Raw genomic sequence first — 125,897 nt, 5'->3', positions numbered from 1 at the left:
CTGCGCTGCGCGTGCAGACAGCTTGACACGGAGCAGCGCGTGCGCTCTGATCGCTCTTTTAATGAAGTATTGAGACTAAAAATATGCTAAATCACATCGCTCTTAACGTACGGGTACTTTGTTAACATCGCTCCACCGTGCAGCGAGACAGCAGCAGAAGTAGCGTCTAACATTCAAGCTAACCTAAACCACCAAACGCTGAAGACATCTTGACGCTGATTGGCCGAGACGCGACACGTCCCATCAAAGATGTTTTATTGCGAAGAGCAACACTTCACACTTTCTCCGCGTCCCACTCCAATCTCATAAACGCCGGCCGGCCAATTGACCCCCCCCCCCCTACCCCAAAACAAAAACTCTTCGGATCTACACGATTCACGCAAGTCACCTATTTTGGTTTCAAAACGGCGAATTTCGCCGAAAGGTGAGGGATTCTCATGCCTGTATTATATATGTAATATATATATAAAATACATATTGTAGGAGCCATTTCTATACGTTATTTTAATGTTTTTATTTATTTATATTTTCTGAGAATTTGTGCCCTCTACAGGTCGAAAGGCCAATAAATAGGAGCGTGACCTGGGGGAGGTGCGGCCGACTGGGAGCACACAGCTTTTGACCTTGCTGTCTGATTATGTTGCTGGAGGATAGGCCTCCCTGCTTTTTTGTGCTCTAAACCTTTATTTGTTTTATTTTCTACCCACAAGTTGTAACATCCATTTTGGTAATAAACCCACCACTTGGAACTTTACTTGGACCGCTTTGGATTTCATTTATTTCACAACACAAGCGTCAAAGAACCCCCAGTCACCGCCAACAAATGTGACTAACAAATGGACACTCAGGATAAATGGTCACTATACATATGTATAGTATATATTTATTTATGTAATATATATTAGTTTTATTAAACCTCAATTCAAGATTTTATTAAATATTATTAATTCTGGAGTTACAATAGAACACAAAAATGTTACTTTTTTGGTTCAGACTAAATGGACTATTGCAATATCAATGCACTCAGAACAAGAGAACACAGTTCTATTTCATCCTTCCTGACCGCCAGAGGCAGTGCTTAGCACTGGATATCTTCCGTCTTGTGCATAGCAGGTCGAGTATTAATAACGACAAAGTCACCCGTGACCTCGGATGACCCGCCCACCGGGTATAAGTTCCGGTGTCATCCCGAGATCAGTTCTTTTTCATCTTCTCGCAAACGCAGGCATCAGCTAAGGCTGAAGTTTAACTGAAGCTCGTCGCGGGGAGCCTTGTGACCAAATGGTCGGAGTTGCGATCCGTCGCCCTCCAGAGGCTGCGACGAGCTCTCCTCCTCGGAGGAGGACGTTGCGTTTCTCTACGGCGGACCGTCGAGGCGGACCGGAGAACGCACTAGTCTTTTTCGGTCTTCACCAGAGCACCTTCACCGCGAAGCTTCAATCGGGTGAGATCGAATACAATTGCTGTCTATGACGGCATATCCCACAGGAGCAGACGTCTTGACTTTCTCAGGCTGAGCACAGCAGACATCCTTTGTGTGGTCTCCAGAGGAGATCGGCTCATGTCTGTCGACTTAAGGGAGACCTTTTGTCAGGTTCCTAGAATGCTTCACAGACGGTTGCTCTGTTATGCTTTCCAAAGCCATTATTCCCACGCTTCTTCCATGTGGACTTCCCCAGGAGTTTCTACAAAAGGGCATTACTGCCGCCCTGCAATCACCAGGGCGTGAGGAAACTGCCATCCTGGACGATCTGGCTGATATGTGCGCCATACCCATTTAGGGCCACACAGTGCATTACTTGCACTCTCTCACGCCGTCCGGTTGGGCCTTCGTGAACAAACAACTGTCTGAGCCATTCTCAGAGCATAACTTTTATTGGTATAGCTCTAGATGCAGCCACTAAGCGGGCCTGGCCGTCACTCAGACAGGTGGACAGCATCCTCTGCAGCCTTCCCCTCTCTGAGGGGGCAGATGGCTGTCTTTTATCCTCTCTTCTTGCCTATCGGGTAAATTGACAGCTGCATCAGCTGTCTTACACTCTTTCTCACGCTGCCCGGTTGGGCCTTCGTGAACATAAAGAGTTTTCTGAGCCATTCTCGGAGCATAACCTTCATTGGTATAGCTCTAGATGCAGCCACTAAGTGGGCCTGCCCGTCACTCAAGCAGGTAGGTACTCTCTGAGGGGGCAGGCAGTGGTCTTTTATCCCTTTTTTCCTTGCCTATGGGGCAAATGCTTGGGCTGCTGTCGCGCGCCCGCATGGAGGGCCTAACAGCCTTCGCCAGGGGCCACAGGCACAAGATGGGGGTCACAGTGGTGCCCTCGGCTCTATCCCCGTAGAGGGTGAGAGCATACCCGTCAGAGGGTATCCCCAGGGAAGGGGTCCGCCCCACCGGGAGGTCGCCACAGCAGACTCCCGCCTCTCACTGTGGGGCGCAGTCTGGCGGTACAGGACTTCCAGAGGACAGTCTATTCGCGACACTTGGGTCTGGAGCCAGAGGCCATGCACCTAGCGCTCAAACAGTTCCTGCCATACTTGTGAGGGAATATGTACTTGTTGGGCGAGACATCGCCTCAACCACGTGTTGGCTTGAACCTCCAGGGGCCTCTAGGGCTGCAGAGCTGCTACGGAGCTCCCGTGCCCTTCTGATTTTTCTTACTCCGGTAACCCTTCACCTGACCAATTGTCGGGCGAGGTAGCGACCAGGAGAACGGAACCAGGGCGTTCCCCACATTTCCGCTGATCTTGCCAACTACTCGGGGTCTTCAACAGGGCCACCGAATTTTGCTGGTGGCCCCCTTGCGTCCAGCCAGGACGTGGTTCCCCTGGCTGCACAGACTTCGCTGTGAGACGCCACGGTGCCTCGCTGACATGCGGGACCCCCTAGCACAGCTAGATGGTGGGACCTGCCATCCCGATCCCGGCCGTGCCCAACAAAGGGCTTGGCCGCAGGAGAGCAGAAGCAGCTGAACAGAATCAGTCCAAAGGACTATTCTGAACGCCAGAGTGCCATCCGTCTACAAGACGTGCAGACCGAAGCCGCTTCCCGACCAGCGGACGGAGGGACCCAGTACGGTGCCTCGTGCCTATGGTACTCACGCCTCCGTCATCCCTTCTAGTTAAGGGCATGTCTGCCTCTATCCAGAGGGCCTACATAGCTGCCATTTCAGGGCAGCATGCTAAAGCCGACAATGATGCGGAACAGCCACAAGCTGGTGTCCCTCTTCATAAGGAGGGCCTCAGTGACTATCCCCTGAGCCCCCCCCCCCCCCCCCCGAGGGCTCCTCCAGGGGACTTGCTCGGGGTACTGGACACCCTATGCTCGCCTCCCTTCGAACCCTTGGCAGAGGCAGAGCTGTGGTTACTGTCGGCAAATACCTTTCATCCTTGCCATAACTGCGGCAGAGCAAGTAGGCAAGCTACACGCCCTGTCGGTCAATGAGCCTTGTCTGAGGGGAACTCAGAGGGCTCGGGTGTCACACTGCGGCCTAAAGCAGTGGCTTCCCCCAAAGGTGCTGGCACGCTCGGGTCTCAACCAGCCTGTCCAGCCTGCACAGCTTGACCACCATAACTAGTCAGTTAGGGTGGATCTAAGAAGGGCTATGCCACTGCAGAACAGTGCCTGTTCCACTAGATAGTGGAGGACATTGCCTGTGCATAGGTGGTGAACGTCCGTGCTCTGCCATCCAGAGCAGGGTGTTGTTCTACCAACAGCGTTCCCACATCACGGGCGACCCGGAGAGGTATGCCCGTAGGGAATATAGGTGCATATGTATGGAACAGCCTCAGGGGCATCGTTGCGCACATTCACCAGAGACTACAGAGTGAACGGGAACACCCTCCATGGATTGCAGGTGGTCCAAATCCTCTGCTTGAGTCATATGAGGTAGTTTCCTTGGGATTCCTCGTGACTCTGTTGATATAAGTCATCCAGTGCTAAGCACCGCCTCTGGCGGTCAGGAAGGATGAAATAGAACGCAAGTTACGTATGTAACTATGGTTCTATGAATCCTGGATAACCGCCAGAGTTCTTAGTCACTCGGAATCTCGTGAGTTCGCGAGAAGATTCCGTAGAACTGATCTCGGGATGACACCGGAACTTATACCCGGTGGGCGGGTCATCCGAGGTCACGGGTGACTTTGTCGTTATTAATACTCGACCTGCTATGCGCAAGACGGAAGATATCCAGTGCTAAGCACCGCCTCTGGCGGTCATCCAGGATTCATAGAACCATAGTTACATACGTAACTTGCGTTTCAGCAACACACCCAAAACATTTTTACAAAACAAATTAAAATTCTGCATTAATGCATGGATGTCATTGTTGAACAAGTAGTGCAATGTATTTAAATGTGTAATAAAAATTTTTTAATGTATGAATTAAGGCAGCTGTCCACGACCACTGGGCTGCGGGCAGATACCGGTTTAGATTTGAATTATTCAAAAACTTTTTCATCAAAACATCGAGTTAAAAACATGTACAATATTTTTCCCTTGATTCAAGAAATGTTGTATATATATTAATTACATTTGACTTAATTGTGTTTGAATAAAACCAGTTGTGAATCACTGAGTAGATGTTAAATAAATTTTATCAAATATAATAATACTAATTTGTTTTTTATCAGCTTACACATGACATCTTTGATTTTCAAAAACAGACACAAGGACACAAACAGTCAAAATGTCTTATCCTTTTAATTACAAAAAGTACGGTCAACTGCACAGGATATAAATCTGAGGACGACTCTAGACTTTGTTCACTGGAGAGAAAAAAAAAGAAGAAAAACGTTGAGTTCATATGAACTGATGTCGTTAGCAATACGGAGACATCCTGACGCGCAACAGCGGTGACACGATATCTCATTTTATAATATTATGCAAGAACATGAAGTGAGACTTTTTTGCTGAAATCGTCCGCCGGTTAATCCCCAAGAACATGGACACGGCCCGCTGACTCCCCGGAGTCTCTTTCCTGGGCTCAACGGCCTTCGATCCCACCGAGCGTCTCTGATGAACCCGACTGGGCTCACTGCACCATGGCCAGGTCTTTGAGCACGTTGCTCCGGTGCCTCTTGGCTTTATATCCGGGCCGGAGGAACTCGATCTTCCTCTTCTTGGCTTCTATTTTGTTCTTGTGCTTCTTGAGTTTCTTCTTGGCTGCGATTTCTGGGTTTGCCACCGCCTGCGAAAAAAAAACAGAGGACAAAGAAATTAATTGGTAGGAGTGAAGTTGGCCACTCGTGTGCGTGTGTGTGTCTGCGTGTTTAGCCATCGTACCTGCATGGCTCTGTGTCGTTTGCGTGCAGCTCTCTTCTGTGAAAACTCCTTCTGGACCGCAGAGAAGGCCAGAGAGAACTTCTCCAGCCCCACGTGTTTCTTCAGCAGCTCGATCAGCTCCTGTGCCAAGTTCTTCAGGGTGGGATCTGGACAGAGAGACATTTTAGAAGGAGGTCTGAGCTTCATTTCACTGTTCGGCCTTTTATGTGACACACGCGGCATGTCTCGGCTTTTGTTTGAACTACGGGGCCAGGAGCAGGTACCTTGGTCTGCATAGGTGCTGTCCAGCTCCCTGTAGAGAGGCGTGATGAGCGTGGTCAGATAGGGACCCAGTCGCTCCTTCCCCAGGTCCATGGCTATCGCGCCCAGGAACTTGAACACACACGTTCTCTGTGGCGGTGAGGAGAGCAGAGGGGAAGAAAATGACATTATTTTACGGCGAGATGGTTTTCGATGTTAGAGTTTGAGTGACAGTTCATGTTGTTACTGATGGTTATGTTGTGGACTTGAGGAATCATAATTACTACATCTACGAGAAAATTAATCCGTATAATTATTTAAATGGTATCCTGCAATGACCCCCCCCACTCCATCAAGCTGCTAAAATGTAACAACTTTACTGAAACACTTGACACTTTATACTCTTGTACTATCAAAACAAACACACACAGCTATCTTATTTTACTTGGTAACGTAATTTTATCTTGTACAAACCAAAAACTAAAGAGTCTGAAGTTAACCAGAGAAACTATTAGCTGCTATGGTACCTATCATTGTGTTAATGCTCTCCTACCGTGACCCGGAAATGTAACGAATTCTCAAAGTTTTCCTGTCACGCCCCTCTTTAAAATAGTCTGAGCTGAATTTGTATTGAACAAACAACTTTTTGATGACTGTGCTTTTTAAAATAGAATAAAGAAAATTGCAATCACTTTCAAGTCAACAGACTGCTCCATCAGACTAGAACAAATAAAATGTGCAATCACGATGTTAGAACAATGCAAATAAAGTTACATCTGTGAAAAAAACGTCAGAATAATTGCTTATTAGGGCTAATATTAACCTATTTTACACTAAATACCTTTTCAAGATAACAATAACATGCAAGCTGTGAAAAACTAAAGTTCAAATATGTTGGCAATAAAGGGTATAGTGAGTTTTACACTGCATATATTTTCAAAACAACAATAATGTGCAACACTAAATTAGTGCAGATATGGATGAGTGATCATGTTTCATCAGGATTAGTGGCTACAGCGAGCCTGCTTTCCACCACACATCTTTTTTAAACGGGGTGGCAGAGCTTTAACAAGCGGTGTGATGTGTAAATGCTGCAATAACATGAAACCGACGATGTTTAAGACGGACACAATAAAACCAAGGATCTATCATTTGGCATTTGCTGGCCCCTCCAAGCTTGTGTCTCTTCCTGGCCTCCGTCTCTCACCTCCTCGCTGGGAGGAGTTACGGGCCGAGGAAGAGACACGAGCGAGGAAGCAAAGACACGTCAGCAGAAGTCAAAGCGGCCGATACGTACCCTCAGGGGAACTTTGGGAGTGAACGCTGCCTCTCGCTTGGCCATCAGCGACAGTTTCTTTATCAACCACAGCAGGGAAGGAGGCCGATCATCATGGTCACCTTCATCTTCCTCCTCCTCCTCCTTTTCATCTTCATCTTTCCCCTCTACTTCTTTCTCTTCCCTCTCTTCATCTGCATTCTGCTGCTCCTCCTCCTCTTTTTCTTCTTCTTCTTCCTCCTTCTTCTCCTTCTCCTCATTTTTCGATTCTTCCTGAGGGGGGGTGGCATCAGACTCGGGAGAAAGGAGGTAGATCACTTTCCCCACGAACAGCAGGTTCTTGATCACCTGGGGGCGGAGCACAACACGATGTTAATCAACTCTCGTGCAACTCTAATTGACCTTTGACAGAAGTTGATGGTGTGTTGGTGGAGTTTGGGCACCTGCTCTCCTGACGCTACGTCTAGGAACCTGGACTGGAGTTGATGGCAGAAAGATAACGCCAACTCTCTCATCTGTTGTCAAATGTTATAAAAAAATGTCAGAGTTTAAATGATGAGAACAACATGGTGAAATCAAATCACAGTCAAAAAAAAAAAGGAAAGAAGGAGTCCTCGCCTTCTTGTCCATGCGGCTGGTGAGAAAGGATGTGGCTGGAGACTTAGGTGAAGCATCTCCCTCTCCTCTCCATACGGCCACCAGCTGCTCTGCCGGATAGGCTGCGAACAGCTGACCAAACAGCTGCGAGGCCGTCAGCCACACCCAGCAGTGAGGGTACCGCAGGTGGGCTTCAATGTGAGCTGCAGGAGGAAAACACAATTACTGACTCGTGGTCGCACGCCTCTGCCGAACAGTCGAATATCACATCACGACATGATTCTGTCCCGTTAGAAATGTGTGTGTTGACACCGTCATAAAGAAAGCAGATCAATCTGAGAGTTATAGCCAAAATCGGGCTTTCCAATTTTGGCCTCTAGACGCGAGGTGACCTTTGACCAGTATCATCAAACCAGTTCATTCTCAAGTCCAGGTCGACATTTGTGACACATTTGAAGAAGTTCCCCCTAAAAACGGTCACAAAATGAAATGTACGGGAATAACATCACCCCTCCGGCCAGTTATCGCCGACGTGGAGGCATAAAGAAATTGAGCAAGTGTGTGTGTGTGTGTGTGTGTGTGTGTGTGTGTGTGAAATGTGCCGGTGTAAGTGATAGCGAGGTTTTGCGTGTGCGTCGGTTCTTTACCCCAGATACTACACAGGGTGTCGTGAGGCTTGCGGCGCTCCAGCAGGCCACAGTGTTTACTCAGTTTGGTGAGGAGAGTCAGAAAACTGAACAGCAGCCGGTCTGCTCCTCTCTCGTCCTCCTCCTCCTCGATCTGAAAGACAGAAAGTGGGTTAAAGATGCTTTACTCGTTTCCCTCGGGCTTCACGGCGCGTGGCCGTGGACCGTGTGAACGTGTGGCCTCACGTCTTCGTATTTCTCAGGGTTTATCTCTTTCTCCACCAGCGGCAGCAGGTCGTTCATGCGACGGGCAAACTTGTCCCCCTCCAGCTCCACGTACAGGCCACACAGCTGAGCCCCGAGACGCCGCAGGCTGGCCTGGGAGGGCAGGGGGAAAACAGATAATATTCATAATCATTTCAGGCTAACGGACCAAAATTACCACAAGAACTGGAAACGCAGACAAACAAGATACGTATATTACTAATTACAACTTTTAAGAGGGAATTACAAAAAAAGTGGATGTGTACCTTCTCTGCATTCAGCCAGGTGTTGACGAGGGTGAACAGGTTGTTCTGCTGGTTCAAGTCCAGCTTGGCCAGCAGGGCCTTGATGGCCATGGTGGCCATTTTCTTACAGCGAGCAGAGTCATCGTTGACCACGACCAGGGCCAGCGGGGCGAAGAACAAGCCGCTGTACTTCATCAGCAGGTTCTGAGAGGAAGTATGGAAAGTGCTCTGGGTTAGTAACACTGGGATTGGACGGATGGTTGGCACATGCGGGTACCCTGGGTAATTTAGCCGTCACACAAATGCAGTATTAACTCCATGTGCGCACCTGGGGGAACGTCTGGAAGATGTAGGCCATCATCTCCAGCACAGACTCCCGGCCTGTGTCGTGCTCGTAGTGCAGCTGGGCCACCACGAAGTTCATGTGGCCTCTCAGCTTCTTCCCCAGGGGGTAGTCCAGCAGGTATTTCAGATAGATCTGCAAAACATGGTTTTAAAAACATCGTTTTGTCCTTCAGGTCTTCAGCGAGGAGAAGAACCGCGGCCTTTTCTTGTATGTGCGTCTACCTGTCGGCAGTGGATTCTGATCATGTTGTTGCTGCCGTTTACGGAAAGCGTGGCAACTTTCTTCATAACCTCCTCCATCTCTGGAACGATGAGCTTCCTGGACAGAATTGCCTGAAGGAGGCAGAAACGACATCAGATACACGTATGAATACATGGCTCAGGGGGCCGGAGATCCAGGGAGGATTTGTCCGGAAGCTTTTTGCACAGAACACAATCTGACCGGCTACCTTCAGCAGGCCGAAGGCCGTGGCCTGGCGAGACTGGTCGTAGATGTCTTCCTCGGCATATCCCAGCAGCACTTGTAGTTGTGTCTCTGAAATCTGGTTGTGTTTGACGTTCTTCACCAGCATGGTGATGGCCTGAGAGACAAACAGAGTCAACATGAAGCAGTTTCTTCCTGACTTTTCAGAATTCACACACGCAAATCAAAACAATGTCAGAGAGCTTAATGACTTGAGCTACGTTGTTATGCTTTAGCTTCAAAACTAAAAAAAGGTAGTGTTCCTCAAACTGACAGACGGTCTCACCCATGTGTGTGTGTGTGTGTGTGTGTGTGTGTGTGTGTGTGTGTGTGTGTGTGTGTGTGTGTGCATTTGTCATTTCTTGTACCTTGAAGCAGTTCTGGACGAGGCTGAAGTTCTCCCCGCGGGCGGCTCCGGCCTTAGAGTAATCTTTTAGCAGGATAAAGAGCTGCATGGTCAGCTGGTTGGCATTCTGTTGCACTGCGGGCAGAGGGAACTTAAACAGCCAAGTGAATGCCACCAGGGCCTCAGTGATCACCTGGGAGGGCGGAGAGACGGAGGAAGAGGGTGCAGGAGAGTGGAGACGGTACAAGTCACGATCTCAGATATGGGAATGGGCCCGAATGACCGATACTCAAAGTTAGGGGGGGATAAAAGTAACCATAAACCGCGAGTACCTTGACGTGCATGGAGTTGAGGCAGTCGATGAGCAGCGGCACGAAAGGATCCAGCATCTCCAGAGCCGAGGTGTCGGACGACGTCACTTTGGATTTCTTTAGACTCAGGTGGAGCAGCTGAGAAGACAGGCGGACACACATGATGGTAAACACTTCAGAGGACCAAAACAAACCCATTACATTATTGAAACGGAGCTCGGGAGTTTTTCCCAATGTGCACCTTGAGGCCGGCGTCCACGAGGATGTACATGTTGGATCGGCTGCTGACCGGCGCTTTCTGACCGCCTCTCTTTGGAGTCGGAAGCAGGAGCAGGCAGCTGGGAGGGGGCAGTCTGGGGTCTGGGGGAGGCTTAGCTGAGGCTTTCTCTCTACACACACACACACACACACACACACACACACACAGAGTCATACATGTGCAGGTGGATAGAAGCATTAACGTGATTTACTGGAAATTAAAGTGAGCTTGTATGCGTGTGTGTGTGTGTGTGTGTGTGTGTGTGTGTGTGTACCGGTCTCTCTTTGTAAGCAGCGGCAGACTTTGGCTGACCAGGCTGTGGCACAGCAGCAAGATGTCTTGAGCAGTCATGCCGTCATTGACGAGCAGACCCAGGACCAGCCGCCTCAGCACAGCCCCCACCCTGTTACACACCTTCAGACTAAAGGAGTTCTCCAGGAGCTGAAAGTTAAATGATATGCTTTATGTTTTGGTTTTAAAAAAGACTCCCAATGCATGCAAGTTTAAACACAAATATAGATTATTATACGCGTGTCTTTTAAAAGAAAATATCCTTCCCCGCTCACCTCCTTCAGTGGCAATAGGAACTTGGTTACGCTGTCCTTGCTGCAAAAGCGGGCCAGCAGCTCGTAGGAGTCCATGCTCTTGCTGTGCCGAGCCTCCATCAGCTTGGAGACGATCCCCTTCACCTCCTTCTCCTCGGCCACAGGCCCAAACAGCTCGTTGTTGAAGATCTGACCAGCGGGGAAGTTTGATTAAACAGCCCAAAATACATTTGAATAACATTTTGACCAAAACGATTTGAACCGAATCACTGCTCAGCCATCTCTATGATCCGACATAATGAAGTCTTTGTGGAGTGAAGCGTTCTTACTTCGATCAGCATGTTCATGCATGGGTCCAGGTCACCACTCTTCAGGGTTGGAGTGAGGACCAAGAGCAGCTGGTGTACTGTGAATGTTAGCACGTGGACCTGGTAGAAGGGATCACAAACAGATCGATGAGGACTTGCAGGGACACTTGTGACATGCGGTCATGGCCGTGTCCCCGTGTGCGCTCCTACCTGGTAGCCCTTGACCAGGACCCCCTGCATCTCTTTGAGCAGGTACTGCAGGTACCTGTAGCCGAGAGTCTCGATGATCTTCACCAGAGTTCCCCTCGCCACGTCGCGAACCTCCTGGAAGCGGCTCCTCAGCACCACACACACCTTCATCAGGATCCTGGACAACAGACACAAATATTTACCAACAGAAAGACAAATTACGCATATCACTAAACACACACAAACTACACAGTACACACAGCTGCATACCCAGGCAAGTGGACCTCCATGATGTCAGGAGGCAGAGTCTGCATCATTTTGACCATGGCGAAGCCGATCGGTATCCTCGCCACCTCCTCCTCCTTCACATCCTTCGACTTCACCGACTTGTGCTCATCGTCACGCTTTATCTAAAAGAAAGAAAAAAGAAGAAAAAAAGACACGTCCACTATTTTACTGCCGTTTAGAGCCTTCATACACACGGACGAAGCTGGCACGTGTGTGGCTGCATCCTACCTTTGCAGTGAGACACTTGTGCAGGCGAGGCAGCACGCTGTTGGTGACGGTCTGGTGGATGGCGCGGATCAGAGACTCCAGCTCCCCCGTGCTCTGCGGCAGCCCGCTGGCTACCACGAAGGGCTTTGGACCCGTCGGCGTCTTGGCTTCGGAGGTGGCTCCTTCTTTCGAGGCGACGTGCTCTTCTCTGCTGGCGGTGTCCGTTTCCATGGGAACGTCGGTCGGAGCGGTCTTACCGTCTACCTCCATTGCTTCCTCGTCGTCGCTGGCGTCCGATTCGCCGGCTGCAGCTTGGTCCTCATCCTCGGCGTCGACTTCAACTCTCCCAGCTTGACAAACACATGTAGTTTCATTCAGGATCTTTTGTTTAATCAATAGGACACCGTGTCTCAGTGGTGAGCAGGGTCGTCCTTCGATCAGAGGATCGGCAGTTCGATCCCCGGCTCCGCTAGCCCATGTCGATGTGTCCTTTGGCGAGACACGTAACCCCAAAATTGCTCCCGTAGCTGTGCCTACAGTGTGTGAATGTTAGTTACTCCTAATGTGCAGGTGGAACCGTAGCTCTTCCCATCAGTGTGTGAATGGGTGAATGATGTCATGTTAAAAACGCTTTGAGTGGTCGGAAGACGAGAAAAGTGCTACACAAGTATTTATCATTTAACACGTCCTGTCTTAACATTTTTCCAGCTCTGTATTTGTTTTGAAGCAGTCAGAGTTTACAGCTGTATTTTGAAATAGTCACTCACTCTCTCTGGCCTTGGCTGCTTCCATTTCTCTGCTGAGGGTTTGATGGTCAAAATGGAAAGCCTCCAGGACTGTGATCAGCAAACTGGATTTTGAAAAGAAAAAGGAAGGGGGGGGGGGGGGGGGAGTAGAGAATTAACGAAACGCCTCAATAAATCATGTTAAATGTAAAAGGTCAATGAAAAGCAATGCAATGGTTTAAAAAACATTAAGCAAAAAATGTTTAACCCTTGTGTTGCCTTCGGGTCATTTTGACCCGATTCAATATTTAACCCTCCTGTAGCCTTCGGGTCAATTTGACCCGATTCAATGTTTAATGTCGGTGTTCTTTCGGGAGTCAACAAACAAACATAAAGTACCTCACACTTAAACTTGGAAAACAATATTAATTCTAATAATTTTCTGGAGATTTTAATAGCTGGGGTCATATTGACCTCAAGGGTAAAATATGTTAGTAAATATAAAGGTAACAGGAGGGTTAAACATTGAATCGGGTCATATTGACCCGAAGGCGACAGGAGGGTGAAACATTGAATCGGGTCAAATTGACCCGAAGGCAACACAAGGGTTAAAAGAGACAAATCTACCTAATAGCCAGTTTCTGCTCGGCCTGCCCCGTCTGCAGGACGTGGACAAAGTGTTTGAGGTAGTAGAGGTACTTGGACCAGGTCAGCTTGCGGCACACAGCGCCCACAATCTCCACCGACGCCGATATCATGCTCTCATGCTGCCCAGGGGAGGAGAGAATCAGACACACGGACAAATAAAACAGAACACGTGCAAAGTTCGAATGAACGCCCGAGTCACCTTCAGCATCTTCTCGTCCAGCAGGGCGGTCATGGCGTACGGCATTATGTAATTCTGCAGTGAACGAGGCGTCATCGCCACCTGGCCCTCGGTCAGCTGCTTGGCCAGCTTCCTCAGGGCACGCCCACGACGGTGGATCTAAAACAGGGGCGGTAAAAACTTCAGTTTGCGTGTAACAGTCGGGTCAAAATGAAAGGAAGGCGTCCTGAGGGCTTCTCTCTGACCTGGATGTGCTTCATGTGCTCAAAGAAGTCAGACTCGGCGTCGTTGTAGTCGGTGAGCTGTACCAGGTCTCGGAACTCTTTCCTGGAGGGAAAGGTCTTCACCAAGCAGGCCAGCACTGTGGTGTATTCATGCTGCACAGTCTAGGAGAGTGAAGGTGTTGGGGGAGGGGGCGGGGTTAATATTTAGAGCATAGCTCTTGATACGGCTGTGAGGAGAGGTGTGAGTTCCTACATCGGTCGTGCTGCGCAGTCCCTTGTGCACGGCGGTCAGGATGGTGTGTTGCACAACGTCCTTGTAGAGCTGCTCTCCAGCACCGACCGCCGCCAGCTGGGTGATCACGGCCGACAGACACAAGGTGGCGTTGTCTCCCAGCGACATGTCTCCCATCTGGAGGGCGAGAGAGGAGGGGAGAACATGATCAACGCTGTAGAAGTAGCCAGGTGGGATTCACTCAGACGAGCATACGCGGGACACACATCTGCTTACCTCAAAGGTGTGAAAGCAGTTGTGCATGATGACGTAGATGTAGTCCATGTCCAGGGTCGTCATGCCCTTGACCCGCATGGAGGCGTCTTGGAAAGCCACCAGGCGCACGTCAAAGTGGACCTCGTCCAAGTGGCGACTGTCGAACGCGTTGAGCTGAAGACGGCGAGCGGGAAAACAATGAGTTGTTTTTCTCACTGGTCGCAATGTGCGAATGTAATAAACGAGCTTACCTTTGAGGCTAAATCAGTGATGTAGGAAAGGGAAGGCTCCAGATCTGACAGAGTCTGAAAGCAGATTAAGAGGGAGGACGATTCAGAAACACAGGCGTCACAAGAGACACTTGACCTATGATAATCTAAGACTTTAAATTAAACGCTAGATATTTATTATTCAAACAGTTTGAGACACTTTCTTTTTCAGAAAAGCAATTCTCAGCTTCATAATATCTGAATATCCCTTTTCAGTTTAAATTCCCCCCCCTATGCGCTCTTGATCCTCTCGGTTCTCTGCTGTACCTGGAAGACGTTGGTGAGGGCCTGCCTGGGCAGCTTGTGGTGAATGATGGCAAAGAGTTTGCCGAGCGGCCGCAGGAAGACGGATGGCTGCACGGACTGTCGCAGCAGGTTCTGCACCGTGGCCAGGATGTCGATTTCTGTCTCCTGAAACAAACACACGGCTAAAGGTCATTCGTGTGCAGCATGAAGATGTACAACCTATTTCAAAGAACTTCCGAGTTGAGCATCCAAGGCACAGGTGCCTGCAAGTGACTGACTCGGTCATCCCCAGGACAATTTCCTTCCGGTCACTCCCCAACACACGACTTAAATACACACAACTCTTCACTTGAAATACACTTAAAAGGTTCTGAAATCCTGCCCGTCTGTGCACTTTATCTTATATATGTTTTTATATTCTTAATTCTCGTCTGTGTTGATTGTCGTTGGTTGTTGTTAATGTTAATATCGCACCACCCGCCATGACACATTCCTTGTACGTGAAAACATAAATGGCAATAAAAGGTTCTGATTCTGGTGAAGTCCCAACTCCATCACTGATTTAAGACCAAGATCTATGACCGTGGTTCTGACCCGGACCTCAACTCTTCATAACTTAACTCAATGAATAGGTAGAGATGGTTGGAGGTGGTACACACAGCCCTGGAGGCCCGTTCAAGGCAGAAATCAATCTCATTTAAGCTTTCTGTACAATAACAGTTATTTTAATAAGTCTTACTTGAGGGTTGAAGCCTTTCTGGAGGTAGGGCAGCAGCAAGGTGATGAGTACCGAGCTCTGCTCCTTGTCGCTCACAAACCGACTGACCCTGACGGAGAAAAAGAAGAAAAAAAAGAAAGAGTTCGATGAGACGACTGCATGTAGAAGATTTTTAAGCGATGCACCTTAGACACAGTAAAACTGAAAAACTACACTACGTTCACTTCCAGAAGAAACTCTTACTTGGAGAGGATGTTGAGCTCTTTTGCCACCTGAACTCTGAACTTCTTCTTCTTGAGTCGGTCTGTGTTGCGCACGACTCCGCTGAGGTACTGCAGCAAGGTGGATATGTGAGGCAGCAGCACACTGGAGCCCTGGTGTAGCGAGTCTGCAGGACACAAACATAAACAGTTAGCTTTATCCAGCAGTGACAAGTAGCCAGAAAGTGGAATTCAAAGATATATTTAAGGCGGATTCTGCTAACCGGCAGTGACAAGCGAGCCCTCTTTAGGCTGCGGGAACAGACAGCCGGTGATGCTCAGCTCCGTCTCAGCCTCCGAGGGTACGAAGTCTTCAGCGGTCGCGAGGAACTCAGCGATGTCCATTACCACTCCGATGGTCACCGGGGAAGCTTTCTTGGCTGAGAGGATGGCGAAGACGTTCAGGAGGACATCGCACTCCGGCTGGTTCGGTCTCTGCTTGGCCAAGAGGGGGAAGTACCTGAGACGGACAAAAGAACATATTTGTACTTTCTTAAACTCTTTCTCACTCTGATGAAGGTGTTGTGGTTGATAGAGAAGAAGAAAACGCAAACCTTGCATTTTTGCACCAAACGTGGATTAGTTTCAGCAGAGGGGTCGGGGAGTAAGGGCTCTCTGTCGGGAGACGACACAACTGCACAAACAGAAATGTAAACCACACATTTATTGATGAAAAAAACGGAGCTAATAAAAGGAGAACGTAAAAAACAAATACATATCGTTGTTGCTAAAATAGCTTTGTTTGCTAAATGTACCTGAGGCCAGACCACGGCCTGAAAGACGGCATCCAGCTCGTCCGCACTGAAGCTGTAGGAGTCGAAGCCGTCAAAAAAGTCTTGGATCCTCAGGATGCCGAGTCGCCTCAGGTTCTTCAGAGGACCGATGCAACCTGGACGCAGCTGCGGACAACAGGGGAAGATCAACTCTGAGAAACAAGGGCACGCCGTTTCCTTTGCGGTTTGCGTCTCCAAACGCAGGGGATTTTGATACGGCTGTTAAAAGTGTTGCATTTAATTTGCTAGTCTTGAGATACTCTCAAGTTGTCCAGGTAATTCATTCCATATAAATAAATCATTACGGAATCTTTAGATATTGACAATATCCTGGTTACCTGGTCCCTCTTCTCCAGGACGACGGACACGGAGGCGGTGACGCACAGCAGGATCTGCAGCACCTTGGGCAGGTAGATGTGGATGAGGTGGCCCAGTTTCTGGATCACCACATTGATGATGTTCAGCAGGCTGTGCTGCCGGCCCAGCGGCAGGACGGCCCCCACGTCTGTCTCCGCCACGGCTTTCTCCACCGCTGCCAGGCACGAACCTGAGGACAAAACACGTTGACGAGGGACTTCGGAAAAGGCTAAATATAAAGTAAATGATGACGCAAAAACCAGGTAAAACCTCACATCTTTAAGAGTTACTGTATTGATTAAATATAAAAAACAATGTTGCTAACTATCTTTTAATGCGGATTAACTACACGTTTGAGCATAAATTCAAATAAGGCCCCCAGAGTGGACTAACAAAATTAAAATGTACATTGATTAGGGTTGAAACAATATATATAATACAAAATATATATAAATAAATACATATATAAAAAAATATTTATATATAAAAATATCAACTAAAAATATATATAAAAATATATAATAAATATATATATAAAAAAAAATATATATATATACAGGACTGTCTCAGAAAATTAGAATATTGTGATGAAGTTCTTTATTTTCTGTAATGCAATTAAAAAAACAAAAATGTCATGCATTCTGGATTCATTACAAATCAACTGAAATATTGCAAGCCTTTTATTCTTTTAATATTGCTGATTATGGCTTACAGCTTAAGAAAACTCAAATATCCTATCTCTAAATATTAGAATATCATGAAAAAGTATACTAGTAGGGTATTAAACAAATCACTTGAATTGTCTAATTAACTCGAAACACCTGCAAGGGTTTCCTGAGCCTTGACAAACACTCAGCTGTTATAAATCTTTTTTTTACTTGGTCTGAGGAAATATTACAATTTTATGAGATAGGATTTTAGAGTTTTCTTAAGCTGTAAGCCATAATCAGCAATATTAAAAGAATAAAAGGCTTGCAATATTTCAGTTGATTTGTAATGAATCCAGAATGCATGACATTTTTGTTTTTTTAATTGCATTACAGAAAATAAAGAACTTTATCACAATATTCTAATTTTCTGAGACAGTCCTGTATATATATATATGAGTCAACCATGTCGACAGTTGTTCAGAGAGTTTTCAGACAACTTCCCGTTTTTGTACATTGTGTTTTAAACCTCATAACAACAAAGTGAAAACAAATTCATTAAAAAATCTAAAATAAACTGGCATTTCTCATTTACCTATAGATACATAAAACATAATGTTTATAACTGACTAAATAGAAACTCCTCATGATGTGTGAAGGCCTTCAGACAGAAACATACATCCTGCTGGAGCAACACGTGTGCTGCTTAGGGAGCCTTCAATCAGCTAAAGAAATGGATCCAGGTTTAATAATATGATTTCATAAACACGCTACAAGAGTTTTCACGCAGACTGGATGATTCATTAGGTCCATGTCAATCCGTTTTTACAGTGTTGCTGCTCGTTACGATGACCCCAATATCCAATATCCACACAGAATGCACACTTTAAAAAACTATATAGTACAGTGTTTGTGTCTGTGGTAAAAGCAATATGACTGAGAACATCTTTCATTTCCCACCATAGACGTGTCCTACCTTCACTGTGTTTGCGGATGGGCTCCAGCAGCAGGTCGATGAATATTCCCAGCTCCTCGGGTTGGCATCCTGCCAGAAAGCGCAGGATAATGGAGGACCGGGTGGCGGCGCTCGCCTTCCCTTGAAACTTACTGCCTGCTTTACTCCGCAGACGGCCGAACAGGATCCTGGGTAATAAACAGCGAGCACAAAGCCGGTGAAGGGGACATTAAGTCAACGTGTTGGTGACTTCGAACAAAGCCATATTACATTATTTACCAGAAAAATACGACAATAATGAGAATGGTCTCCTATAGCTTTTGTGGGTAAAGTAATTGAAATCACTTATGAATGAACATGTCTTCTGTTCCCACAATGCATCTTGGGCCATGCCTGAAGCTTTAGAAGTGACCAAGCTGTCTGCCGCCGGGGTTCATACACATGTTGACCAATGGATTTCCAGGACTTTAAACCAAATTTCCATGACCAAACATTTTGTGAATTCTCGGTGTATACATGAAAAAGTGAGAAAATGTAGTATTTAAACTATCAATGAGAATTCAAAAGCATACAGTATATAACCTTAAATGACACAAATGAATGAGAGACAATAGTTTAGATTAACCCTTGTGTTGCCTTCGGGTCAATTTGACCCGATTCAATGTTTCACCCTCCTGTCGCCTTCGGGTCAATATGACCCGATTCAATGTTTAACCCTCCTGTTACCTTTATATTTACTAACATATTTTACCCTTGAGGTCAATATGACCCCAGCTATTAAAATCTCCAGAAAATTATTAGAATTAATATTGTTTTCCAAGTTTAAGTGTGAGGTACTTTAAGTTTGTTTGTTGACTCCCGAAAGAACACCGACATTAAACATTGAATCGGATCAAATTGACCCGAAGGCGACAGGAGGGTTAAATATTGAATCGGGTCAAAATGACCCGAAGGCAACACAAGGGTTAAAAGAAGAAACATTTACAGTTTTCAGCTAAGGCGCGTTCACTTGCAGCGAGAAAAATGTGTGCTTCGAGTTTGAAAGAGCGAATGCCAGCTTATATTTTGAGCCTCATTCTTTAAAAAGCATATTCATTATTATAAAATGAACATATGAATATAACAAATGTCCATGACTTTTCTGATTTTTTCCCCCCAGGACTGTAAATAACCATTTTCAAATTCCATAACTTTTCCAGGTTTTCCATTACCGTATGAACCCTGTGCAGCAGGAGAACAAGCTGGTTCCATGCAAACTACTGGATGAATGAAACAGAACCAATACCATATGGAAGTGTGGGAGACAGAATCTGTGAAAGCACATACCTCTTGTTTGGAAAAGCGGCGTAACTATGATCCATCTTATCGTTTTATAGTTCAATAAAGAAATATTGCCATTTTGAGCAGTGAGGGGTTCCTATTGGACCAGGCTTGCCGTTTCCTGTCCTTATGCTAAGCTGTACAGACATGAGTGCAATCATTCCTCTCATATTCCCAACATGTCAATAGTTATTCCTATAATTGGAAGATAACAAAACACAAATGGAAAAACACTGCCAAACACACACACACACACACACACATAGGTGTACGTACCTCATGAGCAAAGGGATGAGTTTGACTCTGTGTGACGCATCAATCACTCCTGTCTCCTCAGAAATGTTGAAATGGACAATCTCCTCTTTGAAGTGTTTGTCATCGAGTAGCCTCTCGAGATTCTCCCTGTACACAAACAAAGAAAAAAGGTCAGAGCACATCGCCCCTGCAGCTTGTTTTGGTTTAATGTCTTAAACAAAGACTTATTTGCAAGATAGACACTCAGATCTTGGGATAGAAATAAAGTAAAGTCCTAATTGCCCATAATGTAGTATTTCATAACCAATTAATAAGATATGGATTACAAACAGCATACCCAAAAAAAGGGAATCATAAGGTCTATTCACGGCCGTCATCCTGAACAACGAGCCACACATAATCATCTGTAACGCTAAACTTCCTCGGAACGACACATCTGTCTGCAGGTCGGCTGCCTGGAGGTCCAGGAGACGGATAGCGTGACAACAGAGGGCATGAAGTTCACATTCCTCCGAGGGCTCTGATTCCTATCGACGACGCTCACAACGACCTCATTGAGGAGCGGAAAGAAAAGGGAGATTGTTGCTTCAAGAGCCGAATTACTGTATATTTGCGTTCCTGTCCATCTCTTCAGGCGGACACGGTGGTTTTCTTACTTGTACGGTACGATGTTGGAGTCTTTGTATGTGAGGACGCATTCCAGAGCCACTCGCTGGATCTGCTGGTCCTGATGGCAGAGCAACTGGACACAGAGGCACACGTATCAGGCATGTTTGAGGCCCTTCAGACTCAAAAGATCATACTCAGAGCTAAATTAGGGTATTTAGGGTGGTAGTGTCAGTCAGCTCCAATGGGGGCATAGTTTTAAGATGCGCTAGGGTTACCTGGTTATACAGCTCACTGAGGCTTCTCTCCATGTACAGATAGCGAGGGTTGGTGAATTTGGCGAACACCTTCAGATGGCAGATCAGATGTCTGACGAAGATAAAAACCACACACAGTTCAGGTAAACTCGTTATAGTATATAACACAGGTACAGGTGAACATCAATCAACCAAAGGAGCCCTGCTGATGTTCACTTTTTTGTCATCCTTAAAACATGATATTTATCAAAACAGGAAACCTGGCTTTAAAGTTGTTGTGTAGTTTGTGTAAAAGTTAATGACGCCTATTATGAGGTCTTACTTCGCAGTGGCTCTCTTGGGAGGAGCCTTCTTCTGCTGTCTGCCTCCCTCCTCGGCCTCCTGCTCGTCATCCCCCCTCTCCTCGTCTTCCTCCATCGCCACCCCAGACTCCTCGAGGTCGGCGTCATTCCCCTTCCTCAAGTCCTGGGTGGGGGCCACCAGCATGTCGGTGCGGTAAAACTCATTCCTGACAACAAACAAACAAAAACCATCAGTGCCAGATACTCGTTACCAAAATATTGGGCAATGATTTCCTCAAAACACCCGTTAAACGGAGCAAACACTCACTGGATGAACCTCAGCAGCAGCGGGCTCAGTTCCCGGCTGCGCGGTTCCACTCGGTCGGGAAACTGGGTCATGCAACGCCACAGCAGGCTGCGGAAGTTGGGGAAGTCCGTCCTGTCGTTGGGGACGGAGGTCAACTTCAGCCTCTCCAGGAACAGCACCCCCATGTCCCCGCTCTCAATGACATCGCAGCCCGGCTCGCCCTCGAGACCGCCCTCCTCTTCGTCGTCATCATAGTCCTCGTCGCTCTCCTGTAATTCTTTTTCTGTGACATGCAGAGAGAGTAAGATTGACTTTTTCTGACAGACAAGAATGCATAATAAACGCCTTTCGTCTACAGGTCCACGTGCTCGGGATCGGTTGCTTCTGTCTTGCTTCAAGCCTGTTTAACAATGAGGTCCGGACCGACCCAGCTCATTTGCATACAAGGACACATAAATGTCACGCATAAATAAAATGAAGAAATACGTGTGGACACATAAATAGAGACGTAATTAAATGAAATACAGAAATAGACGTATTTAATGATGTCCTGTTTAGGTATAACTTATATATATTTATTCATTCCTGTATATATTTATAAATTTATTTCAGGATTTATTTATTATTGTATTTATTTGATTATACATTTATTTATTTCTGTATTTATTTATTTATACATTTATTTAAGCATTTATTTATTTCTGTATTTATACATTTATTTGTGTATTCCTTCATGCATTTATTTATTTATACATAAGACATTTAAGTCCTCCATAGTGGGGGTTCCACCACCCAACAGCTGGAGGATTATACTCATGAGCGTACAAAGCCTTACCAGCTATCCCTGCCACCATTTCCAGATGTTCATGGTAGACCCTCCAGAAGTCCTTGTTGTCCATCCCCCTGGCATGGGTCCTGTGAAGAATGACATTTATTTATGCTCAATAAATTATGTTCACATATATTCATTCACCGGTATGACTGTGTGTGTGTGTATGACTACTGGACTCTGCACTCTGTAAAGCGACTTCGGGTGACTTGAGAAGCGCTATATAAAATAAATGATTATTATTATTCATGAAAGAGAGAAGTTTTACCTGTACGGCCTGTTAGAGTAGTCATGTTTAGAAAGGTTCTGACTAAAATAATCTAAACACCGAATGCGTGTCATTTCAGATTCTATGATACTCACACGAGGAGCTCAAGGACCGCCTCCCACAGGGGCTTGAAGTTGACGAACAGCATTGCGATGAGGTATCGCAGAGGAACCTGAAGGAAAATTAACAGCCTTTTCACATTTGCATATAACATTCCAGTCACGTCTCTGTATTATTATTAATTATTATTATAACTATATGATATTTTGCCTTTGTTATTTTTTGCATCTTATATTTATTTCTTTACTTTTATTTTCTTTCTGTTTTACTTTCTTGTTTTTCTTCTTTACAATTGTAAACTGATTGACACATACACAACGAATGAAAATACTTGTTCCTGTATATCATACTGTGCATTATCAACAATAAAGTACATATAAAATTCCAGGCACAGGAATAAATGATCCAATACCACGTTGTGGCTATTTTCCCAATGCGTAAAAAGAAAGAAGAGACACCGGGAGTGGATCCTCTGTACCTGCTGGAAGGTGCCGGGGGGCCCCTGAGGCAGGCTGCGCTGCACCAGGTCGTACCGCAGCTTCCGGAGGTGAAGCAGCTTGTCCCGGTAGTCCTGCACCGAGGCCGGCACCAGCTCCGCCTGCAGGCACAGCGCGAACACCGGCTGCACCTCCATGCTCTCCTCGCCCTGGACAGGAGGGGCAGACACTCACGCAGGTAAGCACATGAGCTCATCGTTGTAGAACATCTCATGGCATTTTTCGCGAGTATGTGGACAGACGGTCGTACCTCGGCCTGCGGCTGGAGCTCCGCCTCAAAGTGAGAGAGAATCCGCAGAGTCAGCAGGCGAATCTGGAGAAGAAAAGAATTCAGCGGTGATGGATACATCAACGTGTTCACGTCTGTCCTCGGATATTCTCCGACAGCTTGCCGGTAAAGGTACTTTGAGTTCTTCGAGCCCCCGCTGCTGTGACTGCAGACGTACCTTGGGGATGTTGGAGGAGAGGTTGGCGTGCAGCATCTGGTGGAGCTCCAGCAGTGCATTGTGGGACAGGTGCTCTGAAACGCCGCTGAGCGACAGGCGAGTGTAGTACAGGTCTCCGAGCAACAGGGCAGACAGGTCCGTGGGGAACTTCCTGTAAGCGCAATGAAAGAGAGTCAAACCCTTTCATCCCATTGTTCGCAATCTGTTGATGAACTGACACATGAATTATTAAAGCACACACACACACACACACACACACACACGGTACTTACTGTAGGATTGAGTTGATCTTGTCCACCGTGACCAGTGAGAGGAGCTGGGCCGAGCCATCCAGGGTGAGGAGGCAGCTCATGGCCTGAGCCGCCACAAACAGACCAGCTGGGGACGGGACAGAGGGGCTTCAAGTCAGTCTCAGGAACAGCACAACTTTACACGGGATTCAAATCTCATTCATTTTTAATGTTAAACTTCAAAGAGAAACAAATTTAACTTCTTTGTGGGAATCAAAACGTTCCTTAAATGTCGTTGATGATAATACTATTTCGACAACTCTGTGACCTCGAGTCAAAGAACCTCAGCTGGTGTGCACTGGCTTGATTGTTCCATTTAGAAACAGTTAGTGACCTCATTATTTCAGCACTGCAAATTATTATTTTTCATTATTGATTAAAAATCATAATTTAGTGGATAAAATATCAAACACAACCAAGTGTCCGTCAAGTTCTTAAAACGTACTACTAAGATTAATCAACTATCAAATGCTTTGGTTTAGGGTGACAGAGATGTCTTTTAAACCCTAATAAACCACACATCAGTTTTAGTTGATGTGAACATTTTGCTTTTCACGCTTCAAACACTCTGAATATTAAAAAGAAATTACAAACCTTTTCCCAGTTTCTCTGCCTCAATCTCACACAGGATGTGGTTTAAGAAAGCGGTCACAGCTGGAACAACACTCGCTGGAACGATGGGCCTGAAAAATTATTAATCACAATATCAGAATCATAAATATAATACCTTGGTGAGACCTTTCTGCAAAGCCTGCATGGAAGAGAGTGTATGAGGATGGAAGTGAGGAAGATTAGTGTGTGTATACATTCTTTGTGTATGTGTGCGAGTGTGTGGTGTTACCTGAGGTGCGGCAGGAGCACCAGGGCAGCCCAAGGCAGCGACAGGTCGGTGATGGACTGGTTCTGCTCCCCGGGGAAGTGAATCAGCGACAGCACCATGTCAGGAACCGCCGGCTGCTCTGACGTTGAGTTGCTGGCCGGACCGTCGTCTTTAGTGGGGAACACTCTGCCGGACAAGAAAAATATGGTTATGGAAGATGATACGCAGTTAATATACAATGTTTGATGCATGGTGCAGTATCTCACCCTGTAGTCTGGCCAGTGAACAGCAGTGGGTAGGTTTCAAAGGCCATGGAGCCGTCTGTGGGGGGCGGAGCTTTGGCCAGGATCAGACTGACCAGCTCGTCCAGGCCACAGTGGCGAGAAACAGGATCGCCGCTCTCAAACAAGCCGGCTGTGAAACGCAACAGGCTCGGGAGGAAGAGCTGGGGGAGGGAGAGAGAGGCAAGTGTCCGGGAGCGGTGAAGGGGAAAAGAACAAACAAAAATAGAGTGTGCGTGTGTGTATATTTATATCTATCTCAGTGTCAGAATAAATATAATATTGAATTATAAAAAAACAAATATATGTTATAATTGTTGAAAAAAAAATTCTAACAGTAAATAACTACAAAGAAATAAGAATTCAATTGAATATGATTGTCTGATTTATGTTTTGTTTGTTTTTTGTTAAACAAATATAAGAAAACAATTCTGTATCTTTAGAGTACTGCCTAATAGTCTTATTATTGCCATTTTTATGAAAATTGCCCATATCCTGTAAGCCTAAATAAGTATATTTATTATTTTGAAAAAAAGGTAAAATGTTATTTCACAAGTTTCAAAAAGTGCCGCCAATTTATTTTTATATTTCCTACCCTATATATATATATATATATATATATATATATATATATATATATATATCTCACTCTAATGACAACTCACCTGTTCAAATTGCTTCATGGTGAACATCTCCTTGGTGAACTCCAGTATGAGATCTTGTCCCACTGTGCTGCCGAACACCTTGTGAACAAGAGTCAGAGAAGCACATCACACCGACTTCTTTCCATTCCCTCCACGACACACAGATGCTATGTTTCCCCCCTCCTGCCACCGCTTATCCCAAACACACACCTTTTGAACCATCTCCTGGGTGAGTGCTTTTGGCAGGGCGACGTTCTCCCCGAGGAGCAGGGAGGAGGTGATCTGGAGGAGTAGACGGGAACAAGAAGCCGACAGAGACGAGCTCTGAATCAGCCTCAACACCGTCTGCCGGAAAAAGATGATGGAGAAAATACAGCAAAAAAGATCATTACTGACAAAGGGGAATGAAGGACGTGTTGTTGTTGAAGACTTTTTGTGTCAAACTTAAATCTCACAAATTCCTGTTCTCCTGTTACCTGGCAGACAGCTTCCGGCTTGGTGATCTTGGCTCCGTTCTTGTGGGACACCAGGGTGTGGAGGATGACAAGCAGCCTCTCCAGCTGCTCGGTTGCCAGCTCCGCCTCTTCTCCTTTGTCCTCCACAACAGCTAAGACCTCCACCACACTGACCTGTACATGGGGACCACACAAACATCAAACACCTATGGAGGGAGGAGAGAGGCGCGATTACGGTCGACGGTCGGACATCTCGCCCACCTGTAAGGACTCCCACAGAACCAGGAAGTGTTCTCGGTCAACGTGATTGGCAGCAGCCTGGGCCATGTGATCCAGAGCCTTCTTAACGGTGTCCCACGGCAGAGACACTCCCGTGTTGGTCGAGGGTCCGAGCTTACGCAAAGCTACGGGGAAAGCCTGGCGAGACAGGTGGAGAGGAAGCATACATTCTGGATTAGTGTGTCTTTTGCTACACACATATGCTTCGTTCAGTCTTTAATTAAGTGGCATTCTCACACAACAACGTTTCAAATTTCTTAGGAGCAAACACCCTTAAGTTCCCCCCGCCCAGCCGACGCCCACTTGGAAATTAAACTCACTTTTGTAGCGCAGGAGTGGAACATTTTTCGGACTCCCTTGCACATTTCAAACAGCAGCTGGCCTGTTCCCTCCGCCTTGTCGGGGTGCTGCTGCAGGTCTGAGAACACGTGGCTCAGCAGGGCATCGAGATCTGGAACCTGTTCAAAAGAACGAGGCATCGGTGAAACACTAAAATGGCACAAGTAAAGGAGTGTACAGGTTCATGGTTGACGTAGCTCACCTTTCTCATCAAAAAAGAGAAGCTCTCTGCTGCAAAGTTGCGGATGTGCTCTTTCTTGTGCTCGAACAACGTGCTGTTTAAACTGCGGGGACGAAAGGTAAGAACAGGTGAGTGTGCAACAAAGGGGGGCGGGGAGGATCCTCCGTGTTCACATAGTCTGACTTTATCGTATTTCCCCACCTGTAGATGTTGGTCATGTCCTTCACCATGACCCGCCACATGTACTTGTAGAGGAAGGAGAGACAGGTGAAAGCCCACTCCAGGACCCCCGTGTCCTTGGTGTCCAGCAGTGAGGTGATCAGAATGAAGAAGTCGGGGAAGTGGGGGTAGAAGTCAGTCTGCAGGTCTCTGGCCAGCTGCACCACCAGGCTGGAGGAGGACAGACAGGGCTAAGTAAGTCAGCTTGTAGTTCAACTTCAACAACAACAACAAGAACCCCTCTTCCTCTGGGAAACAACACGGCGACTTACTCCAACAATGCTTGGTAGGCCAAACTGTTCTTGACGGCCAGGTGCGTTTTCAGACTCGCCACTATCGACTCCTGGTGGAACACCAGCATGTTGAACGACTGACTCCGGTTGGAAACCTCTTTCAAAAAGGTAGCTGTGAAAAGGAAAGGCATGATTTCATTTTACATCGGCTGTTAACACACAAGGTCTTTGGTCCTGACAATATGACAAGTGATGTGGTTTATACTCTAGTTTATACGTACTGAAATGCTCGGTCAAGTCCAGGTCTTTCCATTTTGTCAGTCCTTCAGAGAAGTAGGTTTCTACTTCCTGCGTAAGGAGAAAACAAGCGATTATTGTTAGAATACAGTAGAAACACAGAGACGGTCCCTCTGGAAGTGAGAGGAACCATCATGTTGCCACACCGGCTGTACCAACCTCTGCATAAGCTCCAGTCCGGTCAATACGATGGATGACATCAATGTTGACATTGGCAAGTCTTTCAGCAAAAGTGAGAAACTGGAAAAAAAGAAGAAGAAAAAATACAAGAGGATTAAATGTCTGCTGAAGCTGGACGACAGCCACTCTTCAATCATGGGGTTAACTGTAATCTTTTCCATGACATATTATTCTGTGCAATCTGAGGGGAATTCACAACCAATCCACAGCGTGCTCGGGCATAACTTTCATACTAAATGTCAGTTAAATAGACTGAAAACACAGTTGTTGTAATCCCCACTGTACTCCTGCGCCTCTATTAGCATCATGCTACATTGCGTTGCTGGACTCTCACCCGGTAGGTGTTCTCAGATTTGTGATACGAAGACTTGGATTTAATCTTCATCTTTGATTATTTATATTCCAGAGGTCGTCGAAAGATTGAAACGATTCATGAAACCTACAACTTGTTTGTACACTGTTGACTACAACTGTTTACACACACGCCGACAACTGGGAGCCGCCATGATGAACAATGCATTCTGGGACATTTTTACTCCGCGTGGTGGCTCATGAAAAGCGGAGAAGCAAGAGCGAAATCCTGCCTTCCCTTCCGCCTTTGTTTGAGGCTTCGCGCCCACCTGCACACGGCTTCGTTTACGCTTGATAACGTTACCTGAAAAGACCCACGGACCATGTAAGAGCATGGAGCCAAGCGGGGAAAACAAGAAGGTTAAACACATTGTTTAAAGTCCTTTATTCAGTATTTCACTTACTCCGAATATCGTTTGTTATGGCTCTTGTAATACATGTAAGTTTAGGAATGACCGCCAGTTAATTGCAAGGAATTGAGAATCTAGCATGTTTCTGGTTTTATTTTTTATTGATTTATGTCTTTAAATCACTCCACTTGAAAACATGTTGTTGTAAGCGCAAAAACGGAATATAAAAAGCGTGAAGTTTGCAAACTGTAAATGTGAAAGACGCAGACTCTTAGGCTATAACAAGTTCATAACTTAATATTTAAATTGTGGTCATTGGCAGCTGGTTTGGAGGACTCGACATGGCAGGACTTGGAGGCAAAGGGCGAACAAAGTTGTCACATTTGAATTAAATAGTAGCAGGTCTGGAGTCTGCTGAACGATTCTCTTCTGTTGACTCCCCCTTGGGATGCTCGCTCTCTCTCTCTCTCTCTCTCTCTCTCTCTCTCTCTCTCTCTCTTTCAGGTATGTGGTCCTGCTCTCGGCTCAGTGTTGAGTGAGAAGGTGATGTGTCAGGACTTCCATTCATCCGTATGAGGAGCTGTTTTTTCTCTCCCAGTGCAGAACACATAGAACAGTTGCAACAACTTTCTTTAAAAGTTAATTTCTTTTGACTTCCACCAACATGTCAGAGGGCTCTGTGGCCGCTGGCTCCTTCGTGGCAGCGGACTACGCCGTGTTCGCTGTCATGCTCCTGGTGTCCGCCGCCGTCGGGGTCTACTTCGCCTGGATGGACAGGGGACAGGCAAGCTTGGGGGACTTCCTGATGGGGGGCCGAAGACTGACGGCCCTGCCCGTCTCCCTGTCCCTGACCGCCAGCTTCATGTCAGCCATCACAGTGCTGTCCAACCCAGCCGAGGTAAAGCCAGAGACAAATAATAAAAACATCTCTTTTGAGAAAATATTTCTTGTCTGATTCAGTTGAGTAAAGTTTTTTAAAGTGGGATGGGATCCATCTCTTTTTCCCAGTGCAGTGTCGCTGTTATTTCCAACGAGACATGAATGGGACATGAACTCTCCGCTTTCTTCGATAATCATAGGAAAACATATTCCGACACGTTATCCCCAGGTATACCGCTACGGAGCCAGTATCGGATTTTATGGTCTTTCCTACATGATGACGATGGTGGTCACATCTGAGATCTTTCTCCCAGTCTTTTACAGACTGGCCATCACCAGCACGTATGAGGTGAGTGTGTTTTGGTTTTTAGATCAACGTTTGCTCTCCTTGAACTTTGAAATATGTGAAATATTTGATTTAACCTGTAAAACACATAGAAGCTGACCCAATTACTGTCACACGCTAAAGAGAGCATCCTAGTTGTAGTCTGAGGGGGACGTGGCTCGCTTCAAGCAAGTATGTCGAAATGAGCCAGGTAAAGTCAGGTGACATGGGACAGGGTCTGGGGAGGAGGGGTCCGAGCTTGTTCCCATATCTCTTCAGAAGTGTGTCGTTCAAATGACTTTGTCCTCGGGTAGGAAGTGGGTTAAGGTAAAGAACCACCATCCAAGTGAGAGAGCTGGATGGTGGAGTGGTATTGATGCACAGGAAGTTCTTATTCTTTGTCCATTTTCTGATTTTTTAAAACACATTACTGGACATTTTCTGGGCAGCAGGTTAGGGTGAATGTAGAAGGAGCCCGGGGGAAGACATGATCCTCTGTGGATAGAGATGTCATATGTGTAGTATAGCCACTGGTCAGTTTGTGATAATAAGGTCTTACACCGTCTTGTGTCAAACACGTACAGCTCGTCTTTCCCCTGCCACTGACCTTACATAAAGGCCTTTCTTTTCCCTCTGCTTCACGTCTCTGCCAAGTATCTGGAGCTGCGCTTCAGCAGAGCAACCCGTCTGCTGGGAACCATGCTCTTTATTGTTCAGACGGTGAGTAACAAGTCCACGCATCGCAGACGGGGCTTCGACCACCGAGGGTTCAAACCTGTGACACCTGAGACATCTCCTTTCTCTCACAGATGCTGTACACTGGAATAGTTATTTACGTCCCAGCTCTTGCTTTAAACCAAGGTATGTTGGGTTTCATTCCACGGGCAGCTTGGTTCAAACATTCCTACACGAGGGCACTTCAAGCTGCTTGGTTGAGTTAGTCTGACCCCCCCCCCCCCCCTCCCTCTCTTTGCAGTAACCGGGATGGATCTGTGGGGGGCCATTATCTCCACAGGCGTGGTCTGCACCTTTTACTGCACGATGGTACGCGACTGTGGGCTTTTCACCTTATAGATAAAGCCCCGCTAGCTCAATTATCAGACCAACTCCAATGACCACAGATGACAGACTCGAGCTCGTAGTTTTACTTGCTGCAAGGAGAGAGTTGAGCTGTGCCTTCGCAGGTCTCCAAAACACTCTGGCTCAATTCTCCCCCGACAGTCCTTTGATTGAAGCAAGTGGTTACACAAAACAGGATGAGTTACAAGTTACAAGTCTTTTATTGTCAGAGGTCTCTTATGAGTATGAGCTTTATGACCTTGAGTCCTGTGTGGTGTGGGTGTGGGTGAGTTATGTGGGGAGAATTGAAACAAAACCTTGTGCCTGTGTCTGCTCATTAACCAGATGACCCTGGAACCTCTTGCTCTCAGGGTGACCGGTATAGAATAAACAACACAGCAATAATATGATTGTAATTATTCGAAGAATAATTACAACCCCGAGGAGTAAACAATAATTCATAGGGCGTACATTCTTTCATACAAATTGAAAACACATGCTCTAAAACCTAACAGCGACTCGATCTGCTCGACTGAGCGCCGACGTCACCCGGGGCTCTCTTTTTTCCCCCTGTTCTTTAAATTCCTGGATTGGTTTACGTGTGTGACACCCGTTTGTGGTCTGCATTGTCACAGGGTGGTCTGAGGGCGGTGGTGTGGACGGACGTGTTTCAGGTAGGCCTCTGGTTGGGAAAACAACCCAACAAGTGGTGGGTATGGTACCGCTGGTACTAATCCGTCATGACTGTGCATGTGTCATAGCAGCTGTAGGCCACCACTGCCAGCCACTGACCTCCACAAGTCATGACCAATTACCAACCATTTCATTCAAAACACCAACATGGACCAATGCATCATACTTAATATATTGACCATGTATAATATCTTAAGTGCAGCAAACTGGTGAAATTAGGGGGAAAAACAACTAAATAATCCAGATGTGTCCCCCTCCAGCTTGGTGTCATGCTTGCAGGCTTCCTGTCGGTCATCATCAGGTCTGTAATCGTTCAAGGTGGAGTCCTCCCCGTCATTTCAGACGCACAACAAGGAGGGAGACTCAACTTTGGGGAGTGAGTATGCGTCAGCATATCAGGTTTGGACGGCTCTATTCGACGGTCGCTCCAGACGTCAGAAACAATGCGCAGAAATATTCAACGCCGGTGAAAAAGCTTTCGTCCAAACCGCCTTCTGTCTCTGTTTCACGATAGCTTTGATACAAACCCTCTGAGGAGACACACATTTTGGACCATAACCATTGGGGGGACATTCATCTGGGTCAGTATCTACGGGATCAACCAGGCCCAGGTTCAGAGATACATCTCCTGCAAGAGCATCACTCATGCCAGACTGTGAGTCCTGATTTACTGAGAGAGACATTTACCGGGACACGTGGCGGGAGGATGGCCCATTTGTTTTTGTCCGTCTTGCATGCGCTGCTTCTCCATGTGTGTGTGATTCTTCCTATTTTCCCAGATCTCTGTACATCAACCTGGTAGGCATGTGTGCCATCTTGCTGTGCTCGGTGTTTGCAGGCATGTGCCTCTTCTCAGTCTATAAGGAGTGTGACCCGTGGACCGCCGGGCTGGTCTCTGCTCCGGACCAGGTACGACGCACGTCGACAAACGGGAACATTGTGGGATTTCTCTCTGTTTGTTGTCTCTGAGCTCGTGTGTGAGATTCCATGCAGTACCAACTGAGATCAGATCCCATTTCTTTTGTTTCCAGGTTTATTTATATACAGTATGTATAGATGTGTGTATGAATGCATTGTGAGACTCCATTTGTCCCCCCCCCGTCCTCTGCAGTTGATGCCATATTTAGTGATGGACATCTTGGGAGACTATCCTGGCCTCCCTGGACTGTTCGTTGCAGCCGCATACAGTGGATCTCTCAGGTTAATAAAGTAACACTGAAGTTGTATTTTAGCACACGTGTGTGCGAGGTAATTTGTGTGACGGCTCCGCTCTGACTACGTCGCGTGTGATTTTGGCTGATCGACCTCAGCACAGTGTCTTCCAGCATCAACGCGCTGGCAGCGGTGACAGTGGAGGACCTGATCAAACCGTACACCAACATGTCTGAGAGACACCTGTCCAGGACCTCAAAGGGACTGAGTGAGTGGATTGTTCTCATTTGAGTCGTCTGTTGGTTAAATAAGGATTAAAATCTCAAATCCTTCCCTAATGGCGTCCGTGCTGCAGGTCTCCTGTACGGGGTGTTGTGCATTGGGATGGCCGGACTGGCTTCACTCATGGGAGGGATCTTGCAGGTAGAGTGGATCCGCTCCTCATGCTGACAACTCCGTCTGGGGTTTATGTTTTATTATAGGAACAAACTGAATATGTGCATTTTTATACAGGCAACTGTCAGTATATTTGGGATCATTGGAGGTCCTCTGCTTGGCGTGTTTACGTTGGGTATCCTGTGTCCATTTGCAAACTCCAAAGTAAGCCCGCTCTTCTCTCACTGAACTCTTTGTGTTGACTTTTTTTTTACAATAATGTTCACTAAGTACCTTTTTGTCATCTATTCAATACATTGTATTTGCTAGATAATTAATATATTTCGAGTTTAATCTTAAGTATGAGTATATTTGAGTAAATTCTTAATAACATTTGCAAAACATTGACCATTGTTTTTCTCTGAAATATCTTCATTTAATTTGTAAATGCACATCCCTATGAATTGTGCTATATTTATTATATTTTTGGGACTTTCTATCTTTCCATCCCTTTAAAACTTTAAAAGCTTTTTCAAAAAGTATTTTGTTGTTGTTGTTGATTGTTGCATTTTCAGTGATAGAATTGTCCTCTAGGGGGCTTTGTCAGGTCTGGTGTCAGGGTTGGTGGTGTCTCTGTGGGTGGGCATCGGGGCCCAGATATATCCCCCCCCACACGAGATGAGCCGACCTCTGTCACTGACCACTGAGGGCTGTAACTTCACCGCCACGGGCAGCCTCAACTGGACCTCCACTGCTCTGCCGACACAGACAGCCTCCATCACCACAGGCCCGGCACACCACCTCGATGACGGGTACGTGTGTTGTGATTGGTTATTAGCTGGATATGGGTCGCCATGCATAGGGATGCAAAGTGGCAGCAAAAGAATATTGCGACATGATATCAAGTTAGTAAGATGTGTGTTAGTTTTGAGTTTAAGGAAAGTACTAATCTAAATTCTGTGCCACTTCCTCCCTCCTCCAGGCCTCCGCTGGCGGACAGCTGGTACTCTCTGTCTTACCTTTACTTCAGTCCTATTGGCACCATCGTCGCTGTCAGTGTGGGACTGGTCGTCAGCCTGCTTACAGGTACACAGTATATGTTGTTGTTTACATTTTTCTGAATGAATTAGTGTAGCCCTTACAGTTGCAATCAAAATTATTCAACCCCCATTGCACATAAGGTTTATTGGCAAAATATACAATTCCTCAGCTGTTTGCAAGAAACAAATTACACAAGAATTGTTTAAGTAGTTTAACCCTTGTGTTGCCTTCGGGTCATTTTGACCCGATTCAATATTTAATGGAACTAATATTACAAGGGTTTTATCCAAATTCAACACCAAATGCTACTTTTAATGACTTTAATTAATTTACTGCAGTCTCAAAATTATTCAACCCCTTCATGACAAGCATCTTCAGTACTTAGTAGAGCACCCTGTTGCTGTTATGACCTGCTGCAAACGTGATGCATAGCCAGACACCAGCTTCTGACAGCGTTCCTGAGGAATCTGAGCCCATTGCTCATGGGCAATGGCCTCCACTTCAGTCATATTCTTGGGTGTGCGTTTTGCAACCGCCTTCTTCAAATCCCACCAGAGATTTTGGATGGGGTTCAAGTCAGGCGACTGTGACGGCCACTCTAGAATCTTCCATTTCTTCTTCTGAAACCAAGCCATGGTGGACTTTGAGGTATGCTTGGGATCATTGTCCTGTTGGAAGGTCCAATGACGCCCAAGCTTCAGCTTCATCACAGACGGCATGACGTTTTGCCCTAAGATTTCCTGATACTTGACTGACTCCATGGTGCCCTCCACACGCTGCAGGTTTCCAGTGCCAGAGGCAGCAAAGCAGCCCCAGAGCATCACTGAGCCACCGCCATGCTTCACTGTAGGCAGGGTGTTCTTTTCAGCATACGCTTCATTCTTCTTCCTCCAGACATACCGCTGATCCATAGGCCCGAAAAGTTCACGTTTTGTCTCATCGCTCCACAGAACAGAATTCCAAAACTTTGGTGGCTTATTTTTATGTTTTTTTTAGCATATTGGAGCCGACTTTCCTTGTGCTTTTGGGTCAGTAGTGGTGTGCGTGTTGGAGTCCGGGCATGGAACACCGTCGGTGTTTAGTGTGCGCCTTACTGTGCAAACTGAAACCTCAGTGCCTGCTGCCACCAAGTCTTGCTGCAGGTGTTTTGCAGTCACTCGAGGGTTTTCGACCACTTGCCTCCTCAGGAATCTGGTGGCAGCCGCTGACGGCTTCCTCTTTCTGCCACGTCCAGGTCGTGTAACCACTGTTCCTTCAACTTTGAACTTGCAAACTATGCTTCCAACTGTATCTCTAGGGACATTCAGTGCTTTTGCCATCTTTTTATATCCTTTTCCTTGTTTGTGCAAGGCAATGATCTCTTCTCCGAAGTACTGAAGATGCTTATCATGAAGGGGTTGATTAATTTTGAGACTGCAGTAAATTCATTAGTCATTAATGTGGTGGAAATAAGTGTTCCTTTACCTTGTGAGAAATGAAAAGTAGTTTAAGCATGGTTGACCTATAACACTTTATTATAGTAACAAGTTTACAAGTCATCATTACCTGGGAGAGACAAGTGTTAACATATTCCAGGAGAGAGAGAACTTCTAAAACACATTTTTCCCACGACAATTAAAAGTAGCATTTTGTGTTGAAACGCTTGTAATATAAGTTTCATTAAACTACTTAAACAATTCTTGTGTAATTTGTTTATTGCAAACAGCTGAGAAATTGTATATTCTGCCAATAAACCTAATGTGCAATGGCGGTTGAATAATTTTGATTGCAACTGTATGTGTTCTCCATGTGTTTTTCAGGAGGCTGGAAGCTGAAGGTGGAGTCCAGGCTTACATTAATGAAAGAAGACACGACTCTATATCACCTATTCAAGTTTTTTAAAGACCGAGTAAGTGCTGAAGCGATATCAAATGCTCTCCACTCATAACCAGAGCAATCTGCTGACTCTGCTTTGCCCTCTTCCCTTTCTCGAGATCACGAGACGGACGGGAGAGTTCGACCTGACCAGGGACAGAGGAGAGAAATCTGGCAGCACTAACCCGGCTTTCTGTGATGTTGAGCTGGACTTAATGAAAGGCAGCGTTCCCACTTGAAATGTGTGTGACATGATCGCTGGTCTTACACAGGAGATGTCAACGAAAGAGCAGAAATACAGAGGGGGAAAAAAAGTGTGTGACGTGTGTGTGTGTCCTCAAACAGTCCAAAGACGTGCGGCTCAGGTTCATCGAAATTGTTTGTTTGTATGACTGCGAGTGTCTTTGTCTGTGTGTGCCGGCACATGTCAAATATACATAACGTGTGCTTATTAATGCTGAAATACAGAACGTTTGATTGTCTTATATGACAGTCGGTCAGAGGTCAGGTGGACAACAGTGAACACTGATCTGAACCCCCCCCCTTTTAAATGAGCTCAACGTGAACTCCCCTAATAAAAATCATCATTCTGGCATTTGGAAACTAAAATCTATTTGAAGAAAAAAATATACTACGTGTAGATAATGGTTCCATCGCCAGTGTGTGTTATTTTTTTCTTTCTTTCTTGACTCTAAATTAAAATACTGTTAGGTTGAAGATAATTGGTACCAACTGTGTGTGTGTGTGTGTGTTGGGGGGGGGGGGGGGGGCCACAGTGTTGACGGCTCTTCCAACCCAGCCGATCTACAGTTACAGCAGAAAGGCTTCATGCAGGAGCCCAAATGCAAAAATAATCTCATCCTGACGGGTCATTTAGTCGCTGAGTGACGAGTCTCTTTGAAACGAGACTCTTTAGCTGTGAGATGTTTTAGTTTTTTTACCTGCAAGAAATAGATGTTTACCAGCCGCGTCTGAATGATTTATGTCATAAAGTAGTTACAAATATGAGTTTAGATTGACTTATGACTTGTTAACTGATTACATGCCGCTAGGTGTAGGGCTTCACATTGATCTCTTCTACCAAGGGCCTGAAGTCTTTATCCCAGTGAGGCCATCACTAACACCTATTAGGTGACGGTGGTTCTTAAAGTGCCGTGTGTGGTTCTAGGATGTTTTCCAACATGATTATTTGTTCTGTATTATTCACTCAGTCTGAAAACCTCAACAAACATGTATGTTTTCTTAAATTTGGTTCGCCTAACTAAATTAAGAGGCAGGTTCCGACTACTACTTCCGTGTTTTTATGATGATTAAGTTTGTTTGGGCTAAATTGAAATTCACTCAATTGATGTAATGCAGTGGTCGCCAACCCGTCGATCGCGATCGACCGGTCGATCTCGGAGACGTTCGCTGTCGCTCTCCAAAATAAAATGAAAATAAAATCAGAAACACGTTGTTCCTCATTCTCGAACATGTTCTGTAGTGTCTTCTGAAACGTTTTCTTCCTGACTGGAAGATCGACGTCAGAAAAGATCTCCGCCTGATTTTAATGAACGCCTGAAAACGGGTTCTCTTACACAGCGGAGTGGTCAGCTGTCCGCCCCGAAAGAGGGGAATGTAGTCCACAGTGGTCCTACAGGTGGGGCGTGCCCCTCTAGTGGGGGAAAGTGGTACTACAGATGGGGCGCAGGGGAAATGCAGAAAGACCAAAGTGTTTTGATTTCATTCAATTAGAATTAGGCCAAATAAAAAGGCCTCAAGCTGCAAGTCCAGTCTGGACCGTCGTTTTCTCTCAACGCCTCAATAGGTAGATCTTGCCTGTCACGAAGGCGGAGGTCAGGGATCTTGGGCTCAAAAAGGTTGGTGACCACTGATGTAATGCATTGTTGTTATTTGGCAGGTGGTCTATAGGTGACCCAGCAGCAGACGTTAGACAACTCAATAGACATGGACTGTAAATAAACAGCATAGTCTAGACGGCTTCTCCCGGTTACCTCATCACAACTGTAAATAAAGTATTACAGATTAATTAATTTAGTTAGATTATTATCAGATGTGTCCCGATGTTTTTGGACATTTGCAATAAATAAATCGGTTGAGACAAAAGTTAAAATGACAACATGGGTCTTCATATTTTCCAATTTTATTGTTCTAACACTTGAAATAAGTTCAAGCTAAAACTATTTGAATTTCAAATTTTTCCTAATACATCGGGATTTCTAACATGTTCATATCGATGTCTTTCATATTGAAATGAACGAATGAAGTGATAGAAGTCCAGGTATTCTGCATTATCGGTTCATACCTCCCATTAACCCTTTGAAAACTGTATTTTTGATCTCATAGAAGCAATGACAGTAAAATAGTTAAATTGTTGGGGAAAAAAATGCTGTAATTCTTTCTTATTTTGAAACAAGGCATCACTGTTTTTGTGTATCAATCAATAGTGCATTGACCGGCATGAACATTCACTCAAGACGTCTGAACACATAATTACAATATATACACGGAATATACATTGTACAATAAGGTTCAGTCAGTCGGGCACACCTAGACGTCCGTCATTTAGAAATGCGTTGGAGGGGTAGCTGAAATATTAACATATAAACAAATATATACAGTATCTAAAACACTGGCATTTAAGTTACAAGTTTGGTATAAAAAAAATACAATGCACATTCTGTAACAGCTTGATCATCATCATCCTCATGATGGCTCGTCCTGTGAGGGAAACCGTCTCTGCCTCCATTGAAGTGCTACTGATGTGACTGTACTCCCTTCGTACGTCTCGTTATTTTTCGGGCTCGTAGTACCTCTTCTTCATGGCTCGATATTTCCTGAGGAAATACAGAGCCTCCAGTTCCTTGATAACGAAGTCTCCGCGGGCCACCAGCTTCTGGATATTCTCGGGGTCGGTGACGTCTTTATTCTTCATGAAAGCGGACTTCAGCCGCCCTCGGAAATAAGCGGCTCCCTGTGGGTACTCGCGGCCAAGATACAGCAGCTGTTAGGGGGAGAGAAGCGCATTAGAAAGGCGGAGAACCGGATGGGACAACCACCCAGAGTGTGTCTGTGACTGCAAGTGGCCGACAATGATGCCATGAGAATACCGTTGAAGAGACCGAGGTGGACTAGTGCAAAGTGAGATGTTTGTGGCTGCAGGAGTCAATACATTCAAAGCAGTTTTAAGAAATCTAATGTACACATTTATCTGCCAGGTTGATGACTCCGAAAATGAGATCATCATGTTTTTATCAAATCTAAAATTCAGCACTACATGATAGCAGTCCCAGCTGTGGAGACACTGGTACAGCTGTCTATTTATAAAGCATGTGTAGTTTGTTTTTTACTTGTGATTTTGTATGCATTTTATTATCTGTATCTGGACCTCGAGTCTGTAATCAAAGTTTGATTGATTGATAAACCACTCACCGTTTTGTAAAGCCTCATAACCTGACCCCTGAGAGGGTCTGACATGCCAGGAACCAGGTGGCCCTCCTCACTTCTACAACGACAATGTGAAGAAGAAACTGCTCGTGAACCGAGACGACAGAGAGAGAGAGAGAGAGAAACATGTGGTGGGCGCGAGAGAAAGAAGACATAACTAGAGAATGACCCTGAATCGAACAGAGCTGCGACACATAAACAAGCCACCCTGGAATGAGCTACGTTAGCTCGCGTACAGTTCAACAGCTAGCTAGCTCGTTAGTCTTCACAGGGTCGCTACAGTATTTAACACACATGCCACATTCATCAAAGGCTACTGTACGAATAACCACATCAAACAGTGCTTTCATATTCACCCGCGGTCCTCTGTTGGGCGGATTTCCTCAGCCGGTGCGACAATGAGGAGACCTCAGGGCTTTGTCCTTCCCGTGGCTACCGTGGACGTGCTCGGCCGTACCGTCGTAAGTCATTTCGTATTGTCGCAAATACAAACATAACAGCGCATGCGTGGGCGTTTCTATGGTTACACGGACGCTGCGGAGCTTTTCGTTTTTACAATGGTGAGTTTTCACAAAGTGTTTCTCGAATTAATTACCCCTATTTGTCATTAAACCTTCACATATTTGTCATTACACCTTCTCATATTCAAATGGGTTAAACTCTAGTTCAGAGGCACGAGCTATTGTTTTCTATTGTCAAAGTTTTGAGCGAACATGGACACCACTTTTCAAGAGTTTGCCGGCCCTTCGCTGCGCGTCGGGTCGAGCAACACCCTTGAAGTGGACCTTATTGACGACAAAGTTCTGCCTCTCGCACCTTATTGCCTAAATAATAATAATTTGCAACGGTTTTTGGTGTGCACGCAGCGTTAGACCGACAATAGCCCATTGCCTCTTCCAGCCCAGCCTCAGCAGGGAGAACCGTCTTTTTGATGAACACCAATATGTCCCGTGTCTGGAGCTCACGTTATAAAACCTTTAACTTTCTCTCTCTGTTTCCTCATGCGAATGATAGCCACCCAAGAAACGAAAGGTATGAGCAAATGTCAGTCAGCACATTCAGGATCCCAGCATCATCCTGATTACCAGAGGCACGAGCTAGTTGAGTGAAAGTATAGGCAGCCAGGCGGAGAACACCTGATCCTACAATAATCAGCACCTTCACTGTGTCTAGACCATCCTCCCTTCAGTAACTGATCCTTTTGCAACACGTAGAGTATAGTGACACAATCAAACACTGTTTCTTAATCCTGTTTTGTTTGTTGCTGGTTTCAAGTCAAAGTCAAAGACTCGTAAACTGACCAAAGCTCAGAGGGCGAAGCAGCAGGAGGAGGAGGAGGAGAGGCGTCTGCGAGAGGAAGGTCATCCGGATTTATTTGATCTTTCTTTTCATATAAACTGGGACAAAAGGTGGTTAACTCTGCAGGAAAATGATTTAAAGTAATCCGTTTTGAACTTCACTGTTATGGGATATATACTTGTTCTAAAGTACTGTTTACCACATTGATCTCTTATTACATATTTTTAACTATAGTTTGATTTATATAGTTTTATTATTTTACTCTGTCTATGTTTATTGTAATGCCCTTTCACATATTCAAATTCCATGTATGTGTAACGTGTTTGGCCAATAAATGAGTCCGATACATGTCCACATGATACTTCTGCTTTCCAGAGGAAGCAAAGGTGCAAGCTGAGAAAGATGAGCAGGATAGATTGCAGAGAGAGAGGAAGGAGGAGGAGCGAAAGAGGCTCGAGTTAAAGGTAAGACGTCCCCACTCCCCTCTAGGAATTGAGGAGGGCACACGTGCTTATTGCGGCATGCTTTGCTGTCATGGGTGTATTTTGCCGTCAAAGGACCTGGAGCGCAGAGAAGACGAGCTGATCGAACTCCGCCACCGACTGGAGGATAATCAGACTGCAGTCCTCAAATGGAAAAAGGATGCTGTGGAGAAAGCCCAGGTGTGTGAGAACATGAACGCGTTCCTCTTGCTTCTCAGGGCTTCCATAGTTTTTCCTAAGCAGACAATGCAACAATACATTTATCATTCAAAACCCAACAATATATTATATTTGTGTTCCAATTCAGACCGAATAAAAAAAGATTTTCGGCCGATATTAACACGTGTGATGTTGTCTGTCTCCAGTGGGAGAGATACATAAGTTGTAGCCGTATCCCAGACCCATCAGTACAGCGGGATATTAACACGCTCATCAGCCTAAGTAAAGATGATCCAGAGGTCAACATCACACACGTGCTCGAGCAAAGCAGCATCCATCTACAGGTCTGTATGTTGCTGTGTAAATGTCATGTACTTAGTTGATAAGTCAGTGGAGAGTAGATCAAGTTCAGTTTTAATGAGCAGTTATTTATAAAACACCCACAAGATTAGTGATATGTTATACCTCCTGAACTACAGTCATTAACACCACTTCCTGCCTAAAAACAGGCAATGCAGGAAATACATTAATGGTGTTCCTTATAGCTGATGGAGGGGCTGGAGGATCTGCTCAGAGATGCTACAGATCAACGAGAGGCCCAGAAGTATGAGGAGAGTCTCTGTAATTTGCTGGAGCTCATCCACGCCAAACACCTCCTCGCCACTGAGGAGATCCTCAAGGTACACGGGTCATCGTTTTTCCTGTGAAATTGATTTTCAGTATTCTGCGCTGGCTTTCTGGAACAGTACCTGCTTTGTGTGCCTCCCGGGTCACAGGAGGCCAATAAGAACATCGACACCGAGACAGACAACATGCAGACTGTGGTCAGCGATGACAACGTCACACTCTGTCTCTGGGCCAACCTCAAGTATAATACAAGTTTGTTTCGGAATGAATCGGCTCTGTTCACCGCGGCTACACAAGAAAGAGTGAGGTTTGTCTTATTCGGGTTTTCTTTGGAGTTGACAACTTGATTTGGAACCTTCGTATGTTAGCCTTCTCTTTCTTTCCAACGGGTTCATTCAGGTTTAAAGGTGTAAACTATGGAGAGGCGGGCCCGAGCTTTATTCTTCCTAAAGTGCTGTCTCAGAGCAATATCGCGATACGGATCCTCCACACGCGGTACGACCACCTGTCCCTGCTGGCCAGGATGGCTCCCCTGAGAATACACACACCCAGCCACAGGTACTGATCGGCTGGTGCTCTTCCCACTGCGAACACAAATACTACTATGAGTAATAACCGTGATCTCGATGTCTTTCCTCGTCCGTTTGTTCCCAGGTCTCTTGCAGGTGGCAAGGTGCAGTCCATCCAAGGGTTGGATGAGAGTACGGTAAGGGGTTCCTGGCCAGGGTTACTACATCCAATGTGTGTGTGTGTGTGTGTTCTAGTTCCCTTTGTGTCTCACAGAGTGCAGCCAGTCTCCAGTCGATGAGGACCAGTGCTAAGGAAGGCCGAGGGAGCCAGATAGAGACACAGGTGGCGGTGCTAGATGGTGAGACGCCCGGCCGGACACTCGTCAGTCAAAAAAGAGTGATGGTGTTTTGATACGGTGCCATAACGCAACTAAATATAAGTCTGTTAAATCTAGTCTGTAGATTAAGATGAGTCTCCAATGATTATTTTTCTCTTTTCTTCTCGCCACAGCTGACTCGACTTGCCCCCCGGAGCAGCCCCCGCCGCCGGACTGCAGCGAGCGTGTCCAGGTGGTGGACTTAATGCAGTACACCCCGCTAGGTGGGGTCTTCTACTATGACGCGTTTCAACTCCCGCGACAAGCCTTCAAAAACGGTGGCTGGGAATTTAGACAGGTAAAGGCCTTCAAGGTTTTCTGCTTACAGCCCAACAGCGACCGGGGAGCTCACACAACTGATTTTTCTAGGTGTTGGACAACGGACTCCAAGTGTTCCCCTACCCCATGGAGACGTCCAACTCGGCTGAAGGCGAAGCCTGCCCTCCTGTTGGGGTGTCTGTGATGCTGCCCGACTCCGTTGTCTTCCTGGAAACTCCCCAAGTGGCTCGCTGGGATGCTGCGGGTAGGACATGCGATACGATACTCTCTGTATCTAAAAACTAGTAATGTATACAAGGGTCTTTCAATCCAGGGAAGCAGTGGAGGATGGACGGCATCACCGACGTGTGTTACGAGGAGGCGGAGGCCAAAATCTCCTTCAGTATGGACTCCTTCCACGCCTTTGTGCTGATGCAGGACACTTACGCCAACCTTCCCTTCCAGAGCTGGGAGCTCAGGCCACTGGGCCAAGACTCGGCTATCTTCACCATCAACGGGGCTCCCGTCGACCTCAGCATCACGATCCATGCAAGAGACCGGAAAGCACTGCTCGTATGTGCCGGAGGACGAGAGGAGTCGCCTGACCGTTATGTCTTTGTGTCTCATTGGACTTCACAGGATAATCAGTGTATGTTGCAGTCGGAGCGAGAGAGAGGTCTCGCTCACCTCTTGGGGAAGTGGATGAGCGGCCCCGTCCTGCAGAGAGCCATGCTCAACGCGGGGGTCAACATCTTTGTCGGCGAGCACACGGACCAATACGTCGCCACCTGCGGGAAGGTGTGCATGTTTTACTCGTTTGCTTTCTGAACAGACCAACGAGAGGCTGGGTTGGAGCCAGGCTGCAGCACAGTGCATGTCCACATGTCTGTGTCGGAGCGACAGGAAGGGGGAGGGGGCTCAACTGTCATTCTGGTTTGCTAGCATGACAACGTTTGCCAGACTGAGGTTGACGTGAACGTTATTAGTTTGGTTCTAAATCAAAGTATTGACTCATGATTTAAAAAATAAAAAGTATTAAAAAATATATTATTGTGCAAATACTTTTGGCACAATATAAATATATTAATATATTTAAAAATACAATAAAATAGATTTTAAGTGAACTATCGACATGCATATACAGAAATCTAGTTATTGTACTAAGTATACTTAAGTTGTTTCAATTTAGCACAAAGAAATAATCAAAAAGTACTTGAATACTTATTTAAACACAACTTAAATATATTGAGGTCAAAACAAGTTGTTCCAAAATAAGACTGATATATCAAGTATACTAAAGTTAAATATACTTAGTATGTATATATTTTTTTACCTGGGGGACCTTCCAGAAGTTGTAATTTCTCTCAACTCGGGGCATCACAAAAGTCAGGCTTGATACCATGGTAACTCAAACAGTTGACACCGAATGATCAGTGATGCAAAACCGTGCCTCAAAAATAATTGCTCAAATCTGATTTGAGAAGATATTCTTTTAGCAGGTGGGCGGTAACATGCCTGGATTGTTGGAACACAATGAAAAAGATTCGATGCGCATCTCGATGCAACAGACCCTTGTTCTCCAGTGATCTAAATGTGCTGTGTGGGCTCCCTCCTCCTCCTCAGGACCCCCTCACAGAGCACCCTGCCTACCAGCAGATGGCCCTCCTCGCCTCTGCCTGCGCCTTCTCATGGAGCAAGTGGAACGGCAAATGTGGGGCTGAGCACGTTGTCATGCAGGTATTCTCGCTCACACACAGCTCACTTCATTTCTCCTTCTACCCCTCCTCCTATGTGTAACGACCCTCTCCCCTACCAGGTGTGTGAGCACCACGGCCCGGCCCCGGTGCCGAAAGACTCGTGGAGTCTCTACCGGCTCGGTGCTCAGAGGACTCAGAAGCTGGAGATCGCAGAGGAGAGCGAGGCGTTCTCTCCAGACCATTACCCAGGAGTTGAGTTTCACTCCACCTTCTTCCACATGCTCCAGGACAACATGAGCCCTGAAGGCATCGCCAGGACCAGACTGTCCCACTATCTGTTTGTGGATACCGTCCACAGCCTGCTCTCCGCCACCAGACCCCTGATGTACTCATAACCTGTGGGAGATTAACTTGGGGGCTCTTAAAAATACAAAATAAATGTACTTTATGATGCACATAAGAACACACATCTTCTATTTTAGGATAGGCTACTTTATTTGTGCAAAGTTCCAAGCATCTTCTTTGGAACATACAAAATGAAGTTGAAAACGGTGACAACCACAGCATAAAACGTAAAGTGAAAAAAAGAGATACGAAACCTTTGGTGTTAAGACTGGGACAATGTCGAAGTATAACTTAAATAAAAATATATTCATAAATCCTCACTCAAATCTAACAAACTCATAAATATAGACTTCAAAATTGTTTTAAACACTTAGAATGAAAGTTTAATTACCAGTGTTCATAGACTGAAGTTATAAAATATTCTCGGCAACATTCCATTAAAAAGGCGTTAAGTCCCGTTTCCTCAAGTCAATAAAAAGTATCTAAAGCGCCATCGTCCACGAGGGCCTTCTTCTGATGCTGGAGCGACATGATTGGTCAACGTTGTACCAGCTCTGATGATCAAGGCTGCGTCATAATGTGTTGAGGCCGTTGAGCAGCTTGTTAAAGGACATTGGTTTGCACCGCGCGCAACTGCTTTTAAAAACGCAGACACACACACACACACACACACACACACACACACACACACACACACACACACACACACACACACACACACACACACACACACACACACACACACACACACACACACACACACACACAAAGACTAATTTAGCAAACGTGATGTGATGCATAACATTCATCAAAGGGTTAACTCTCCCCTGAGGCTTGGCCTGTGCTGCCGTCAATGCAAATCTTGTTTACAGACTCTTCAGGCACCAGTAAAGATCCCAGCAGCTCCGCCCAGCAGTTGTACACTTTCATCACGCACGGATCATTTCTGCAGAGAGCCGATGACACCACGCAGCCTGGGTCTCGGGGGCTAGACGGGGGGCTGTCCGTGATGCCGGAGCCCCGTGTAGGGCCACAGCATCTGCTGGATGGTCATCCAGGAGTCCCCGGTCCCCACAGGGGCCGCATCGACCGCTGGCTGCATGGCCAGGCTGGCCAGCAGAGCCAAGAGACCTGCAGGTGAACCAGGGATATTTACTCACAGAACGAGGCGGATTGTAAATGCGTCTCCAGACGTCTTCTCCTGCATTAAAGAGGAGGCGGACCAGTTGTGTCCTTATGTTTGGAACATGTAGAGCACAGAATTGTTTACATTGGCAAACTCAAACCTTCTCTCTAATTGGATGTGAAGAGAGCGATTAAAAAAGTAAAATAAAAATGGAGTCCTACAAACAAGTGTACCTGCTAGCACCACCACCATCGCCAACCAAAGCCAGACGCCTCGGCCACCTTTGGCTCCCGGTGCAGTTGCAGCGGCCCAGGAAGAGGTCAGGCTGTGGGGAAGAGACGGGATCATTCCGGGGTCTGTGGCCATGGGGCTGTTGGGGGGGCTCGGACTGGAGGTGAGCAATCAAAGAAACAAAATGTTACCACGTGGATAAAAAAAGGGAGAAATATATAAAAAAAATGGCCAAGATAAAAGACAAGATAAGTTACTAAAAATGACTCAAGGAAGGTAAAAAACCTCTGGGTCATTTGTGGTAACCAATGGATGGCCGGCAGGGAATTAGCTGCAGATGAATGCAAGTTGGCCTCGATGGATACATTTACCACCCGTCTCCAACAGTTTCAAAGAGGCGAAACCAGTCACACCCGCATAATTAGAAAGCCGCCAGCAGCACAGTGAAGGGCGGTTGGCATGGATGTGAATTGGAGCATCGATCGGTAAAGGAGAAGGCAGCTGGCAATTTTGGCCTGGGGTCTGTCAACATGAGGACGGCCGCTTCAAATCACTTTAAAGCCATTAAGACAGTCACTGCAAGCGGCATCTGGCCTTTGATTGGCACTCATATTTGACAAATTGCATGTACCGATTGGATTTTTAGACGGATAGAATCCACAAGCACTTGAGACTCTCCCCCTTACACACTCACAGCGTTATAAACAGCTCATCCCGACTCCTGAGCAGTGTGGAGGGAGGAAAAGAGGAAAGGACCGTTCAAAACACACAAGAAAAACTCAGCTGTCCCACAAAAAGAGAGCAAACAGTCCAAGTGTTATGATGGCTGGTCATGTTAGTAAATGACAGAAGACATAGCGGGGTAAAGCAGTTAGTCAGTTAAATGCATCGTTAGCCACACACTGACAATCAGAACTTAAGATCCATGCATGAAGCACCAATCACCAAGCTTCCAACATCCTGCGTCACAGACGGACACCGATCTCAAGGCCGCAGGACATCGTTGGTTCTCGGCCTTCCCAGTGAAAATGCTCCGTTAAAACACGATTGAAAGCAACACGGTGAACTCTCCCACTATGCAGCCGGCCTCTCTGCAGTGGGCCGGCGGAGGGCATTTGGTTGGACTAACGTCTTGAGGGGCAATAGGAGGGAGGTGAGCTTGCTGCCCAGCTCACTGAGACTGGACCTCCTCTTCTCTGCCGCCGGCTCGTCCTTCGGCCGGTCCTGCCACTGGCAGTCGGTGTTGCAGGGCGTCCTGTAGGCACGCGTGGGTCAGGCATTCACAAACACGGTTCAGATGCACATACAAACACAAGCATGGCTGCATAACCACACCGATACCGCCTGTGCACATGCACACACGTTATGCACAGGCGGACAACACAATATTCACTGATTAACTCTCTCCTGCTGTACAAGCGGATATTTTAGAGATCGCTGCGATAAAATAATTCACGCCCAGCAATTCCACTTGCATGCTCCAATATGATATCACAAACCCACAAAGCAATTTCACAACCTTTCAGATATTTGGCGAGCATTAAAAGCGTGTTGCATCGCCGAAGCATCAATTTTGACTGCGCTAACCAAATGGGATCCGCTCTCCTCGTCCAAACATTTGAAAGCTACATGATGCCAATGAGAAAAATGAAAAATAAGTCCTTGAAAATGTCAAAAAGACACGTTTGCTTCTGTAAACGCTTTCCCATGCGAGGAGGGGACCAGATGCAGGAAAGATGGCTGCCGTGTGATTTGATCGCATCAAAGGTTTCTCAAAAGAAAAAAGGTGTATTTAGCGTTTGTTCCAGCAGTCTAAGTTTCACCCTGTAACTTCATTACTGCTCAAGAAGTCACCGCAATTACGTATTTGCAATTACAAAAATGTTTTCTTGAAAAGTTCCAGGCGTGTCATATTTGTCTACATTACGTGACACTGCTCTCGGTCAATCATCAGACACGCCCAAAAAACTGTTGTTGCGCGCCGATTTGCTTGATTTTTAGGAAGAACAAGAGTGGAACAACCTCTGAAGCATTTTATGAATTATGAAAATAATTTCTATCCATCATCCACTGCAACATGTTTTGGAAAAATGTAAACTTGACCACAAAAATAAAAAGGACAGAAAGTTCCCAGAACGCTTCACCGTCGGACTGACCAGCGATGCCACGCTAGAAGGCCGCCATCTTTATGCATCTGGGGCCACAGTGAAACGTGTGTGCAGCCAGCGCGGGACCCTTCTTGGCATGCCTTACCCCTTCATCACGAGAGAGGGCTCTTCAGGGTCTAGCCAGGCCGCAGAGCTAACAAAGCGCTTTAGTGGGGGGCGTGCGATGCTCTTCCCCGGCACATTCCTGGAAACCATCGTTATCACATAAGGCCACAACAACAATAACCCTCGTTGTCATGGTACTGCGTCGGTGGGCGTGAAAAAAAATAAAGAGCCAAAGCCAGTCGCTTCCTGCACATCAACAATGCTGGTGTGTTTTGAAAAAGGTCATTTAAACAGTCCTAATACTTTTACTTTAAGCGCACCTTCCCCCTCACATACAGAGTCAATCTGTTTTAACCTCGATGCACATTCAACCCACGCAAACACATCGTCTCCTACCACGGGGAGCGCCTGGTCAGTCTCTCCGTTTCCGCCTCGGAGCCATCTTGTGCTTTGGTCTGTGGTGGGAAGATCAAACAATAAGTCACGAGTCACAGAGTCAGCAATGCCCCCCTTTGCACAGCCTGAAGCAGAACACACATTTAAACCTGGTTCCATTTTGTGGGGGCAATTAAACTTAAAATGTCTTATTTAACCATAATCCGACGATTGTCATGCACCACATGTAGGTGGCATTGAAAGCAACCCCAAGAATGGGATTGGCTTCTTGAGAACTTAATTTTTTAACTCTCCATCAACCGATGGAGCAATCTGCAGTCCTGCGAACAGGCTGCTCGCTTTCTAGTGAAGCATGCTTTGGATAAACTGTCTTGTAATACGAGTGTAAAAAGCACAATTTGGCTGATCTGAAGGTCGTGAGTCGTCCTCACCATGTCGAACTGCATGTTGGCTCCACCGGAGCGGGGGATCGCCGCTATGCTGACCCGCCGGGTGGACGACTGCTGCAGGTGCGGAAAGGAAAAAGATAAACGACTTAATAAAACTCACACGAACATACGGTTGGGATCATATGTAACCTAACTGACCTTGTAGTACTGCGTTGTCTGCTTCTTGCCACGGAAATCATCTGGAAAGAAGGAAGTTTAGTTATCCTTTTCGAAACCGGCACACGAAGATAAATACATTTTCATTGACAATAATAATGCAACTCAAAAGTCTTGTTGCCATTGACACCACTGTAACATGTGTTTTTTTTAGTTTTAGAAGAACAATGTGATAATGGATGTGCACATAGTAGCCAACTAATAACTTCAGCCTTCTACTGCACCCGTCACCACTCCACTACCTCTTTCCGTCTGTGATCCAAACGACCTCTCGTTCTGCACCAGCGCCTCTCGCAGCTCCAGCAGCTCGGCGTGCTCCTTGGTGTACATCCTCCTCAGGTTCTCCACATGCAGGATCATCACCTCCACAGCCTTACCAATACGACTCTCCTGACAGTCACATGGACACGGCGCCATTAAAATCAGAATCAACATGATCAGACAGAACAGTGGAAACAAATTGTCGAGAACACAAACACACATTATCCCACCTGGTGAATAGCGCCGAGCATCTCGGAGCGACTGGACACCCTGGCCATGGACTGGATGAGGATCTCCAGGTTCTTCTCGAGCCTCTGGATGATCTCCATTGACTGGCTGTCATCACACAGAGGAGTCAGAGCCTGGGAGGAGACAACGGAAGAGAGAAAGGACAAGTTGAGCGTTGAAGAGAGACAAACGAAGAACCAACAGAAAAGCAACGGATTGCACCCGTCAGGAGGAATAAGGAGGATTTTCATTGATTCTTATTGCTGGAGGGCATTTATCTACATTTTATAATCAACACAACAGGAAAGATGCAAAGCAAGATATTACATCTGATCCCTTGCAAGATTCAGTCAAAAATGACTGCAGAATATAATCAGTGAAAAGAATGAGACCATAAGAATGGACTTGTTCCTGATCTGATGTGAGGTCCTCGGACAGGGATATCTGTGTGTACAGATTGTAAATCCCTGAGGAAAATTAGTATTTTAGGCTATGCAAAATAAAACTGAACAGAATAAAAAGACACATGGTTCAAAAACATTGTGTGCTCTATTCACAGAAAGCGAAATACAAATGAAGACACTGACCTGCAGTAAGCCCTGACAGCTGGACACCTCCTTGCGGACATTTTCCTCAGCCAGGTCACGTGACCTCTCCTCCAGCCGGAGTCTCTTCTCCAAGGTGAACATGTCGCACTTGAAGCCCAACGCCAGACGCTGGAACTCCGCCTGAAATTACCATTTTTTCCGGAAATTTTGGCACATATCTAACACATCCTCGTTTGAGTCAGCGCTTTAGCCAATCAGAGACAGCCTCACCGTTACACCAGATAACCCATGAAAACATCACGTTTCAAGATAATCTATGAGAGCGTTTACAAAGTGGTAGATTCACTTTCTATGTGTATTTTTAAAGTATGGTGCCAAATTACAAAAATGTTACACAACTAAAATATTTGACTGCGTCTGTCTGAATATATTCATTCTCAATTTGAAAACAGAGAACCTGTTGATATTACAGATTTATTAATTGCGAGCATTATTAATGATAGAACACAGCTCTGTGATCTAATGGGATACATACCTCGGTCTCCTTGTCATTAGGCAACAGGCTGCAGATAAAGAGAAGACAATGAAGACTGCGACAGTCTTAATCCATAAACACATGATGGCATATTGTGTTATGATCGTTTGCTCTTGCCTCTTACTGTCCTCTTTGGAGGTGACACCAGTGTCGGAGTTTACGGACGTCTTAGCTAGAAACGATAATCAAATTGTGCAATCAGCATTTAGATTTTAAAATTTGCTAGCAAAAAGTTAGTAAATATAAAATATAGATTATATAAAACAAATATACATTACACATACGTTCCTTGTCAGTGGCCACGCTGGTCTCACTTTGGTCCTCCGGGGCCTTGGGCTCCTCGATGCCCTCCATGCTGCCCGACTGCTCCTGCAGGTTTGAGACAAACTTGACTGCCTCCATCGGCTCATCCTGCCCCTCCTGATCGCCTTTTAACTCCAATCCCTCCACGCTCACTTCGCCCTCAACCATATTGCTACCTTCACTTCCTCCCTCTCTCTCTACTCTCCAACAGAAATGTGAAGATTCGAAGCTGTGGCCGTGAAGTAGGATATTGATTGCGAGTAATCTGAAGAGGAGCCAACATGAGACTACGTACTCTCCCTCATTCTCACATATTCACACACTTACTCACATAGCTGGAAAGACAGCATTTCTCTTCAGGTCAACAGGACAGAGGAATGAGACTATTTGCCATCTCATCACTGACAAGGAAACAGAAACTTGATATCTCAAATCAACATTATCCTGGGGTTATATTTAATCTACCCTGAGCTTGTTTAGACTGAAACTCAGAAGAAGAATATAACAACAAAAAAGTAAATAAATATAGGACAGTGCAGACCAAACAAATGGTGCATTATGAACTAATATAAACCAAAACAAACGTGTACATCTTTTAATACACAAGGATGGCTTGCTTTACTTTTATAATGTATAATTTTAATTATATGCCACCTCCGACACAATCCATTTAGGGGCTATAGATGGAGCGGTTATTGTGATAAAATGTGACTGCTACATTTATATATATTTACGACAAATTACTTTAATGTGAAACTATTAATCCAACATAGTTGAAAGTGGGAGAAGAGCAGGTCTTACCAGTTCCCTCTTATTTTTGCCAGATACGGGGACGGAGTCCTTTTTGGCTGCACTGTCCTCCGATTGGCTGGGGTCAGAGGTCACGCTGCCCAAGCCGCTCCCCGATTGGTTGGCCTGTGTGACAGTCGATCCTGACCGAGTTGGGGTGGTCGCTGCGCTGCTGGTGAGCTGCTCCGTCCCTGACAGGAAGCGTTGGCGTGTGGGCGGTTAAAGTTACACGTAGATGTAAGAAGGCGTAAAAACACCGGCGGCTTAGAAAGATAAAGTTCTCTCCTCATCTCCTTCCTACCTTCCATGGTGACGGCTACTGTTGGCACCTCGGCTGTACTCTCCTCCTCTTCCACCAACACGGGTAGCACACACGTGCTGGAACACACATACAATGCATCTTTACACAAAATGTGTTTTATCTAAACCATAATGCATGTGAAAAAGAAAAACAGTTCTCCAAAGCTCTCCCTTAGCAGAAATCAACCAAATCTAAGAGTAATTGGATATTGACGCAGTGTGAAAACCCCGGGAGTTCAAAAGGTTTCCTGAGCCAACAGTTAGTGGATCACTCACCCGTCCTCCGCTGCTGATCGGTCGGCCGACTGGTCCCGGCTCGGGCTCTGAGATGATGGAGGAGGGAGGGAGGGAGGGAGTGAGAAAAAGACAGGTGGCCTTGCAGTGCATCCATTTCTGCCCCACATAACAAGAAAAGGTCAATGATTAAAAGACTTGCACACATTCATGTGGTGTACCCGTTGCAGTAAAACGCTATCTGAGCTCTACAGTGTGTCGAAGAGAAAGAGTGGACTGGTTCCTTATATAATGTCTTGCTTCATGGAGAGCCCTGCAGCTCTGGGAGTGTGTGTGAGGGGTGCTCTCGGAACACCACTGGCACAGTGCTCAGTAGTGGAGGCGGACTTGGACATACACAATCATGTGTGAACACACACAATGGAGCAAGTTGAGCACACACAGAGCAATGCAATGGGATATTGTGTAATGTGAAGGCATAATATCAGCTTTACACAGCTCAAAATAGGAGAGCTGCCTAAACATTTCACTACAACATCTAAAAGGAGACTTAATGTCATTTTACATCCGAAGAAACTGGAGCAAAACACTGGCTGGTCCTCTGTTGCCGCTTTCCAGCATCACAACTAGTATAAAATCAAACACATTATTTATTTATGCGATTGAATGTCCTTATAGCTACAGTGGTAGTTGTAAAGTATTCAGAACCCTTTAAATTGTTCACTTTGTTTCATTGCAGCCATTTGCTGAAATCAAAAAAGTTCTCATTAATTTCACTCAGCATGTGATATTTCAGTTTCTTTTTTTTTATTTGCAAAAAATTCGACATTTGTTTTCTTCTGTCAAGACGGGGTGCTGAATGAACTTTAATGAGAAATAAAATGAACTTGTTTGATTTCAGCAAATGGCTGCAATGAAACAAAGTGAACAATTTAAAGGGGTCTGAATACTTTCCGTACCCACTGTATATTCCAAAAGTTGGAATCATCCAATCCCCTAAAACATTGTTATTCTTTCCTAAATACAGTGAAAGACAATTTTCATTCCTGCATATTATTAGTATTATTATGTCCTAAGACAACATGGAAGGTGGCATCAATCATGTTTTACTTCATTTATTTGTTTTTGTAAAAATATTAGAAATAGCAATGTGTCAGATGTGCAACATTATATTTCCTAATTTGTATTAAATTATGCCATTTTATGTTAAATCATTTCAAAATATTAATAGTGAGACGTCAATGTTTATACTTCCTACCACCAACATAAATATGGTGAGAAGTCCTATGAAAATACCCATGACCCAATTTTACTTGTAAATGGAAGATATTTGAATATATCCAAATGATTGTGTTAAGAAACTCAACTCTGGGTCTTGAAAGCTTTGATTCGTCAGAACTCCTTTCTTGCTTCTATGAGGGAGAAACGGCATTGTATTTCAAGCCTGCCTTTCTTGGTTGCCTCAGACTATTCTCCCAGAGAGAGGCCGGTCCAGCAGATAGGAGGACACTCAATAAACAGCTGCTCTCTCAGAAGGATGCAAACCAGACTGTGGTGAAGCGGCATCACTACATGGCTCCGACATGGAAACCCTGCAACATCATCTGAGGTTGGACATCATTTCCCTGAATCAAGTGTATTGTGTAGCCCACACATTAAAGCAACCCATTGTCAACACTGATTGGTCCAGACACAAGAGCGTTAATCAAACCCAATGAAAACTTCAAATGTGCACGCTGGTAAATTCAGATGGAGTTTTCCTTTTTTTAAAGAGATTTCAAAGCAACAACGCTTGATTAAAAAAAATGAATCCATTCCAAAATAATTAAATCAAAGCCCTTCAATATTGACAACTAATAAGCTATATTAAGCATTTAGTACTTGCCTAATTCGGCAACAGATAGCCCATCTCTGAGTCAGAGGCTTGAGCAGTAAATGATGGCCACTTGGTCCTCCATGAATTTTCCCTTTTACATATTACATACTCCCTCTCAGCCCGTCTGTGGGGGAGGCCAGCCCTCGCCCTGCCTACTGACCCCCTGACCCCCCCCCCCCCACACTTTATAAACACACCTACTGTCACTCAGCTAGAAGACAGATAAAGTGTCCGAGAAGAAAAAAAAGACGGGGTGAAAAAGAGGAAGGGGGAGCTGCAGAGAACAGAGGAAGTTGTCGTCCCTGATGCATTGAAACACTTCGCTTCGCTACTAACCTTAGTACGACTCATGGCGGCTGTGCTCGGGTCCACCCCGCCCTCTTTCTCTTCTTCTCCCCCGTGGTGCTGCTCACTGGTCGGCTGGGTGCTGAACACAGGTGAAAGATCAAAGGTCAACTGTCAAGTACTATCCGGGTTCTCATTCTTCATTTGTAAATTAGACACTTTCCATCTATGTAATAAAACACGACTGAGAGTATGAAACGGAGAGAGATGAGGAACAGCGTTCGTCTCTTTGTAGGTGGACTGTGTCGATGCAAAGCGTCGCTGCAGAAATGCTAATTAGCCTACACACTCCTCCCACAGCGGGGGAAACACCCATTTGACTAGCAAATGTGGACCAAGTCATATGGAAAAGCAGAAACTTGAAAATGGTGACATCAACTGAGTATTGTCAACTTCACATCTAGCAGCGAGAGAGTTTATACTGCTTTGAACATGAGTCAGGATGTGGGTTGAGGCTCTGTGGTAATGTACATTTCCTGACTATGGAAACTTCTGTTTTGTGCCTTTTAGGTGAGTTTAGCCAATCCAAAGAGCACCAACTGAACAGATGAGTCTGTGGATAAAGTTCCTGTTCACGTCTCATAGGGTCCATTGGACCTGGCTGGGTCTGATGCCATGGCCCTGCTGATGCCCCGCCCACTCCTCCTCTCTACCTCCATCTGCCTGATGGATCATGGAGGTCTGGATCGTGGTCCATGTCTACTACCAACTATTCATACACTCTGTCATACTCACTGAATGTGTTGTAACTCTGTAATGATTCCTTCTGGTCACATGACATATATTATGCTGTCCATCCTGGAGAGGGGTCCTCTGTTGCTCTCCTGAAGGGTTCTTCACTTTTTTCCATGTGAAAGGGTTGTTTCTATTTCTCCTGACCCGATGTAAGGTCAAAGGTCAGGGATGTCTACGTGTACAGATTGTAAAGCCCTCTGAGGTAAATTTGTAATAATGGGCTATACAAAATAAATTGAATTGTTTCGGTAAGATGAAGAGATGGTTCTTTTTTCCGATAAATTCTAAATGACCGATACTCTGAATGAATAAATAACTACATATTTGATACACCGGGCACATCATGATTCACCTCCCAGTGTGTGTAATAGTCCCATCTCGTCCAGGTGATGTGCTGCTAGGAGGAACCATCTGGGATGCTGTGGGAGGGGTGTTACCAAGTGAGACCGTTTGGTCCTGTTCAGATGACTTGCTCAGATTTTGGGTTTGACCACAGGAGGGAGACTCTGGAGTTCCTAGAGCCAGACAATAGAACAACAACAAACATCAACAATCAATAACGGACATATATGGTTAATAAAGTGTCACTAAATACATGACTTTACAAAGCAGTCAATACATTTTACCAAAAAGACTAAATGAATAAAAACAACCTTCATGCTGTGGTATTTAGTAGAGTTTGAGCTTCATTTGGCCAGATTTAGTAAAGTCTGCTAAATCTGCTAAACAGCAAATGTACCGAGTGATTCAGGAAATGACTCACTTGGGGGAGGACAAAGTTAAAACAGCAAGATGGTGTGTGAGCCACAAAGAGAGGCAGAGGTCTTACCGCTGTTCTCTGAGTGGAGAATATCAGAGAGAGCATCCGCCTCTGGCTGTCGAATGCTGACAGCTTGTGAGTGGGTGCTCAATGGCACTGCTGGCTCCTGACACGCACACACACACACACACACACGCACAGACACCAAGAGGGAAAGGGGTGACAAGATCAAATAAGCAACAAACATTAACCATGTAGCAAACAGCCAGCACAATCAGTCAATAGGAACAAATCGTTGTCAGATAAAAAAAATCCAACAGCTGATAGACAGCACAAAGCATCCGTTCCATCACTGGTGGAAAGACCCACAGTTAATGTCATCTTCATAAGAATTAAAAAGCAAAACGTCACTTTCATACCAACTGCAGCAATGCTGAGCGTTAAAATTGTTTAAAAACCTTGTCTTATTATAAATAACAGCAAGTCATTTCCATTTCACCACAGTGTGTCGTGAACGTTTAATCCCCGTCATTCTCTAGAAGGAAGGAGACGACTTCAGCTAAAGCAAGAACACTGCTGCCTGAGAGGAGGCTGCACAGGACGACATGTGAAGATGTGATAAATTACTCATCTGAAGCTATGTTATAACACAAGAGGGACAGAGACGGTTTAAAACCCTCCTTTTCGATGGAGTGTTCAAGGACATTCCCATCATTCACTTTGACCTCAGCCCTTTGTCTTTACACGTTCACCGATATGAGAGAGCGATTCACCAGAATCAACCATTCAGGAGAGCTGGGCCCTAAAAGTTGACCCATATTGGACCGCCACACACTAACAGACAGATATCAGAAAGCTAACAAGGTTATCCACTAATTAAATAATTTGGAAAAAAAAGTAGACACTGAAATTGTGGCTGCTATATCGGCAACAGCAGACTTCAGAGTATATGGTTGGATTAGATTTTTACATTTTACTTTAAAGCCACCAGTTTAAAGGCTGGTGATGCTTTACCACAAAAGACTGCACTGGGATTCATTACCCAGCTCTTGTTTTAAGACAGTCTTTCTAATCCCTCTTGACGTTGATGATTATAACTTTAAAAAGCTTCCTACTTCCTTTAAATCCATTGTTAAGGAAGTGTATATTTCACTATATTCCCAGAAACAGTAAACCATGCCAATGGAAACTCTTTCTTTTTTCATCCATGAAGCCAATGTGAGCCGAGTGTTACATCTGTTTTGGTACAGTAATGCTTTCTGCTGACAGTTACATACCTGACACACACCTGGCAGCTGCCAATTTACAACAGTAAGCTATTGTTGGCCTGTGAGCAGGCTGAGATCCAATGCCTTGCTCAAGAGCACATTAGTGGTAGTTGTTTAGGGTGGGGATATAAACAACCCACATGTTTGGTGAGGGTGCGAGTTCAAACTAGTCAAAACAAGTTTTCCCCAAAGGCAACGTCGATATTTCCGCCCAGTTAAGATCATGGACAAAGCTTAGAAACCCCTTCGATTAGAATTATGTTTTTCAATTAACGGCTTCAATTTATTTTGATGCTTTGGTTAAATTTGTAATATAAATAAACTGTTTGTTGACATAAAAAAGGATCCTAATCCTTAACAAGAGAATTGTTTACATATTCCCTTAGTCATTACACTAAGCCACAGGCACAAGGTCAAACTAGTGTCATCTTCTGGTAATCACATGTGAGCCATCATTAAATAAATTGGGCGTGTGTGTGTGTATATATATATATATATATATTAGGGCTGTCAATCGATTAAAAAAAATTAACTAATTAATCGCACATTTTGAAATTCATTAATCGCGATTAAAAGTTTTTTTTTCTTCTAAAGACTAAATCTTCTAAATGAACGAGTAATCCCTTCAGACAGCGTGTATTTTAGACACTTGTTTAATTGTATTCTTTTTTAAAGACAAAACTTCACACAGAGCTGTGTTTTCAAAGAGGCTCCTACATATAAAGTGCCAGCGAGGTATTTAATATCGTGGATGATAAATTGTTTCTTCAGTGAAACATTCAGATTAGTAAACAAAGGTGTATTTGAGACCCCATTGGTCCTGTCATCTTTAACATTGAACAGCAGAACCAGTGGCCTTGGTAAACTGACAAATATGTCACGTTAACCCTCTGGAGTCTGGGCTCATTCTCTCGATTTTACAAAAAAAATTAAATTCACCTTTTAAAGTCTTTTGCATATGACACATCCCAGTGTCTCCCCCACCATTCTATCAGGGTGAGGCCCCGCCCCCCTGTAATGTTCTCTATAGCGCCAGATTACAGCAGAAGTAATGTACGGTTCTTTCTTTAAAGACGTCTTTGTTCTTTTATTCAACTAAACGTCTGTTGTTGGTCGTCTCTACAGCAGCATGTCATTCTGTCTCGACGTGTCGTTAACACCTCTCAGCTCTCCGTCATGCGGGCCGCAGAGCTCCATGCCGGCGTGCCTGCGCGCGCATCAGGGCGGAGCAAAAAAAAAGTCACCTGCACCTTCCGCCCCGCAGCACCGACACGTCGCCCTGTTTCTCTGTGAATATCGAGGAGCAGACGGGAGGAAGGAGGCGGACTGCCGCGGCTTGACACTCAGAGGAGTGCAAAAACTTCAACGCACACCGGAAGTAAACAAAGTTGCGTTAATTGCGTTAAAATATTTTAGTGCGTTAATCGCGGCCAAATTAATCGCATAGATTAACGCGTTAACGCTGACAGCCCTAATATATATATATATACTCTGAATGTGACTTCCAAGTATCTTCCAATCTCTGTTCACCACATGCTCAACTTATTTAATGATGGCTCACATGTGATTACCAGAAGATGACACTAGTTTGAAACCTTGAGACCAGGCTAAAGACGACTAGTTAGTTCACTGACGGTTATAAAAACTTCAGTTAGCAACATCCCACTGGAAATGAGGCCTTTGATGATCAAGATGGACTTTAAATGTACTCTGATGTGCTACACATACATAAATTAATCTAGTTAATGTTTTAAGGGATGTAGAATATTCAAATTAATATGCATGTTAAATATTTCAGTAATTCAAATTGGTGGAATACTTGAAGACTAGTCCTAACATGTTTGCCATTTCCAGAAAATATTTAGTAAAATATTAATGTTGTTATGGGGTTAACATAAACACAGACACAACAGAAACATGTCACATTTCAATTTACCTGCAAAGATTGAGATCTCACCTCTGGCTCTGTGCAGGCTGCAGTGTCTGTAACAGAGAGAAAGCGGTAAAAAGAGTCAAATTAAAATTAATTTGGGAAAATACACACAAAGAAGCTTGACAAACGATTGTCCACATTATCTAAAGGGATTAATAGTCATCCAAAAGCAACCCCACCTTTCACCATAAACGGTCTGACTATGATGCAAGGCATCGAGTAGAGTGAGGGGCAGAGGTTAAAGTACCATGCATGGCTAAGGTGACATTAATGACCATGTCCACATCTCGTTTTCTTTCCCTCTGCCCGCCAGCCGCTCATGCAAGCAGAGGAATGGAGGATTACTGAGCTCACTTCATGGCCGTGCACCTGGCCATACAAGGGCTTTGAGAAAGAGAGGAGTTCACATACGGTGTCGACACGCTCACTCACAACCTTTAGGAAACCAGGGCCACAGCAACCATAGAAGGCAGGGGTCTACGGCCAAGGGCCTCAGAGTGTGTGTGTCCTCACAGTGAGGGAGTGTGTGTCCTGTACTGGTACTTCAAGAGTGCCTTGTGACTCCCATGGATTACAGGGGAATAATCCACACACACAAAGACAATAAGGGAGTCTGTAAACCGGTTTCACCTGTAGAGTTAACCCTGTGAAGCACTTCGTAAACACCAGGAAACCTGAACATTGGTGAGCCAGCTGGACATGAGACCTTCAAGTCACAGCTTAATGTTTAACTAACTGGTCTGAGGCTGAAAACTGGGCTTTTTGGCTTCACACTACATATCTAACAGAGTAAGAAAGATTTAAATTACTAAAATATTGCTGCTTACAGTAGTTAATAATGTGTATATTTATGGCCAACATTAGCTGTAGTTTGAGTTGATTGTACCGAGTGCGATATAAATGGATCAAACTGTAGTACTTGCACATAAATAAATATGTTTGAATATTCTCATACAGACAAGAAGCAGGGTATAGTAGTTCACATTCTTGTTGCATTAAGTTAGATCACGGCATAATTCTACCGAATTGGATCAAGAACTAGTGTTACAAAAATATTAAACTATATTTATTTCATTTCGCTTTGGCTTTATGAGGCTCCAGTTAGCCCGGTGGCAATTCTGGTGTATAGCAGATTTTAAAAAGGCTCAAGGAAGAGACTGCTCAGTTCCCAACTTCTCCCGAGACAGCTTTTGAAAATAGTATCCGTCGAAAGCAAATTTTATATGATTCATTAACAGTTAGAATAGAACAGCAGTTAAAACTGTTGAGATGTTGGCTGGCGGTCATTATGTCCACTCACCTTGATCCCCTCCTGTTGCACACTGGCCAGGTTGGGCCTCCCCAGAGAGGGCAGACAGAGGAGTGGACGTGTCCACCACCGTCCACTTCTCCACCACGTCCTGGTCTCTGTCCGTTCGCCCGCCATTTTCTTTGCAATTCCTCTCTTTTAACTCGTTCTTCAAGGGGTCTTGAAGGTCAAATTCCTCGTCCCAGTACAAGTCATCACCAGGCTGAAAAGGAAGATGTCAACAAAAAAATTAGAATAAAACTGGCAAAGTTTGTAATTTTTTTTTTTTTAAAGGCAAAGCCTGATTCCAACTGGAGAAGATGAGCAGACAGTTACAAGTAGAACTACTTAGAAAGTCAATTTTCTATATACATATATATATATATTTTTAAAAATCACAGCAAAGATCAGAGCTCATATATCAACTCCTCTTATTAAAACTTACATATGTGTTGATTAACAAATCTGTTCTTGCCTGAATCGGGGCTGTACTGTGTAAATCACGTCAAAGTAAGAGCTGCTATATTTTACAAAGTACAACTTGGTTACGGTACGCAAATCCCTCCCTCATTATGTAGTTAAAACAACGGCGCTGTAATGGAAATGTTGAAGTGTGTCGGTGCATTTAAAGTGAGGAGCAGTGCGTAGGTGTGCGGTCGCATATGATTGGACCCGTTTGAGTACACATGCCCACCACATCGGACTCAACGCTCCTCCACCAGATACTCCATCTGTTAGAGTACAGTCACTGCTCTCCAAGCAATCACTCCAATACCCAATGTTAATAAACACAAAATCACACAAGTAAATGATTAGATTGGAATGAATTCCCAACCCGATAAGACTCGTCATGACAGTGAATATTCAAACACTGACTATATGGACAATGTATAGGTACTACAGATTAAGAAAAACAATATTACTTCTGGGAATAGTGCAAGCAAGTGGCTGCTGCTGTTTATTACCTTCGCATTGAAAATGCCGGAAGGTTATGTTTTGATCGCCGTGTATTTATTTATTTATTTGTATGCGTGTTATTCGCAAAACTCAAAAAGTATTGAACCGAATCGCATGAAATTTGGTGGGATGATTGTTTATTCTCCGGGGACCAGTTGATTAGATTTTGGGATCGATCGGGTCAAGGGTCATGAACAGGTCAAAATGTTCTTGAATCGCATGAAATTTGGTGGGATGATTGGTTATTATCCGGGGACCATTTGATTAGATTTTGGGGTCAAAGGTCAAGGTCATGGAAAGGTCAAACTCTTTTTTTTACCATAGCACGATACATTTTTGTCCAATTGGCATGCAACTAATACCAAAATGTTCATAATTCAATGCCCAATCTTGTGATATGCGAAGGTATGCGCGCTACCGAGTGCCCATTCTAGTTCAATATAGGTCGATAGATCGCTGCCCCATGATCTCGCCTGCCCTTCTCCTCTCTGACCTCTTCCTCTGGTAGAGGTGTCTGGCATGAGGCCTCTCGGTTGTCCTGAGGCGCCTTCAGCTGTTCCAGCTCCTCGCTCAGCTGCCGCTTCTGGTTCTCCTGCTCCTGCACCCTGCGCACACCAATATACAAAATCCAGTTAACTAAAAACAGATGAGGTGTTGTTGAGAAATGTAGAAGAAACATCCAGATTAATAAAGCTCTCTTAATGTCCCAGAGAGCTAGAAGAACACATTCACAGAGATCCCAGAGGTACAGTGGACCTACTGTACCCAATCCGCAGGCCCATGCAGTGTCCCATCCGGTTGCCCAGGGTGACAGCGCCAGTTCTCCGACTGGCCAAGTTTCGGTTTCTTCACTTTAGTTTTGTAGATCCAGTTCGACCCTCTAATCTCAAATGTGTTTGACAACAAAATCCTGATCCCAGCACTGTCTTATGGTCCAGTTTTACTCTGAACTGTGTGCGTTAGCCCAAATACTCCAGAGCAGGAGGTGGAACTCTACCTACAAATACCAGACAATGTGAATGTTCCCGAGTTCACCCTGGTAACTAAAAACCTGTAAATCCAACAACCTGACCAGTTCTCCTTCTCGTCTTGTACAGCTCGAGCTCTGTTATATATCTGAAGGGGATGGCCATCTCCATGAAAACGCACACAAAACAGACACACACATCTCAAGGCAAATGCATCACAGTGAAAGTCCAGGGTTGGCACCGACTCAGTGAGGCGGGCCCTTTGGGGGTCATTGAGGTCAGAATGATTGACAGGTCTTTTCCCCACTCAGCACAGCTGACCGGCCAACTGAGAGCACCAGAGAGCAGAGACACCCACATTTGCAGGGGTCGGAAATTAATTAGTGTGTGGTGTTAATTCTGTGGAGTTTTAGAAACATGGACTTCTGACAGGCAGACCTACTCCAATAGGACAAAAAACATAAATCGACTGCATGAAATCCATTTTTAGTTCTGCCAAGAAAATTATTTGTATTAATTAATTAATTCAGGACCATGTGGGATTTAAGATTGTGAAAGCTCACCGAAACAACCAAATGGATTTCATCAGGTTCTAGCTTTCTTACCTCTTCTCAAGTCTTCCTATGAGGTGTTGGCATTACCGTACTTAGCCAGAAAATGAAGTCTTACGCTCAGCCCACTGGGGTTTAATTCAACCAATGAGATCACTGCTGCTCAAGAGCAACTGTTCCTCAAAGGAAGAGTTTCCTACCTTATAGTAAAGTTGTCTTTTATTAGCAACACAAAAGCTACTCGGCTCTCTTTTACATTCCAGCTCTCTCTCGTACCACATTTTCATAAAACTCCCCCCCTCGAAGAATCACTCTTCAGCAGCTCAAACATCTGACCTTCCACAGAGTGCGGACAACAAAGCATCTCTCACCTGACTGAAAGGTGCAGGATCTCGGTGCGGGACCTCCTCATGTTACTGGCCATTTTGATCAGCTCCTTCTCCAGTGAGTCCGTGTACTGGGCCAGCTGGTCTAGGCTGAGGGCCCAGTCGGCCCTTCTCGCGTCCAGCTCGGCCTGCACCGTCTGTGGGAAGACGAGGCCGAGAATAGCCGCGTGTTTTTCACACATCCAAAAAGTTCTAACAACTAACTAAGAAAATATTTCCATGTCAGCCGACACCCAAGAAACAGAAGAACGACGGGCACAGCTCTGCTCCAGTAATGGTTTCCGTCTCATTTGCTGTGTTTTCTGTTGTCTGGCATGTACGTGGCTAATGAATGCAGAGTGGCAACCATGCGGGGAGAGAGAGAGAGAGAGAGAGAGAGAGAGAGAGAGAGAGAGAGAGATACAGAAAGTTGGAGTGAGGGAGGAGGGGAGTGGGTTGTGTTCATGGTACTGACGAAACAACACTGCCTGTTTGAGAGTTACATAAGTGAGATATCTCTAGAGAGATGGTGGGTGGGAAGAAGAGAACGAGTAGTGAGAGAGCAAAGAGTGCAAAAGGTAGAAATCACATCACATAAATTCACAATTCATACATAAAAATAAAAAAAAGGTGCTCAAATAGCCCTCTTTAGCCCGAAATCAACCCATATGCAAACATATAATATTTCTCACAGACACCAACTTTTCTACAGCTTACATAAAGTGGCTGGTACGTCTGTGGAAGTGTATCTGACCTGCAGACTGGCGTCTGTGTTGCCTTCCAGCCAACCTCTGGCTGTAGACAAGACGGAGTTGGTTTCTTCTATGAAATCCTTTTTCTAAGAGGCATATAGTGGAAGCATGTTGTGTCAAAGAAATACTTCAAGAATCCAAAATGTCTCAGGCACAACATTAGTAACATGTTATGCATTCATAAACCTATGATATACTTTTCTAAACTCAAGAGAGCCGAGGCAATCTTAAGCTGGTAGAAATTGAAGATGACTAAAACTTCAAAAAGGGCCGTGACCTTTTAATGAACCTCAACGGTTCTTCTAGAGAAGGGAAGACCAACTCACTTGATGGGATTCCAATACTTAAAAGTGTGACATTATGAGAGAAGACAATTATATACTACAGAACAAAAGGGATTGCTTTCTGCCAACTGTCCATTAGAGTTACTAAGGTCAATGTTATTACACTCACCAGTGCATGTATGAGGTTCTTGAACTGCAGCGCCATGTGGTCAGGGTTGGGTCCCTGCAGCATCAGCAACACTTCCCTGTCCAGCGTCTCATCCAACAGGGAGATGCAGCTCATAGTATTAGACACATGGTCAACTACAAGGGAAGCCTGCAAGAGATATTTACACAAAGGGAATTAATACCATGCCATCCCAATTATGACAGAGAGGCTGGACCGGGCAAAGTACACAGCATGTGCAGAACGGCAACTTATGTTTGGACGGTGCTTTATATCGAGTGAAACATGTGAGACGCCAGACACTTAGTGAACGAAAAAGCTTGCGTGTAGGCATAGAAGTTCTCAGAACTGCGGAGGCAACACGTACTGAGATTACAGACCATTGCAAAACTATCTGTGTCCGTTACAGCGGAAGGTCAGTGTGGATGGCGGAAGGTCCATTCGAGTTATAAAAATGGATTAGTTCGGCTGCTACAAGGAAATCGACAAAGACATCCAGCAGCATGAGAAACTGTGTGCAGACACATGAGAATAAATGTCCGAATTAAGAGAACATTCAAGCATTTTATAAGTGGTATGAGAATGAGAGCCGGATGAAAGAAAAGAATAAAATGAGACGTAAAAGAAAAAAAGGTGAGCAACTGAGAACAGTAAGGGAGTGCTGCTGACCTCCAGTGGCGACTGTGCCAAAGCCAATTCTGTCTGGAGGGATCCAGAGCTGCTGAGGTTCAACCTGTAGGCCACTGACAGGCCGGCCCTGAGAGACAGGAGGACAGGTGAGGTGTGAACAAGTTAGACATTTATTAGAAAAGGTGGTAAAGCACCATTGTGTCACAAAGTTACAGACCAGAACATACAAATAATTTGTTATAATAAGATACAGTTTGAGGCTAGAAGGGTTTCTTTTTTTATCCTGGACAGTAACGGGTGGTGGCGAGGACAATATTAAAGAAGTTATTATCCATATTGGACAACCTGGACCACCCTCTAAACCACCTCCTGCAGGGACAGACTCATCCAGCTGCCCACGGATAGAGGAGATCATTCCTGCCCACTGCAGTAATACATTACAATAAATCCCGCCTGGCTTGGTTAGTTAATATTATTTCTTATATATTGGCTGCATCTATATGCTGCTGTAGCTAAACAAATGCGGTATGAAAAAATAAATAATCTAACTTCATAGTTTGAAAAAATGTCAGTTGGCTAATCTACGTCCCCCTGCCCTCATCTTTGCCGGCCCCTTCATGGACAGGTTATTCTGGAGTCACTCACCCAGACAGGTACGGTTGAATCATCCGCATCTGGTTCTCCAGCTTTCTCTTGTCTGCCCTCAGAAGCTGGAATCAGAGAATTAGGTTTGGTAAAAGTGCTGACATGGCAACGTTACCATTATCTGTATTACATTTGAATATCACATATTGCTTGAGATAAAACCACCACCTGAAGTTCATGGTGAATATTTTCAGTCCTATTTAAATATAATGTTCCCTCTATATGCCTTCTTCTGTGAGTATTCTGAGGGTTAATCATTGCTGCACAATGAAAATCAGAATCACTGCCTGATGTTTCAGCAGGTATGTGCTGAATTAGACCAAATGGGTCTATCAACAAGTAGAAGCAGTAAGATTAGCATCTATGAGAAACTAGCCGAGTTTGCTGATAAGTAGAAACTGAAATATTAAATGTATGAAATTCCACCCACGGACCTCTGTGATGAAGGAGTATTCCTCCACTGTGGACTTCAGCTCATTTATTTGTTGTCTCTTCTGTAAAAGAAAGACCAGTTTGAGTTGTGCAGAGAAACAGATTAGGACTCCCATCACCCAGAAATTAAGTGTAAAAAAAAAGAAAAAAAAGGCAGTTGACATTTACACTGAGCCGGTGTTCTGCTGAATGCATATTCTTAGAATTGTTTTGATAGTGATTAAAACTGCCACAAGCAACAGTAATGGATAATAAAAACACAGCACTGACCTCTTGTAGCCCAGTTTCCTTTTCACCAACGACGGCGTCCAAAGAGTGAATTTGCACCTGTGGCCCGGGAAAGAGAAGTTACAGGACGCCTGTACGATGGAAGCATGGGCAACACAGAGACAGTACCCGAGACAGCTCAATGTGAGGAAGGAAAAATGATCTACAAAAATTGCCGATGGGCGAGGAAGAAAGAATAAGACAATGACACTGTGCGGGTAGAGATGTGACTATAATGTATGTAGTGAAGACTTTCAGAGTTTGATAAGATATTTAGTTTTCACTATATTGTCATTTAGGGAGAGGAATGCAGTGTTCACGCAGAGAGAGTGCTCGCATTACAGATTACTGAGAGACAGCTCGTAACAGAGAGGAGGATCACACATGTGGTCAGAGGGGTGAAGGATAAAAGATCTGGTTTGCTGTACAGATTGTGAAGTCGCTTGACTTTTAAAACATTTTTAATATAAGGATAATTGATTTTACTTTGTTGTTCTTGTCCTGCCATTGCTGGCATACACATTTTAATGGGGAGATAGTCAAGGTACCTGAAGGTCAGTGTTAATGTCACACAGCTCAGTTATCTTCCTCTGAAGCTCGTCTGTCTCCATGGCGACCTTGAAGTTCTGGGGAGCCATCACAGGGGAGTTAGGGCAGCAGCTCACATCCTTTTATGCACACACTTGAATAAACGAGCACTATCGATTCCCTGTGAAGTCACTTCATTGATTTTAACGTAAACTCCTCTGGATACACGTTCTCTTTGGACAGTGTACCTCTTCTTGAAGAGACGCAATCTCGGCAATAAGACTCTTGCTCTCCCTTTCCTGAAAATAGATCAAAAATCATCAAGAGCAAGTATGGAAATGCATGCACAATCCTACATGTTCTTCTCGATTACATTCAGACAGCTCGTGCAAGTTAGAAGACTCCTCTCCATTGTGCCTACAGCACCAGGCCTTGTTCAACGCGTGCAGCATTGGTCGCATGCTGCCAATTTGAATGGTATACATGTTTTTAAAAAATCATACAAATGGCTGACATGGCACTATTTTCCTACTTTGAAAGGATAAGTTGAATGGCAAGCATGTTTGTTTTTCATTTGAATTGTCAACAACAGTTGCTGCTTTTACTTTTGGTTTGCAACTCTGAAACTGTTCATTACAACATTACAAGTGTTTCCTCCCTTTCAGACTCAGGCGTTCTGGATGCACTGAAGCATGCAAGAGGACTCATTTCATAGATCCTCTTTGTGTTGCCCGAGTTTGACTGACCGCATGTTTGCAGTGTGCCGAGGCACGAGCTCTGCCTTCCTCCGTACAGCACAGAGTGGCCTTCATCTCTTCCACCTCCTCCTTCAGCATCTTCTCCTTCTGGGCCAGCTGCTGGTTACTGTGCGGGAGGACCAACAGACGGACGTCAACAAACCACTGCACTGTGCTGCACTGAATCAGTGCCGTTTGATTGCAACCAAGTGCTTCTTACACCCTGGCCTGATTGCGTAGCTCCTCATTCTCCTCTGCCAGCTTCTGGTTGCCTTCCTCCATGCCCTCCACCGCCTGCTTCAGCTTCCTCACCTCCTCCAGGAGCTTTTGGTTGTTCATCTGAAGGTCAGCAACACAATTCACCAGCTCTGACGTCTCACTTGAGAGATGGAAACACACACAAGCAGGAGTTAGATTGGGCCCACCAGAGCCAAGTGATGCCTCCTGACATCCAAATTGCCCCTTAATATCTCACAAGCTTTTATTTATTCATCCATTGACAGTTTAACGAAGGCGGGGCTCTGCATAGCATGATGAGCCACCTGCAGGGAAAGATGCTTAATAGGATGTGGCACATATTTCAGTTAAACAAATATTACATGTGTTATTTCCAGTGACACAGCAAGAGCTCAAACTCAAAAGATAAAAGGTTTAATGATTGTCCACTGGGCAAAACACAAATAAATATGTATCTCTTTTTGTCAAAGCTTCAGGGAGCCGCAGGTTAATAAAATATAACATCATTCTTGCATATTGGCCAACGCAGCCTAGCTCTATAAATCAAGGCTCGGTCATAGAAATAAAAAGATAAAGAATTGCTTATTTATACAAACATGGACACACACACACACACACGTCTCACTTACAATTCTGCTCTGGATGCCTCCCCTCCAAAGGCCTCTAAGCTTCCTGAGGTCATATTGAGCAGCATGGATCTCTTGGCTGAAACACACAACAGAAACATATAAATCCAATGTGTAGACAAGGAAATGAAACAACGGTATTTGTGATGAACACTCACCAGACAGGCTGTCCCTGAGTTTGACTGAGTCCTGAATGATGTCATCCGTTGTCTCTTCCCTGAGATGCAACGAAGACATCCAACATCAAATTCAAGGAATTACGCAATCTGTTGCAGGATTTGTCAGCCATGCACCAAGACATTTCTTTTAGATTCAAAAAAACCTTTTTGAAATGATTTGTTGAACTGTTGTTTTGGTGCGTGGCACATTGAGAACTAAACATAAATAAAGCTATCTGCTCAGTCTCTTCCTCTACATTGACGTTATGCTTTGCCTTGTTCTCTGTAGACTTTGTAAACCCTGTATTTTAAAAAAGGTGCTATATAAATAAAGTTATTATTATTACATGATGTACAAACAGACCCAGGGCGCACTGCAGAAAGAGCTTCCTGGCTGGAACACAGCTGGAGCTCATTTCAGTTCTACTCGTGCGTGTTCAGCAACTACTATCTTTCAGCACGTCTTCTCCCACAGTAGATGCAGCGACCCTTTGGTCTCGTCAGCAACGAGATGAATCATCACAAAAATTGCACCTCCAACGTAGCAGTTGCAGCCCTTTAAAGACTGAAGTCTTCAGCTTTATTTCCACCCACACATTAGGCCAATTGTTAAACACCAGAACACGATGTCTGAGAAGCATCGTCTGAACCAGGTTTCTCAAAATGTGACCACTTGCATAAGCGATAAAGATATATACAAGTGTGTGTATATACATATTATACATGTTACATAGACCTGACAGAGCGCAGAGTGCATGATTTCCTCCAAGGGAAGAGAGAGACACAGCGAGTTAAATGGAGATGCACACAGCTGAAACTATGTTGGAAACATTCTCACCATTATTCGCTCATGATGCATAATCTGCCGACGCAAATCTACTTGCGTAACTCAAAACAGAATATATGAGTCGCTCTTTCCTGAAAAGCTCAAAATAAATCACAGGGCCGATAAAGATGGTCCAAGACATATTTGCCTTTACATGCCACGTGAAAGTTTGGAAACTCTGCAACCAATATGTAGAATAAAAGCGCAAACATGTTCTACTGCATGTAGATCGCTGGAGATCCTGGCAAACTCAGCACTTTATTTTTCCTCTGTATATTTAGTATTGTGTTTTATATTTATTTTATATTAATACTCTGATGTGCACCGCTGCTGTGATTTTCGAAATTTCCCCACTGTGGGACAAATAAAGGAATATCAAATCAAACGTTAATTTAGCGACTCATTTAGTGATGGTACAGATCTTGATTTGAACACAACCAAAAAGATAGTAAGAATAAAATAAATGTGAAATCTGGTCATAATATTTTTTTTTAATTCTAGCCTTTTGCTTCTTTCATTTTTTTTAAATAAATGAAAACAAGAACTGCACAAACTATTTATTATTGGTGCATCTACTAACTCTAAATTGCAATTTTTCACCATTTAAAGTAACATTTTTATAAAGTTAACACACCTACAGTTTAAAAATAGGGACTCTCACAACAGCTTGACTTGTTCCAGGAGGTTTCCAAGAAAAGGATCACATGCCTAAGGAATCAATGCTTTTCAGTACCCGTTGTTGCGGCAGTCATCGATCCACTCCTTCATGACGGCGTGGTACGTATCCAGGTCAATGGAGACGTCTTCGCGTTCTGGATCGAGCATGTTGCAAAGGTCCTCCAGTCCGCTGTCTTCTGAGCTGCGACTGGTGGTGTGCCGCAGGTAGTCCACGATGTGAGACACGTACACTCGACCTGGAAGACGACAGCGACATGAGACACTCAAGAAAAACAATCGGTCACCACCGGATACCTTTATCCCATTGTGTGATGGCTAATATATTATTAACGCACTTCCTTAGTTTTCTTTTGCTTTGTTTAGTTATAGAGGAAGGCTGCAAATGCAGTAACCATAGAGACAATCAAAATGATGATTAACTTTACTACTTCAGTCAGTTTCACAATGTGGTTTAAAGCTTTTCAGCATTTATATTTTCAAAACAGGAGTCTAAACTGTGGACTAGTTTATTCTTTGGACAAAAACGCTTCAGATGACATCTATCAAATCTCATTGACATCTCAAAACGCTACTTTCACAGGTTTACATGATGCTACTATTGCCCAAAACTGTTTCTACTTCATAAACAAACCGTAAAACTGACAGAAATATGCTATACTTCCACTGCAATAGTGAGATTAATTGCATTCAAAGTGAAGTAAAATCAGACCAATCATGGCAGCAACATATTTGATCTCATCCTACTACTCGTTTTATTGGTTTGAGGTAGATGGAAACACATCACCACAACAGAAAACTTCAGAAGAGTCTGCAACTCTCAAATTACCACATCCTCCGTACTTCATTAAAGATATCCCTCCGACAGATCCCCTACCTCTGCTGCACAACATGGCTCACCATTAAAATACTGAAAGAACACAACTATAAACCTAAAAAGAAAAGATTGCGTTGCCAATGCTAGAGTCACAAGAGGAAGACAGACAATGTTGATAATGTGCGACTGTTGGAAGCTGATGGAATTATTTCTGCCGTCTACACAAGTAGACTCAATGATGAATCGAGCTACCACATTCAGCTGGCCGGGAGACTGAAATGCTGGACCCGACCACAGATGGCTGCGTGCGTTTGTGTGATCGTACCTCGGCGCTTGGTGTCGCAGGCATGGAAGATGGTATCGAGCAGATTCTCCTCAGAGATTAGGCTCATCTCTGCCATACTTTCCTTCCTGTTTTCGGAGGCTACTGAGGATCCGGAGAATGAATGTGCAACATGAAGACGACAATCATAGAGTGTATTGAGTTGCAGAGAAAAATAGGCACATGATGCATTTTCAGAACGAGACATTAACAGCTGTAACATTGTGATAACCAAACACTCATTTACAACGTTACGAATGAGTTTGAGGCTACGACTAAAAACTAGTCAAGGGTCCCCTTCCCTTAACCCCTTGTTGTTGCACACACATCGACTTAAGCTTTTTAAGATTAAACAACTTTATCCCAGATTTGACATTGGGCATTTGAAAAAAACATGTTTTAATTTAGGATTATGGAACATGTAGGCATAACACTGAAATAATGCAAGAAAGGACAGAACCAAACTTAAACTTTTTAAAAAAGGAGCACAATGCCTGGATCCTTTGAAAATTGTTTGCTTTGCCTGGTTGGTGATACATAATTACTAGAAAATGCTTGACAAGTTACATTTAATTTCCCCTACAACCTGCACATCTCAGCTCGCCAGCAGCCACTCCAACATACCTCCATCTCCCATAGACAGTCTTTTCACAACCAGCGCTGGGTAGGACAGCTCGCACTCCGTCGAGTTCCCCTTGTCCACTGAGCAGAAGTTGAGGTTGTAGGAGAGGTTGCCGTGGTTTGGGGTGAACGTACGACTCAGAGGCGTCGTGCTGCTCGGCCTCTCGTTCTCGGGCTTCCCCGACCGGGATCCTCTCGTGAACGTAAAGTAAGGGGCGTCTTTGGCCGGACCCATTGGCGTCGAGCAATCCCCCCGCCATGTCTCAACTGGTATTAAATCACTCCCATCAGCACTTCTCCTCTCGCCGAGACTGCTAGTGATGGTGTATGCGATGTTAGTTGGCGTGGAGGGGTTACACGCTGGGGTGGAAGGGGTGAGCGGAGGGATAGAGGGACCCAGGCTGCTCCTCTGGAAAGACGAAGTCCCCATCCCTCTGCCCTTCACCTGTTCCACCTGCTCTCTGTGGAGGGTCCCTTTCTTCAGGATGGTGTCCAGGTTGTGCCGGAGGCCACTCTGTGGGCTGTCGTAATTGTTAGACGACAGTTTGGGAATCTGAAACGGAGAATTGGGCTTGCGGTCACCACGCCACTGAATGGTCTGGAGCTTGCGGCAGATGCTGTCCACGGGGTTGTGGCGTCGACTGGACTGCGGCGTGCAATAGTCCATGCTGCTGACGGCAGGGCTGCAGCGCTAGAGGCGAGGCTGAAGTCTGAGGAGAAGAACAAAAAGACACACATTTGATTTCATGGTTAAAATAAGATAAAAGAATATAGAAATGTAAACATTAAAAATGGTATAGGTTAGATGACCCAAGCCTCTTGTGCACTAGCAGTCACATTCAGTCTCTACTGCTTTGCCGGTTTGGAGGCAATACAATCAGCAGGTAGAGCTGCAATATATCTGGGAATACATGTCAGCCATACAGAGAATATGTGGGCATATGGGCATTTTGTTTCCTCTGTATATTTAAGATTAGTATTGTGTTGTATTTGTATCTATTATTAATGCTCTTGTGTGCACCGCTGCTGTAATCCTGAAAATCTCCCCACTGTGGGACTAATAAAGGAATATCTAATCTAATAATTGAGACACATATGGAGAAGCCCAATATGAACAAGTTGCGGAATAAAAAGGGGAATTACATATTAATCCGCCTGAACCACGCACAATTTAATAAAAATTAGCCAAACACAAAATAATAGGAGTCCGAAGAAGAAACAAATTCAACGCATCGCATCAGGTGCGCAAACGAGGTAATCAATTCAGCGGGTTTGCTTTTAACCTTTAAACTCAGTCGTGTTTCAGCAAATACATTTACAGTTCTAATACAACTCCCAGCTTCAGAAACTAAAGATGTAAACTCAATATCACAATTCATTTCATTACGGTCATTGTTTTCAGGTTACACTATGACACGTTGAGTGGGAAAATAAGCAAAACAAAAAGCATTACACGTTTCAGAAGCTAAAAATAAAAGCGTCGACAGTGAACGTTACGGGTTGTTTTTTTTCGTGAACGAGTTAGCGTTAATTGGTCAGCTGTAGCGGTTCGTGCGCAACTGTGTCCGAGTTCAAACAGCACGCACCTGGACAACGAGCCGAAAACAAACATTAATTAGCGTGTTTAGCAGACATAACGTAGTTGTTCTTTTACCTCGTAGAGCTTGTGGGAGCAAATATCCACGTCGAGATGTTCGGCCGGCTGTAAAGACACGCACACGAGAGCACGCGCGCGCATGTAGTTTGAAACTCAGCGCTCGAGACAGAAAGAGTTAAAGAAAAGAAAAACAGGTGGGTGTTCACGACTTCGACAAAATAAATATGCCAACACCTCCACCTTGCGGCTTGAAGGGCTCACAGCACCTCGTGGAGCAGGCTGCGGGAACTTCTGAGTTTTTATTAATATCATTTATCATATAGAGCCAATTAGAAGCCGTATGTTGGTGTCCAAGCATTATCCGTCCCCCCCTTTTTTAGTGTCTCAACTAACAAAGAGCAGACTGTAGTGTATTTTGCATTACAGCTCTAAAAGATACAGCCATAAATATAGATATGGGCTCAGAGGCCCACAAGGTGTTCATGGTAGAGAATACCCTTGTTTAGAGTTGGACCAGATGGTTTGCATTAGGAGGCCTTTATGGAATGACGTGATTCTGCTCCAAGGCTGGAGCAGAATCACGCCCATTCTTGCTTCCTTAAAAGAGGTAGGCCCTAACACAAATTCATTTGTGTGGATTTCAGGGGTTCCGTGGATTTCTGGGGTTCAGTGGATTTCGTGGGTTTCGTGGATTTCGTGGATTCCCTGGACCTTCTGAAATCACCCGGGCTGTAAGCAGTATACGCTCGTAATTAGACCTGTTTTCTTTCTGTAATAGAACTGCATTATATCAGCAACAAGACAGTGTCCGCGGAGATCTTTTCATCACCAACATTCTTCATCACCTCGGCCGACAGAAGATTATACAACAAGACTTCCTGCCACACACACAGAGAACGGTTCCTGTTCACAAAAACATGATCGAAATAAAGAAAACATCAATCATCTATGGGATATTGAGCCGATGACGTACTTCATCGCAGTTCAGTGTCACAATGCTAGAGGGGGGTGTGTTGAAATATTGATTGGGGTCATTTTCCTGTTTGATCGTGACTACACATAATGGGACTGGTTTCAACCTGATCCTGTAAGAGGTTTAGCGGACGCGAGACCGTTCACCAGGAACCTCTGTGTCCGACGTGCCGGCTCCCGATCTGAAGGTAAGTCATGCAACAATATTGACAAATAGATTGCTTGTGCGTGAGTCTTAGGGATAAATGTTGGTGAAGCAATATTCATATTTATATTGCAACAGCAGAGTTACACGTGTTTTCGGGTGTGGATGATGATCATGAAGTGTGCCCACTACATAATGCCATATGTAGTATGATATACAGTAAGTCCATCACAAGGCCTGCATTTCAAAAGATATTTGATGTAGAATGAAATGTGTCTCTTGTTGTACAAAGTGATGGAAATCAGTAAGTTTGGCAAAACAGAAAAACGAGAGAAGTATACAAACAGAGCTGTAGTGATATTATGAATACAAATTCCCACATCTACTTTGAGTTCATGCTTGCTTGTCGTGTCTCTCTTAGAGAAATACTAACATGTACAATGTTCAGAGCCCAGAGGGTGTCGACAGCAGTGCTAAATATGTGTGTAATAGGAATGGGTTTGCAATATGTTGTCGTGATTCAAGGTTTTCTAATATTAGTACTCAAAAACTGGCTCACCAACTTTGATACCCCTCCGGTAACGCCCTCCTTCTGCAATATAAACCTTGAGGAGGTGTGCTGTTTATTAAGTGATTAGTAGGCTACATGTTTGAGTGGTTGAAGGAAAAGGAGCGCACATTGGAACTCTATTTCTTTTATTGTCTATATTTTTGTCTGTTTTTCAGGAAAGCAGCTACATTGCCACTATCTCAATGGCTGACGGCAGCATTCCCAGCTTCAAGGTGAGTTATTGGAATGGATGTTTGGTATGCTATAGGTGGGAGTAAAGCCGGAGGTCTGAATGCCATCAGGATGTCAGAGCACATACCCCGAGTCGCTGCTCCAGCTGCAACATCTTGATGATTCTTCGGCTTGCTGGAACTCAAAAGAACTCCGCGTCGCTCCACATTGAAGATGCTCCAATTCAATTCAGTTTATTTGTATAGCCCAATTTCACAAATTACAAATTTGTCACTGCTTCTTACCCTCATGGTGCCAGGAGCAGCGCTGCGAGGCCTCGAGCGCCACAGTCACCCAATAGTGTTCTTATTGGGACACATGGACAACTAATCCAATGGATATTCCAGAGAGAAAAAAGAAAGAGAAGTCCACTTGCTGTCACCCTAAGCAGTTCAATTTATCTTTCCTCTTTAAACAGAATAACGTCTGTATTGTCGCCATTTTTTGAAAGGGAAGGACACAACTCGTGTCCACTCCTGTACTCCCTCTCGGAGCAGCAATCCACTTTCCCAGCTCACGCTAAGTAGCTGGAGCTTTGCTTGTTTTGTGTCCCTGAATGCAGCAGACCTGCAGCAGGCTCAGGTGGAGATTAGGGTGAACATGTGCAGACACTCAGACGCACATTCACAAGGATGGGTGTTGTCTTTTCTCTGGAGAATGGAGACGAGCATTAGCAGAGAAAACACACTTGTAAAAAAAAAGAAGGAACTTTTAAATAATGAAATGAGTATATTCATATGCATTTGGGCATTTGATGTTACACTGAAAACATAATCCTGGACAAAAAGAAAAAGAAGTGCAGCAGAAAGGGGAAAAAAAGGTGAATTCCAGACCACTTCATAGTGTTGTTCTGTGGTCGCCCCGACAATTTCCACTACTGCAATCTGGGATTACGGCCAACATTCTGCACTGGGACCGAGGGGATAAAGAGCCTAATCCCAGCCAAGTGGGACATGATAACATGAAAACGAGTATCTTCAGTGAAAGGATCAGCTCGTTCAGTGTGAGAGAGGACACCACTTGTTCTAGATAAATATGGCATGTAATACTTCTGCTGTTACTGCAATGCCACAAAGGTGGCACGGGGACAAGTGAGTGACGCAGAGGCCGGACTAAGATCTGAGCCCCCTCAATGCGAACGTGATGCAATTCTTTTCTGTACTTATTAACCATGACCTTTGACTTCTAAATGGGCTTGTTGAAAAAGACAGCTCCAGTTCCTTTCTGTGTGTCTCCGTCTCAGTCATGTGACTGTGTGGCTGGCATGCTGTCAGGTCACTGTGGACTGTATGTTACTGGAGGCAGTCGAGTAACTAGTCCCACAGCGACCCCTGCTGGCCCATCACAGAATGCAAAACAAACCAGGCAACAAGTTGGTTTAAAAAAAATAAGTCTGATGAAAGATAACTCCGTTATGCTTTGCACAGCAGGCACACTAAATTATTTTTTAAAAGGGTACATTATATTTGTGTTATTGTTCTCCATCTGTGTAAAGGTAGTGTTTCTGTCTCGATGTTGCATGTCCACCTTTTCCTTTAATGTCACTTTGTCCTCTGTGACCAGGCAGCTGACCTGGTCATCGAGCTGTCCTCCACTCCAAAGGCCAAACAGGACCGGCCGGCCTTCGGGAACGTCTTCACGGACCACATGCTGACCATAGAGTGGAGTGCGAGTGAGGGCTGGCAGGCTCCGCTCATCAAGCCCTTTGGAAACCTGACGCTCCACCCAGCCTGTTCGTCACTACACTACGGCATACAGGCAGGAAGCACTCAGACTCACTTTTTATACCTTTTGGCTCAAAAGGATTTGATGTATAACGTCTCCTCCTGCAGCTTCCTGCCAGGAGGCTGACTGGACTGGTCAAACGTATGAACTTACATATACGGGTCAGGTTATAGAGCAGGGGTACTCAACTTCGGAGGCCAAGAGGGCCACATTTAAACCACAACAGGTGCAAAGGGCCACAAATTAGTATTCACATATATTTGTACCATTTTATTCACTGTATTTACTACTGCTGTTTAATATGCTGTCTTGCTAGTCATTTTTAATGCATTCCAAAGCATCATGGAATATTTAACAAATATTCTCAATTTCAGTAACAAATGTAGTGTAGCGACTGCGTTTCCAAGGATGACAAGTGTTGGTCAAGCTGATGTTTTATTAACACTGGAGTGAATAGCTTTGCATTGATGACATTGATAAAGTTTGCAATTGCTACTTTTCCTATTGAGAGCTCTGAGTCTGCATTTCACAAATATTAATAACAATAACAATATAACTAACAACTGTTTACTTATTCCTAGTGAGAGCTCTGAGTCTGCATTTCACAAATATTAATAACAATAACAATAAAACAAACAACTGTTTACTTATTCCTAGTGAGAGCTCTGAGTGTGCATTCTTTTCACAAGTCCTTTCAGATCTGGTTGTTGCTCAGTTGTAGCTGCTCTGAGATAGTCTGCCAAATGTCTGTCATTTAGACGGGAACGCTGCTTTGATTTTATTATTCCCATGGCAGAGGAGCTTTCACACACATAAGTAGATCCAAAGCAGGTCAGGATTTTCTGAGCACACAGGATTAATGCAGGGTTTGTGTTCCTCAGAACACAGGATATCCAGAATGTGTCAATGCTCTCCTCCTTGTGTCTTTCTTTGAGGATGTTGTTGTGCTGCAGCTCTATGAGTTGTTCCTCAAACGCAGCCCTTTCGACTCGATTTTACAAACAAAATTAAATTCACCTTTAAAAGGCTTTTGCATATGACACATACCCATGTGTTATACATCAAAAATTCCAGAACAATCTCAGCTCTCTATATAATGAGGCAGAATTGACCTCAGGTACAATTGGAAAGAAAAAATATGGCCCTAAAGCTGAAAATTCTTCATATCTCTTCTGAAAACACACCTTTACTCATGTGGACCAACTGTTTGGTGTTTAAAATTGGTTTACCAAAGGTCATGGGTTCACAAAAGCAGTGAAATATCTGAATACAATGCTAGATACATGTAAAGATGTCAAAAACCAAATGACTTAATATTGCAGATAAAGTTTCATGGGGTGTGTGCAAATAAAAAATGACCATTTACATTTTTTCTTCTTCAAATAAATGTATTATACATTACAAAAAGTAAACATATTCTCCATAATATTCATGTTGAGAAATAGAAAACAGAACACAAATATTGATACAGAATATTTACAATATGGCTTCACTATAATGGCATCATGTCATCGTGTCATGGTCCTCCGGGGCACGAGACCATTGCTGGCCGGACAGGTAGAGCTGCAGGTGGGGCTGCAGGTGGATCTGCAGGCTGCACTGCAGGTGCTGGTGAATCCTCTCTGTAAAATATAATACTAGTCAGCACCGCCACACGTAACAGACACCGTGACGAGACACATAACAGACACGTCCGGACACGTCCCGTCACGGACACGTAAAGTTTAGTGAAGACTCTTACCCGGTCCAAGTGGATCTCTTCTGGCTGCGTGTTCCTCCTCGTGGCTCTGGAGCTCCTCTGAGGCTCCGCGCTGCTCGCCAAAGTCGCTGCAGCTGCTTCCTTGTTGTGAAGTCCGTTCGCGCTGTGTTCTCTGGCTTCTCTGACTGACAGACTGCTAATGAGCATTACCTGGGAGGTGGGTAGGTCCTTGTGATTTCTTGAGTGTTCATTGGTTGTTCTTCTCCGCAAAATGTTGACGGACAACCGCATTGGCAAATCACAGTACTCGGTGCCGCGTCACCCGACACGTTCGTCCCCCTATCTTTCTCTGTGAATCGCAGAGGAGCTTACGGTAGAGAAATGAACGGAAGAGGAAATCCTCCGGATTCATCCAGTATTTTAAATGTATCTCGGCGACGTATTGTCGCGGAGATATACAGATTTTAAAAACGTAAAGCTGTCAAAACGCACTGTAGCGGGCTTCGTTTTCAGAGGGTTAAATTAAAGGCGCACTACCTAATTTTCACACGATTTTGGTTGGCTAATTATAATTATTATGCATTTATAACCAGGCATGTCGGGGCCACAAAATAAGCGTCCGCGGGCCGGATGCGGCCCGCGGGCCTCCTGTTGAGTAACTCTGTTATAGAGCAAAGTAAAAGTCTGGATACACAAACAGATCTAACTAGTAGATATAAAGGGAAACAACTATAGAATATACATTTGTAAAAGTGTTTAAACATTTCATCACATTGAACCAAATGCATAATGGATGATTGAATACTCAGAAACCAAACTCAGTTAGATTCTTAACCAGGGCAGCAGCTGCATTGAGGACACTGAGGTCCTATTTTATCTGGGAATGTTACTCTTTTAGCAACCTGGTTACCCCATAGTAGTGATTGTTATAAAAAGCTCTTTCCAGTGTTTTAATTTGACTACTTGTATCACATTTGCAAAACCAATTTGACTAAAAATTTTAACTTCCTAATCATTTCCTAATTTCATAACATACTTTAGTTTATGAATAATTTTTTTGTGTAGCAACAAAACTAATTAGAAAACAGATATAATTGACTATGTGACTGAAATATAAAATAATAAAAAACAGAATGATTGAAAAGAAAATCCTGGGTTGGATGGGGTGAATGTCTGACCTCGTGACCTCAGCATATCTAAAATGCTGACGCGGCCCTGATCTCAACCCTCTTCTCTCTTCTCTTCTCGCCAGCTGTTTGAAGGGTTGAAGGCGTTTCGTGGGGATGACAACCAACTGCGTCTCTTCAGACCGATGCTCAACATGAGCCGCATGGCCGACTCGGCGAAGAGAGCTTGCCTGCCTGTAAGATCACACATTCACTCTGTCATACTCATTGAATGTGTTGTTGCTCTGTAATGATTCCTTCTGGTCACATGACGTATATTACACCTGTCCATCCTGGAGAGGGATCCTCCTCTGTTGCGCTCCTATTTTTTGGGAGTTTTTTCTGATCCGATGTGAGGTCAAAGGTCAGGGTTGTCTATGTGTATAGATTGTAAAGCCCTCTGAGGCAAATTTGTAATTTGTGATAATGTGCTATACAAAATAAACTGAATTTAATTGAATTGATAGAGCGAATGATTCTCAATTAAATTAAATTCAGTTTATTTTATATAGCCCAAATATCACAAATTCTTAATTTGCCTCAGTGGGCTTTTCTCCCACTCCACCTTACTCTCTGCTCACCTCTCTTTCTCCACCTCTCTGCCTCCTCCAGGCCTTTGATCAGTCAGAGCTTCTGAAGTGCATCAGGCGACTGGTAGAGATCGAGCAGGACTGGGTTCCTCACTCTGAATCGGCCAGTCTGTACATCAGACCCACGTTCCTCAGCACTGAGGTAAGGAGGACAGCGGCGGGTTGCGACGCACGTGCGAAGACAGGCGGTTATGTTCTTTTTGATCAAATGACATTGGATCTTCATTGCTGTGTGTTTACGTGTCCATTGCAGCAATCTCTGGGTGTAAAGAAGGCTTCCAACGCCTTGCTGTATGTGATTTTGTGTCCAGTGGGCTCGTACTTCACCAGCGAAACAAAGAGTCTGTCCTTGTGGGCCGACCCAAAGTACACCAGGGCATGGAAAGGAGGGACTGGAAACTACAAAATGGGCGGGTGGGTATCGGCGCATACTGCATACTGCATTCATGTTTTAGTTTTTATTGATATGCATTATTACTACCAAGCTTTTGAAATAAAAACTGCAACTCGGCTGACGTCTATTCATGAGAATGGATCTTTGGCCCTCTGAAAGAAGCTCTATGTTTATACACTATTTATTCTAAAGAGAAACAAATTGAAATAGTGCATGGTGCATGTTTGAAAGGTTAGTCACTATGAATTGGATTTAATGAATACTTGTTTTCAGTAGCGTCTAAAGTTTTACTATGTGTGAAAGTTAACATTGTTACCGCATACGTGAAACAATGGTCAAACAAGTTTGAGTACTGTATGCTTCATCCCCTACATTGTTAAACCCCAAAATGAACCTTCAGTTAAAAACACTTTATTAGGCCTATACTTCAAACCTTTTGTGAAATGATGGACTTTTTATCAAATGAATTGGTGTTTGCACAGTCTTTCACTAAATTCAAACATATAAAACGTTCGCAAAGTTGCAACCTTTTGTTGTTTTGGTGATCTGCAGAAACTACGGGTGCTCTTTGTTCGCCCAGTACGAAGCAGAGGATCATGGGTGCCAGCAGGTGCTGTGGCTGTACGGGGAGGACCACCAGATCACCGAGGCAGGCACCATGAACATCTTCCTCCACTGGATCAATGAGGATGGAGGTCAGTAACCCAACGAGAAGCTCACCTCACACCCAATCACAGGCAGCTGTGTTTCGCTGCAGGTGAAGAGGTCAACAGGGTCAATGGTCCAACTTCCATTTGCACCACGGATGCAAAAATTACTCACACGTCAAAAACGTTGACAGATCCCACTGACAGAACAATGTCACTCTAACATAGTCTTGAGTAATAGTAGTAGTTTATTTATTTATTGATAGGTTTTACTTTGTTCTATTTACTATTTTACAGAGGAGGAACTTGCAACTCCGCCACTGGACGGCATCATACTCCCAGGTGTAACCCGACAGAGCATCCTGGAACTGACCAGGAGATGGGTGAGAAAGGCAAAGACCATGAAGGTCATCACGCGTGGATGAATATTACAAAACGAGTCATGGCGTCCCCTCCGGCCCCCTCTGTGTCCAGGGGGAGTTTAAGGTGACGGAGCGCTACCTGACCATGAGCCAGCTGTGCTCTGCCCTGAAGCAGCTGCGGGTCAAAGAGGTATTTGGCAGCGGTACTGCCTGCATGGTCTGTCCCATCGGACACATTGTTTACCAGGGAGAGGTAAGAAAGCGGCTTGTATTTAATACAGTTTAATATTTTTATTGAATTGTAAAACATGTTTCTCAAGCAATTCATTCTTTTTCATGTAGCTTTATCTCCATATAGTTTATATTGTATGTGTTTTATTATATATGTATGTAAGAGGAGATGATCACTGTCTCAGAGAGGTAGGCCGTATCTAGATATGAAGCTACAGACGACTTAGCTTAGCAAAAAGACAGAAGCAGCCTAGCACTGGTCAAAGCTATTTCTTGACCAGGAGCCAGATTTCTGCTGGTTGACTGCTGCCACGAAATAAAGCATAAAACTATTTTAAAATCACCTTTAACTTAATACACTTAGAGCCAAATAAGATGTGACGCGTTAATCAGCGAGCTTTAGAGGTGCCGGCAGGCCGATTTTATTACCTCAGGATAGAACCAGGCTAGCTGTTTGCAGTCTTTATGCTAAGCTAAGCTAAACTGCTGCTAATTAAAGCCTCAGTCTCAAACTTTAAGTCTCTTTTCACTTTGCCCTCTCATCTTCTGCTTCACGATAACTTAAAGGAAGTTGGACTTTTCCTTCGAAAGCCTCCTTTTATTTCAGTTAAATTGTAAAAAAGTAAAAGCTATTTTAAATGGATTCCATTTTTTTATATGTGAACAGTTTTTTAGAGGCGTAGTGCTTTGAAGACTGAGGCTGTGGGTCTCATGTGCACACACAGGCGGGTTCATCTTCAGAAGTGTGGAAGAACCCTTTGGCTTCTCGCTTACTTCCATAATATATTTACTTTATATTCTCTGTGTTCTCATGATATATTTTGCACTAAGTCGATTCTCAGAGCCGATTAAAGGATCAACAACTGTTGTTTTTGTTTGTTTATAGAACTTGCACATCCCCTGTCAGGAGAAAGACTCACAGTTGGCTTCACGGATAGCAAAGGAGCTTGTGGATATTCAGGTTGGTACACACACACACACACACACACACACACACACACACACACACACACACACACACACACACACACACACACACACACACACACACACACACACACACACACACACAACAGATATTTCTCCCTCTCTCAGTAACAGCTGGGTAAACATCTGTGTTCCTTACACTCCTGTCACCCTCAGGACTCCATGTCCATGTAGTAATAGGTAACTTGTATTCAGGGATATGATCTTTGGAGATGGAAGTGCAAGTGACACTAGTTTTAGAATTAAATTACAATGTTATACTTTGTCACATGTCTGGCCAATAAAAAAAAAAGTTAAATTAAATAGAAATGTTTAATCACTAAATTAAAAATATGGTTGAGGAAAGGCAAGTCCCAACAACAACAAATATTCCCTCTAAATATTATCTTATCTCTCTGTAATTGAATTACTGGACTGCTATCAGAGTGGTTATTATATAACTCAATGAGATCAACATATTAAGTCCTCATTGAACATCCACTGCCTGCAAGTACATAATAAGTGAATTATCATATTAGGTCATGAGTAATGACTTAGTAATATTGTACATAGCCTAACAACACTGCACCTCTTCAGAGGTTTGCAGCGCCACCGGTTTAAACAGATTCATAAAGTTCTTTGCTGAAGGCTCGATGTGTGTTAATGAGCGTGTTATGCATCACTGACTTTCTGTTATTGTGCGCTGTAATGAGCCTATTATTAGGAGGGGTGTGATGAGCTTGAATGTCATCCTAATTTTCTCTCTTGTACTTGGAAATGTCCGCATATGGTTGAGAGCTCTGTCGGACTAGGAAGGTCTCGGTACAGCGGACAGCAAATATTTCCTCTTTCCGGGGAGAGATCTCAACACACACACTTTTCCAACCTCTTTTATGGCATCTGCATCAGAGCTTCAGCCAAAACCAGGCGGCAACCTCCGGCTCTGAAAAGTGAAGCCAATGCTGAAGTAGCTTAAAATTTCATTCTTTCTAATGGTCATCAGAACATGTTTTTGTTTTACTTAGACCCTCTCAGTGTGTCCAGTTCAGTTCAAGTCTTAATGTATTATATATATGAACATTATATGGACACAAACCAAGATGGAGACCTTCATAACTGTGTTCCACAAACCAAAGGGTGACATCAAAGTGACTCTGTCCACGATGACTCCTCATGGAGGCCAGCGTCATCGGTCCACCAAACTAATCTATAACTGTTTCTGTTCAGTGATATTAAATAGTTTACCTCAAGGTTAAAAGACTGCAAATGCTTCACCTTTACTACACATTTAAACATTTGATGTACTTATACTTTTGAGTGTTTTAATAACTTTAATTCTTCTCCATTATTAAATAACATACTTTTTACTCTATATTTATTTGACATCTATGGCTACTTTTCAAATGTTATGCATAATGATACACATTTATGAAATACATTTCACTCTAAACTTCTCAGAAGGTTTCATGTCACAGTTTCAGCTCCACACCCTCCTCACTCCCCGTCGTCAGTCTAACTCTCTTCACCTGTTCACACACCTGTTGTCACAGTTCAGCTCCTCACTCTGTGGTTCAGTCACTCCCACCTCGTCAGTCTGACTTCCTTCACCTGTTCACACACCTGTCTTTGATCACTAATCAAATCCCTATATAGTCTCCTGCCTCACACACACACACACACACACACCTTGCCAGATTGTTCGTCCTTTTCTATGCCAGACTCTCCAGCACTTGTTTCTAGACGGATTTCCTGTTGCCGACCCTGCCTGTCCCTGGTTAACCCGCTTGTCCGACTCCCCGTGAACCTACCAGCCCTTCGTCCTGTTGATACTCTGCCTGCCGTTTCCAGAGTGTGGAATATAAGTTCGAAGGATCCCTGGAGTCGAGGGTGCATTTGGATCTACACATGAGTCGTTACAGTTTCATGTGAATAAAGCCCAATGAGGTGAACTTATTACAAAAAAAAGTTGGAAGTCCTGAAAGATGTGAACAGATTTGAGCAGCAGGACATAGTCTGACTCCATCACTCATCTAATGGCCTTCTGTATAAAATACTACTGACGAGCTACACCTCGACCAGCCCCTCCTGTACATTGATGCAACACTATTGAACTCTAATAATGACATACACACTGATGATACATTTTTCTGGCGAATGAGCACTTCTAGTGGGATTTTAAATGCATCATTTTGACTTGTGTGTTTTTGCGATGTGTTCGTGTTTTTGCTCTAGTAAAGTTGCTGAGCCGTTCTTCAGCCACCGCTCAGAATCCATGACTGAACTCAACTGATTTGTAATCTGCAAAGAGATTTGGAATTTCAGATTTTCCAGTTTTTTCCAAACCATCTCAGAATTAAAGGTCATCACATTTCATTTAGCAGACACTTTTATCCAAAGCGACGTACAATATGAGTACAAACTCAGGACAACAAGAATCAATTAAGTAACATTTCTTTAAGATAGCCAAACTACAAAAATACCACATAATGGACCTGATCTGTTCGCAAGTACCAATGTTTTGAAGTGGATGCGGGCAGCCACCTGTAACCAGTGAAGGGAGCGTAAGAGGAGTAGTGTGGGTACATTTAGGGAGGTTAAAGACCAGTCAAGGTGCAGCATTCTGGATGAGCTGATGGCACTAGCAGGTAGACCTGCCAGGAGGGAGTTACAGTAGTCTAGGTGTGTGAGAACCCCGACACAGCTTCACCCACAAAGACACAGATGGTGGCCTACACACGGAATGGTCGCAGCTCGGAGGTGAAGAGAGAGAGAAGTACTTAGTCTGGGGGTATATATGTCCCACCCACTGATTACGTGATGCCTCTCAGGTAGTGGTGCTCCAGGCGCGCCAGACCTGAAAACGATAGCCAGACCTCTTCTAGGACGAGGGTGGAGTTAAGTCAGGGGACGTAACAGCGTGAGATGACCAGAGCCTGGACCAGAGCCTGGACCAGAGCCTGGACCAGAGCCTGTGCCACCTTCTGAGTAAGAAGAGGACGTATTCTCCTGATGTTGTGCAGCATGTACCTACAGGAACGTGTCAGCAGTCGGGGAGAGTCGACTGTCGAGTGTCACCCCGAGGTTCCTGGCAGTCGGGGTCGTTTCGATTGAAAAACTGATTATGAATCATAAAGTTTGACTGCATTCACGCCGGCGGCCCTGCAGACTCACACGTCCAAAGGACAAGAGCAGATCGCGTCCTCCGGGTTTCATTTTGTGAATCTCCCTCATCTCCCTCATGTGCTCTGGACGCTGTGATCAGTTGACGTGGCTTATCTCTTCAAACTCGTGACTGTTGCTTCGCCTCCCTTTCTCTTTCTCTCGTTTACTTTCCGTGCTGCATCTGTGTTTTTGTTGTTCTCTGTTTTCTGGTCAGGAGATTAGCATATCGGCTCTCTCCATTGGCCTCGAGTGCACGCGTGATGTGTGTTAACCACATCTTTACATCCGATAACATCTTTCGACAGTGCTTCAGAGAGAGAGAGAGAGAATGAGATGAGAGAGAGACGGTTGCCGGCCTAATGGCGGTGTGTGGAGAGTTGGAGATAGGGGCAAGACAAACTCCTGAATTCTCTCATTAAGCTCGCTGTAATTGCACAAACCCAATTATTGCCTCAGCCTTTTGTGATCTTCAAAGCCAAGATGCTGCAAATGAAGCCTCGAACAAGTGGGAGAGGAGGAGGAGGAAGAAGAAGAGTTGTGGAGGAGGAGAAGGGGGGGCGGGCGGCGGCGGCGAAGCTTAATGAACAATAAAATCGACAAAACGCTGGAAAACGCTGCGCTCCCTTCCGCAGCGCTGGTAAATCTGTTGACATTTCATTTGGAGGGAAGCGGTGTTATCCCCCCCCCCCCCCTCTCCTCCTCCTCCTCCTCCTTCTCCTCCCACCCATCTTGAAGACAATATTGTGCCGCAAACAAACGAGTGGTCTGAGGCAGCAGATGAAAGATGGGTTTACTAAGTCGCCCTGCTGTTCCTCTTTCAAGTTAATTAGAAATCACATTCTTTTGTTTCCCCTTCGCGGGCGCTTATTTACTTTCTCACTTCGACCATTAAACAAATTTGCAACATGAGACACAAATAATTGGATTTGCCTCTGCGGCTGTCACGGATTGGGGAACATTTTGTTTTGATTTTTACTCCAGTTCCTTTGCTCTGTTGTGTTGTGCTCCAGTCGGGGGCTGAGTTTGCAGATTTGCTCACGGATATTTGATTGCACTTTTTTTGATTTGTGTTTTGCTCGCAATTAGGCCGAGGCGGCGGCGGCGGGCGAGAGAAGTTTGGTGCTTAGCGACGTGTGATTTCTGTTCGGGGGACCCTCTTTGTGACCTTTTCGCGACCTTGTGTTCTCTTCCAGCATGGACGCACACCCAGCGACTGGACCCTCCTGGTGTAACACCCACCTCCACATCGACCAGCGTGTGCACGAGGAGGTCACAGCATCAACGACAAAAGGCTATCATGCACTTTGTCACAATGTTTGGCAATATTGGTAGTTTAACTGCAACACGCTGGCTCTGTGGCGAGTGTGTGATACAACTTTGCCCCTTTTAAGCTTAAATTAATGATAAGCACACAACTGTTCAACATAATTACCGACAGTAGGCTAATGTCTCATGCAATAGTGCACAATAACTTACAGTAGCTTTTCTTCTGCTGCTTTCCAACCAGCGTGGGATAAAACATGAAAAGAGAAATCATCAGTGAGTTACAGAGAATTTCACATCACTTGTGCAAAGTTACTAAGTTTCTACACGAGGGCGAGTTCTACTCCTCTGATGGGTATAGTATGGAAACATCGGGCAGTTTAAAAAGCCAAAAGGCCGTTTGCTTTTCATTTTGGGGTTGTACTATGTTCTTGTTTCAGAGGACATGCAGATGTTTCTGAATTTGAGTTTTATTGTAAACATTTTAAACATTTAGAATCTGCAGACAAGGCGTCGTCGCCTTTTGGTAAGAGCATCAAACAAATGTTACGGACAACTGGAAGTACCACACGGGAGTTTCTTCACTACCGTGTGGAGCTCGTCAGCCAGTATACCGGACAAATATTATCCGTGAGAGAAGTAGTGTGTGTCAATGCAGCTGATGGGTTACAGGATTACAGGACGACATTACCAGAGGTGTCTCAAGATCTGACCGGCATACACGTGAACTCATTTTAAAGGGATGTTCATTATGAATACTGTAAGGCTGTATGGTTATTATTATTATAGAATGGATTTGTCCCTGTTATGATGTTGAACAGAGAGCTCTTGGCCTGTGCTTGTATGTGCACTGTAGAAGCACTGTGGGAAGGAAGGCCAGCGTACTGTTGTTACACTCTGAAACTTGTGTTTGTTATGGCAATGACTAATGTTCTACTTTCTCAAAATAAAACGATAATCAAACAACATAAACTCTGTTAAAGAGGGTGAATGGGGCACAAAGGGCTTTGCCATCTCAGACCAGAGAGGACCAAGAACCGTTTGAGGAACTCAAACAGAGGAACCAGGGTCTCAGTGTGGTTCCTGCATGATAGTTCCAGGTGCAATAAAAGAGAGGCGTACTTCCCAAGTGTTTGGGACCTTTAGGGGTGAGCCAGGCTCGCCGGAGCACCTCCACACTCCTAATGATACTGAGGAGTGTTTTCCTGCCACCCTACACACACACACACACACACACACACACTGTGGAGAACCTGGACCGGAACCAGAGTCATCAGCATAATGGAGTCATAACAGAAAGCCATCAAAGCAGAGAGCCCTTGGCTGTTTAGGTCTGCACACATGGACACACACTCACACACACACTCACACACACACACACACTCACACACATGTGCAACATCATTCAGGATACTAGTTTGGAAATGAAAACTCAGGATGCTGTGTCCACTCCGAAATTCATGCCTCATTAACTGAGGTCTTGTCTGTGTTTCTGCCTCTGTGAGTGCAATGGATGTCCATATGTGTGTGTATGTGTGTGTGTGTGTGCGCGTGCGTGTGCGTGTCTTTGCAAGTGGGTGCCCAGTTGCGTGCTGGATGATTTTTGGCTCCTTGTGGAGACATCTCATTTTGGCATGAGCTCTTTTCTCATGTGCAGTGGCACAGCTGGTGTAGAGCGCGCACACACACACACACACACACACACACACACACACACACACTCACAGTACACACGCAAAACACATAGGCCTACTTCAAAATGCCAAACACTATCTAGCCCACTTAATCTAGGCCACTGGTGAAATTACCACAGCATGTTTTCTCGGTGTCTAAATTTCTTTATTTCCCTTTCTACTGTTGGCTTTTCCTCGCTATTAAACGCCAACAACGATTTGTTTAATGATCATCAGCTATAAATCAAGCTGCTCGCTCCATCATTCGGCCACAGGGATCGTTACAATTACATCTAATCCAATGTATACGACATTGAGACACGTTGCATTGTTGAACGCTCTACTCGAAACCATTCCAGGAGCACGAAACAGCTCATTTGAGTTGGGCAAATTGCTCATGGGGGGCTGAGGCAATAATGCATAACTATGTGAAAGTGTTGAAGTAACTCTGATGGTGTGAAGTAATGGAGACACTGAGCTGATTTAACACAGTCAGAGGTTACACTCCGATCCGTCTTTGGCACGTGTGCCGTCGCAGTAGAGATCTCATATTGTACTGAATTCTTTGGTATCGACCCTCTTCCTGCCAACATCGGGATTTGGCTATTACAATGTTGGCTGGAGGCGAACACAAATCGCCTCAGAGTAGTGCTGACTTCTTTTCTGGGGTTACTTTGCGGTGGAGGTAGCTGCTGCCAATGCTGGAAGAGCAACTTTTTTTCCCCGCAAGATAGTTACGAGCATCCAAAGATTCAACACCCTCAGTTTCTCTTCGCTCTGCACTCTCGGGTTTCTCTCATCAGGTGTGTACACGTCTGGTCAGTGAGTCAGCAAATGTGGTTGCGCTGGTGATAGTTAACTTTCTCAAGTAACACTCGCGCTCCCAGAGCGTGTACGCATTCAGAGAAACTCTTATTTTCTTCAGTCCTTTGTTCAAAAACAAGCCAACTGAACCTTCTAGCCGGCGTTAGCTGACGTGTTAAGGGAATTATTCTGCCTCCAGATGAATGATGTCACTTTCCTTACTAACAGAAAGGTGCCTTGTTGTTCACCCCATAAATACAAGGTATTGGCTTACGTTCCACTGACCAGATCGACCTAATAAACAGGAAACTCGTTGTAATACGCTGATGGAGACCTGCCAGCCTTTGTACCAACAGAAAACTCTCTTTTTTTCATACAGGACAGTACATTATGTATCGAGGTAAATGCAGTCCTGTATTACACAGACAGTGTTGTCTCATTCCTGGACACTGTTACTGGATCTGTCGTTCCATGGTGGTTTAAAGCATGTTTCATGGCTGTTTTCTTCTACAGACACATCCAAATATACATAAATGTATATCAGTTCAATTCATGAGGCTTTATTGGCCCGATGGTCCAGTGTATATTACCAAAGTATATCTCTCTCTCCATTTCTCTCGGCTCGTAGTATTCTTCCCAACAGCTCCTCCGTCTCTTTTATTCTCTCTCTCCCTCACAGAAAGCTCAGAGACCCCGGCGGGCCGCTCCCCATTCAGCCGAAGGCCGCCGATGATGTTTTAATTGTCACTTCTTGTTAAGGCGGCCTTGACATTCACGTGGGGACGGAGGGGAGGCGGTCGCCGTAATCAGAGGAAATGGAGAGAGAGAGAGAGAGAGCGAGAGAGCGAGAGAGAAAGATGGCACCCATTCAGCTACCAAGAGTGGTGTTTGGCTCAGAGCAGTGTGCCCCCTTCCCTCTCTTCCCTCTCTTCCCTCTCTCTCAGCCCTGCCGGGGCATGATCTGATTTGACAAGCCCAACGCTGTCATCTTGAGTTTGTCCAATTTGAAATTCTAATTAATGAACTCGACGCCACTTTGTGTTTTTGTCGTTGTTGTGCTTCCTTCCCAGGCCAGTTTGTCTTCTATTTGTCTTTTCTTTAACCTTCCCTCGGTCCTCAAGTCGTCCTCTTCTTCTTCTTCTTCTTTGGAGGCGGTGTGGCTGCAGAGGCCGCTCTGGGTCTCACACCATAACAGATGATATCCGTGGCTCTGGGTCACCCAATTAGAATCAAACTGTGTGTGTGTGTGTGTCTATGTGTTCTGTTTCTATCAGAATCCCTAATGAGGAAGCAGAGAGGGGAGCGATAGCCGCTGATGCTGAAGGGCAAAGGGGTGGTCAGTCTCTCTTTCCAGAACTTCACACATCTGCTGAATACTCTCGGAGGAAAAGGCGCCCTGCATTCATGCACAAGAAATCAACATGTGGTCATAAAGTTAAGTCAACGGGTGATTTAGAGTCTGGAGAAACCCAATGCAGCCGTGAGACCAGGAAAAACCAGAACTGAGTACCGTCCATGTACGTACAGAGGGGGACGAATCAAAAGAAAAGGTTCCCCAGGAAGATGTTGGACCACCTCCAGCCTCCAAAACCAATCGTGTGTCCAAGAAATGAGGACATGGCTTTAAATAAGCATAGTCAGCAAAATGTTCTCACTGAGCCTCCCTGCAAAACACTCACTGACAAGAGTCCACATTTATTTACCATACCATATCTACTTGCAGCAAATTTGATTCATATATTTTTATGGTTATGCTTTGACACTTAAAAACAGCTTAAGAAATAGGCAACAGTGTCTTGAAGTTTTAAAGAACCACAACCAGGATCCATCCATTATCAATACCGCTTCATCCTCATTAGGGTCGTGGGGGCGCTGGAGCCGATCCCAGCTGACATAGGGCGAAGGCAGGGGACACCCTGGACAGGCCGCCAATCCATCCAGGGCACACATAGAGACATACAACCATTCACTCTCACATTCACACAACAGGATCGTGTTCCCTAAATCTAACAACGCGATAGTCCTCAAGTGTCCCGGTCCAACCAACCGCCGTCCACGTCGGTGTGGCACAACAACAGGAAAGAAAATTGCAACGGAGAAGCACATGAGTTGTATATTAATGTCATGCTCAGCAGACTTCAGATCCGCTCCCAAATCTATGGAACTCAACTAGAGTCTTACAGAAGGCAGTCCCTCATTTACTGTTCCGATGGCGTCATTTTAATTCCCACAGAGTGGGTTCCCCCCCTCCTTCTTTGTTCCTTTACTTTGCTAGAGGAACCCTTTTGTGTGTGTGTGTGTGTGTGGGGGGGGGGGGGGGGGGGTGTCGAGCCACCTCCTGTACTGCACAACGTCGTTCAATTGAAATCAAAGGGACGTTATGTCTTTCTTCATCAGCAGGTGGTGCTAGCAGCCTACAAACCATAGACCTCAACACAGCTCTGATTTAGGAATATGAGAGAGAGAGAGAGAGAGAGAGATAGAGGGGGGGATAGAAAGAGAGAAAAGGGGAGAGAGGGAGTTTTTGGAGGCCTGCCAATCATGATGAAAAACCACTGCAGAACTAATCTATTTCCACGCCCGTCCTAATCCAGCTACACAACGGTGGCATCATTTAATCACAAAATCATCACCACCGTCACTACCATCACCACCATCACCCTCATCCTCTCCCTCCACCTCCGCTGCATTAATATCAAATAAATGTATAATTTCTTTTTGTAAATAAGAGCTCGTGATTAAGAGCAGATTAGTGCGCGTGCCTTCCGACGGACAGACAGCCCGTGATGGGTTTTGTTAACACGAGGGTAACACTGGGTGTCAGTTGTGTGTGTCTGACACGACATCAACGTTATCCCCCTGCCGCTCATGTTATCGCTCTTGGCTTCGAGTTTTAGGGGACTTTTTAACAGCAGCGCTGCTTAAGAGCTTAGAGTAAATGGATGGATGGATGGATGGATGAAGATCAGGCGTACACACATGCACAGAGAGATCAGTGTCACTCACACAGCTTCAGAGCCAAAGCCTGATTTGCTTTGTGGTAAAAGCTGTTTTATTTCTCGTCAGTGTTGTAATGGAGACGCTCGGCTGTCACGCGGCACTTGAAGTCTCATTTCTGTACCCAGGGAGAGAAGAAATCGGACATTTTGCTGCTCGGGTATTCACCTCAGTCCGTACTAACGACATCAGACTGTGTTAGACGCCATTGTTCTGATGGTCAGGTTGTTGCGGTTGAATGCAGTGAAGCAAAGGAGTTAGAGATGCATACATATTTATTATATATATATATTTCTTTTTTGATGATGTGTTTCGTCTTTGTTATTTAAAGGAGGATCTTCTGAACCTTTGACCCCTTCTAAACACCAGAAGGCCAGTGAGCTCCCTTTAGGGACTGTATGCAAATTATTAAAGGGTTGCAGGAAACGGAGAGAGATTTTACTTTTCGCTGAAGGAAGAGGAGTCAAATAGAAAAAGGCTAAAATATTCAGTAAACAGGAGGCATTCTTTTGTTATGCTTGACATCATTTGGGGGAAAGTGCTAATTGCACCTCCGTGTGCCTCTTGGTGCCTATGTGAAAATTATTTTTTATTAACACTTATGAAGGTTAAACACAGCATCTTTTGTCTGTGTGTGCACCTTTGTGGGGAGGGCAATGCAATGTGGAACCCAAGTAAAGGGTCTTTAGAAAATGAAACATCATTTTCAGCCCCTCTCCCCCAACCTTAGCATTTATCATACAGTCTCTTACCGCTCAAGATTAATTTATTTTTCTTCTTCTTCTTCTTCTTCTTGCGTGCCATAAAGCAACCGGGCAGATTTTTCAAATAAAATTAGATGAGATGACTCACAACATAAGATGCGGAGTGGAGGCTGCCAATCTTCGTGCCAATGCTGTTTGTTCATGATTATTCAAACAATGTCTGAAAATTGAAATGGAAATGATTTTATTTTTAGATCAACAAAGCATGGTTAATATAGAAAGAAGAAAAAAACTCTGCGGGCTTTCGCGCTCAGTCCCCTGTGGGTGAAGCATGTACTTTATTCGCAGGTGGGCACATTTTGTCTTGGAATGCAGGACACCTATTTATTATTCAGTGGTGTGCTAAATATTCCTGTGTGTATGTGTGTGTGTGTGTGTGTGTATGTGTGTATTCAAAGGAGACGACGGTCCTGACGGTGAGTAATGTTCTCCAGGCCTGGCGGCTGGCAATGCTCTGTCTCCCTGCAGGTGGGAGTGAGTCACTCACTCACACACACACACACACACACACACACACACACACACACACACACACACACACACACACACGCACAAACACACTTTAACACGCACAAGCAGTGCCACCCGTTTCATGCTGACCACCTCAGCGTGCCAGCCCAGCGACCATGGCGGCCAACTGGCCAATGAACAACTGTCTGTCTGTCTGCAGAGCAACAGCACATACCACCACAGCAGCCAGAGTGAGCTCCTCTCTCTCTCTCTCTAACACACACACACACACACACACACACAGTCATTCTCTCTCATTACTCACACAAGTCTGACACATCCCTGTCAAATGCCAACTCACATTAAGGTGGAGAGAAGGTGCCGTTCTCTCTGTTTGTTCGGTCTCTCCGTCTTTACGTGTGGTTTCTTTTCTAAAGTCAAATTCAAGCTTAAATCAAAGCATTGACGCAACACACACATTCTGCAGTCACAAACAGTGCAGCTACATATGTACTTTAAGGATTCTTATTTGATGAGTGGGTCCAATAAAGTTTACAGGTTATTCTTCTTCACATTGTAAAGGGCCATTGCACTATTTAGAATGTGTGGGTTATTCATTAAATATGGGTTATTCTTTAAATATGAGTTATTCATAGAGATACAGAGACCTGGCTGCAAAATCCATAAATGCATTTTACTGGAGAGGTCTCTTGACATCGGAGACTACAGGATTTCCCCTTGTTGCTTTTTCTCTCTCCATCGTTTAGTTTTCTCCGATTACTTTACATTTTCATATTTCATGAAACTCTTTTTTCTTGTGTCGGTTTCTGTTGACACGTCGCGTGACCTGACGTCTGAGTGGAGACCAAATGTCCTTCAGGAAGTTTGTAAACATTCAAAGCCTTGACTGTGATTGTCCCGTACTCTCTTCCTCTCACAAGTCACCCGCGTCACGGCGCCTGACTGACAGGTCTGCATTCACAAAAGACTGGGCAAATGTGTGTGTGTTTGTGTTTGTTTGTGTGTGTGTGTGTGTGTGTGTAACACCCTTTTCCATAATTTGCGAATCAGATATCATAATTTGCTCCATCAGATTATTGAAATATGTCTGCCGGTATTTGTATCACTCCATCGAGGTTGAGTAAATGACGATGTGACAGGCATGGAAAACCAACCAGACGTGGCTGTGTGTGTGTGTGTGTGTGTGTGTGTGTCTGTGTGTAGGTGTGTGTGTGTGTGTGTGTGTTTAAGGGTCCTTTAATGATGTTCTGTGGAATCGGCGACGTATGGTTGCCTCTGAGCGCAGATAAAACAGTTAAACACAGTAATTGCCATTTACTCTCAGCTGGGCTGGCATTCCCATGGGAGACCACAGCGCTCAGTAGGTACCACACACACACCCACACACACACACACACACACACACATTAGAGGATTTGGGAGGTCTTGTTCTGAACGTATGTATATGCTGCTGCCCCACCACTGTGTGTGTGTCCATCTGTGTCCACAGTCGAGGTCTCTCAACCATCAACAATATTACACTCTGGCCCGGGGCAGCTGAAGGTTTCTGGTTTGCTTTACTCCTCTCTCTCTCTCTCTTCTCCAAATGAGGGTCGAGGTTTATTGCCATTCGTTTTTTCCACAAATCATTTTTTTCTTCTATTTTAATATCAAGCCTGTTTGTTGACCTTTGCTGCATATTAAAGACAGCTCTGACTTAGAACATTCCTGAGAGAGAGAGAGAGAGAGGTAGAGAGGTAGAGAGCGAGAGGTGTGTTTCCTGATGTATAAATTAAGAGCACATAACTTTTCCTCCAGGTCACCGAAACAACAGAGCCTTCACCCGCCTGCCAAGTATGAATGTGGGGTGCAGAGAGGGACATACATGATCCATTGTGTGTATGTGTGTGTGTGTGTGTTTGTTTTAGCCTGTTAACGTGTGGTCATTTACATGTGTCAATACACACGTGTGTGTGCACAGTGTATGTGTTTCTGCATTTGTTGAGCACGTATTTTTATAAAGCGCGCACGCTCATTTGTCTGTGTGTGTGTGTGTGTGTGTGGTGGGCCTGACAGGGTTTCTCAGTGTGTGTGATTAGGTGATCGCTGCTTTATATTCCCCACAGAGGAATAAAGAGAGTATTTCCCCTGAAAAAACAACGGCGCACAAAGGGTCCTTTGACAAGGCAGTGTGTGTCTGTGGTGTGTATGTGTGTGTGTGTGTGTTCAAGGAGAGAGAGGGAAGGGGTGGGGGGGGGGGGGGTCATTGACGGTGCTGGTCTTGGACCCTCTGAACTCCCCTCAGCTGTGACCCACTGCTAGCGAGGCTTGACAATGACTTGTATGTGTGTGCAAAGACAACATGACTCGGGTGAGACGGAGTTCTCACTCTCACTCTTTTTCAACACACCGATGACGTCGTCCGTGTTGTTTTGATTCCATTCACCGTTTCTTGGTGCGTTCCAGTCGACCCCGCTGTTGTGCACACATTCTCTCAGTCTGCTTCTTCTTCCATTTTTCCCCCCGTGGTTTGAGAAGCCAATAACAATGATGATAAATCACTTGAAAGGAAGGCAGACCCACATGACTCACATGCCTTAACACTCTTACCATATAAGGCTACTGTCGAGAGGGTAGAGTTGGTAAGTGTATGCGTTCTAATTGAGGGGCGATGAGCGACTGTCGATTAAGAAAACAAAATAAAATGTCTCACTTTGAAATCGCACACGATTTCATCGAAAAGCTGCAACGTCCCAGCATGCATTTGTGGAGCTGGAGGCCGTGGAACAAGTCGCACAACTCCACACGCATCTGAAACGTGTGATGTGTTCATTTGTTAAACGATTTTACACGTATTCAAATCGCTTTGAGCAGCCCAGTTCTTTCAGAATAAGAGCTCACTCCGTGACCTTTATTTTGTTAACTGCTGGTTTTTAATCACACCGGCTGCATTCATTCGTCTGTGGGTTGGACCACGCCTTCGTGGGGATTGATGTGCGCGTGGGTAAAACCTTATTTCAGGTTTTTAGATCATGGACCTTCACCGTGTGTCAGAAATCTAACTCCTAAATCTACGGTGGCGCTCTTCTTCACCGGGACTGAGCTTTGTGCTTCGTCCAACAACTTAAGTCTGTTGTCTCATTGTCGGAGATGTTTTCCCTTCTCATGGCAATCACGGTTATATTTCTACTTTACAATCTCGACTGACGCCGGCTTAAACATTGCCCGGTCGACATCTCCTTCTCATGAGACAGAGGAAAATGTCCTCTCCCTCCTCTCTTCTTTCATCATTTTTCTCTCTCTGCCTCCCTCGCCTCGCTGTCAAGGTATAATGCCATGTTGCACCAGTGTCACCAAGTGTTAATACCATAGCTGTCATCACAAAATCCCACGTCTCCTGCCCCGGCCCCTCTCCGCACCCTTTATTCATCTCTATCTCCTTTCACATCAAAGGTTACTGCACCTCCATCCCTCCCCCTTTTGAGAAAGACAACGATTAGTACAACAACAAAAAAAGGGTAGGCAGACAGACTGACAAACAGACACATATACAGATAGATGCTTTCCATTTCCCCCCGGAGACCAACGCTGTACCACACACAGGCAGGCACACAGGGGGATTATTTGGGAAAATTCCAGGGCATTTGTTCCAGAGTGGCACCGCGGGCCTCCGAACACCGGCGATTCAGCTAATGTCACTGTGTGAAAGCATCAATCTATCAACAAAACCCTACTTTGTAGGTCAAAAGGCTTTCAGCGTCGCGGCAAAAGACGGGGGGTGAGGCGGGGGGAAGAAGAAAAAAACAACGGCGCCACATTTCACCAGCATGTGAGAGAGAGAAAGAGGCCTCGAGTGAGACTGAAAGGAGAAAATTGTTCCATTACCTTGGAAAGGCAAAGAAAGTACAGAATAGGAGAAATTCTCAAACGAGAAGGAATATTCGAGATGATTTCTCTGCCAGATGCCGGCGCTCCCTTGCATTATCAAAATTGATCGTGCCTATAATTTAACAGGGGAAGATACTGGAAATAAATAGGGACACATATCAAACACTGTTATACTGTTGCAGTTAAGTGGCTTTTTCTCTTCTTCTTTTTTTTTTATACTGCGGAGCGATGCGCTTCTGCGCTTCTTTGTGTGTAATTCTAGCTGGCGAAGGGGACTCGTGGACCTGATTACTATCACATGACCTCTCTTTCGTGTACGTATGTTGCACTGGCCTGTGATTCGGTCAGAAGACAAGTTTACACACATGCATATTGAGCGTTGAACAATGCTGTTATATTTTAAAACGGCCCTTTTGACCTGCAAAGTCAATACTGTTATCGGTCATCATACGTCTCCTTTTTCCTGTAGCTCTGACTGGCGTCTCAAATTGCAAACAAGTCAGCTGTTTGTGTGCAGAAGAGGGGGACGTTTTGTTATACCTGCACCCATGGCGTCATTGCACCTGCCATTCACTTTGACCTGAAGTTGCACCATGTCGCAGAGAAGGGCCTCGGAAAGACACGTGTCAGTGAAAACAATGGAGATGACATCAACCAAAGAAACACATGACACACTCATGCATGAGCCCACGCACAAACACACACCTCTCTGCCCTCCGGAGGTGTACACTATCGGCAGCGGGAAGTCCCATGCAGGCACTTCCTGTTGGTCCCAGGAACAATGGCCATTGTCGCAGTCCGCACCGCTCTGATATACGCCGTGACCTCACCTCCGCGTCTCGGCTGGCGATAAATCCTCCACCTTGAAACGGAACAGGCGATGATAGATTAACAAGGTGACGGCGCCAACAGCACAAGACAAACAGCAGCGGGGTGGAAACTGATCCAATGCGTAAGATCGAGGCAAAAGCTGCAGACAGGGTGAATTATACGGTCGGTTGTTCTCATATTCTATTTTGCGATGTTTTTTTCTCTTTTAAATGTTACAATTTGTTTTCTTTTCTTTTTTTTAACTGTTCTTTCCAATTTAACTCCCGACGCCCGGCGCTGAACTCCTGCACATACGATGCCGTCACCGGAGCCCTCAAACGCTGCGATAGCACGAGCTTGTAGCGGTATCGTCTCCAATCTGACCCGACTGCTGGTCGGTGGGACGATGGATTGTGATTGGCTGTTCTTTGTGGAGCATCCAACACACAAATTTTGCATTTCCAAATATTGAGGTTGACATGAAATAGTTCCTACATGAAAGTGCTCACGGCGAGGTGTGTGGATCATCTTGAGTACCTGGAGTCATGATTTTTCGAAAGAGGCGTGGCTGTTGAGTTGAATGACTTTCTGTCGTGCTTGGACATGTCGTCCCGATAGTCTGGAGAGGCATCAGACATCTCTTCTGCAAGTATCTCCAAAACTCTGCAATTTACACCAAAACAATCTCAACCCATTAACAGCACCCTGTAACACGTCCGCGGCTGTCACAGGTAGGTTTCTCTCCCCAAGCACCAAAGGATGAGCATTCACAGAGGATATAGTCGGTAATATACTTTATTCCAAGCCGACTGTGCCTCTCTCGCTCCTCAATCCCTACTTCTCCTTTATGGGGACGGGAGCACACACACATATTAGCCCCAGCTGGGCTGATTAACAATCAACCACCAGCTGAGGCCAATTAGACCTATGGTCCTGACACTGTTCCCTGAACCCCCCCCCCCGCTCCACCCACTCTAAAAAGGAAAAATATGTGCTTTCGATTTTTGGGGTCCCTTTGACATCGTTCGCTGGCTTGGATTATGTCACTTACAATATATCACACCGGGAAACTTCCTATGTGCGTTTTGGATGCCTTGTTCTCCCCTTCGGTCTCAGATACAGTTGGTTTGTTGTGGAACTGCAGCATGAGGAGTCTCACAGCGGGGGGGAGTGAGTTGTGTAAATGGCTGCTGAAGATCTCAGCAGGTACAATGCCGTGCTCAGTCAGCGTTTCAGGCCGAGCTGTTTAGCAGGAGGGGAGAACGTTATGTATCGTAGTCGTCCAAATGGCATCGTGGGCCTAACAATGGGGGGGGCCATGGGTCAAATTTTGGAGTCATGCCCGTGTCTCAATGAAAAACTGGAATGCTGCTGAAACCAGCCGGTGTTTTCCCAGGAACAAAGCGCAGTTGTCGAGAATATGATCGTGATGGAGTGAGCTCACACAGAGCTTTTGTCCATACGTGTAGCCTCACAGAAGGAATGAACCACACGTAACACATTCACAATCCAGGGATTCAAACTCCTGCGCTGCAGCATGAAATAGATATACATTTTTTAAATCTCGATAACGTCTTGAGACAGAGACAGAGAAAAAGGAAGCGCATTGCGTTCATTAATCAGCTGATGAAACAGCTCCAATGGCCTTTATTGAAGTGGTAAATAATGGACGTCAACCAAGCTCCCTTACCTTATGTTTAGCATGATCCTCGAGGGTGTTGGAAATGGGTTCAGTCGACGGTGCTTTTTTTCTTCCCACTGTGACACACAGTGGGCGTGTGTGGACATGTGTGTGTGTGTGTGTGTGTATGTGTTTCAGCATCCCTCCGTCCCCATCTGTACAGAGCAGATGCCGTCAGGATGCTTCTGGGGATTAAACGCCTCTCTCTGCCCCCCCCCCCCATCCCCCTCCCCCTCCCCACCACCAACACCCATCTACATCTTTTTCACCTTAGCACCTCCTTCCATTTCTCCCTCTCATTCTCTCTCTGTCTCTCATTATTTAATTGCACCGACTCTCACACCTGTCTCCATCTTCACATAATTTCAAAATCGTGCAAATCCAAAATTGTTGCGCAGCCGCAACCACATTTGCCCGACGTCGGAGTCCGTGCTGCCCGCATGCCGTGTAGCGTGCACGAGGTATGCGTTTGAATGTAGAGCGAGTCGGACCGGCTGGACTCTGCTACGTGGTTCACTGTGGACCGTGTACATTGCGACGCTGACTGAAAGTGCCCTAATCCATATCTAAACCCGCTGTGCTCAAATGGCTGACAGGTGAAGTTAGAGGCTAGCTCGCATTTAGTGGCTAAAGAGTGGGATACATCCCACGGGCGTTGGTGGAGAGCTAAGCAGCTCTAAAAGGACTCGAGTATCGTGGCTTACATTGTCGGGTGGACTCAAAATGAATGCTTGTATAATTCTACTATGTCCACTTGATGTCGGCTTAATACGGTGATATGTCAATGTTGGCTCTGCTGCCGCCAGGTGGCTAATAGATGAACGGCGCTTTAGAGTTGAAACCTCCCGCGTCTACTTTTGCTTTTGTTTTGCTTTGTGCAATCATCCGGAGAATTTTTGTAAGCACAAATTCTGCTTTTCAAAGAATCCTTTTAAATATGAGTACAACAACATGAAACATGAGTAATTGGCAACTAAAACTCAACAATACAAATGTGTGTACTCAATACATTGTAATATTCAGTAAAAAAAAAAATGCATTGCATGTATGCTATTTTACAAAACTTGTAAGCAGCTACGAGAACCCAACACAAGTGTTACATTTGTATGGGCTCAGTAACTGTAGCCAAACTGCTCTCGCTGTCTTCACCCTTCCAAATATCCCTCGCTGTCTCTGGATCCAGCAGCGGCTCTGCAAATGTTTGTCATCCGAACCTCCTCGCATACGAGCGATTAAATAAAACAAGAATAAACACACTTAATGTGAAGATTTGAAAGGTTTAGCGTGAGGACATGACGTGTGCAAACATTATGTTTGTGAGAAGAAAAAAAAAGAACAAGAAAAATAAGTAAATCTGTGTGTGTGTGTGTGTGTGTGAGTGAGAGCATGGCTCGAGGGGTGAGTGAGTTTTATCCGACTGTCAGAGAGAATGTGTCAGTTTTCGACTCCTTTGTTCCTTGTCGCCGAGCCTTGTCGTTACGTCTGTCTGTGTGTGTGTGTGTGTGTGTGTGTGTGTGTTTGCCTGCCATCCCTGTCGGCTTTAGTTATTAGTCACTGGCTCTGTTGAGAGGCTTTTTTTTTTTTTCTTCCTCCAAATAGTTTTGAAGTCATAAATCCATAAGCAGACAGATGTAAGCTGGCCACCACATACAGATATATATATGTATATATATATATATATTAGGCATCCCCCTGGATCCAGCAAGCTGCTTGATGTGACATAAATGCAATCGTATCCTTTCTCCCAAGTCCCTCAGAGCCTCCACGTTTCCTCCTTCACCACCGCTCACAGACTATTAGGGTACAGATGCTCTTGCTGAACACACTCAGCCGGTTGAGATCATTCTCATGGATACCACATGTCGACCCTTAAATCACGTGTGTCTTCTCTGAAGTGGCGATAAGACATTTGAGTGGAATGGAGCGAGCGCTGTGGTCCACGGCGCCGTGTGGGCCGCATGTAAAGAGAAAGCAGAGTGAAAGAGACACGCTGAGGGAGCACATTTTTTATTTTGTTGTTTGTTTTAGAGTTAGCAATCTGTTCGTGTTGTTGTTGTGTATTTTATTCAGTCAATTATTGCAATACAATACAATATTATTCTATATCTTATACAAAACGGAAAGACTGAAAAGGTATAGGTAGAAGCAAAAATGCTTATATATTCCTAACCTAAATTATTATGATCAAATAAATCAGATAATTAATATAAAATAATGTGTGAGAACACGAACGAGATCCTGTAAACGTCAACCTTTTAAAATCATTATACCCCTATTACTGTGATTGAGTTGGAGAATAATACCAAATGATTCAATAATACCAGATTATGAATTCATTATGATATTCTGTAATAATGTTGGCCAGATGCTGCCGTTTTGTTTGGCCGGGAAAAAAAATGAATCTAATCCATACCGGACATCTGACAATGGAGGTTTTCATAACCCTCACATGACTTTGAATAGGTTTAGAGGTTGCATTCATTTTCAAAAATACTTCTTAAACCCTGAAAAAAAAGCAGGAAATCAAATCTGAATGCAGCATAATGATTGCAGGTGGACACAAATACCAAATCCCCCCCAAATTCTTGTTTTTGATATGCTTTTATAATCATGTCTCACGTATTCATTGTTATTCCTCTCAAGGTTCATAAAAGTAAAGTAGAGTATAATAATAACGCAGAAGTTACAGCTTCAAATATTCACTTGTTTTAGATCATCATCTTGGTCACATAGACCAAACACACTATTCCACTATTTTATGACATATTATAGACTAAATGTAATTTAAAAAAGGATGATACATGAAGCATGATATACAAGATAAAACAGGATATAGAAGCAACAAGTTTCCAATAATGATAAACGTTATATAGAATACGTGTGAGCTCATTCAAAAAGCATTGAATTGTAAAATTGAGCTTTAATTGAGAATGTACAGACTGCAGGTTTTTAGGAGGGAAAAAAAAAACCTCAAAGTGTATATAGGATAAAGGAAAGTTTCCATAAACAAAAGCTTGGTAATAATAAGACGATAAATTGGAGTTGAGCTCCACTGTGCCACTTCTGTCTGCTTTCAGGCACACAGACGTGTTTTTTTGGAACAGGAAGCACCGCCTTGACCCTCGCTTCCTCCATTGCGCCTTGTTTATGTTCCAACGACTTCCTGCATTTCTCTGTCATTTCTCAGGCTTGGAATAGCCCGACCCCGGCGGATGGATATATCATGATATATTTGTCTAGCAGAGCACATACGTGTAGAAATATCAGCGGGGAGCTGAAGCCAAAGCTGCTTTTCTAATAACTGGAGATTGCTGCTGTGTGACTGCAATGTGAGTTTCCGGTCACTAGAGGGTGGTTAAGCCTGAGCTATGTGAGCGAGGTGCATCGGTGGAGCTACAGGACATGACAGGAGGTAAGAGACTCACATGTTCCACTAAATCTCTCCTATGTGTCAAATAGTCATTTATATTTCGATAAAAATGATTAACAGCAATTTCAGTGTTATATTTGTTTGCAATATTCTCTCCAATTCTCTAAGTTTGATCAAAATCATCAGAAACTGTCGACAGTATCAAAAAAGCCCACAATATGGATGTGATTTGTGTTCATGTGTGTGTACATGTGCCACCTGGCCTTTTAAAATGATGCCTTCCAGAGAGTATGAATAACCATATTCAATAATAACCATCCCAATAAGTTCATCAATAGACATCCTGAGAAGTAACACAGGATATCTGCAGCTGCTTAACGACGTCTTGATACACCGACACAGACGTTTTGCAGCAAAAGTTGAACGTCAGCGTTGACGAAAGTATTTTAATCTTGAAGGGGAAATTTAATGGGCGTATGGGAAGTGCTTGGCTTCAGGAGCTGCAGCTTTCAGCCAGCACACAGGGCTGATTTGTGCCACCTAGTGTCCTCGGTTTGATCGTGGGTGCCCCCGTCTTAAAAAAGAAATATGTGCTGGTTTATTAGGGCTTCTGCTCCAGGTGGGTTGAGGGGGGGGGCTGCCTTGTCGGCTCAGCATGGTGTCTATTGGCCAGGCTCTTAAGCTCCGTGCCTTGCGGGTCTGGGGCAGGCTGCCAAATACTGGGAAAGTAGCTATGAAGTACTAAAAAGTAATGCAATGTGTGTGTGTGTGTGTGTGTGTGTGGGTGTGTGTGTTTGTGTTGCCTTTTGAAAACCGTCTTACATCCCCACAACATTCAGTGTGTTTCTTGCCCCATCATGGGAGCATGAGTAGAGGTTATCTGTATTGTGATCAAACATATCATCCCCGATTGGAATTTCTGAACAGATCTTAGAAGTCGTAAGGCATCATTAAAAAAAAACATTAAAAAAAGAAAGGAAGTGAAATGGCTGAGAGGTCAGAGACCGCTTTGACGGGAATAGACGGGGAATTGAAAATGAAACTTTTCTCAGATCGAGCACTAGAAGTTACACTCGTATTATGTCTGAGGCTTGAATTCCTGATTCTCATACCAACACACCCACACACACACACACATGCACACACACATGCACACACACACACACACACACTCTCCAATATCTATGAAACTACGAGAGGGAAGGGAGGGACGAAGAGAGTGCTGCACATGATCTTGATTTGGAGCAGCTTTAAACAAATTAGGGCACTTCTGGTGCCCAGTTTTGAAGTAAAAAGACCAACAGTGATTTTGGAAGCATTCCCAAACAACCCCAAACTCGGAGCGGAGCCTCTTACAACTAAATTACTTAGTGAAGAAAAAACAGATTAGTATGTCAAGTAAGCGTGAAAAAAATATAGGTCTTTGTTGTACAATTGGACAAAGATACAGAGCCGTATAGGATTTTACAATGAGTGAGGCCATGAGTTGAAGCTCATAAGGATTTTATTAATTTATGAAATAAATATACTCCTTCTACTTTTTTAATGGAGTTAAGTTTGTTCAAAATCAAGACAGCTAACTACACTAATAAGACGAGTGTCTCTATTATCGTTTTGATTAGCGTCAGATTACAGAGTTTATTAGGAAATTACACCTGTGAAATCACGCTTAACTCACCGTTTCAATGTTTCCAAACGTGATACTGTAAGTTCTGTTTGTTTGCCCAAACATACGGGAATCAATATGAAATATGAAATAATATGAACGTCTTTAAGTGTAGAATGGAAAACGGCAGACTTGACCTCAGTGTCGTCAGTAAGAGCTGTTGACCTGCGAAGAGAACAATTACTCTGTTCTACTTTTTTAATTGTGTCCATCCTTGAACTGTTTTGAATGTGTTGTACGGCGACCTTGAGTGCCTTGAAAGGCGCCTTATAAAATAAATGTATTATTGTTAATATTATTATTACTCAGCTCTCCTAATAACTGGTTCATCAAAATGGTAACTTCTGGGTTTTTTTTAAACTTACGCATGGATATAAATTCTCAGGCATTCAAAATGAATGTATGCTGATCATTATTAAATTGTAGCGCCCTTGACTCATGTATTTTAATGTGCTTTTAATGTGTGATTGTGTGCTCTATGTTCTAATTGGTCAAACAAAAACTATCTTGCATGCTTCAGCATTGGCATCCAGGGATGGTGCACACAGAGTATAAATACATAACAAACACAAAAACAGATTTCAGTCCAGACATGAAGATAAAAAAACAAAGAAAAGCAACTAAATATGGTACAGGAACTAAAGGTTTTATGGTAATTTTATTTGATAGATTTGAGGATGTTTTAATTATGTGATGTAACGTGTCTTTGAGTACCTTGAAAAGAGAGATACTGTATACATCAATTAAATGCATTAATGTAGAAAACCATTCAACTCAAAAGTAGACCAAAGTGCCTTTGCAGGAAATAATAGGGAAATAAAAAAAGCGACTGCACATTAATCACAAGCCAGCAGATGATTACACGCCTTGTGGCGAAGATGACATGACAGAAAAACATGTGATGGATGAAAATAGATCAATAGAAATTCAGCATTTCCTGATAAACTTTTTAAATATAGAAGTTGACTGAAACGTCAGAGGCCCTTGACATCCCACTGCACCCTAATAACAAGACATGGAGCGGAGGAGGGAAAAGGAACATTATTAAAATTACAGGTGGGAAATTATATAGTTGAGGCCTAAACAAACCAGTTTGTACCACTGGGCCACTTTTTTAATTTTACCAGGCGTCTCCTTTTAGAGCACCTCCAGTCGTGATAATCCAGGTTCTCGTGGCTGAATTGTATTGGACATAGGACACACAAACACACACACATGAGAGAGAGAGAGAGAAAGAAAGAGAGAAATAAGGAAGAGAGAGGAAGGGAGCGGGAGCCTGTTCCCTGAGCCGCAGAGCTGCTAAACGGAACAGAAGAGAGCAGAGGAAATTTGGAGTGACGTCCCAGTTATTGTTCATGACATTTGTGCATCGTCCAGGAGCATATGCGCAGTAAAAGCCGCACCTAGGGGAGGTTGTGTGTGTGTGTCCGTGTGTGCTGATGAGCTAAGCCCAGCTGAGGACAAACAGCGAATGAATAATAAAGTGTGTCAAACCTGACCTATGCGGTCACTCTACTTGGACGTCCCCTTGTTCGACCAGTAACCTCCCCTCTGTTGCACACACACACACAGAAATACAATGCCTCTTGTGTGAGCTAACTTCAGAGTGAGGGGACGCCAGTGCGTGCCATTGTTTTCTCCAGCTTTAACACAGTAGCTATTGAACTGTGAAAGGGAATTGGACAGGGATCAACTATATAATATAGTTTTGACAGCCTTTGAAGCGCATCCGCTCTGCCCCCACGCTTTGCTGATTGCCCCAGAGCCCTTTTTCTTCTCTGCACGGCCCTATTGTGGCATTTACAAGGTACAGTGGGCAGCACAACGCACATTAGAAACAAGTAAGCATACAATCAGAGAGAAAGAGAGAGAGAGAGAGAGAAAGAGTGAGGCCCAGTGACTGGGGCAGTAAATAATGAGCGCGGTAAACAATGATCTGGAGCTGGTGAGCATCATGAGGCAAACAACACCATACACACCTAATCAATCACTACTAAAGATGTATATATATATATATATATATGCATATTAAGAAGTGGAGGGAAGTCCAAATACATCCCTGGTTGTTGTTGTTTTTTTACCAGCTTTGGACTGTTGCTATCGATTTAACACAAATGAAAGGAGGATGTGAGAGGATCTTTACTGCTGGCTGCTGGTAGTACCCTCCAGACTTCAAGAGACTTCAGAGAAAGGGCAATGAGTAGAGCTCGTTTCCTGCTGCATAATGCCTCCAGAGGGATGGACATCCTTCTTGCCAAAAGGATATCTCCAATGGCTCTTGAGTTTGGTTGAGGTCTGGTGACTGTGAAGGCCATATTCATATATGCACGTGGGAGGGACAAATTGATGGTCCCTCGTAGATTCTAGTTCTTTGAGAAAGCTACAGCAGCGGTTATTAACACCCGGGCAGTTCTTCTTCTTCTTCTGTCTGTTTTGTTTTACTTGCATCCTTTTCCTTGCACTACTTACATCCATCTTCGGTTCCTAGCTACTACTTTCCCCATCAGTCCTGTAGCTTCGCAAAATTGCATGAAACACCCTCTTCCCACACCACACCCCCCCCCAATAATATCCCTATCCGCTTCCCTTCATCCGTAACAACATGTTGTACCGTTTTGTTCTGCTGCGCGCTCACAAAAGTCAGTTTGGGTGTCCCCATCACAACTTTACTCTGAATTGAGAGTGTCTCCCTCCGCCCCTGGTCCCATTGACGTTGCCACACCCTGTTGATATTTTCCTTGATGATGCCCATTGTCAATATTTTAAACAGTAGATCTTGTCGCGTTTTGGACAGACGACTTTCAGACTGGCGGAGTGCCGACATGGAGTCACTGCACAAGGACTTTGCCTGGTCTTTGTTTCTCAATCCACTCTAATGCCAAGACAAGTGCATACAATTCAACTGAATACACAGCCAGAAAACCGAAGTGCGTCTGTATATTTCATAATGTTTAGATCCATCAGAAACCTGCACATGCTCTACGTATTTTTTCCAGCTGTACTCATAGAACTCACTCACTAGACCACACAGGTTATTGGCCAAATGACAGTAGGGATAAGCTCTATCTCAGAGACTCCTAGGCTTCTGCTGCTTGCTCTCCTATCCAGCCAAAAACTCTTTTTTGCACTGTGCCCTTCCCAACATGCCTGCAGTACTTTTTAGTTGGATGACTACCCTCATCTCCTTCATGACCTCTCATAATTACCCAGCAAGCACCCAGCAGTTGCAGACCCAAGACCCATTCTCTCGTCTCTCACTGGCACACAGGTGATGTGTTCTCTTGCCCTATACAGATTCTCAAGGCCCTGGCTGGATAACATCTAGCTGCTTAAGTGCGGTTTCTGAAGCTGACCCATATGCTACACTACCATAATCTAATCTGGATTTAATTAAAGCTTTGTACATGTGCAGTAGAGATGCAACCTCTGCTCCCAGTCCAACCCTACCAGACATCTCAATACATTAATTACTTTTTTACACTTCGCTAACGTTTTTAATGTGGTCCTTCCATGTTAATCTGCTGTCAAAAGTGTAAGAAAACGAAACGTCTTTTTTCTGCTGAAAATCTGATCCCCATTTCTTCCCCACAGTTCAACCCATAGAGCCCCATCATCTGCAAATAGTGACCTTCCCACATCTGGTGAGACCTTTCCAAAGATGTCATTTTTGTGGTGTCCCATTTTCTACCTCAAATGTTCTTGATCTTTAACCCAATTAAACAGTTTCCCCAATTCCTATGGAATGCATTTTAATCAATAGCCCTTCCCTCCATAGCATATCCTACATCAAAACACTGCTGCCACAGTTTCTTTGTTAACCTGTGCCTTTCTTACCTCATCTTCTAAACATAGGATTGAACATAGTACATTAATCTCTCATTTACCATCCGTTCCATAAGTTTGCATATATTTGGGCCTATAATTTGATGGGTTACTGGCATCTTTCCTGGCTTCCTTATAGGGACAATCACAGCCTCCTTCCACCTTGCTGGTATGCTACCTTCCTCCCACACTTTATTATACAATGTTAACAATTTATTCAGCCCTCTCCACTTAATTGTTTTACCATAATGTAACATATGTCATCATTTTATTGTAAATGGTACACTTAGTTCATCTTCAGTATCCTCCTTCTTCCTCAAGGCCTCCCTATGTGTACATCTTGTTTCCTCTCTGTAGTTTCCCTTCCTCAGACAGATTATTACTCTTCTCCAGCTTTTAGTACAGGATAACTCCACTCTTCTGTCCCCCCATCTTTCTAATCATTCCCATATTTCTCCTACTGGTGTTGTATTTCCAACTGTCTCAAAAACTTCCTCCAGTATGTCCCTCTCTTTGCCCCTATTTGTTCTTCACTACTGCCTGAGCTTTCTTGAACTGTATCATATACTGATAGTTATGGGTTCTTTTCATGAACTTGAATGCCCTGTTTCTATTTCTAACCGCCTCTTTACAAGTATTGGTCCACCATGGTACTGCTTTTCTACTTGCTTTTCCTTTACTTTTTGGGATGGACTGATCATATCATTTAGGCTTTCTATAGGCATATCACCATTAATCTTACTCAGATGCCCATCACTCTTTTCCTTAAATCTCTTCCAGTTGGCCTTCCCAAAGACCCATTTTCCCCTCACCCTGGCTTCTTCCACTACTGACATACGAATATTTATTTATAGTTCCCTCATGATATGCTTTCCAATCACACACTGCCGCAATGTTACTTGACACTATCATTTATGCAGACTAAATTCCTAACATCTAATAGTTCTTCTATAGTTTGTCCATTGCCATCCGTTACTCCACTCCCCATAATGTGTTATGCGTTGAAGTCCCCACACCATACTATACTTGTCCGATCTTGTCCTTCTATTTCTTCCAATTCTCTCAATTCTAGTTTTACACATGGATTATAATAATTCACAACCACAAATTTCTTCCTATCACTCCAAACTTCAACTATACCCAGTACTATGGGGAATCCTTCTTTATAAAAGTAACACAGCCCCTCCTTGTCCTTCTTTCCTATCTCTTGAATTGATACATACCCATTTATTACAAAGTCCAATCTTGGCTTTAGCCACGATTCTGGACATCTGGTTTCTCCTTCTGCTATCTATAAATTTCTTAAGCTCCTGCCCATTGGAAATTAAACTGCATTCCATTGAAGTATTAACATGATTATCACCCAATACATGCATGCTGGCTTGCCTGTACACTCCCATTTTAAACCTATCATATCAAGATGATGAACTGCTGCTTTAACAATTATTTGAATCCTTTCAGTTTTTGACTTAACCTCAACAGTTGCATTTATCACCCCTGCTATGAAAGTCACCATCTTCTCCTTCTCTGCCCGTACCCTGACTTTATCATTTCTTTCTGCTTCCACTGCCATTTGGACTTTATTGATACCCTCCTCTGGCTTCTTCTCCTGCCTCACCAACTTAACTGCTTCTGCATAAGTTACATTTCCTTTCCTTCTTGTTTGTTGGACTTCCACCTCATTGCTTCACATCCCGCAGTTGCAGCACTTTGGCTGAACTCCTTCTCCACACTTTCCATATTCATGTTCTCTTATCTTTCCTCTGCACACTTTTGCCACATGCCCAAATTCCTGACATTTGAAACACCTCACTGGTTTTGGTGTAAACTCCCTTACTCTGTATTTCACAAATCCACAATATAGTTCGAATGTCTTTTCCATCAAACTCTACCAAAATTGTTTCGTTTTTTCTCTATTCCTCTTGTCATTCTTTTAGCACTCTTAACTGCTCCATATTATTAAAGCTAGCCACCAGATCCTTCATATTCATACCATTTGGCCTCTGTTCTCCCACTTTCACCACTTTAAGCACTTTTATCTGTCCAACCACGGCAAGTGTTTTTGCCTTATCAACTTGTTCCTTACTGTTGCACCCAATTAAGAGATTGCCATCTCCCAAGACCCTTGCATACTTCACTTCTCCCAATTGTGCTCTAATTACTTTAGTCAGCTTTAATGGATCAATTTTCTTAACTCCTCCTTCTCCTTCAAATCGTATCACTACATTCAGTAGTTCTGCCTTTGGTTCTCCAACTTCCTCTTCTTCACTCTCGGTTTCACCCAAATTCTCTTACCACTTAGCTCCATGCTATCACTATCTTCCTCTACTCCAGCCATCCTGAGTCAAACTTCTGGGTCGACTGTGACCACCTGTTACCTCTCTTCCTGTCTGACCAACTAAGCCGCACCAGAAACTTCCAAATCCAGCAAAAACTCGCGCAAAATCAGCTCCACAGTCTCTCTCTAGGAGGAAGATGACTGCGTTGTCTCAAAACAGCCCGCTCAAAGACGCGCACGTCGTGCTTACGTCCGCTGGGGTTGTCTTCAAGTGTAAAGTTCGGCTCTGTTCTTGTGTGTGCGTGTGTGTGTGTATGTGTGTGGCTCCAATACGAAACGATCCTGACTTTCCACTCCCACCCACCCGGGCAGTGAATACAATACATTATTATATTAAAAAATAAAAGTCGGAAAAATATTTTATTTTGAAAAAGGACCGGATACACCCGCATGTGCGTCTGAGCTTCTCACGAGGTCACGAAATACGTGACACATTTCAAGAGGTCACGTTATACAAAAAATAAACAAGCTAGCAAAGACACGAGCTATAACAAACTCACGAGGTACCGAACATGAGTGAAACAAAACACACGGCTTTGGAGAGCTTCTTTGGCGAAGGAAACGGCCAATAAAGAGACAGAAGAAGAAGAAAAGCCTCAAATCAGCTGCTCGTTGCAGATAAACAAGCGCAGGTCTCCCACTAATGCGGCATAATGGTGGGTTGTATTGTTGCACTTTATGCCGGTCGTATAATTGTATTACCGTACGTCATATTTATTACGTCATATTTATATGGACTTGTCCGTGAAAATAATTTCTGACACGGAACCGGTGTTACGGTTTAACATGCGACCCTGTTAACTGGTGACTTTTCAGCCGAATACGTCCGTTGTTGTCGTGGTTACGACGGGTTCGAAAAATAGGATAGAGAACACGTATAGCTGTCCTCGTGAATGTCGCTTGGTTTAATGTTGTAATACAGTGTCAACCCCTATACATAATACAATATATACCAATTAAACAATGCGGCATTCACGGGGGTATAGCTACGTGTTTTCTTCCTATTTTCAACACCTGTCTAGCCATATTGACCCCGCCCCCTTTCCAAAGATAAAAATGGCAGCATACCCACTAGCATTAATAAGCTACTTGAAAAGTGGACATAAGCTGCACATTTAGCAACTTAATTGTAACCAGTCATTTACTATCAAATAGCTGAGCAGTTCTAATACTCAAACTACTCTATAACACTAATTTTTGTGTCGTGGAAATATAGTGTTGGGTGAAATTAGCACAAACATTTAAGCTCGCATTGACACTACGCAGTGTCTACTTTTTTGGTCACGTAGTGGAACAATCTATAAACACACCATTAATATGCCCATACATGCTATGAATGTTAAGTTAAGTGTGTTTCGCAAACCACTGACTTCTTACACAAATCTAGCAGACAAGCGTTGGTATGAACTTGAAGAAGAAGTGTTTCCAGCCTCAAGGTAGTGCAATATTTACTCTATTTAATTGTTTTATCTATTGACTCCTGCAGAAGTGATGTTCATGTGTCGGAGTTATCAATTTAAGTTACCCCCCTTTCCTCATTCCCATTTTGTTAACACAAGAATATTGATAAGTAGTTAACAGGTGCTGCCTCTTTTGCTCGCCGGCTAGTCCCTCCATCGAGACCAGCACTGGCCAGCAGAAACTCAGCTTGCACAAGCAGATGAGTTTAACCAATAATAAAGCTTTGTGTGCAGCTGACTTATAGCAGCTCCTGATACCGACACATTAGAAAGTCATTCGTCTTGAAAGGCTACTGCTGCATCTCGCTTCAGGGCTCATTCGCCCGCTGCGCTTTCAATCCCATTGGCTAAATGAGCTCTGCGGCTGCATGCAGAACTGTCATTCTAATAGCAAGGAATCTCGTGGGACCACTTAAAGACACTTTTGGAGATGCTAATGAGTTATCAGTGTATCATAAAGAAAACAAGTGAGCGTTATGTTGGTGTCGCCTTTAGATTATTAGTTCTGTGGTAGAAGGTGACAGCTGTTTCGGGGAGTTTAGAGGTGCTGGCTGCTCTAGAGAGGAACAAACTGACGTATATCCTCCCCTTGGTGCCACTGCCCTTGTGTAATTTGTCCAACCCTGTGTGTGTGTGTTTGTGTGTGTAATGTGAAGTGAAGTAAAGAGAGAGAGCAGGAAGAGGTGGAGTGGCGCGAGAGAGACGGAGAAGTGACACAAATCAATGTGAGCACCCAAACCTCCACCAGCAGCCGCAGCAGCAGCAGCAGGAGCTTCCCCGACCCCCATCACCTCTCCGCCTATCCCAGAGAGAGACGGCTACAGACGGGAGGCACAGGAAAGCTGTTTCCCCCCCAGCAACGCAGCATCCGGTAAGAAAAAAAAAGAGACAGACCGCACCGTACACAAGTTTTGTCGAAGCGCTGGCAGCGTGACTCGGCTCTCCAAAGACGCAGAGCGCACAGAGCAGGGCGCACAGTCGTGGCTGAGTGCCTTCTTGCTGAGCCCTTTTCCCTGCCTTTTCTCTCTCTCCGCTGCCTCTGGCACAGCCGCCGCCGCAGGAAAGAGAAAATGACGCTTGGAACGGTGCAGCGAGAGAGCCTCCGCCGCCCGGTCCTTCTCCATTCATATGTTTAAAGGCTGCTGAGGATTAGGGATTGGATTGAGGGAGGCTTTTTTCCACCAATCACCGCCCTGCCTCTCGGAAAAAGCAAGCGAGAGCTGGTGGATGAGTAGAGGAGAGAGAGGGGGGACAGATAGATAGGTAGTTCTGCTCTGTGAGACATGAATTGCTTTAATAGTTCTGTGGAAACTTGTGTGGAGTCTTTCTGTTGCTGCAGCATCCTTCTGAGGTTTTAGCTCGGTCTCTTTTCCATCCACTAGGGAGTTTATATAAAACTTAGAAAAGCATTTCCACAGTGTTTCTTGCAGATGTTCGATCATGAAGCATTTACGTTAGTGTCACATACGCCGTACATCTGCATCTACCGGTCCGAACACTTTATCATATTAGTAATCATTGGAGACGTTGGTGTCTTGACTAGATTTTAAAAGGAAGTCGTGAATCTTTTGCATTCTCCCACATCATGAAAATCCGTACGTTAGTAGCCATGACACAATAGGACACACACATCCACAGATCTAACAGAATGACTGGTGTCAGGTGTCAGGGCTGAGAGATTGTGCTTTGAGGCCAGTTTTTTCAGAAGTGCGCCGTGCCAGTCGTGCTTGTTATTTACTTTGATCTATGATGATTTGTTGTAGGTGCTGGAACCAGTGTGGCTAAATGGTCAACATGTGTTTTTTGTTATTGAACAACCAAAGGCACTGAGGCCCTATCAAGTAGTTGTCATGCCCGCCTCACGCTAAAACGCTGTGTACATGACTCCATAATGAGCCAATCACCCAGTTCACACCCTTTGTGTTTGTGTACGTGTCAAACTCTCCTGCTGTTTCCATTCGAGAAAGCTTTATATTTCTTGGCTTCCCGCTGCCAGCTTAATGCCTGGATGGCTCCAGTGCCGTGTGCAAATGTGCGCCTTTGGGGCCCCGGGAACTTCCTTGAGTGGTGTGTGCCTTGTTTGTTAAGAGATTAGAGACCAACGTTGCTCTTCCCTGTTCATTGACACTTTGAGGAGTTTCATCGGCTCGCTGCAAAAAAAAAAATCCAAGCTGTTAGAGCAAGTCTGAAGAGACTTCTCCATAGAACTGTGTCCTGTTGGTGCAGAACTCTGCTCCTGTGTGAGCTACTTGTTACCTGAACCAGTTGTGTTATTGAGCAGTGCTGTCTTAAACCATTAGCCAGGGCTGCACTGACCTCCAGAACTTTAATGAGGTGAAGTGATTCGGCCATTAGAGAGATCTAACTTTGATTTATTCAGTGCATGACAAACCGGGAAAGATCAAGCTACTCCACTCTGATTTCTGACATATTGCTCTCATGGCTATGGATTTTATCATTAGGCCTATTCATCGGCGGCCTACTTTGTATTCAGTTTCCTAGAATTGACCCGCTCAATTCATTTGAAGAGCCAATTGTAGCCAGTGCTGAGTCACACTGTAACTGCATTAATTGTGAAGTGTGCCTGTGATTTACAGTTCTACAGTATCAGTTGCCAAGCAGCGGTGGATATTGTTATCGGGCCGCACCATCAGGGGTTGGTTTCCGCTCCGTTTTTAGAGGGATGACAACATGTACTGTACACCGAACTGCGCACACAAAAATGTGTGTGTGTGTGTGTGTTTGTTGTGGGTGTGTGCACATGTCCTGAGGCCCACAGAGCGAGGCACATTGTTAGATGCAGGTAACAGTCAGACAGAGACAGACATCTGTCAGTCTCTGAGTGGAATTCTCCCAATGCAACTGATGAGGAACCCTCTCTTTCTCTTCTCACTCACACACGAGAAGAGGGCTCAGGCAAGAACGCTGTATGTGTGTGTGTTTGAGGAGAGGGGTGGGGGGGGGTGTCTTGATCTAAGACAGGAAGCAGTAAACAAATCCCCCAAAATTGATGGAGCATATCCCTCTCTTCTGTCTCTATCGCACTATATCTATCGTAGTTTGTGGGACTGTTTCTGGCTTGATTAAAATATATATTAGTGTGAGTTCCTCAGAGATGTTAGTACACTTGAAATTAAGTTTTTTTTTCGTGAAAGAAATGCTATTAACAACAAATCCAAAACACATTTATTGAATGACATTGTAGAACCACAAAATCAGCCTGATGAACTATTTGTGTTACGTGTGAAATAATATTCAAGCCAATACGTGACCTCTCTGAAATGAACTGTAGTAATATTATAATTTATAAAGGACTGCCCATATTTACAGATCATAATCTCCTGACTGTTGATGGAATTATGTAATAAGTAGTATGTATGTTATGCTGTGCAATTCAGTGATTTGTTGCATGCAACGTGATCGGTTGAATTAGTATTTTTTTTCCAAAATCCAAATAATAAAGTCTGCACACAGAAAACCTCCCAATTCAATAACTTTTTCCCAATATTTTTTTCTGTGATATGTATGCTTGAGATTCTCTCCTGCCTACTTATCCCACTTAATGATACTTACCGGTGACCCGTTCGTTCCTGGAAACCTGCAGGTTTTGAAAGATTTAGCCCATTTGCTTTTTTAAGTGAGACATTCACTAACAATCCATTTGATGGGTTAACACTTCACACTGTGAACAGAGTGAGGATTCACTCTTTCAGCCCTTTCATTTCACCCAGCTCCATTTGTTAAGTCATAAACTCAGAGTTTTACCTGGATTCATCTCATCATGGTGCCACATAAAAGCTTTAGTGCTGTTCTACTTAAGCCGACGCTTTGTGAGTCTCCTCTTGGTTCTCCCTCCTTCGTGGTCTGCATCCCCCACGTTATTTTTTCTCCCCATCTATCCATCTATCTAATGATCTGTCTATCTTTTTTATCCTTCCTTGCATCTCTGCAGACTTTTGGACGAGGCTTTTAAAAACATTTTTTTCAAGATCAGGATTATAATTCATCAGAAGGAACTGTTAACTCCCCCCCCACACACGCACACGCCACCCCTCTCTTTTCCTCCTCCTCCACACCACCTCCAGTGTCGTCTCTGTTTTGTAAGCCCAAAGTGATCCATTGTTATTCATTTTTATAGATGTGCTGCACGCTTTCATTCCCCGTGGAGGCTTTTTTCCGTAAGTGAGCTGTTACAATATTTGACTTTAAAAGGACGGCAAATGTCCTTTAAAGATCGAAGAGGGAAAACTGGGGACGGATGAGCATGCGGCACATGTTTTCGGGGATGAGAAGACGCTGATCGGGATGAATGGTTGAAGGGGGAGAGGAGCGATGGGGAGTGCAGTCGGGAGACTTCCGTGTCATGTGTGACTTGACACTGAAGGCTCTGGGTTTTTTGTTGTTGCCAGCTGGTACGATTGCAGCCGTGTCCTCCCTCCCAGGGTGTTATATACCGATGCTTGGGCAGTGACCCTCGACGTCTCGACACCGTCCCACGAGACGCTCCGGGCGTTCAGATAACCTCCGATGTAGATTATTATTAGACGCTGAGGGCAACGGGCGTGCTTTTATAAGCTATAGAGTCAGTTAAGGGCTGAAGAAAGTGATGGGGCAACAAACACAGGGGACCAGCGACCGTGTGGTTCTTACTGACCACATTGTGTCCCTAAGTCACTATTTCCCCAGCTTAAGTTACGTTGCATGAATACTCATTTTAAGCCAAACCATGATGTTGTTTCTAACTAACCAATCAGTGTTGTGTCCTCAACCTAACCGTCACTTCTTTGCAATGTTAACCACACGTGGATCTTCTTGCGTTAAGATTTCACAAAAAATACCATGTAGTGACTCCAGGGGAGTATGGATGAGATCAGTGTGTGTGTGTGCGTGTGTTTTTGTGTGAAGGTGTCTCACCATTGCAGAAGTAGACATTTTTATTTCATCTTGTTTCAGACCTTATTTTTTACCAGAGTTGTCTTCACCGGTGACTCACAAAAAAACTGTGAATTAAGTTTTGATCTCACATAAACATGGTTTGCATTCAGCCGGCCGTGGGGACACAATTTTGGTCCAATGCAAAAGTCCGACAGACGTAACAACTCAGAGGAGAACAGTCGAGGAGCTGTGGATGTGTGCAGCCGCTCAGTGTTTGGTTCACTGCTGCCTCGTCGTTTCATTTTCACACACTTTGTTCCCAATGAAACTGTCTGAACGAGCGTCAGGAAATTAAAAGTCTGTGATTTAACATTGCAGTGTTTTTTTTTGCGTGCCCCAACTTCACTCATGTTAGGACGTTATTCTTAATCAGCGGGTCAAGCAGTGCCCACCCCTTAAAACATACAAAAAAAGACCAGAAAAAATTAATAATAACAAAACAAGAACTGATAAAAAGTAGTACCCCCCTCGAGGCCTTCCTAATGAACCAAAGTCCAAGTTGGACAGATGCAGCCTATTTCCAAACTTATTCCCCCCCCCCCTCCTGTTCCTTTGTGCATCAAACTCTTAAAAAAAAAAAAAGAACATAACAAGCTCTGTTCATGGATCAAACGAGACGGCGGTGCTCATTGTGCCAAAGCGGGTAAAAAAAAAGGAGACAGAGAGAGAGAGAGGCAAATACCTTATTATTGTTATCAAAGTAAAGCCAGCTTCTCTCCTGCTGCTCTTATGGGACCTCCCTGACTCTCTCTGCTCATAGGCCCAGGGGGAATCTAAACATGACCCGCATACACCCTCCCCTCTTCCTGGAACACACACACACACACACACACACACACACACACACGCACACGCACACGTGGGCCTGTCTTGGTGCACGTCGTTTCATTTGTGAAATTAGTCCATCCTCTCTGACCCTGCCTTCTCATCAGGCGCGGCGGTGCATATTTTAGTCCCTTTCCTGCGCTTGTTTTACTAATTGGTGGCTATACTTTGCCCAACACTGATATCCTTTGATCATCTCAGATCATTACGTTTACCTCATTAATTTGCTCAATGTGATTTTTTTCTCACCCCCCCCCTACCACCCCCAAAAATGTAAGGGTCCGTGGAAAATTTGATTAATAATAGATCATATGAGAGAGAGAAAGTGCAATTCCTTTGTGATTTCTCCTCCACTTCGCTCACTCTTTCTCTGTCTCTGTTTGGCTGATTGTTGTGTCTTATTGTCTTGTGGCGGCGTGATCGCGTGAAAGGTCAATATTTTGGGGAATATGCTTAATATGAATGAGGCCTGGGGGCGGTATTACGGTATATCAACGTATTTACAAATCCCGACCGTACGATTTCAATACCTCCGCTGTACCGCTGTGATGCATTGCTGAGTACAGCGTGTGCCATCAGAGGTCAATCTCTAGCGGAGGTACCGCCAGCTGTGCCCGGGGAAGATGGAAATTACGGGCTTACGTTCCAGGAAGTGGAAATTATAGCCACCTGAATTTGACACTGTATGAACCAGAAGTGAAAGAGAAAAGAAGTTTAGTTGTCACCATTCATCCCACATGTGTCAGCAGCATTAAACTGAATCCATCGATTTGCTTATATTTCGGGCACGGTGGTGAAAAGTTTAGTCTGAACTGTCAACTTAGAGTTCCTAGAAAGGAAACTGGAATCCGCAGACATCGGATTCTGCTGCTCAGACATTTAACGTATAGGAAATGCCGGGGGAATTGCAATCGGTGCATCTTAAGAGATGACGCAAGTAAACATTAGTCGTCGGGTCGGTGAGCGACTCCTTACCGATCACCACCCACGAAGGTTCGGGGACCAGCGTTCTCTTCTGCCTCGTCTCCCAGCCCACAGTCCACAGTCACTGGCTGTTGTTCGGCACAAAATAGTTCCAATCTGGCAATCTCTCGTCACACACGATCGATATTGATCTTTCCATCTCGCTCTCAAAAAGAAAGCAAATTATCACATTTCCCAAACCGTTTCCTTTCGTGGCCACACATCCGAGCATTCGCACACGGAGACCCAATGGCGGCAGGTGCACGCATCCACTTTTACACCATTTTGCTGCATTTGCTCCTCATAGAGTAGGTCATGTTTGTTCAAACATACATTATACATTAGAGAGAATCACTGTAATTCATACAAAGTGCGGCGAGTCTATAATCACACTCCACTTACACTCGCCAGCTGCGATTGTAATGGCTTCGGGTACTTCCCGTGTCGCCCGTACGCCATGCCCTTTTCTGCATCAATATCTCCTGCAAAGATATGTGTTGTTGTTGTTGTTGACGGCTTCATTGTCAATTCGCCGCCAACTCCAAAACAAATTGTGTCGCCCATAAAGACGCATTTCACCCCTCTTCCTTTCCCCGCTTCCTCTCTGTCTCCCCGGAGCAGATTACATCTCGCATCACTCCGTCTGCATCGTCTCTCTCTGGTTGTCACGTTCTGCGGCCTCCTATTACCGTATAGATAAGTGAATGTTTACACCGGGAGGCGCGGCTCTAATGCAGTGTATTGTTGCGTATATGTTGTGAAAATTGCCCCCTGTCGTTTGTGCGTTTTCCCCCTGTGACTTGTGTTGGTGATGGGTGGGTGTCTTTGCACACGGGCCACTAGTGGCGGCGCTGGATTGTAGTTCTGAGGTTGAGACGAATGAAAGCGCATTCGATGGTCGGTTAACGTCGCGCGGCACACACGACGTGCTCGATGTTTTTCTGTGAGGGTCGTTGGATTCACGTGTCACAAAGTGTCTACAGGAGAATCTCTTTGACAATGATGGAGCGAGATTAGGCAGGAGGACAATCCCCTACAGGGCTCATGGCTCAAATAGTGTGTGTGTGTGTGTGTGTGAGAGATAGAGAGATAGAGAGAGAGAGAGAGAAACAGGAATTTACCACTTAACGCTTAAGTCCTCTCTCCTTCCGGGGCTCCCACTTACACACACACACACACACTCCCGAAAGTCTAATATTGACTGTAGCGCCACTGGAATACACAGCCAGCCCTCACAACATGATTGCCCAGGTTAGATTGGTTTATATCTCTTCGCCGGGCCAGTTAATCCCCATCCAGCCCAGTGTATTTCCTCGACTCGTCCCCCCCCCCCGCTATGATTCGGCTCGGCTCAGTTTACTTCAGTCAGTTTCAGCAGAACTGTGTGAATTCAGTGGGAGGAGCTTCAGGCCGTGATGTGATGACTCAGAGATGGAAGGAGACAATCTGTTCCCTGTTGAGCCCCAGGTGTGCATGTGTAAGTGCGTGTGGGTACATATGACACACGTCCAGTGTGTGTGTGTACGTGCGTGTGTGTGTGTGTGTGTGTGTATTAGTGCAAATGCCCATCAAGGACTTGACGCAGCTAAAACTTTGTCTATTTATTGACTTTGTGAAGGTTATCCAATGAGGTTCATGTGTTTGCAGCCGTGCATTTCTAATTTCTTCCAATGTTATGGAGGGTTAAAAATGAAATGCACGAAGCGAAATATGTGTGAGAATATGGACGAAGTCGCATGTGTTTCTGAGGAGCTTGACAACTTGAGGTCACGGCGTGGTCGTGCAGAACAAACTATTTACTGCGAAAACGCCCAGCTTGATTTGGAGACCGTGGAGATTCTGGAGACGACACCCGTGGAGGGTAGTTGGCGGTTACTCTTAAGAGTTTTAATCCTTCACATTTTCATCAAAAGCTGGGAATGCAGTAAAATAAATAAATAAATGATTCCTGCTTTAAAAAAAAAAAAAAAAAAAAGGACAAGCAGACTGAAAGTTGACGTAACGTTAGGGGCCATTTAACTCCACCGTATGTTCAACACAACAGCAGTTCTCTTTGTAATGTTTGTTGTTTTGTTGTTATCTCCTCACATAGTTGAGCTGACTAAAGAAAAAATATTTTTGGATTATGTGCTCACATTGTTAATGGGTACCCTGGGTCACTAATGCAGTGTGTGTGTGTGTGTGTTTACATGTGTGTGTCTGTTGTGGCGCATGTGCCAGGTTGAGCACAGCTTCCGTCTGATCCAACATAACACACACACACTTACACACTTCCTCCCTCCGTTTTCATATACTTTCAACATCCACCCCTTTCTTATGGAAAAGAGCCAATTATACTTGTGTCTGTTTGTTTTAAACAAAATGGCTTTTAATTAGCACGATCAAAAAGACTTCATTCTGCGGGCCCCAGGATCCACTTTGTAGTTTCCCCTCCAGATCGCACACGGGTTTGATGCCACCTGATAGGACGCCAAGGCAATCAGAGCACCTTTATAATGAACACACACACTTCATCACTTTGTCTCTGTCCATCGCTTGGTCTCTCTTAAAATCTTTTGGTCTTTTTGTTGTTGTTTTTGTATTGTTAGCCTGGCCAGTCCTATCTCTTTTGCCAATATCCTCTTGTTTCTTCCTGTGTCGCTCCTTTCTTCTCCTTTGTCCGCTGCCTGTCTGATCTGGTTGTTTTTAATGACGCGGCCCAGCGTGGCGCCCTGCTGGACGGCGACCCGTGTCCTCTGTCTTCCTCTTCAGCTGCACGACTTTTCAAATCGCCCAACAGATTGTTTAACGACACAGTCACCTGTGCTAAAATGCAACCGCTAACCCATGTCCGGATGATGTATTGTGTGGATCATGTTGTATACTTTTCCTAAATGCCACCTCCTATTTCATATAAAAAGCACCCTAAAATACTCCTAATGATCGGAGCAAAAGTCTTGCAGACTTCATCATCTGCAGTCTTTTTATTTTTTATTCCATCTTGCCTCCTGCTACCGACACTCTGCCTGGCACACAGCTGGAGCTGCAGGGTGACAGGGGTGGATGTTTGAGTGCCAGTGTGTTTTTATCCGCCTGTCTGTGTGTGTGTCTGCTTTTAACCTGTAGTTATATATGCGTTGTTTATTTTGCCAGATGCTCTCACACTCCGGTTTATGTGTGATTTCTCATTTGTGTGTGTGTGTGTTTGTCGGTTTCTTTGTTTGTGTGTCAGATGATGTCCTCTGTATTGTTGTTCTGTTGCTGACAGTGACTGCAGGGAGTAAACATGTGACCCAATCAGCTCACTACTGCTCATCTCAACATGTGTGTGTGTGTGTGTGTGTGTGTGTGTGTGTGTGTGTGGGGGGGGGGGGGGGGGGGGTTGTATGCAGTGGCAGCTGGTGAAATTTTTTTTGGGGGGGGCGCAGTTTAAATAGCACTCAACAATGAGAAGAAAAGAGGTTTTGAGTAGAATATTGTAAAAAACAAAGCTTTATTTCAAGAACACAGTGTGCTCAACACTGTCCAACAACAACTATCAACACACTGTAACTTTGGGCATGAGAGGTTCAGAGCAGCTTTAAGAAACATTGGGTTGGGTTTCAGAGGTTTGCAAAATAAAAGAGTTTCACCCTCACATGAAAGAGGTTCAGAGCAGAATAGAGTCAGAAAGAGATCACATGTTACATTGGGTGTTTGACAGAGTAGACCCACTACTGTAAAGACAAGTAGCCTCCTCTCTTTAAAGTGGTCAAACTTCTCAATAACTCTCTGGTTAAAGTCAATCATGTCTGTAACCAGCCTGTTTCATTATTCTTGAGGGAATGTGTCTGTTTTTCAGAACTTCTTCGTTGTGTTTTCGATGCCAGTTCGGTCTCCTTCTGCTGCTCTGCTCTGCAAACAGGGTTAGCTTCATGCTGTTCGCTAGTTAGCTCCATGCTCTTAGCTAGATAACTGCGGCAAGATTCGTGCTTTACACTTGTCTGCAGCTCTTTAGATCCCTCCCCCCGTTGTAGTCCAGAGAGTTTCAGTCCCAGGACTTTGGAACAACAGACAGGGGAAACTAAACAGCGCATTACTCACTGAGCCTCCAGCTAACAGCTCCGGTTAGCAACCTGCTCCCGTAGCTCCGTGGAGCTCTCTGGGCTGAGGGAACGATACGGTCTCTGATCTGCCGAATAGTCCAGTCACGTGAAATTATAAAACGATGTCATTGGCCAATGAGCGCACATTTTTGTGCCCCAAGATTCACGTTTCATCCGCCAATGAGAAGCCGTCCTTGCCGAAACGACTGAAACGTTTGCTCGCTCCCGTACACACACATTGGGCCGGTGTCCCGAAAAAGGGGAGGGGCTTCTCTCCGTGAGGATGAGTGGCGATATATTATATTTTTTCACATTAACTTAAGTGATTGTTGGCAGGCTGACGGTCTCCCACACACATTTAGCGCGTCAACACGGTATATTTACTATTTAAATGATTTGGCATATAATGTTTTTTGACAGGAATTCTTTTTTTCTTCTCAAAATTTTAAGAGGGGCGGCGCCCTAGCGCCCCCTATGGACGAACCGCCACTGGTTGTATGTATGTGTGTGTGTGTGTGTGAGAGTTGAAATCGGTTCAACTGACTGCTGTAAGGTTGCTTGATTCAATCATGATCTTCTCCGTCTCGCTTTCTTTCACATATTCTGACACACACACACACACACACACACACACACTGAAATGACCAAGATACAGCATCCAGTTAGGTGCAGACCTTTTTAGCGAAACATTAATGTTCATTATATAATACTAATTCATATGATAAAATGCCTCTAACTTAGAAGTTCATTCATATATCATTATCACTCTTTGTGAACTGGTTCACTGTGAAACCAAAACTCTACCCCTAGTGGCTTAAAATCTAAGATTCAACTAGAATAAGTACATCTTTATCAATCAACAGTTTGCTGAATTTAAGAATGAACGTACAAATCCCCTCTTTTACCTGTCGGGATGTTAACGTTCCTAAGGAGTTTCGCACTGTGACATGGCATGGGCCCCCTGTGGTGACTCCCAAAGCCGGCAGCCTGGAAGCAGAGGAGCTGTGACGGTGCCGTGTGAGCCGGCGGTCAGAGCTGAGCAGGCGCGCTTTACGGATGACTCCCTGGACAATAGCCTCAGCAGTATCTCGGCTTTAATGGCTGCACAAGCCTGATTAATCGTACGAGTTAACCCTGACCCTACTCTACCTCACGGCATCACCTTCATCACCGTGCACACACGCAAGCGTTCGTGCGTTAGAGATGTAGCTGTGTGTGTGTGTGTGTGTGTGTGTGTGTGTGCGGGCTA

The 125,897-nt window shown here is 44.6% G+C and overlaps 7 protein-coding genes and 1 long non-coding RNA gene across 32 annotated transcripts in view; 4 read left to right on the top strand and 4 right to left on the bottom strand.

The window, feature by feature from the left end:
* Window positions 1-4,680: 4,680 nt before the first annotated feature.
* Window positions 4,681-28,103, bottom strand: utp20 (UTP20 small subunit processome component). Of its 2 annotated transcripts, XM_056425042.1 has the most exons (61): window positions 27,956-28,103; window positions 27,601-27,681; window positions 27,426-27,492; window positions 27,184-27,316; window positions 26,894-27,082; window positions 26,714-26,795; window positions 26,493-26,630; window positions 26,155-26,310; window positions 25,915-26,067; window positions 25,649-25,783; window positions 25,460-25,537; window positions 24,780-24,958; window positions 24,535-24,699; window positions 24,288-24,376; window positions 23,676-23,781; window positions 23,404-23,554; window positions 23,208-23,270; window positions 22,939-23,106; window positions 22,496-22,572; window positions 22,139-22,218; window positions 21,325-21,586; window positions 21,038-21,223; window positions 20,737-20,827; window positions 20,509-20,594; window positions 19,874-19,999; window positions 18,299-18,465; window positions 16,657-16,865; window positions 16,301-16,444; window positions 16,100-16,179; window positions 15,770-16,005; window positions 15,529-15,673; window positions 15,307-15,394; window positions 14,589-14,732; window positions 14,304-14,357; window positions 14,074-14,226; window positions 13,819-13,974; window positions 13,587-13,727; window positions 13,363-13,500; window positions 13,143-13,282; window positions 12,558-12,640; window positions 11,812-12,140; window positions 11,566-11,705; window positions 11,317-11,473; window positions 11,128-11,226; window positions 10,820-10,987; window positions 10,528-10,694; window positions 10,236-10,383; window positions 10,016-10,132; window positions 9,706-9,876; window positions 9,324-9,455; window positions 9,097-9,207; window positions 8,858-9,007; window positions 8,551-8,733; window positions 8,267-8,398; window positions 8,042-8,174; window positions 7,416-7,597; window positions 7,241-7,312; window positions 6,819-7,145; window positions 5,545-5,671; window positions 5,282-5,427; window positions 4,681-5,186 (listed from the first exon to the last, which is right to left on the bottom strand). In XM_056425042.1, the coding sequence occupies exons 1-61, from the start codon at window positions 28,004-28,006 to the stop codon at window positions 5,031-5,033; spliced, it is 8,517 nt and encodes a 2,838-aa protein (XP_056281017.1). In that variant the 5' UTR covers window positions 28,007-28,103; the 3' UTR covers window positions 4,681-5,030. The 2 variants fall into 2 exon arrangements, with proteins under 2 accessions (XP_056281017.1, XP_056281018.1); XM_056425043.1 differs by lacking the exon at window positions 27,956-28,103 and having other exon boundaries at window positions 26,894-27,102; window positions 27,601-27,678.
* Window positions 28,104-28,986: 883 nt separating this feature from the next.
* Window positions 28,987-36,472, top strand: slc5a8 (solute carrier family 5 member 8). The gene is made up of 17 exons (XM_056425350.1): window positions 28,987-29,220; window positions 29,431-29,550; window positions 30,181-30,246; window positions 30,336-30,387; window positions 30,503-30,570; window positions 31,221-31,259; window positions 31,539-31,654; window positions 31,793-31,933; window positions 32,058-32,187; window positions 32,390-32,478; window positions 32,589-32,698; window positions 32,786-32,853; window positions 32,944-33,030; window positions 33,400-33,617; window positions 33,788-33,891; window positions 35,646-35,734; window positions 35,820-36,472. The coding sequence occupies exons 1-17, from the start codon at window positions 28,987-28,989 to the stop codon at window positions 35,937-35,939; spliced, it is 1,851 nt and encodes a 616-aa protein (XP_056281325.1). The 3' UTR covers window positions 35,940-36,472.
* Window positions 36,473-37,823: 1,351 nt separating this feature from the next.
* On the bottom strand, window positions 37,824-39,602 carry lyrm5a (LYR motif containing 5a). Its single transcript, XM_056425351.1, has 3 exons — window positions 39,504-39,602; window positions 39,133-39,205; window positions 37,824-38,704 (listed from the first exon to the last, which is right to left on the bottom strand). The coding sequence occupies exons 2-3, from the start codon at window positions 39,175-39,177 to the stop codon at window positions 38,492-38,494; spliced, it is 258 nt and encodes an 85-aa protein (XP_056281326.1). The 5' UTR covers window positions 39,178-39,205; window positions 39,504-39,602; the 3' UTR covers window positions 37,824-38,491.
* Window positions 39,603-40,377: 775 nt separating this feature from the next.
* dnai7 (dynein axonemal intermediate chain 7) lies at window positions 40,378-44,998 on the top strand (the record flags this gene model as incomplete). Its single annotated transcript, XM_056425465.1, has 15 exons — window positions 40,378-40,507; window positions 40,822-40,910; window positions 41,004-41,108; window positions 41,294-41,431; window positions 41,633-41,767; window positions 41,864-42,021; window positions 42,114-42,272; window positions 42,369-42,420; window positions 42,498-42,582; window positions 42,735-42,898; window positions 42,970-43,123; window positions 43,193-43,407; window positions 43,498-43,656; window positions 44,482-44,595; window positions 44,675-44,998. Coding segments are annotated over 15 exons (2,133 nt in total), but the record flags the coding sequence as incomplete, so codon positions are not given.
* Window positions 44,999-45,026: 28 nt separating this feature from the next.
* Window positions 45,027-77,490, bottom strand: lrmp (lymphoid-restricted membrane protein). 15 transcript variants are annotated; one of them, XM_056424376.1, is made up of 40 exons: window positions 76,179-77,490; window positions 76,022-76,068; window positions 72,442-73,148; window positions 71,821-71,922; window positions 70,737-70,917; window positions 69,178-69,236; window positions 69,023-69,098; window positions 68,377-68,535; window positions 68,166-68,283; window positions 67,668-67,718; window positions 67,440-67,517; window positions 66,895-66,951; window positions 66,627-66,686; window positions 66,193-66,257; window positions 65,587-65,674; window positions 64,921-65,067; window positions 64,470-64,553; window positions 63,722-63,873; window positions 62,325-62,436; window positions 60,887-61,097; window positions 59,590-59,636; window positions 56,455-56,551; window positions 55,978-56,140; window positions 54,882-54,972; window positions 52,712-52,758; window positions 52,437-52,513; window positions 52,148-52,326; window positions 51,328-51,412; window positions 51,161-51,215; window positions 51,044-51,071; window positions 50,548-50,688; window positions 49,963-50,094; window positions 49,714-49,861; window positions 49,454-49,494; window positions 49,298-49,369; window positions 48,867-48,925; window positions 47,387-47,512; window positions 46,952-46,978; window positions 46,260-46,414; window positions 45,027-46,031 (listed from the first exon to the last, which is right to left on the bottom strand). In XM_056424376.1, exons 3-40 carry the CDS (start codon window positions 73,103-73,105, stop codon window positions 45,889-45,891), a joined length of 4,377 nt encoding a protein of 1,458 aa, XP_056280351.1. In that variant the 5' UTR covers window positions 73,106-73,148; window positions 76,022-76,068; window positions 76,179-77,490; the 3' UTR covers window positions 45,027-45,888. The 15 variants fall into 15 exon arrangements, with proteins under 15 accessions (XP_056280351.1, XP_056280350.1, XP_056280358.1 ...); XM_056424375.1 differs by having other exon boundaries at window positions 76,022-77,490; XM_056424383.1 differs by having other exon boundaries at window positions 46,260-46,351; window positions 76,022-77,490.
* bcat1 (branched chain amino-acid transaminase 1, cytosolic) lies at window positions 74,708-89,110 on the top strand. 2 transcript variants are annotated; one of them, XM_056424392.1, is made up of 11 exons: window positions 74,708-75,195; window positions 75,879-75,935; window positions 77,497-77,691; window positions 80,610-80,720; window positions 81,136-81,255; window positions 81,367-81,527; window positions 82,060-82,202; window positions 82,452-82,537; window positions 82,629-82,769; window positions 83,634-83,708; window positions 85,454-85,963. In XM_056424392.1, the coding sequence occupies exons 2-11, from the start codon at window positions 75,906-75,908 to the stop codon at window positions 85,490-85,492; spliced, it is 1,101 nt and encodes a 366-aa protein (XP_056280367.1). In that variant the 5' UTR covers window positions 74,708-75,195; window positions 75,879-75,905; the 3' UTR covers window positions 85,493-85,963. The 2 variants fall into 2 exon arrangements, with proteins under 2 accessions (XP_056280367.1, XP_056280366.1); XM_056424391.1 differs by lacking the exon at window positions 85,454-85,963 and adding an exon at window positions 88,069-89,110 and having other exon boundaries at window positions 74,711-75,195.
* On the bottom strand, window positions 78,081-80,602 carry LOC130200264 (uncharacterized). Its single transcript, XR_008832970.1, has 2 exons — window positions 79,400-80,602; window positions 78,081-79,280 (listed from the first exon to the last, which is right to left on the bottom strand). It is a non-coding gene; the product is annotated as an uncharacterized LOC130200264 (long non-coding RNA).
* Window positions 89,111-104,440: 15,330 nt separating the features above from the next.
* Window positions 104,441-125,897, top strand: part of sox5 (SRY-box transcription factor 5) — a 225,593-nt gene continuing 204,136 nt past the window's right edge. For 7 of the 9 annotated variants that reach the window (XM_056424355.1, XM_056424354.1, XM_056424353.1 and 4 more), the window contains exon 1: window positions 112,761-114,732. The gene's annotated coding sequence lies outside the window, so the exon portion shown is untranslated. Of the gene's footprint in view, window positions 104,618-112,760; window positions 114,733-125,897 lie in introns of those variants that run through there. The other 2 variants (XM_056424351.1, XM_056424349.1) reach the window with 2 other exon arrangements.

This window comes from Pseudoliparis swirei, chromosome 10, assembly GCF_029220125.1.
Source record: "Pseudoliparis swirei isolate HS2019 ecotype Mariana Trench chromosome 10, NWPU_hadal_v1, whole genome shotgun sequence".
NCBI classification, from domain to species: Eukaryota; Metazoa; Chordata; class Actinopteri; order Perciformes; family Liparidae; genus Pseudoliparis; species Pseudoliparis swirei.
This window is presented reverse-complemented; position numbering and strand designations above follow the sequence as displayed.

Coding starts and splice junctions, on each gene's coding strand:
- lrmp (XM_056424375.1), bottom strand. CDS start 73,105: ATGGACTATTGCACGCCGCAGTCCAGTCGACGCCACAACCCCGTGGAC. Junction 65,675..66,192: donor ATTCAACCGTACCTGTCTGG/GTGAGTGACTCC, acceptor CCTGTCTCTCAG/GGCCGGCCTGTCAGTGGCCT. Junction 62,437..63,721: donor ATCCTGCACCTTTCAGTCAG/GTGAGAGATGCT, acceptor TGGTGTGCGCAG/GGTGCAGGAGCAGGAGAACC.
- bcat1 (XM_056424391.1), top strand. CDS start 75,906: ATGGCTGACGGCAGCATTCCCAGCTTCAAG. Junction 82,203..82,451: donor CTGGATCAATGAGGATGGAG/GTCAGTAACCCA, acceptor ACTATTTTACAG/AGGAGGAACTTGCAACTCCG. Junction 82,770..83,633: donor ACATTGTTTACCAGGGAGAG/GTAAGAAAGCGG, acceptor GTTTGTTTATAG/AACTTGCACATCCCCTGTCA.
- utp20 (XM_056425042.1), bottom strand. CDS start 28,006: ATGAAGATTAAATCCAAGTCTTCGTATCACAAATCTGAGAACACCTAC. Junction 22,573..22,938: donor CCCCCGGCACCTTCCAGCAG/GTACAGAGGATC, acceptor ATTTTCCTTCAG/GTTCCTCTGCGATACCTCAT. Junction 7,313..7,415: donor CCAGCCGCATGGACAAGAAG/GCGAGGACTCCT, acceptor ATTTGACAACAG/ATGAGAGAGTTGGCGTTATC.
- slc5a8 (XM_056425350.1), top strand. CDS start 28,987: ATGTCAGAGGGCTCTGTGGCCGCTGGCTCCTTCGTGGCAGCGGACTAC. Junction 30,571..31,220: donor GCACCTTTTACTGCACGATG/GTACGCGACTGT, acceptor GCATTGTCACAG/GGTGGTCTGAGGGCGGTGGT. Junction 33,618..33,787: donor GCACACCACCTCGATGACGG/GTACGTGTGTTG, acceptor TCCCTCCTCCAG/GCCTCCGCTGGCGGACAGCT.
- lyrm5a (XM_056425351.1), bottom strand. CDS start 39,177: ATGTCAGACCCTCTCAGGGGTCAGGTTATGAGGCTTTACAAAACG. Junction 38,705..39,132: donor TTATGAGGCTTTACAAAACG/GTGAGTGGTTTA, acceptor TCCCCCTAACAG/CTGCTGTATCTTGGCCGCGA.